The sequence below is a fragment of the Thunnus albacares genome, chromosome 16, assembly GCF_914725855.1.
Source record: "Thunnus albacares chromosome 16, fThuAlb1.1, whole genome shotgun sequence".
In the NCBI taxonomy this organism is placed as follows: Eukaryota; Metazoa; Chordata; class Actinopteri; order Scombriformes; family Scombridae; genus Thunnus; species Thunnus albacares.
The window spans coordinates 3228001-3338054 of record NC_058121.1 but is presented as its reverse complement, the minus strand read 5'-3'; the positions used below and the strand labels follow the sequence as shown (position 1 = coordinate 3338054).

Sequence of the window (110054 nt, the reverse complement as noted above, 5' to 3'; positions counted from 1 at the left end):
AAAACATAAGAGCACCTTATTCTACACAAAACACACTGAACAAGAACTTCCATACGATGGTGAAACTAAATAAATAAATACATCGAAGAAAATGAGGATGGAAAAGAAATAGACAGATATATGACAACAAAAAAAGAAAAAAAAACACACTGACAATTGAATGGGTACATGACCAGATATCCAGGCAGTGAAGTGTTACAATATACCGCTTAATTGAGACTCAAGTATGAGCCTCTCTAAAGATGTCTGTCCAAATAAGTCCATAGAGGCTTCTCTGCAAAGTCTGTGCACTCTCTGTTCCAAAAACAAGGGGTCCCAAATTTCATAGAACATTGAAAGTTTGTCCTTAAACCAGTAAGTCATGGCCTCCAGAGGGATGAGTTATATTATACCTTGTAACCACTTTGAGAGCTTGAGAGGTTTGTCAGAGATCCACTGAAGTAAGATGCATCTTCTGGCACCAAACAAAAGAACGTCAAGCAGTTTTAACATATGGGGTTTAAGATTCAATGCAGAATGTAATCCAAGAATACAGGACAGAGGTTTAAGATTTTTACCAAACATTTCAGAAATTTCTTTAACGTTAACGTTTCCCCAGAAAATTTTAATAAAGGAACAATCAATAATACAATGGAAGTATGATCCCTCAGTAACCTTGCATTTATTACAACATTTGAAAATTATATTTCATATTCATATATTCCATAGCACTGATGTAATCTGGAGGCTATGAATAATTTTGAATTGCAACACCTTGACTTAGTCTGCCTCCCAAACCGATTTAAGATGACTCATGCCCTCTGGTGGGGGAAACAGAGCATTTTCTGGCCTCAGGATCTTGCAGGACCTCTTCTACAGGGGAGCGAGAGAACCTAGTCAGGTGCAACCTTACCTCTGAGAAAACAAAGCTACGGTTCTGCAGGTACCTTAAAAAAGTGTCTTGTGGGAAGGTCATACTGCTCCTTGAGCTGGTTAAAAAATTTAACAGTACCATTAGCCACTAAGTCCTCTATAGTAGACCCAGTAGTAGTCCCAGACCACAAAAGAAACATGCGGTCCTCAAGGCCAGGGGGAAAATCCAGATTGAAATGAATGGGAGTGAGGAGAGAGAGAGAATCGTCCTGAGTCCATATCTTCCTAATAATTCTCTATACCTTTAACATGATCTGGAGGAGAAAATTGCCCTTTGCTTTGTCTGAAACCCACTTTTTAGATACATGTATAATATTGTGAAGCAGAATTGGATCCAAAAGAGCAGTCTCCAAGATAAGTCATGTGGATCGGGGTTCATTTCTAAACCATTCCAAAAGATACCAGCAGAGGCAAGCCACTTGGTAATATTTATTATTCAGCAAGGTCAACCCACCCTCTCCAAGACAGAGTTGCAGCTTTTGTAATTTCAATCTGGCCCGTTTGTTTTCTGTAAGAAGGAGGATAGTGAGCTGTAGAACGGAGAGTCAAAGAATTGGGACCATTTGGAAAACATAAAGCAGTCGAGGAAGTATGTTCATCTTAAAAAGATTTACCCTACTTAGAAGAGATAACAGGAGATTAGTCCAGCATGCCAGATCATCTTTAATTTTACAGATTAAAGCTATAAAATTGGCTTTATAAAGACCAGAAAGGGAGGGAGTGATATATACACCAAGGTAAATGAACCCAGAAGGTGACCATCAAAAAGGAGCCAAGGTCCAAGAGGTGTTAAGGGTTAGGGGCATAGCCTCTGACTTTCAGTAATCGATCTTGTAGCCCGAGAACTGGGCAAAGATTTTGATAATCTCAACAACTCTGGTTATAGAGACCTCCGGGTTGCTTAAAAAGAGCAGAATGTCATCATCATAAAGGGAAACTTTATGTTTTTGGGTATCCATGTCATCAGAGGCTCAGAAATCTCTTTTCTTTGCTAAACACAGAATGTGCGAGTTTGGGAATAAGCCTAGTAAATACTTGGCTAACCTATTTAGGAAAAAGGTGGATTCACAGGCTATTCCAATGAGAAAAGATGAGACAAGCAAAAGAGTACATCATATCAAAGATATCAGCAGATGCTTTAAGGCGCTTTATGAATCTTTATATCTCTGAAACTGAGTCTCAGTCTGAGGATCTGATGGAAATATTCTTGTCAGCCATTAATCTACCTCAAGCTTCTCAGATCCAGAAAGACCTGTTAAACAGACCTTTTTCATGGGAGGAAGTTTTAGTGGCTTGCAAAATAGCAAAGCCCCGGGGCCGATGGCCTGACCCCTGAGTTTTTTAAAATCTTTTCAGTCTACTAGTTGACCCCCTGCTTAAAATGGTGTCCCATTAGTTTGATTCTGGCTATCCCCCATGCACTATGATGGATACTAATATTTTAATTATTCTGAAGAAGGCAGACCACCAGAGGATTGCTTCTCATACAGACCAATCACTCTGCTTGATGTGGACAGAAAAATTATAGCTAAAATTCTGGCTAAAAGATTAGAATGTATCCTTCCAGACCTTATCTCAGTTGACCAGACTAGCTTTATTTTAGGATCTAATTCCTGTAACAATCTTAACAGAGACTGACTAATTCCAACATTAGATCGTGACCCTGTATGTGATTTATCGGGGATTGAGACAGCAATTAAAGTCGCCTGCAATCACTGATGATTCAACAATCCAGTCTGAAAACAGGGAGAATACTTTAGTGTGGAAATCAGGAGGATATATTGGTGGGGCATAGACATTTAAGTAAGAGACTTTGTCACCATACAGTGTCCCTGTGATCATAACATAACGTCCCAATTTATCACTCTTGACCTTCACTTCAGTAAGTGGCAAGGCTTGAATTAAAATCGCAACACCTCTACTCTATGTAAAGGGGGAGTAAAAGATCTGGCAGACCCAATCTCTTTAAAATTTTAGGTGCTCCTTATTATTATCATACTGAAGTTCAAACATCCATGACTTTAAGTGGTGGGCCTTCGAGTACTATTTGTGACATCACAACTAGTTTGGAAGCCAATCTTGGTCCAAATTTGAACTTATACAAGTGGGATGTGGAAACTTGAAGCCTCCAGTGCACATACATTAAAAATGGACTTTACAGTGAGGGAGGAGACATCTTGTGTCCAGCAGTTAAACTTCTAAAATGAAATATATTTGCATATTCATAGATTCTGAATTTTTTAATGAGGGAGAAGGAGTAGATGTTGCTTTAAGGATTTTAATGTGGTAATTGGAACTTTTTTGTGGAAAAACCATATCAGACACACATTAATGATCCAAGAGTATTTTTGTATGTCTGGAGGGGATCTTTTGTAAAATTTTGGCCAATTTGTTTCAGGGATAGTCAGGATATTAAATGTTCATCTGCAATTTTCTGTAGGGGTCTCAGTAATATTTGTTGTTAAAGTGTACTGAAGTAGCATCACATGACATGGTTAAGCTATGTTTGAGTCAAAAAGGGAAATAAACGTTGTTGCAAGAACAATACTACTACTCTTATATTGGGATTTTTGATTTGAAAGAGAACTTATTTTAATGATGATTATAACTATTCTAATTATCTGTTAATTCCTCCTGCTCTTTCATCTGTTTCACTCAGTGGATGTCTCTTGTTTTTCACTCTGTATTGAGTGTTTTGTCAGAGTGATGGTTATTTATGGTGCTTTAACTGTGCGCTCTCTCTCATGCCTCTATGTCGCCCATTTTCTGCCTCTTTCCTGCGGCTGCTGTGGAAACTGTAAATGAAAGGTTTGACGGCATTTTTGGTGCAAATGAGGCTTATCTCCACCCAGTTACTGCAGTTACAGTAAATTCAAGTGCACTAGATATAACAGCTACATGAGTCACATGTTTTACCCACAAGACTCATGTTTTAATGTTGTTGTTCATCCTTTGTGATGTGAAAATGTTACAGAAATAAAAAGCTTGTGTCTTGGTATTAGTTCTGTCATAAAAATCCAAAGCTGCCAGTTCTGCCAGCCATAGAGTCAATCACAGAAACAATGGCAGAGACACTGGTATGTGTCTGTTTAAACAGTTCAGCCAATTTCACTGCATTTAACACTGCAGCTGAGCGTGTCAGAGCTCGAAGCAGGAAACACAGTCATGCTGCTGTCCTCCGCTTCCATCATCTCACACTGATTTGAAAGAGCAGTAGCCAATGGGGAAACTCCAACACTCGGCCGGCAGACCAATGGTGTAACTTCATCACTCACTCAGGCACTGTTTTATGTAAAATCTTAATCTGAAAAGCTGCCAAATAAAATATAGTGGAGTAAAGTAGTAAAGAGTATAATATTTTCCTCTGAATTGTAGTGGAGTAGAAGTATGAGGTAATAGAAAATGGAAATACTGTAGAAGTACCTTAAAATTGTACTTAAATACAGTAAATGCAGTTAGGTACTGTGTAATACTAAATTTTGAGATAATGAGTCAGAAAATGTTATTTTAAAGTCGTGATTAGGAAAAAAAAAAACAACCACTATAAGAGTGTACTCAGTAGAGTGCAGATCTCTGCTAGGTGTGTACAGTCAAGATGGCAGTGAAAATAAAAAAAACAGGGATTTATTCATCTCGTATCATGCCTAACTTTAGTGGATCGTAAAATATTGGGTATGGAATTAATCTGCAGATGCTCCAGTTGAAGATGAGACCAAACTTTTCTATGAATGTCAGTTTTTGAGACATGACAAAGGCCAAAATGTGGCCTGCAACAGACTAGGTAAGCTTTGTTTTTAGCGTAGTCAATTGATGGAAATGCCTTTTGTTATGTTGTAACGCTTATTAAAAAATAGCAAGGACTGCCAAGCTTTACGATAGTATCATAAGGAATTTTATCAATATTTATTTGAATTCACAACTAGGGATATGCAGAGTATTTTTTATTTGTATCTGTATTTGTTGAAACAGCAAAATTATTTGTATTTGTATTCGAATAAAGTCAAAAGAGGCTTAAAAATCCTGTTTTGTTTTTATTACGCTTTCATTTTAGAAAAGTAAAGTGTTACAATAAGTGTTTATGAATAAACTACCTTACAAAGGAGGTCACCATACCGGGTCTCGAACTGGAGTCTCCCAGATCCTAGACAACTGCGCTGACTACTGAGCTAAAACTTTGCTTGTTGCCTCATTGCAGACAGATCTCTACTTATTTATACACCCATAACACAGAAACAGCACAGCATGTAACGTGTAGGGAAGAACTTCAAAGGCGATTCTTGCTTTGCACTTTTCATTTACTGCCTATTTTTTACAACTTAACTTTGTGGAAAGCAGAAGGGGAACAACAGGTCATGGAGAGTCACTTGGGAGCACTTCATGTATGTCAGTAGCTCAGCTTTATCTTTGGGGAACACCCCCAACTCTGGAAGTAATGTCTAAATTAGGAAATGTGCGTCATGTAGCAGGTGGATGTGACTCCCCTTGTTGAGACTTGCTGATAGACGTAACAGCGGAGCAGAGGAGAGAGACTGAGATAGCGATCTTTTTTTTTTCTTCCCGAAAACAAATAATTTTTAAAATATTTGTATGAAACAAATATTCATAAAAAACAACAACATCAACAAAAAACAACCCACTATTTGTGCTATTGATGTATTTGTATTCGGGCACACCCCTATTCACAACACAACTCACTCTCAAGGTACTACACTTAGCAGAGATAAACTTTTCATCAGTTTTTTTCTCTTGGCAGAACCTGGTACAGTTAAATACTACTGTTAGCACACTGATAATTATTAAAAACCAAAGTCATAATCTGATATTTGAAAGTATTTTTCTCTCAAGACAGCATAATGCCATGAATACAATACAGACAATATTCAGTTAGCAATATAACCATCACAAAAAACAAAGCTGCAACATTAATTTAATCAAGAAAATGTACCAACATAACAACATGTGGGTTGTCAGGGTTCTCCTGTGCTTTCTTAAAATTCAAATTAATAAATTAAACAGCTAACATCAATTGACAGTTATCAATACACACAGTGTAGTTGGGTGAGCATTACTATAAGCTCTGTACTAATGTTAAATAATATTTTGACCTTTCATTTGGCCCTGCAGGGTGGATATCAAGCTTTGCCATAATAAATCTACTGAGCCATCTGACAGGTGATACCATTCTCTAACCCTGACCTTATACGCTTTAACTGTCCTTGAATCCTACTCTCACCCAAGCAAAGAGCAGATACCCAGGAGCTTGACCCAGCCTTATACCTACAAATGCTGCCCCTCTGGCTTGACACACAGTTTCATCTGAATTAATGTTAAAACTTACGCTGTGAAAAAGTCCTTTAATGAAATAAACTGCTCTGGTTATAATTCTGACTCACTCTTTTAGTTAGTTATTAAATTGTTTATCTTTTCCATAGAGGTAAAAACATCCATTACAAAAGTATTACAGTAAAATGTGTATCTCTCATGTCAAGTTGATTAATGTGTAATGATGAACTTTATGGTATAAGTGCCAAATGGATGCAATATTCAGCATTACTAGTGAAATTACTCTGATTATCACAGAATATTGTTTTTTATTGTTTTTTGTCAAATTAAATTTATCAACAAAGTCAAAATGATTAGAGATATGTTTTTTAAGTACTTTAAGATTAAATCTAGGGTGGATTACCAACCAGGCAAAGTGGGCAATTGACCCCCAGGGGTCCCCAAAAGCCCCAAGATCACTGTGTGCCAATTTGTTTGTTGCAATATGAGTGTGGATACATTTAAGAAGCATAATATAACTGACATGAGAAAAGCCTTAAGGCGGGTCCTGCTTCATTAAAGGGGTGCCCCAGAGATTTAGTTTTGCACTATGTCCACCGTCTGCTGTTGATGCTGGGCAGCTAGCATACTGTAGGTTTTTAGTGTATTTTAGCTGAAAACAGTGGCCTACTGTGACTGGAAATGAGGTTGATGAGAGCAGCGAGACTTAACCAAAACAATAAAGGTGTGAGCTGTAAAACCAAAACTTTGAGCTGAAAGACACTCAAATGTTCTGCTGAGGGGAACTTCAAAATTGGGTCTTTGGGTTTGTTAAACACCTTTCATATAAATAGACTGACCAACTGTTCATAGAAAAATATTGATTGGTGCAGATATAAAGGCTTCAGCAGTCTGAGTTAGTCATGTCAAGTGGATATCTGCCACATTTACAATCTTTTTTGCATCAAATTCCCTCTTTGTCTTTCCTTGGACAGTGTTTCCCTGTTGAGCTGTTGTGGAAGTAAAATAACAAAAAGAGGGACTTTGGCACTAACAAGACTGTAATATTGAAAGACATCTACTTGATTTGACTCATTTGGATGCTGAAGCTTCATATTAGCTTCAGATAAACTTTTAAATACACTTTTGCACAGAAAGAGGGCTGTGGATTTTGTCCCCCATCACTTACGTTGTAAGTGCATTATGAAGGGATCTTCTATTAGTCAGTATGAGCAGGAGGAACGATTATGGCAAGAAAAAAACAGTTTCAGTGTTCATTTGGGCTCCTTGTTTTAAGACAGACTTGAAAATTTATGAACCCATATGGGAAACAGATTTTGGAATTACACTTACAGATAAAGAATGGGTCGGCATCCTATGCAATTCAAAGTACATGTCACGTGATATGCGCACTAGGTTAATTCAGTTTCCTTCAATATCCTTCTCTCTGTTGAGCAGGGTAGAATGTTACTATTCGAAATGGGAAAGATTTCTTCTCTACATTAACGGCCCATAAAGAGAAAAAGTTATGTCTTAGCTCCCTTTCATGTATGCCTCCTTCCATGCATGTACTCACCTGGTCTTAATTACGACACAGCCTCTTTTCTATTTGTATTTTATTGGTAATTCATTTTTTTTGTTTTCTAGTTAATATCTTAGTCCTCTGTTTTAAGTGTATATGTTATATTGTTATTTTCTCCTTGTTTGATACTTGTGTATATTCCTATGTCTGTTTAAAGTTCAATGAAATGTTAATTGTTTAAAAAAAAAAAAAAAAGGGTGAACCCATCCTTTGAGAGAGGGATGAAGAGGGGGGATGTTGGGGGCCCAGTGGCTCATTATTTATCACTAGGGCCTCATAGCAGTTCCATTCGGCCCTTCAAAATAGAATGCGCTTTCTAAATCCACTCTGCGCCTATACACTGTGCGTTATGGTTTCACACCCGGAAGCACTGCACGCTCCCGCGCTCGCCTCTCTGCCGCCTTCTTCTGGCGCAGGGGAGTTTAACTCCTACCTCCATATGAGTAACTTATTGACACGCTTACCGACCAGTGAAAATCGATTCGGGTTTAAGAAAAACAGGTTCGGAAAATTGTTTTGGCGGTGTCGTTAACCAAGGCAGAGCAGCGCGGCTACAGACTGCAGCGTCCCCGCCGCCAGCCAGTGACATTGACACATCAGTCAGTGAATGTGTGTACGGGACCGGTAGGCTCCGGAGCGCTTCCCCCCCGCAGGTCCCGCAGCTTCAGCTACAATGAGCGAATACTTCAGCCTGTCAGACTGCGATGTTATCGGCTTCGACTTGGACCATACGCTATGCCGGTACCATCTGAAGGAGACCTCCAGGGTGAGTGTGTGCAGCTAGCTCCAATACACAATCATATGGTGGCCGTGACGCTTCGATCCGCAGAACATCTGGATTAAAAATAGCACGGAGCCGTCAATAGGCTCAGCGGTCACTTGTCAATTCTCTGTCGCCTGTATGAGTGAATGCTGGAAACGCATATGAATGTGGTCAGTGGTTAAACGCAGAGATGCGATGCTCCTGATGCTGCAGTCACTCTGCGTGTTACTCATACATGTCTTTAAATCCTCTCTGAGGCCTATTGACAGCGAGCAGCTTATTATGTCACCATGCATTCGCTTTTATTAGGAGCTACATGCATCAGCAGACTCACCTGCCGTGGCTGCATTCTGTGACCCTGAGTGACAAAAGAAGAAGGCTGTTGAACCTCAGCTAATCACTATATCAGAACTAAGGCCTGTCTGATAAGGCCTGGAGTTCAGTGATGCTCTGTGCTGTCCCATGCACGACACATTTATGCCTGCTGTTCTTGTCCATGAATAGGGAACCTCACAGGGCTGCCTAATAATAAAAGTCTCAGTTGACTGATAGGAGCTCTTCGATTATTGAGTGGTCCCACTGAAAAATCTGTTTCTTATGCCAAACAATCTCTCCAAATCTAATGTTATCAAAGGTCAAAGCGTATTGCATAATGAATGTTAAAGTGGTTACTAGAGCTGCAATGATTAGTCAATCGACAGAAAAATAATCGCCGACTATTTTGATAATCCTTTAATTGTTTTGTGTCATTTTTAAGGAGAAAAAACTCATTCTTTTGTTCCAGCTTCTTAAATGTGAATATTTTCTGGTTTCTTTAGTCCTCTTTGACAGTAAACTGAATATCTTTGGGTTGTGGACTGTTAGTCGGAACAAAACAAGACATTTGATGCAGCATGTTTGGCTTTGGGAAACAGTGATTAACATTTTTCACAATTTTCTGACTTATTATAGACCAAACGACTTATTGATTAATCAACTAAATAATTGAGAGATTAATCGATAATGACACCTCTTTATAAGGTGATAATATGTTAATGTTGTGTTTACAGCTTGTTCTGTTAATGCAGCTTTAAAAGGTACTCACCATGTTGTATCGATGTCTTGAAATACAACTATGAACCGTGTTGAGTTGCAGTCTTGGCTTTCTGTCGCCTGCCATCGCTGTTTTCATTTGCATTCTGACTGCGCTGCTAATTCCAGAGTGACATGATTTCATTTTTGTTTTTGCAGCTGATCTATGAGAGCTTTGCCAGGTATCTGGTGGAGCATAAAGGCTATGACAAGGACCTCCTGAATTTAACCCCTGCTACCTGGGATTTCTGGTAAGTCATTACCAGGAGTTCTTCCACTTCAAAGGAGAACTATGACATAAACAGGTGTAATCTGTTTTTCCAGTTTTTTTTAAAGGATGTCATAGTGACTATATTCATCCATTACTCATGGCTAAAAAAAATTCAATCTTATAATCACAGTGTACCAACATCCACTCCATCGCTGTGAAACATGCCTCTCCCTTTGCTCTAATGTGTTACCTTACTCAGAATTTTGCAAAATCAATCAATAAATCACTCTAACAAGTCCCAAAAGTTTTGCATTTTTTCTCCTTCATTAGATAGTGACAGTATAGAGATGCCTGGAAATGATAGAAGAGAGGGATAGGGAATGACTTGCAGCAAATATTCTTGCCCAGATAAGAACCAGGACCATGGTTCTTATGTTCATGTTCGGCACCTTTACCCCTGGGCTACAAGGGCGCCCCATTGAAACCATTTCTGAAATCTGTCTTTTTTATTTAATATTCTGCTAATTTGCAAGCTTTGACATTTAATACTGAGCAAACTGCACGAAACAAACTATACATTTGTAAAACACACTCATAATGCTCCAAATCAAAACACAATACTCCAAATCACAAAAAAGAGCTAGAGGAAATCTTGTTTCAACATAACCAAATTTACAGTATGTATTTATGGGATAAAAACAAGCAAATGCATGCTGTACACTCACAGAGTAAGTGGCGCATTTCCTGAAAGTCTGCTCAAGGCCTGAGGGCCTTGGTGTGGCCTAAACAGGGTTAAATCCTCTGCTACTGTCCAGCTCCCTTCCTCTTCACCCTCTACACTGCAGACTTCATGCACAACTCAGCTAACTGCCACTTGCAAAAGTTCTCTGACAATTCCGCAATAGTCAGCCTCATCACAGACATTGACGACAGGGAACACAGACAACTGACTCCGGGCTTTATTGAGTGTTGCCGGCAGAACTGTCTCTAGATCAATGGAGGGAAAACCAAAGAGCTGGTGGTGGAATTCTGCAGGTGCAAGTGCTCTCCTGCTGTACCAGTGAACATCAAGGGAATGGAGGTGTTGAAATCTTACAAGTACCTGGGTGTTCACCTGAATAATAAACTGGACTGGACAGACAACTCAAATGCACTGTATGAGAAAGGACAGAGCTCCTCTGCTTTTCCAGTGCGAGGGGGGGGGACCCCTGAGGACCTTTTTTGATTCTATGGTGGCATCAGCCATCTTTATGGAGTGGTCTGCTGGAGCAGCAGCATCTCGACTGCTGACAGGACTTAACAGACTCCTTCAGTAACAAGCTGCTTCACCCGCGGTGTGTGAAGGAGAGATACCGCAGGTCCTTCCTCCTGCTCCTGTCAGACTTTACAATCGATACTGTTTCCAGTAGACCACACACCAAAACTGACAAATCACTTGTGCAGTATCAATGTATACTAAACTGTGCAATATCAATATTTCCTATGTGCAATAATGTGAATTCAGCCATTCAGTCTGTCTACTTATGTCTACTTATTATATCTTGCTTTTTTGATAATGCTTCTTGCTAGTGGACTATCCCCTTTGCTGCTGTAACACTGCAAATTACAATACCAATTTTGCTTGATTTATAAGAGATTCTCAGAAAACTAATTATAAGGAACCCTCTACCTGGTGCATTATTAAAATATTAATGTTTACATTAAGAATTGGCCTCAAAGCAGTTACGTTAAAGTGCTTTTTATTTAATATGAACACACTACAACAGTAAACACAATGTAGTGCAACTCAACTCAACTACAGGCTCTGCAGTCAGTGAGTAAAGAGTGATCAGTACTTACTTTAGTGCAGTGTATAAACAACAACTTTAGATTTTAAGTTGAATCAGCAGGCAGCCAGTGTAAATAAGGTGGCTACAAACATACCTGCTGTAATGTAAACATCACTAATACCTCAGGTAAACAAACACTGTCTCACAAAGCTTTTGTGCAACAGGCCCAGCGGTGCGTTCAGTGGAGCAGCTCCCGGCATGTTCAACAAGATCTGGCCACAAGATCTCACACAACGAGATCTTGTGGCCAGATCTCGTTGAACATGGCGGTAGCTGCTCCACTGAAGGCACCACCAAGCCTAAAGGCAGATGTCTGGATTCATTTCAGATTAAAAAGGCATGCATTAAAAGATCGATCTCAGATTTTATGAATCAGTTTCGATTCAGATCGATTCATTCATTCATTCGCCCTAGTCTGTACTGAACACTAGTGATGAAACTGATATTGATCTTGGAATATATTGGGATTGTTCCTTTATGCTACCACTCTACAGTACTGATCAAGTGTATAGTCTGCTAATTTTACATTTTATGACAAAAAAAATTGTTGCAGTGGCTCAGAAAGCAAATGTTGATGTCCAGTGCAATTGCTGATATTGAAGTGTCCATGCTTAAGACGGGGCAGCAGTCACAATATGTGTTCCATTGTTCATTTTGCATTAAAATAACATGCTGACTAAGTTTTGTGTCCAGTTTTAAAGGTCTAGTGGTGGATCTGGAGGAGGGAAACCTTGTGAAGCTGGCTGAAGATGGAACTGTCTTGCGGTAGGCTCTTCTTGCATGAAATTTGTTTAATCTTCTCCCTGAAATATCTCTTCACTTCACTTGTCATAGTTATTATTGTCCTTACAGATTTTAAAGTGGGGTAATAGTTTGTTTTGTTTTTTTTCCTTGCGTAGAGCGACACATGGAACCAATGATCTCAGCACAGAAGAGATCATCAAACATTATGGTCCTAAAAGAGAGTGGAAGCACTTCAACAGCCTCAATACCTCCTTCACTAGATCGGGTATCCTGTTCCTATCCATTTTTGTTATCTAATATCTGTATGTTGTTGACTCTTAAGTAGGCTAATGCAGTGTCCAACGTTTTCACCAGCCCGGGGCATCGGGCCATCAGTTATGTCAGACCCCGGGCTAATGTGCAGTATGTGGGATTTAACTGATTTCCTGCTCCCTTGTTTTGGTCTTTGTAGCAAAATACTATTTCTATGACAACTACTTTGATCTACCTGGGGCTTTTCTCTGTGGAAGAGTTGTGGACATGTTGCATAAGGTAATATTTGATAAGATATGATTTCATATTAGTAGTTGAGAATTCTTTGTGGAAAAACATTTTCAAATGTGTCTTTATTTTTTTTGGAAACAGCGAGGAAATGAGGTGAATTCTGACTTTTGGAAAGACATGGTTGCTGCCATCGACCACAATTATAACACATCTGCATTCAAAGGTATGGATTTTATCCCTCACCAACACACATGTCATTTTATTCCCCTGACTCATGACTTTTAGATAAGGACCCATACTGTCCGGTAGAATATCACACACAATACACAGGACATGTTTCTTTTTCAAACGAGAACTTTATTCTGTGCTTTGGTCAGTGGTACATAACTTAAAACATCCAATGGTACTTTTTTTTTTTTTTTGACAAAATGCAGTTTGAATTTGTCATTCTGTGTTGTTTACTAATCATAGTGCTTGTGAGAATGTGCTGATCTCTAATAATACATAGTACCACCGTTTTGTGTGTCTTTTGTATGTATATTACAGGAAAAATCTTAAACAACAGACATTAATAAAAACAAACACATATAAAAGACGTGCTGTAAATGTTACAGGCAGTTGTAGAGCACCATTTAAGATATCTTCCAATATTATTTCATGTTTCTTAGAATTGTAAAGGCACACACAAGGTGAACTGGGAAAAGGGATCAATAAGAACCATATAATTTAAAATTTTACTCACTATTAATGCCTCTGTCAGTCGAGTAATTTCTTAGCAAATTGAAGACTTTTCCATCATTGCAAAGATTTGAATGAGGCAGTTAAACTTGTAAAATTACAACCAAAATTACAATCTCAATGGAATTTTGTAAACTGACATATTTCTCTGAGTAGTTCAATGTTTTGTAATATTTTGAGGTGTAATTGGATTTGTGAAATCACGTGGAGGCAATCAAGAACCCAGAGAAAGAGCAATGAACGTTGTCTGCTGCAAATATACCATTACTCTCCTCATCAGGTACCTGGACATAGACTCTGTCACCGGCATACAGCATAAGAACAGCACTGCCTGACATCTGATCCAGGAAGCCCTTGTTATACTCATCATAGGTGAAAACAACTGGCTCCTCATTTTTGTAGAGGGCAACCAATGCATTGGCACCATTGACATGCACATGATAGCTGAAATAGTAGAGGCCTGGGACCTGGCAGGTAAACACACCACTATGGGAATCATAATGGTGCTCCCCATTGTACAGAACCTGATCAAACTGAATAGGGGCAGCAGCTGAAGGGTAGGCCCTGGTCAGCACAGCACTGAAGGCAGACATAGGGGCCTTCATCATTTCATGAGACATCACAACCTCGTGGGACTTGATTGGCATGCTCTTGGCATAGACCACCTCCCCTGGTGGGCCGGGAGGACCAGGAGGACCAGCAGGGCCTGGGATACCATCTTGACCTCTGGCTCCTGGGATTCCAGGTGCACCGTGAGGACCAGAAATTCCCTTAGCTGTTAGGCCAGCTGGGCCAGGTGGGCCTGGAAGACCTGGATGGCCCTTGGCTCCAGAGGGACCTGTTTGACCAGGGGGCCCAACTGGTCCCATGGGACCTGGCCTTCCGTTCTCACCACTTTTTCCTGGTGCTCCTGGGGAGCCTGTGTGTCCTTTATGTCCTGGAGCGCCATTTGAACCTGGAATTCCTGGGGCACCAACAGGGCCTTGTAAACCCTTTTGACCCTGGGGACCAGTATGACCTGGCATACCTGCAGGACCTACTGCCCCAGGGATACCGGGTTTCCCAGTGAAACCCTGAGCTCCCTGGTCACCTTTGGTTCCCCTAGGCCCCGGTGCACCAACCATACCAGTGTCGCCTTTGGGTCCATGTGGGCCTGCCTCACCCTGGAATCCTCTTGAACCTTGTGGACCAGCTGGGCCAATAGGACCAGTTGCACCTGGCTGACCGGTAAAACCAGTGGGGCCTGGCTCACCTTTCTGACCAGTGGTTCCAGGAGTACCGGGGGCTCCTCTGCCACCTGGTGATCCAGGTTCTCCTGGTTTACCAACACCTGGCATGCCAGGGGTACCTGGCTGACCAGCTGGACCCTGTGGACCTTTAAGTCCCATAGGTCCAGGCACACCTGGGCTACCATTTTGACCTGGTTTCCCAGTTGCTCCTATGCCTGGAGCTCCAGTGTGACCCTTTGGCCCTGTCATACCCATTGGCCCAGGAGCACCATCTCTTCCTGGCATTCCAGACTTGCCAGGCTCTCCAGGATAGCCAGTAGCACCAGTTTGACCAACTCCAGGTTTGCCAGGCATACCAGATGGGCCAGCTGGTCCAACTGCGCCTGGTGGTCCTTGAACACCAGGAACTCCAATGCCTCTCTCTCCCTTGGTGCCAGGAAGACCAGGAATACCAGGATGTCCCTTCAAACCAGGCTCTCCTCTTGGTCCCATTCCTCCAGGGAGGCCAGCTGGTCCGGGTTTACCAGCAGCAGAAAATCCAGCAGGTCCGGGAGTTCCAGGTGAACCAGGTGCACCTCTGGGACCCATTGCTCCAGTTGCACCAGGTGCGCCTCTGTCACCAGGCATGCCAGGGCCACCTGGTTTGCCAGGGCCACCTGGGATACCAGGTTTACCTGCTTGAGAGTAGCCAGGGGGTCCAGGAGGTCCGGCTGGGCCTTGTGGTCCAGTATGTCCCACACCACTCTTTCCAGGAGGTCCAACTTGGCCCATTGGTCCTGGCTCACCTGGAGGACCAGGAGGACCAGGAGGACCTGCAACAGCTGGGGAAAACATAAATACAGATTCATGTGATTCAGTTATTCAAGTAATATAATGCATATAACCACACATAAAAATGTTGTAATTATAGACCTACTTTCATGTTTATAATTGGATTTAGTGAACTGCCCGTCTGTTGTTCTAAAATGAGCTTAAATAGTAAAGCAGACAGTGTACAATTTTCCACATGATGCTGTAGATGGATGTTGAAAATTTGGTAGAAAATATGCGTGTGTACAACATTTACAAACATAGAAATAATCCTTAGTTCTGCCTAAGGACATGAAAAACAACAAAATCGTGTATGTATCTCTAACAAGAAACGGATGAAATTTGAATAATTTTTTATGTTCTTTTATTCATTTTGCCTTTTCACTGCATTATGTAAGACGCTTTCTTGGTCCTTGAAAAACCCAAGGGTTTGTATTTTACTCTGTAAGACCACAACCTGACTTAAAACACTACTGCATATGATTGTAGGGCCTGTTGTGGGGACAGCACTATTTTTTCCCAAGGATAATCTGCATAGCACTAGTGGTCTGAGGTGATGTTCTCACCAACCTTATGTCTGCTAGCGTGGGACCTAGCAACCCAGATCCTGTGCATTTCAGTTTAATTTACTTGCGCTATACTGCACCCTTTAATTTCCTGCACTGCCCAAGGCAGTAAATGTATAGTTAGTGGTCTGCAAGTTGTCAGCATCACCTTGATGCATTTCCTACCACATAGCCCAGCATAGAGTTTATGGGCAAGGTCAAATGAGTGCATGCACTGTCAAGAGAGTGTATGTGTACTAAACTGGCATATAACATCAGCTTGATATCTAGTATTCGTTACGTAAGGCAACATAATAATAATCCTACTGTATAAAATAAACACATGGGATTGGAGATCGTGTTTTTTCTCTTGAATTGATTGTCAGGAAATGTTTATATAAAATAAAATTATTAAATGTTTCTTTATTTTATTTAATTTCTGAAGGACTGTTTTCAATATTAAGTATACAGTTAATGTTGCTATCTGTTCTACCAGTTAGCTTAAAATTATTTTACATTGCTTAGCTGAAATATGACATAAAGTCACTATGGAAATGATAAAAAATGATATCCCAAGACATATTAAGAATCAAAGTACCATTTATATATTACAACAAAATTAAAGTTAAAGGTAAAAAAAAGTTACAAAATAATATAAATAAATCTACCTGGGTTTTAACATTGAAATTGTAACCATCCTCATAAAAAAAAAAACATACATAAAATAGGATCTTTTGATAAAGTTTCTATCATGCTGCATTGGTTTGTATACCATTATTCTGGAAACGTCATTTCCAAAAGAGAGCCATAACCTGTCAAAGACACAAATCCAATAGTGTTGGCTTTTCTTTTAAAATGGTGTTTTGAGAAGAAAATGCTTTGACAGGGCTGTCATTTTAAAGCCACATAAGGCCGTGTATGAAACCCCACACAGGATATTTGTGCCAGAATGGAACCTTTTGGCAGCCAGAAACACCACAAGCTTGAGGTGATGATGCTGGCTACGGTAGCTGACCCAGGAGCTGAACCATGAGTGACCTGCACTGTACTATTATCCCATCCCCTTAGTCTGAGTCTTTTTTTTTTGCAATTCTTTAGCGGCTTATAGTCTTCTATAGTGGAAAAACTCTCTATTACGTCAGCCTCAGAGAGAAGCTACAGTAAATACACTGTGGTTTGTTTGGTAGGTTTACTGCTTGAACTTGTGAGAGTTTTTTTTTTTTTCATTCTAATTATGTGGGGCAATTTTAACACCACAAAGCAGTTTGTTAGGGTGTGACTGAAACGTGGTAACATCTGTATAGGATATTTTTCAAATTTGAGCACTCATTGTCTTTGGAAAACAGTTCTATTTTTATCTTAAGACACACAGTCAAACTACATCAGACCCTCTTCAAAAACAAAACTAAAGATGAAAATTTGAATCATGAACGCTGCTTTAGTTTTTTTTTTTTTTATGAGATGCGCAAAGTGACAATTTCCTTCTTTAACCTTTATTTGTCCAGAGCATCTATAACCACCTCAGCTCTATAGAGATACACACTCACAGTAGTTCAACCAGTTCAACCACATCCTTCTGCTCTGAGCCAATGAGAGGTTGCACTGGACCTGCTGGGTGTGCAGCTTGATGGCAGTTAATGAAGGAGGGTTGTGCTCTGGCAGGCTCATTTACTCAATGTGTATGAACAGTCTGCCAGGTTGCACAAGAGTACGTCTTATTGGAAGCTCAGAAGAGTGGTGATGATGATGATGATTACAATAGTGAGTGGAATCTACAGTTAATTAAGAAATGTGCCATATTTATTGTGTTCTTTAAATGATAGAAAGGCTGCCATATTTCCAGGGTTCATACGGATGATTGTTTTTATATTTTTCAGATCAGTGGTTAAAGTTATGGCCTTAATTTGATTTGACAGTGAAACTGGCAGTGATGTAAGAGTCCAGCAGGTCACAGTGACTTGTAAAGTCATTTCAGGCAGACTGCATCTTATGACTTTTTTAGTGAAATTACAGGCAGTTGTAGGCTGAAACTTAATTGATAATTTGTGGATTTGTCTGAAACATCTTTGATAATGTTTGTTTGCCTTGCTTTTCAGCATTCCTGATTTCAATTAAAAGGATGTAAACATACATTATGTCCCAAAAATAGTGTCATCTGGTGCTATTTTGCAGTTTCATTTGTCTAAATTTGTTTTAATTATTGAACAAAAAGTGATGGATTGTGGAGCTGATACAATCTGAAAACAGTTTCGCAGTGCAGCCTGTAGTCATTTTAAATGAACAATGGGCTCGGTTGGAGTTTAATTATTGTACTAAAGATAAATAGATGCCGTTTTTGCACTGCGGCATTCTTTCTATTTCTGCTTATTCCTCCCAGTTCAATTTGAACCATCTGTATTTGTGTTAATTGCAGCGTAGCCCCTCAATACCAGACTAGTAAGATTATTATTATATTTGTAAAAATGCACGTTTTCATATGAACAACCCTCTTGAGAAAAGAAGTGTGACTCACCATGACTCTTGACAGGGTAGGCACTCTTGCTCACTTTTGGCACATGGTAGTATCTGTCAGGGGTTGCCTCAGCCAAAGCTAGGAGGACGAGGAGAACGCTTGTTACCCTCAGGTCCATCTTGTGAAGCTAAACCTGCAAAGACAGAATCCATTAGTGAGAAAACATCTGCATGTATAGCATCAACTATTTCTGTTTTCCTCTAATGACAGTCTACAGCCATGTCTGACAGTGGCAAGTGCCTCTCCTACATTAGTTATGTAGTGCAGTGTGGTGATGCATCAGCTAATCTAACAGTCTGAATGAGGAGATTCAGTAGCTGCAAAATAAATGTTAGTCTTTCCTCTCTAAACCAGATAGATCATGCTCATCAGTCATTTTTGCCCTCCTGAAGCGTGCAGCTACTGTGAAAAGTATCCAAAACCACCTCTGACAAAAGATTTTTCTTTTAATTCTCATGTAACTGAACATTTATGGTGTCCAAAGTTCTCACAAGATGAAAAAAGCTACCTGGCTCCCAGAAACTTCAAAATCTCTCTTTCAATCTAAATAAAAACAGTAGGCATGAATTCTGTCCCATTGTAAACCCAGCCACAGCATATGGCTCATTACACTCATAATGCCAGCCACCATCACCACCCTACCACCGACCCTCCCCCCCAGTGAGAGTCAGGCTGGAGACGGGAATCCCCCATGCAATAACCTGAAATCAGGGAAAAGCCACCTTACCGGTAAGGTTTACGCTCCGAAAGAACAGTGGGGGGTCGGGAAGCTGCTGTCCCGGCACGGCGCAGATATATCCTTAGTTGTGAAGTCTGGCTGTCTGAGTGGCAGCTGCTGCTTCCCAGGGCATTGGGCTCAAGGTATTTATACCAAACTGCTCTCCAGCATCGTGGAGGATCTACCTCGCGTGGACGGCCCTCCCTGCTCTGATGTCATCTTTAATGAGGGGTGCCATGTCCTCAGGAGGCCTGTCACTCCAAGATGACGGTCCTCCCTCTCCTCCCTGTGTCTCTCTTCATCTGGTTTTCTCTGTCTGTAAGGAGCAGCATTGAGGGGATTCCTCTGAAATTACCTTTGGGTGCCACTTTTCTTAAAAGTTAGTTTCTTGATTTATCTTGCTTGGTATGATCTGTGGTAGTGGCAGGCAGTCATACAGATCTTTCAAAGTTAACAACCTTTATTCAGTTACACATTTGACACATTAATCACTTTGTTTGCGCTTTTTGACAGATGACTCAGGAGTGTTAAATTGCTTGCTTTAGTGTCCATCTTTAGTCTTTTTAACTGCTCAAACACAGGTTTTTCTAAAAACATCAAGTTATTGACTAAGTGGCTTGTGACAGGGTGTTTTTCTGGAAAAGTAAAGACTGTGTGGGTGGGTTTGACAATATTTTCCTCCTGTCTGAAGACTTTGTACAGGTGAATCTGTGGTAGACAACATGTACCAGACTCCTATTTTTATGTCAGTTTTGGGTAAAAGTGAAATTTCACCCATCTGCTAATGGATGCTGGAAAGTTGTGGAATGTCTTTTTTTATCTATAATTTCTGGGTTTGAAAGACAGCAGTCGGTGTTTACTAGTCTAGACACATCTCTAAATACAGCAGATGAGTTTGATGTGTTCATATTTAAATTTCACATAGTTAAAGCCTATCATGATAATGGCAGGTTTATGTCTGTTTAATCTCTCTGGGATTTTTACAAGCTGGCATGTGGTGTGGTGCAGGGATCCACAGTACACTTTTAAGACACCAGGAGGCAGAAGTGAGGTTTTGTTCTACCTGCTTCATCCTCTGAAGAGCCTCTGGTTGGCTTACAGTTCAGATTCACTGAGCAGACCACAGTTCTGCACTAGTTTGGGTACTACTTTAGGAGAGTGGCTGTAGTTGTGCTGGAGTCGTCCCAGTTGTGAAAGTGTGTATGCATGTGATCTTCTTAACCGTGGTTTAAAAAGTTTACGGTAGGTTTAGGTTTTATTTTACACTGATATAGTAAATAGTGCTATAAGCTAATGTTAACCTACAGAGGACATAAACATTGCTCAGTGGCATTCAGGGATTTTTATGAGCTTTTGTCATTTCTCAAGGAAATAACAGTATTGGGTTACTGTGCTGCAAAATTATGTCTAAACTGATGCTGGATTTTTGAGGCAGATACTAATATTTGTATTTTTTTAAATTTTTTTGTTTATTTTAAAATATCTGGTAACAATACAACGATCAATTTTTTTCATAAACTTTTTTGATAAGGATCCTTTAATCCTTCTTCAATAAGGGATAAGGCTGAAGATATTCTGTTTTCCTTATTGTCAATAAATCCCATGAAAAGACAAGTCCATCTCTTAATACTTCCCTACCCTGTCTGTACACTACAGACAACTATTGAAGCCTGATATATCTTATTCCTCTGAGCTCTGTTGTTGTCCAAAAACTATTAAAAACATACCAATGAGCCACACTGTTCACTGGGTGACATGTTCCTTACCATGAGCACACAAATCAAATCAATCACACATACACCCTCCTGCTGCCAGAAACACTCACTAGAGCACCAAATGTGTATTAATCCACTGCTGAAAATGCACTATTTCCTCGTGTTTGAGAAACGTTTGTTAAAAACGACAGTGCCCAGCTGTTAGGAAATTATGGAACCTTTATAAAAAATGAAACTATATATTTGTGACCCACTCTTAGAGATTTATGCCTTCAGTAGGAACCAATAGGCTTGGTGCCAAGACAGGGTAAGTCAGAAAGTATTGAGAGAGATGGACTAACACATTGTTAATTTTGGTTCAATGGGATTTTTTGACTACAATAAACATAGTTTGTTTGTTGTTTGTTGTTGTGCTGTTGTATGTTTTGATTGTGATGGACTGCGGGTGCAAATTAGCTTTGAGCTAACTCCGGTGCAGTGCATCTTTAATGTTTAAAAACTATAAATACAATAAATCAAATCAAATAGAGAATATCTCCAGCTGTATTTTATCGGTTATTCAGATCAACTCATCTCTAAAGTAAGTCTTTAGGGCTGAGTCAGTGATTACTTGTTAGACAAGGTTTTTTTTTGCAGTGCATAGTAATTAACACTCCAGCCTTCATCAAGCTGTCATCTATAGTATGTAAAAGTTCCGGTTGGTCAAGCCACTGTGTAATATATGCATGGTTTTGGAAAAGCTTTCCTTCCCTTCCGAACGTCTCATCATCTCATTCATCTAAACTGCCAACGTCTCAGCAGCCGCAGATGAGCACTCGCTGAGCCTTGGGCATCTTTGGTAAACTCTTTGAATTAAATGACAGACTAGGGGGGGTGGAGTCGACATTTAACAACTTTCTAAGCTGCAGATATGCCATTGCATCTCACCATGAAAGTGGCTGTGACCGCAGTGAGACATGGCTGGCTTTTTATTTCATTTGGATTTTTTTTTTTTTTGCCTTTTGGTGTGTCAGAATTAATACCTCTATCTAAATCTGGCCACTGTGAGGTTTAATTTGAGTGGCTGCTTAGATTTACATGCTGTGAGTAAGCTTTTGCTGTATATGGCAAAAAAGAAGTCACAGTGCATAAACATGTAATTAGAAGTGGAGATGTGCTGTATGGAAGATAGTACAGACAGTACGATATGGAGTCGTCCTCAGTCTGTTGTCAGACACCTCCTGATGGCAGGGTGGGTGGTATTTCTGGGAAGGGTCTGGAGTAACCATTGTTTTGCCCCTCAAAACATCTTAACATACTGCCGCTTCACTCCAGACACGACTTAATGCTCCTTCAATGGCTTTCATTAACTCTGGTGATGACAGGGGTTGTCCCCCAATATGCAGAGCTTCTGCTTTCTACATTATTTTCAAACAATGTGTATGCAAAAGTCACATTTGTATATCTGAATAGTTATGCTAAAGTGTGTTTTACACCATGGTTGTCTTTGGAGAGAACAAAAATGTCTTTTATTGATCCTTTCTCTGCTCTACACAGTATTGGGTGTATTGTTAATCATAGTGTTTGTGTTGCATAGTCTGAACTGTACTGCATTTTATTTTTTTCAATTTACCATTCTGGTTATTTGTTTTTGTCTGAGAAGAACTGGTAGTTTGAAATTTGTAGGTACTTATGCTGATACAATATGTGAGTTTCTGTATTGTATCACAATGAAAACTTAATTTGAGGAATATTAACATTTTCCTATAAGAGCCTTTTTCAGTCATTTAAGTCTGCATTAATTAACAACAAAATGATTGTTGGCCACTTGTGAGTCGCAGAAAAAGCTGCAGACACATTTTAAGTTGATCTATGAAGACTGTTTTAGCAAACAGTTTCCTGTTTACACAGTAAATAGTTGTGTACAGTTTCCAGTACACACAGAGCAAAATTAACATTCATTTGAAGTTGTGTGTGCTTGTGTCCACCTGGTAAATGTCTGTCCAATATTCACTCTCCTTTTAGCTCTGTTTTGATCCCCACCAACTCCAAAGAAAAACATCTGCTGCTAAATGCTCCACTTTGTTCACCATTTAGTCGCTAACTTTGTTTTGTCAGCTGTTTGGTGTTGGGCAGGTAGTGTACGGTGATTTTATTAGCACTCTTTGGCTGAAAATAGCTGCCTGCTGCTGCTGGAAATTAGGTTGATAAGAGTTAAAAAATGTGTTTTCTGGTGGAAAAACTGCAATAGAGACACTGTTTCTAAATTACCTCCAGCATATCTTTGACACTTCTGTACTGTACACAGTATTGTATTTGTGTTATATATTCATATAGTTTTTTTCTGAACCTTACTGCATTTTCTATGTTTTCACTTTGTTGTGAACTAATAATTGTGGTTATTTTATTCTTATCTGACCAGTAGGCACTCACATTTTTACTTGTCATATAATCCTTAATTTGTCTCTGTGAAAATGTTCCAAGTAAACATTGACAGAATTCTAATTGTAAAACTAAAAGTAGGAATCCATAAATGAGTTGTTCTTATATGCAAACATATAAAAGGAAACCCCTGAAAGATTTATATCTTATGAGCCTTGTGGTCAAGGAACTATGTAATTACAACGTCATTGGTTTATTTCTGGCAGGGAACTTTGTTGCATAGAACCCCCTGTCTCCCCTCTTTTGTTTTCCTGCCTGTCCGTATTGTTCAGTATCAATAAAGACTAAAATTCCAAAGATATAAACTTAAAAAATATACTGTATTTCTATTATTTTGTAATATTCAAATTATAATAACAATTTAGACAAACAATTAACATTTTTTCTCATATCTGATTAAGTATTTTTCTTTTTTTTGGACTCTGCTGTCTCCATTTGGTCCCAGAGATTTGAGGATGCCATGGTGGCTGAGGGAAAGGAGAAAATAATTGCAGGTTGATGTGTCTGAAGCCAGCAAGGAAGAGTGGAAAGCAAGAGCTAAAGATAGAGCGTTTCAGCTGGGAAGTGACGGTGGCTCAGATTTAACGTTTTAATAAACCAAATATGCCACTAAGAGGCACTTAGAGCTTTATGAATGGAAGGTCTGAAGCTGGACCTCCTGGCTGAGTGTTGGTTACAATTAGAGGGACCCGAAGACAAAAATCATGGTTGGAAGCTTGACCGACCTGAGGCTAACTGTAATTCAGAATAGCAACAAAAGCCTTCACTGCATTTTTTTTTAACATCTTGACAAAATCTTGCACAAGTCATTATGAGTTTATGGAAAGGTTGGTCTCATGAGAAAAGAGGAATTAAAGCCAGAGACGCTGAATCTTTTGGTTACAAAAACAGATTTTGCTCTCATTGTAGGATTTATTTTAGGAGGAGGTAATGGGTTACTTGAAAGGTAATTATCTAAATCAAAGTTGAGTAAGTGCTATAATGACCAGCACTTTCATTTTTACCGTACCTTCCACACTAGCTCATAATCAGCAGTGTTTACAGGGGTGGTGTTGCAATCTGTGTATCTCTTGAGCTGGAGAAGATGCTTAATGCTCTTACACGTGCACACACCTTGTCTTTGATATGTCATGCTGTGCTGCACCTATGTTGTCATTATGTTGCCTGGGGTAGATACTGTGGAGCCCCAAAATTGAAATAAAAGGCAGTAAAAGATTATCAGACTAGCTAAAAAGATAAGTTATTCCATCAGTAAATAAGACTTAAAGTTATAATTAAAATGCAGTTTAATAACAAACATAAAACTTTATACTTGTAATAAGTTAATGAAATTAATCAAAAGTTAATTTATTTTCCCTGCTATCTATGTTTCACAAGCTCATTTTATTTAATGGGTAGGTGAAACTTACAACAGAAGTGTAAGCATTTTACCTTGCAAGCTAATGCTAACAAAGTTTTTAAGCTAATGCTACTTAGACATTTTTAGTTTAGTCTGTTTGACATTATGAGAAAAGAGACATTTAAGATGAAGATAATGTTATGAAAATAGAAGCACAGTGTCTGTGAACTTCCAACTATCATTATCATATTGCTAGCTAACTTAGTTAGTGTTTGCCTGATGGCTAAAACGCTTATCTACTGTTTCAAAAGGTTTAAACAATGATGCTACAGCAGTATTAAGTAAATTATATAGATTAACATTACCTACACTATTATAATGACCTCATTAAACATAGATCTAACCCCAGACTCCTCTTCAGCGTTGTGAGTCGCACCTCAAGTCCAACCCCTTCTGTTATTGAACCATCCATTCACAATGGTGAACAGTTCCCATCTTTTTTCTATGACAAAATCAAAAACATCAGGAACAGTATTTCATTTGTAGCCCAGACTGTCACTTAACTGTCTCCTCCTTGCACCAACTGTGCCTTAACTTCATGTAACATGCAACTGAGAACATTGCCAAAATGAAGAACTCCACCTGCTCTCTTGATATCATTCCTACCTACTTCCTTAAAGAAACCCTTGTCATGACCTGTCCATTTCTGGAGGATTTATTCGACTCCTCACTTTCATCTGGCCTTGTTCCTGATTGTTTTAAAATGGCGGTAGTACAACCTTCCCTTAAAAAAGGAGACTAGACAGACTAGACCCAATTACTCATTTCGGGTCTCAAAACTGCCACTTCTTGAAAAGGTCTTATAAAAACTCATAGCAGAGCAGATAATTTCCTTCATGCACATTAATGGTCTCTTTGAAAAATTTAAGTTGGGTTTTAGGGCAGACCATAGCACAGAAACTGCACTCCTTATGGTTTTAAATGATCTTCTCTTAGCAGCTGACTGTGGTCAACACACTGTACTACTCCTATTGGATCCGTCTGCGGATTTTAACACTGTTGATCATAGTATTTTAATTGAATGTCTTAAAAATTGGGCATTTCAGATTTGGTTTTAGATTGGTTCTGTTCTCATCTTTCAGGAAGATCATTCTATGTGGAAATTGAAAATTATAAATCAGCTGTGATACCGCTAAAATATGGAGTTCCACAGGGATCTGTTCTTTGGCTCTTACTATTTTCCATTTACATGCTATCACCTGGTCATATTATTGATGCTCATTGTGTTTAACTCCACATTAAATTGTTTTTTGTGCTTTACACATAATCACATATGTAGATTAGACGTTCATTTTGCAACAATATGTATTGTGTGTAAAAGTGCTCATACAGTCGATTGCCCACCCCTCTTGCATTTTTTTATAGGCACTGAGTTCTAGCAGAATTTAAGGATGTACTCACTCTTTAAACTACCTGGTCACACACTCCTCTGTTAATTGTTTCCCTGAACATGTGGACACGATCATCTCATTATTAAACAAGCCTGAGGAAAATTGGAAATGTGGTGATGAAAAGGAAATGTTGCATGGGGAAAATTGCAAATAATTAAATGATTAAGTGTGTGCCAAGAAAAAAAAGTGTAGGAAAACTAAGGAGTTGAAAAGTGTAAATAGCAGACGATATTTTGTCAGTTTAAGGCCTCCATACAATACTACAATTGCTTGTGTATTCCAAGATGATTGGCACATAGTTATGATATGATATTCTTGCCGTTTTACTATGGGAAATGACATGCCTACAAACTGAAGGGTTGCTGACCACTGTATCCTGTTGGCCTAGGATCAGAAAACAAGTATGTTACACTATATCCTTTATAGTTCCCATAAGGCCTTTACCATCTGTTTATATGGTTTCTACACTCCTAGGGACCTCCTCCAGTTTACAAGATTTCATAGTCTGTGAAAGCTCAATGGGAGAATTTGCTACAGGGTTTCAGCCATTGCTCTGAGTTTCATACTGACTTGTGTCCACTGCAACAGAAGTTCATGGTTTTCATAGTACATTCCTTCCCCTGGACCTCCAGTGTGTAGCGCAGAGGACTGTGGAGGTGGTGTTGGAGTTAGTGGTGAAAAAAGTGTTGGAAGCCAAACCCCACATCTTTAACAGGTCCAACTCTATTATGTTTATGTTTTTTTTCGAAGGAGTGCTGGTGTTTACCAAATTACGCAGAACTCAAAATAATTATGGTGCACAAAGACAAAAATAGAAAGATGGATGCTGGCAGCTCCTGCTTACACACCAAAGGCAAACATATAAGAGTTATCTGTACGTTTTGAGACAGTATAGAAGCATAACGTGAGACAGAGGTGAAGGGCGGGCCCACACTGATCCATCACTGTCATTTGACAGTATTTTTGTGTTGTTTTCGAATTCCTTTTACTTTGAAAACTCCTCCTTGATTTTGTTGACTGAGTCAAAGCTGGAAACTCCAAACATGCTTGTGAGCTCCAAAAAGTTTGTCTTCTCCAAACTCTTCTCGGAAGTGAAGTGAACACAAAATTGGTGAAGACAAATGGATTGTCAGCCCTGTACCACACATGTACACTATATACAAGCATACCATCCACATTGTACTGTATGTTTAAATGCCTCACAACCAAAAAGTCATCTCAGAGCTCAAAGTAAAGTTGTATTCAGGTCAGTTCAAAATTTAATTTAATTTAATTTTCACTCAAGAAACATCATTTATGTTCAATTCATGGGGGTATAATGAATGTAATTGCAGTCATTGCAATTGACAGTGAAGGTTAAACACATTTTTCAGCTATCCACCCTTCTTATTCAAGTCTATTTTTGTAGTTTTCTGTAAGCAAAATTGGCAACTACCCCCAAAATAATTCCCCGAAAATGTTTCAGAAAGATCATTTCAGAAAGAATGAGAATTGATTATTTCAAGGACAAACCTTTTTGATCAAAGCAGAATAAACAGTTATACCTTTTTCAGCAAATGATTTCTAACAAAATCATTTAAGATCTTAAAGATGTCATGAACTTCACAGTTGGTCAGAAATTGTGATTGCTGGCTTGACCATCCATGGACCAGCCCTACAGCCGCGGTTTTCCATGAGTGACTGAGTGAGTGTTGGAGTTTCCCTATTGGCCAGTGCTCTTTCAAAATGAATCAAGATGATGGAACCCTGACGCTCTCAGCTTCAGTGTTAAATGCAGTGAAGTCGGCTAAACTCCTGTTTAAACAGACACGTACCAGCATCTCTGGTTCCATCCAGTGTGATTGACTCTCCGGCAGGAGAGACACTCTGTGGTGTGTTTGGATTTTATAACTAAACTAATACCAGGACTCAAGCTTTTTATTTCTCTGACATCACCAATGATGAACAATAGTATTAAAACACTTGCAGGTAAAACATGGGACTCTTGTAGCTGTTATATCATTTTAGTGTGTGGCGACTGCTCTGCAGGTGCACTTGATTTGACTGTAACTGTGGTAACTGGGTGGAGATAAACCTCATGAATTTGCACTCAAAATGCCATCAAACCTTTCATTTACAATTTCCAAAACAGCGTCCATGATCATCAACCAGGAAGGAGGCAGAAAAAAGGTGCATAGAGGCATGAAGGAGAGTGCACAGTTAAAGCACCACAAATAACCATCACTCTGACAAAACACTCAATACAGAGTGAAACAGATGAAAGAGCAGGAGGAGTTAACAGATAATTTCAATAGTTATAATTAGAATTTAAATAAGTTCTCTGTCAAATCAAACATCCCAGGATATGAGTGGAAAGTATTGTTCTTGCAACTGCATTTATAAACTTTTTTGAACCAAGTATAGCCTAACCATGTCATGTGATGCTACTTCAGTACACTATCAGCATATATTACTGGAACCACTACAGAATGAACATTTAATATCAAGGAATTTTTCCAGACTATCCCTGTAACAAACTGGCCACAATTTCAAACGATGACCATACACGGTCCTGACATATACTAGGTTTTGACCTGGTCTTGTTTCTATTGCTCAGAGAATCTCTAAGTGGGTTTGTGTCAGGCAGACTGAAGACTGAAGATAATGCTGTATCTGCTTTAGACGGACGGGCATAGACAGTGCTGTGATTGACACAGTGTGGGAAACCAGTGAGAGCTAAGCATTGCTCCAAACATCTTAACAGACTGTAATGTTTCCATCCAAATGTAGCACACGTTTTAACTGAATTCCCTGAAAATCAGCAAGAGAAAGTGCACAAGAATGAACGTGCATTTCCATCCACTGCTGTTAGGTGAATATTAAGAGTCAGTTTATCAAGATAAACAGTCGGTGGTGCTAATTCTTGTGTTTGAAAATTAAACAATTGCAGAAGAGGAGGTTGCAAAGAGATGACATCATTAAAAGAGCTACAGTCAATGTGACATTTTTTCTTTAAGAGAACGTTACAGTCTCCTCATCGCTCCACACACATCTGATGTTTTTGTCTGTCAGCATTTTTCATCTCTTAATTGGAAGCTTCAGCGACATAAATGTCACATGCCTTATGATTGTCATGATTTATTCACCAAGTCTGCTTACAGTGTAAAAGTTTAAGTGTGAAAACCTTTTTTTTGAATTTCCAGTGTTTCCACTTTGTTTTGTTTCTTTTAGTGATAATTGAAAATGCATATAGGAACAAGGTTTTATTGACATCTTTTAATGAAAACCAAAGCATTTCTACTTACTGCCTGTCCTAGCTGGATGCATTTTTCAGACGTCTGTATCACACCCATCCAATGAAATGGATATGCTTCAGTTTTAGTCAGTACAGCTGTCTGCAGCAGCAGCCTAATGGACTAAATGATCTTTTTAGGCTTAGAACTGTATAGGCAACTGAAACCAGGAAACAAAATTAGCACCATCGACCAGCCACTTGCATATTCTGCAAAAAACAATATTTATCTATTGAGTTGCTGGTAAGATTTGAACATTTATTAGTCATTTGGCCGGTAGACAAAAAAGTTGATTTTGCACCCTGACAGAAACAGTTCAGTTTTAATCAACACAGCTTTCTCAACTGGCCTGGGAGCAGTTTAATGTGTGTAAATGCACCTTGAAGCACACTATTAGCTAAGTTTTTTTTTTGTTTTTTTTTAATTTAAGTGTATAACTAAATAATATATTAGGCTGTGAGCACTACACAACTGATAGATACAAGTAGAGAAGAGGTGTCAAGATGTCAGGACACAATACCATATAATTAGATATAAAAATAAAAAAATACCCTGTGTATAAAAACCCACAGGAATCTCTTGATGGTAGAGTGAATCTGGGCTTTTTTGGTGGAGAGTTTCCAAATTTAGGTAGAGGGTGTTACAGATTTTAAAACCCTCTAAACTTGTCATTTGGGCTTTGTAGATAAAACTGACTTCATTGTGGCAGGAAGTAATCCTTTAATACAACACTCATGAACAGTCTCTTCCTCATATGAACTCTTTACCTATTGGATGTTTATTTTTTATTAGTGCACTACCAATGAACTCAGGTCCTGGCATACGAATATGTTGCTTTATGGTATTCTGAACCCAGTGCTTATCAGCCCCGGTGGCCTATGTCCTAAATATACTGGAATCTATGTGAATTTTCCTCACTGGGCTGCTCTCCTAGCTCAGGTCTGTTGTTGTTTTTCTCGGTTTTGATTTTATTTTAGGTGTTGGGCTGGGAGGGATCCCTGAGAACCATTCTTAGCATGGTGGGAAGAATGCGTTAAGGAAGTTCAGAAGCCCTTGACTGTTTTTTTCCCCTCCAATCCAAGGAAACCCAGCATCCCTCAATGGGCATGAATAAGGAGCAGGTCACGAATAGCATTTATCTCATGAGCAGTATAAATATCTCTGGTTTGATTCTAACCACAGCTGCTGATGAATAGATAGTACAAATTGGGATGTAGGAAAAGCTATTATACTGATTAGAGTGGCTTAAATAAGACTTAATATATACCCCCAGAGTAAGTATGCATTGTGCAAAATGAGCTGACTGGTGTTTTTCTTTAGATTTAGGGTCCTGCGTCGCAGAATTGGCAACATCTGTATACAGTAGTTAAGAATTAGATTTATATCTATTGTAACAGCATTGTTGTGAAATATTTCAAATAGTTCTATACTTCCTCTGTAGACTTTGGCTGCAGTCAGTTAAACTGTTAAAATAAAAAAAAGAAAAAACATCAAAGTATGTGTTGTTTACATGGGTACTTGAGAAAGAACACAGTGAGGCTGTGGAGGAATGATTCACAGCTTGAGCACTGCAGCCTCTCATCTGAACTGAGACATGTAAACACAGTCTGAAAGCTCTCGCTTTTTTCCAAAATGGGAGCTTCATGCTCCCAAAAGTGACTGATGGACAGCTTTATGGCCTTGAGTCTTATGCTGTTGACACCAGCGCTGAGTGGTGTAATTCACAGGGTGTTGTATCTAAATCCACTTATCTTCTATGTGCTGCAGTGTTGTGGGTAGCAATTTAAATGGAGTAAAGTTCAAACAGACAAGAGTGGATGGATTCAAACAGAAAGTTAACTAAGAAAAGAGTTGGAAGACTAGGCGCAGTCACACAAACATTTACAACAGCAAAAATTCAGACCAAAATCATTTCACTTCAGTGGAATCGCCATGATTAGTATGTTTGTTCCAGAAAGTAAATGAAATCTGCAGCTGGAGTGCAATTTTGATGATTCAGACTTGTGAATTCGATGCCACCCCTGCCCTCCCACCCACAGAATTGTGACCAGACACCAAAATACAATCTATAAGTTTTGATTATTTGGATTATATTGGATTTGTCCTTTTATTTCCCAATATGAAGGTCTAAGTGGTGTTTTAAAGCCCTCTCCACACTGCTAGAAATGATTCTGTGGTCAAATATGTATCATTTATTTATCTGCCTGCTGGCTTGAAAGACACATTTTAAAATTAACATTTAAATATACTGAGTCTAACAATACTGCAGTCAGTATAAAAATACCCACCACTGTGTTATCTTTTCAAATAGTAGAATGTCCACTTAATGTCCACCGTCCAATTATATATCTTATATATGTTTTATATTAGGTCAATATATCAAATTAATTTGATTAGTTTGAATTTCTGTCTAAAATATCTGTACCTCCAAACCAAATTATTGCAAAATACACAAAATGGTTACTTTCAGTCAAAAAGGAACATATATGATAGCTAGCTACATTAGCTGTCTTTAGACAATGCAACAAACTGTGTCATGAACAGAGGTATTCTACTTTGTTCAATCTGTCCGTACCTGACGGGTTGCTACCGCCAGCTAACCAGCTATCGTTTTGGTACCGCCAGTCAGTAGCTGTATGAATAACCATACAGGCAGCCATTCTTGCTCTTCTGTCTTGTACTTTAAGACCTAAAACATAATTCAGACTCTTTCCTTAGTTGATGTGAAGGTCATTCTACCACCTTCCATTAAAAAGTTATTCCTACGTCAGTTGGCGAGTAGCTGGGCAATCCCATAATCAGTCCCATGTATCACAGAGGGGGCTGCTGCCGACAGAACTGTAATGACCACTGGTTAGTTGACCTCAGCAATCCCTCCCCCCTCACCATAATTACTGGGAGGACCTGAAAGCCACATTCTCTCAGGCTTTTGAGAAAGAAAATCAAAACAAAATTACTGGGCAACTGGCTTTGTGTATGTGGACAACACACGTTTGATGTGATGAACGTGTGAGGGGAAAAACTCTCAATAATGCTAAAATGAAACGTAACGAGAGTGATCTCAGTTTAACGAGATAAAAAGATAGAGAGTAGTAAAAGGAACTGAACTTTTATAAATAACATGTTTAAAACCACTGGAGCTGGTGTTGTTGCAATAAATGCTAAATATATAAAAGCATAAGAGCATTTAATTAGCAATATTCTCATCTGGAACTGTTAGTTTGTAGTCACCGAATATCTCCCAAGATAGGTGGAGCAACTGAAGAGAAGTAGTGCTTAATTTTCTCAGTAAAAAAAAAAAAAAAAGGGGCAGCTTTGGTGAAAGGACATGTGCACTGGTTTTTATGGTAATCCAGTGAATCCAAAATAAGATGACTTTAAAGTCAGCAGTTTCATTTCAAACATGGTATTAAGCTGCAAAAATACCAAAATGCTCTCATCAAATTCACCACGTCTCCGACCACTCATTCACCTCAGTGTCCATTTCTAAATTGACTGCTGAATTTGTTTAGCTCCACACAAAGTAATTGTTTTGAGCTTCCTATATTTGATAGCCTGGCTCCCTTCTGGATGTGGAGGCTCTTTTAACCATAAAGATGAGGTTTGTTGTCTGATTCCCTCCCTGCACAGTAAATAGTAAAAATCTGTTTGCAATCGTGCAATTTATTCCCTAGATTTCTGTCTTACAGGCCGCCTGCTTTTCTCCAGAATACTTATCCACCAGCGTATTACCCTTACATTCTGTTATTGGAGTCAATTATAGTATTTTCAATTGCTTGACTTTGAAACTCGCATCTCCATTATGATGCCAGTTTTGTCATGGTGTGTTTTCCGATACATTAAACACACCGTGGTCTTAAATGACCTTGTCAGAAAGTGAGCATGTACATGTGCCACTTGTATGTTGACACAGCAACTGTATCCATGTTTTTACAGCTTCATAAAGATTTAAGTTAGACTATGAAGTCATCCACGCCACAAGCCTTCAGCCTAAATTAGTCTGGAAAGTGGCAACTTGAGTTAATTTGACATCTTTATTTACAGTGTGCCTCCACCACTGGCTCTGAAATAAGATGAACCTCTGTACATATGTATAGAGAGATGCAGTAAGTTAGATTTAAACCTGTCACTGGGAGTTAATAGAATCCCACTCTAGGTACCAATGGACTAGGCTTTCCTTTATACCTAAGCATGTGATTTCAACCAACCATGGCACCACCGCAACAGTCCATTCATGTGTTGTAATTGAACAGGTGGTACATACTTTAAAGGGGAACACCACGGATTTTTACACGTTATACAGTATGTTTGCAGGTGTTGGGGAGTCCCACTATATATGTAAAAAAGTTGTATAAAGCCTTTTTTAAATCTGATAAATTACCTCAAATGATGTCACTTGAGGCATTGTCAGTTGGGGCTGAAGACTACAAGCTTAAAAAAATCTGGGGATGTGGAGTTAGAAAGAAGTGAGGTTAGCAGACCTCTGTAGCTGCTCCTCATCTCTGCTAGAGGCTAGCAGCTCCAAGCTACATTAGCTGCTACTAGTATAACACACCTGAGTCTGTACAGTTGAGTGAATTGAGTTGAGTTGCATTGTGGGTAATGTACATAGGTGCCAGGTTTCAACAAGGAAGAAGAATACATGGAATAAAAAACACAATATCTCTGGTTCTGCTGCATTAATTTTTATCCTTTTTCAAATATTTGAGGAGTGTTATGCTAATTTGGCGGATTATTCTATGTTTACATTCTTCTATTTACTTAGGGAAATAGAGCAACAAGAAGAAGGTTTGCCTTTTTTTCTCCAACTGACTGGTTCACAGTGGAAATGTCTTAGCTACTTGTATGTTACTGAGACACTCTTCAGTTTATGAAATGTTACCATTATCAGCAGTCTCCACCAATAGATAACTTGAAGAAAACATGATCCAAGCTGACCAATGTGTGGTCACATTTTTGAGAAGGTGCATGTCAGCTATGGAGGCTATGTGTGAAGGCTCTTTAGCTATACTGTAACCTCTTAATGCACAACTATAAACTCCTTTACACTGACAATCCACAGACCTCACTGTGAACTGTTTCCATAGGGACTGTTTCTTCGCCGCTCACAGTGTGTTCACTCGATTATCCAGAGAAACAGGCGCACTATTTCTGGAAAAGAAATGCCATTTTTCAGTGTTGTGGTCACCGCAAGTAAAATTGCTTCACTTCCACTGTAATGTACCTTGGCAGATTAAACTGCATGGATAGATACCAGTGCCAGATAAAAGTTTATTTTTATGATGTGTTTGAAACAAACCTTTAAGCCTTTAGACAAGTGAGACTTGTAAAACAAAAGTAGTGCAACTTGATATCAGGCTGCTTAGCACGCCAACCATCTATTTGACGAATGATGAGACAGATCATGTTTATCTGTTTACAAGTTGTTGTTCCGAATGTGCTCAATACTGCGTTCAGGAAAGGCAAAATTTACCTTCACCCCTCCTGTCTCTGCTCTCTGTCTCTTGAGGATATAAACACCACAAATCCACAGAGGAGATTTAAATGCCAGTTCTTCTCTTTCAGGATCACTGTCAGCCTACTTTCATATATGAAATGAGCTGTTTGGTATTGAGTCACTGTCATTCTCTCACTGCTTTGCGAGAAATGTATACATATGTTCCACGGTCAGACGTCACACATCAGGGTGGGGATATACACTGTTATGTCTGACTTGCTAAATGATGGCGTAGCAACGCCTGTGCTTTGATGTGGCTTGAGTTTGCTCTCAGATAAGCAAAATTTTTGTTTTGCATGCAACAATAACAATAACAGTGCAAGCATGTTCGGTAAAGTATCCAATAAACAAACACAGTCATAATGAACTGGTAGGTTGGGTTAGATCAGGTTTTTCCTTGGAGCATGGATGATACAGTTTTCAAAAAAACAAGGATAGATCATGTGTGGCGTGTTAACTCTGCAGATTTTAGTCTTTATTATCAAGATCATGCTAACTTCCCCATGAAGAAACGCAGAAGGCTGCGGAAAGAGATAGATCTGAACTGACCTAAACTTTTACTTGTGACATCATTTCCATCAGACAGCAACAGAAGGAATCTCCGGTCCCTGTTGGAGTCATAAAATGAACCATCATGATGTCGAAGACCGAACCGTGCAGTAATACATGGAGTCGGATGAAAGCTGGTAACACGAAAGATCTTATTTAATGTGTGTATGTTCTGAGAAGACGGTATTAGCCCCTTTTACACAGCCTGTTTAAGGCGGGAATGTTGCACCGTTATTCCGCCTCGCCGTTCTGTAGAAAAGGTACAAACACATAATGGAGGAGGCCATTGTGGTTCAACCGTTAAGCCGGCAGTGGAGGTTGTCACATTGCCAGATCGATGTCTGTGTAAAAGGGACAGCCGGCATGGCGGGACAACAAACGCAAGACACCGACGTTGTTGTGTTACACGTCACGTCTCTGATTCCGGAACGTCAGCATGCTATCTAAAGTCACAAACAGGGTGGCATTATGCTGACCTTGGTTGGTTCGGTGTAAAAACGCAAAGCCGGCATAATGATGGGTCTTCTTTACAGCAATGTTGCGGGATCTCTGTATAGAAGGGGCTATTGTGGTTGTGAACAACACAGTAGCCTCTTTTATACAGAGAACCCGCATTACAGCCGCAAAGAAGATCCGCCTTTGAGCCGCCTTCGCTTCTTTACACTGAACCACACAAAGCCGACATAAAGCCGCCTCCGTGTGGTTTTACATAGCATGCTGACATTCTGGATTCAGAGGCGTGACGGAGATCAGGCTGATCAGAGCTGTGAACTCTGCCATGAGTGAGTACAAAGACGTTACTAGGACGACGGCAGGACGTTTCTCTTCATTTTGAAAACGTTAAAAGTAAAATTAGACTTTTCCATCGGCTTCCCGACTCATTTTAAAAAAGACGAGAGAAAGAGAGCAGCTGTGGTCGAGTGAGCCAGAGAGTGAATGAAGAGTGATGGTAGTGAGGAAGCTGGTGAATCAGATCAATAAAACGTTCTTTTCTGATTGTTTCACAGTGGTTATGTTCTAGAGCACAAACACCCCCACACACCTCCACCAAACCCTGCGACTGAACGCTGCACCACCTGATTTGGTCTGAATACGGGCTAACACAACAGCGTGGTACTAGAAATATGTCTAAAAATGAATGAATTTGAATTTACTGAGCACAATCCTTCCCACCAGTCCGTTAGTTTTCCATTTAGGTTCTAACCAATTAATTAGCAGTAAAATTAGCCGCTCACATTTATGCTCATAAAGGGACAAACCACTTTGATTTTAATGGCAGCATGATGTTTTCTGTACTGCCACCTTTCCAGAATATTGTTGTGTGGAACATTGCAGCTTCTAAGCACCACAATTTAGATTTGAAGGTTTTATTTTTTTATGTTTTTTTATGTAAACCTTTGTCTGGCTTTGCCAAACCAGACTGCCCTCCAAATTTTAACGGTAGTACAAAAAGAAAAATGGGCTACCTGTTGAGACTTGTTACAAAAAAATTCAATATTTAAATAATGTTTTTGTTACTATCTGGTTGGTTTGCCCATGTGGAATATCACAAGCAGCTAAAATGTAGCAAAAGCCTTATTGTAGACAAGTAAGGTAACATGAGTGAGTCTTTATATAAACCTTTGTATAAGTGACTCCACGTGCAGCATGTGAGAGCTCTACCTCCTTTTCATCACACGTCCCGCAGTAACCTCGGTCTGCAGCACAGTGCTACGTCACACTGAGAGACGTGGTTACTGTGACCATGACATGGCATATGCATCTGGGCTGGATATGGATGTGCTTGTTGGAGGTATTGTGCAAAGAGAAAAACAAAAGGCCAGTGCTTAAGAATATTTTGAGTCAGGGAACTAAAAATAGATGGAAAAAGACAAAAGAAGGAAGAGTTTAAATAGAAACTTTAAATCACTGAACAAGAACACAATGTTATATTGACATTCATATTATTTGATGTATTTGGGTATTAAGGTGGAGAAAATGTTTCTACACATATGCATTAACTTCTATTGTATCCCATATAAAAAGGCCTGTTGTGAAATATAAATGAACACTAACTCTTGAATCTCACATGTACTGGCTTCTCCCAGCATGTGGCCTGATGATAAGCTGCTGTTTATGGAGATTGCAACTTGAGATGGGAGGATAATTCATCACTGCAAGTACCAGAAAACCCAAATGATTAAAACAAACCTGGCTGGACTTGCTCTGGGTTTTTACACCTTTTGCTTTCATGCTTTCTTTATTGTTCTACTGTGAGTCAGCAGAATTCAGCCAAAATAGGGCAATTTAACTTGTGTTTGAAATGTGCAGGGATCATCAGAATCAAGCAGTTCACGTCTGGAGCTACGAAGGTGCGGAATTATTTTATCCTGTCAGGAATTTAGTATATCGTCCTCTTGAGATCAGACCTTAAAAGTATGAATCCTCAGAGTTTTCTTAAGATAGCTCTGGCTAAATATAGCTATGGTTTGGTATAATGACAGATTGCAGTGTCTTCACATTTGCTCTAAGGGGAGTGTGACTGTGCAACTGGCGTCACTGTCCCCCACAGTGATCTGCTCTGGGTGTCCAAAAAACCACCATCCCTTTTTTCTCAGCTGCTATTGTTCTTTATGTCGCCTCTTCTCTCTGCACCAGTAGTACCTCTTCCGATTTAATTAAAGAGTCTCAGTCAGTAAGTAAGTTCTAAGTGTATTTATAGTAGCATCTTGATCACGATGAGACACCCGACAAAGTACACCTCTAAAGCCAGGCAGAAAATGAATGAACAGAATAAGCCTGATTTTAACCCAAAATTTGTCGCCCCTCCCCCAAAATTATTTTAGAATCAGGCTGAATTTCTGCCAGATCACTTGTTGTTTGACGTTCAGTTTTAGGTCGTGATGCCTGATTAGTCACCTGAACGATGCCTGAACAATCCGACAATGTGACGATCGGTTGGATTTCTGGCATGTCCAGAATTGATCGATTGAATTGGTTTCCCACATGGCTGCTGTCAAAAGATGCATTTTAAACTGTAGTCAGCTTGTCAGTAACAGTTTATAAGTAAGTATAGTATTTTACATGTTGTGGATAAAACTGTAGTTGTGAATGAAGAATTCCATAAACTAATGCTGCCTTTCTCTCCTTTTGTCAGTATTATTGAGGGAATTATATTGGACAAAATCAACAGGGGGTTCCATGCATACATTCAGTGTGAGCTCCCTAACCCTAACCCTAACCCCTAACCCTTAACCCTAATAGCCAGTCAACTGATTACAAAATGTCTGTGAGGATAAAGTTGTAGGTTCTGGCAGTGTGAGTTAAAACAACGTACAAGACTAATAAAAACATACAGCTCAGCTAAAGAGAGATCACAGAGGTCCATATCAAGGCTCTGGTGAACCTGCTTTCATATTTCTGAATCGCCACCCACGTCGTTTTTGATACATTCAAGTAGATCTGGTGTTTTGCTTATTGGCGTCTCTCCCTAGAGAAGGAAGTGAGCCATTCAGAGTTTGTAGATGGGATTTAGAATGGGGGGATGCCATCTTCCTGTTCCTGAGCCAGCAAAAGGGGGATATTAACATTGAGTCAAGCACAAAAGAGACTGATGTGGTTAATCAGGTTGTTGCCATGTATACTCGCGGACACAACAACTCTTAAATCATCAGACAACAATAAAAGTGATGGATGTTGACTTTGGACAGGAATTTATTGCATTTTTCTTACCACACAAGTCACAGTTAAAGATTCTCCCTGTTTGTCACAGACTGAAGACATAGAAAAAAAACATTGTGCACTATAAAGGACATGATGCAGCAATTTGCGGCCTGTCTGCTAAAAATGGAAAGTCCACAGACAAAACGGCCCGACTAGTGTTTTCCACATGGTTCCAACAGGTGCTGGGAAACACAGTTCATCTGGATGCCTTTTTTAGGAGAAAACACTGGCTGTTTGTTTATATATTATTGTTGTTTATTTATTTATTTATTTATTGATCATAGCTTCCCTCTAAACATCCTCTCCATGTGCTTTATATATACAGAGCATTTGGCGTTTTGACATGCTTTATCTTCCCCCGCTGATTAACTGCGCGATAAAGAAAACGAACATGCATCTAGATTCTGCCCCTCATCACTTTTGGTGTGGCTGTTTGTGAAACGCTCCTGTGCTCGGCCCTAACTTGCACCGTAACTGTTGATTTGTGTATCCTGTCAGGCTGCTTTGATGTACAAGATTGAGCTGCTGCCAGTCGTGGTTTTCTCTCTCTGAAGCCCGGCAGATCTCTAGTCATCCCGCCCCGGCGCCCTGCCTGCACAGCGTGGTGCCCAGCCACAGGCCTGCGGGCCCTCGGGGCACTCCAGTCCTACATTCACAGCCAGAGCATGCAAAGGCATATCTCCCTCCACCGCACACACACACACACACACACACACACGCTGTAGTAAGCAGGCACTGCTGACAGCCTAAGCAGTGTTTTGAATTCGCTCCTCTCTGTGGGACTTGTGGACTGATCACATGTTGCTCTGTCCGAAAATGTCACACAATATTAGCCTGGTCTTTCTACTGTCAGCATAAAGACTGAAGAGGTAACAGATGACAGGACAGAATTCATGCAAATAGGAAAGTTGTCTTCGGGGAGGTTATACTGGGGCTTTGTCACGACTTGTTTAGTCACGCAAGCTAAACAAACAGAGTTAAAGGACAGTTTCACCTGCAAATATTCACACAATCATAAGGAAAGGAATCCATCATAGAAGAGGCAGAGGTCCCAGCTTCTAGCATGAACCGGTCAACCAGTTAACTGCCACTGATTTCAGAAAATCAGAAGTCACCACCCATTAAGTGTCTTTGTGATAAAAGTGACACCTATTTCTGGGGTATTCTATCCATACTCTAAAATACATTTGTATCTACTACAAGCATTTTGCGTTTTAAGCTAAATTTAACACCAGCATTGCAAAGTCAATATTTACATATTATTCTACCAGCTTCTCTCTTAAGGGTCCAGTATGTTCAGAATAACTAAGTCATACGAGGTGGTGTCTGAACACCCTGTCATACCTGGTTTTGCCTCTGTAAGCACAAAACAGGCTTTGTCACAGTACATTTAACCCAGACTTGAAACAAAGTAGTTCATACAAAATGTCATTTCAACATGTCTGAACGCAGAACGTTTTTATAATTGTTTCTGAATGTTCTTAATTGAAGACAGGGCAAAAAGCCTGCAGCACTACTTACTCTTGTACCAATAGGTACAACAGCACACAGCGTCTCTCCTCTGAGGTATTCATGGTGCTGCACCCTGTTGTATGCACAAAAAGTGACATTCTGTGAAGACTGAAAAAAGACAGCTTGAGAGATAAGTTTCTCATCTCTGCTTACCCGGCTAATCACAGTGAAAAGTGGGTGTGATTAGTGTATTCAGTTTTGGAAGATTATAAAAGTTGTCAGAGGTAGCCTGCCCTATTCTGACATAAAGGTGTGGAGGCAGAGAGTTTTCCTTTAACAATATTCACCCATTTCTGAGTCCACTATAACTTTATTATATAGGCCAACAGGGTCTTCCACGCATATGGTCATGTCATCTTTCTCACCTCTTTCCATGCTTTTGGGGAACATCTTTTAAAACGGTATGACAATGTACGGCTGTGGTGACGTTTTAGCTACAGTAGTCCTGGGTTTGCGGGATATCGTGCTAGTTAAAAATCACTAAAAACAGAAACGTAAAAGAAACAACATTGAATTGTATTTTCTTACTCCTCAAACAGAACTAACCGAGAAGTTCAAGTTTCACCTCGTCTCACTTTGGGGTGTCTCATTAGTGGTGTAGAACGTCCAGTATACTGTGTAAGTGCAGCATCTCTTCCTCAAGCCGCCGAAGCTTTTGTTGCCTTTGTCTCCTCCTGTTCCTGCTCATTTTGTACTGTCAACTATCCAAAGCAAAAGCAAAATGCCCCCTCCAGTAAGTAAAAATATACTTTTGTTTAAAATAAAAAAAAAAAGAACTGAATTATTTTTAAAAATTAGCAAACAAGTACGAATTACAAGAAGAAATCTAGCATCTGTATTTAATACTAAGTGAAGGGCAAATGGATTCTTAGCCATGAAGATGTTTTTTTAGATAATTGCTTTTAAAGTATAATGTTTCTTCCTCTGTGGATGCGTTGGTTGGATATTTTGATGATCTTAAACCAAATCCACATCCTATTTTATTGCAGTACGCCACATTTAGTCTGTCCTATCCAACTGACTAAAACAGCTTCCGCGCCACATCTCCGCAGCACAATATTTGATCAAAGGTAACACAAAGGATGAGGGGGGGGGGGGTTCAGTTGTTGTTTATCCTCTCGCACACATTACTGCGACATGGGATTTTGCTGACAGAAGAGCTGCTTTCCCTCTTAACCTCCCTCAGCTGACCTCCCTGGCTGTGGTTAATGAGGCAGGACAGGCTTTCTACTGCAGAGTCCCAGAGGAGGAACAGTCCTACAAGTGGAGGGCTAAGCTTTGATCAGCGCAACCTCCTTTTATTTTTTTTTGTTTTAACTGAGAGTGAAATGGTCTGTGCACCAAGTTTAAACTTCTGAAGACATTTTTTGAAAACCAAGGCCAGATGTTTATAAAATCATCCATCTGCGACATTTTCAAAGGTGTGAATTTTGGGATTCTGATTGGGATCTTAGCCTTTGCTTGTTTGCATTTGTCGTCATCTTCTGGTGAGAATGCTCCACTGACTTCTTAGAACCTAACGGAACTTTTGCCCTCCTCAAGATGCTCCCGTGTTCCACCACAGGAGGGCAGCATGTCCAAACTTTTCACACTCACTGCAGGCTTGACCTGCTCCAAACCATCGTCCACTTTTTTTAGGCTCGTACACAAGAAGTGAGTATTTGTAACTAGATTTGCTCATATTGTGCTGTGTATCTTAATTGGCGGTTTCAAAATAGACCAGTTTGTGCCTGTAGTTTCAGATACTAGAGGATGTGAGAGCTCTGTGGTCAGCTCTTTACTGGAAGAAGAAGACACAATCAGCTCTGTTTGTCTCTGACTGTTTTAACCCTTCAAAGAAAGGTTAAAGCAGAGGTGTCATAAGACGCATTAACATTAGTTGATAGTCAGTACAGATTCCAACTTACAACTCTCCCCATAATTTCTCTCTACCCAAGTTTAACTTTCTCCACATGAAGATAGGATTTTCTAATGTGGGTAGCAACATGCTGTTCCATTGGGGGGATATCAGAGATTAAAGAGAAGTAGGTTTTGGGAGCGTGTTTGCTTCATTGACAAGTGTAAAAAGGTCATGATGTTGCCAAAAATCCACTTCCAATATGATAAATCATGTGGGAAAAAAGTAGCAAATCTTCCATTACATCTGTTAGTACCTACAGTACACTTCTACACCTATTTTGAACATGTTGTGGAGACTCTGACTTTACAATTGAGTTAGGAAAGACGGACTCACAAACCTCAGCAATCCACTCTCAGATGTCCTTTCCTTCACATTCTGACTGAATTGAAGTTTCTAACTAAATAGAAATCAAACCCTTCATTTCACCTCTGTGTCATCTCTGCCAAATTCAGATTTGAATGTTTTGTATTCATGACACATATAGTGGAAAAGTAACACACACGAAGGGTTGTAGTGAGGTGCAGATCACTGGAAGTAGACTTGAGAGTAGGAAGAAAGTGTTGCACAATCTGGCTCCATATGCATTTGTCTTTTATGATAGTAAAATACAATTATGATGTACTAAAAATATAATAAAAGATCAATAAAAGAGAAATGCATATGGGGCTAGAGTGTGTGACACATTTCCTACTCTCTTGCATTCATGACACGTCAACCTAATTGGAAGAACAAGACCTCCTAATCTAAGAGTGTTGGTCTGATAGGGACTGTGTTGGAAATTCCCTTATCTCCAACTCAAAATTAAAACTAACAGGCTGACGTGACGGTTTTTTTTCACACTGCTTCTACTGACGGCCTGTACTGTCTAATGATGGCAGCAATGTTAGCTGACAGCAAGATGTTTCCGCAACTACGTGGCAGGATTGCCATGAAATTAGATATTAATGTTCACATCCCAAGCGGATCATTTCAAAAGATTTTGGTGACCTCCTGATGTTTTGTCTAGTGTGACCATCCGCTCAAAAATATATATCAAAATTGAGTCAGATTGCTATGACTTTGACTGAGCACATTCATGCTCCCAAGGGGGGGAACGCCCAATGACCTCTTTCCTCTTGAGCCACCTTAAGGAATCTTAAAATCTAGAAGTCCACTATGGATAGCAACTCTGTCTGTGTGTTGTTCATTTGGTTTGACACTTTTGTAATATGGGGTAATTATTGCAGCTTCTATGAACTCTTTTGACGTCTAGCCTTGTTTCACCACATCTTCATGTAGTCTCGATTGGAATGTTAAAAATGCGACTCCATGGAGCTTTTTGCTGTTCACACTGATAAGAAAACATCAGATCTGTGTCATATGTCAGGCAAAATAACAGAATTAAGACTCTTTGGGCCACAGTGTAAACACACTCCAACTCTGTGTGTCGCTCTAAGGACCCAGTGATGCTCCTGAGAGGCTGGTGTTCTCTGCCAAGGTAAACATCTAAGCTCATGAATACCCGCCACTCATCCACACCCTGCCCTGTTTTCCTAAGCTCTCTCCTGCCTGTGAAAGAAGCAGCACCACTTCTCACATATTGGTTACCTTCTACAGCTCAAGACCAAATAGTATGTGCAGATTGCCTAATTTCTCTGTTTTGATAAGGTTGCACATAGATTTAACTCTATTTTTGCTGAATTCTTCACATCTTCACATCATCTGTTAAATGTAACTGCATAGCAGAGGAGGAGGTAGTGCTTTTCTATGCAACTCACCAGGAGTACAAAAATAGTCTTATTTCCTGTAACTGCAAACGCTCAAGATAACCATTTTATCACATTTCCCCTCATTACCAAGAAAGACTCTCGTAACCTAGTGTTAACACTTGGAAGTATCATTATATGTTGCCAATCAGCAAGTTCCTGTATTCCTTACATGTTATGTTTTATTCATGGGTTTTTATATTCATGAGGCTGTGCTGAGAACATTAGGTCAAGAGTTACATTCTGTGATGGACTTGGATTGTGTAAGAGAGATCAAAGCGCTGCCATATTTAGCTCTGTACAGTATACTGACAGGATGTACTGATGGGCGTCTGGGGGGCTTAAAAGTAAGGAAATCCCATTGACGGAGCCTCAGAAGTGGGCAACATGACCCTGAGGTCCGCTTTGACTCCTGTGGACAAAACAAACCCATGAACAAAACCGTAGCTCTGCACTGGTTCCTAGCTTCTGATTTGTTAGCATAATCCATCCACTCACCATATAAACCCAGTAGCTCATGGGAAGGCAATTGTTAAAGCCTTGGCTCAATCTGTAAATGCTTAGTTTGTACTAGAGAGAAATGAAAGCATTTGTCCTTTGATCTCTGTCTCCTAAAAATGTAGTTCATTATTCAGTAGAGAGAGCTAGGGAAGTTGATGGGGTTCTGTGAAGAAGCTAATCCAATGTTATTGGTTTATTTTTTGTTTTGGCGTGTCCTTGGATAACAGCAGGTCATCTTTCTCTCAAATTGATGTCCTGAGTTACTGACTGTCATTATATGACGGATAAATGTAACAAAATCAAAGCATATTTTTTCCCAGTGTTGAAGATTTTCTAAAATTATTCATCACATCTGTATGTGTCAAATGCCTTCAGAAGCTGTGTTAATTTACCAAACCTTATTGACTTACAGTCTAATGTAAAGGCCTGGTCATCCGTATGTCTTTGTGAAATAGGTGGTGCTCGCAGGACTAGTTGTTGAATTATTGTATCTGGCAAGCTAACCAATAACGCATTAGCCAGCCAGGAACATGCTAGCACCAGTCAGTCACAATAGCTCTTGGAGGTAGCTGTTAGCAAGGTTGATAACTGACAGGTAACTTATAAGTTGGGCAGGAAGTGCATTGATATAGTGACTTAGCAGGGTGAGCTACTGTCAAGCCGGAGGGTATTGTGTTATTGCTAGCCTGCCACAATACTCCACCAAGCTAGCTGGCAAGCTATCTAACTCACTAACTGGACTATATGCTAACAGAGTTTATTCAAGAGAGTAAAGCTATGCCTGAAATTATTCCATGGTTCACTCATTCACTACTAACTATTTAATAGTCATTCAGTAGTTTACTCAGTGAGCAGTCAGTTGAGATTTTAGACACTTACAGATCATCATTTTGCATCATCACTGACAGGTGAAGTGTCACAAACATGGATGTATTATAAGAGCAGACAGAACAGACAGTAGTGTATTTGCCATGGACACTACTCCTGTCTCATAGCTGTCTGCAAACCATTGCCTGTTTTGTGGAGCAGCTTGTATTCTAGCAGAGCAGATTCTATTAAGATGGATGGTGCAACACAGCTAATAGACTATAATAGCTTCCACTACTGTGGACTCTCTGACTCTCTGTTCCCTCAAAGGCCAGCACTGTCAAGACAGTTTGCTGTTGATGAACAAGGCAAACTTGTATGTCAAAGTAAACTTGAGTTCAGCTCAATGCTAAAGATTTGGATGTACTTTGCCCCTGCAAGCAGATGTGATTCTACTCAACTGAATTGATTGTGTTCTGAAATTCTGTGGTTATGAATGCTGGTGTGACCCAGCCATAACACTTTTTTCCTCTTTTCTTTCTTTTTTTTTAGATCTAGAAACTTGATTGTAAAGCAAATAGCCACATCTTTTTCTGTGTCTTATAAATATGATATTCAGAAGGATGACAGATTGATGTTAGGCCACCATGAGTATAGTAGAGTAGCTTCAGTGCTCCTTGGCATAAATCCTACAGGTCTGTGGAACTCTACCAGAGGAATGAATACCATCCTTTCAAAAGATATTTGGTGATTTGATGACGGTGGAGAGCGCTGTCAAACTGCTGCACTGTTCTAAAATCTTCAATACAGTAGTTGTTCAACAGGGAGCTGGTGACTGTGAAGGCCATAGCATATGATTCTTTTCTATACATCACAGAGCAGGATAGTTGCACATGTATTGTGTCTTTAAGATCAAAATCAACACAATGTACACTCCTCTAACTGTGTTTGTGTCTCTGTTCAGAGGATGCAGGGACCTACTTCCCCTGTGTGAAGAGGGACCCAGGCCGGTACCTGCAGCCCTGCTCCGAATCCGTCAAGACCTGGCTGCGCAGCATGAAGAATGCAGGGAAGGTGCTCCTCCTCATCACCAGCTCCCACAGCGACTACTGCAGGCTCATCTGTGAACACATCCTGGGGTAAGGCTGCCCACACAAGGACCACAGACTGACCCCCTTCCTTAACTAGAGCAGGACACGGTCTGCAGTGCTTACCATAACAGCCCCCACAGGATTTATAACTTGAAAGCTCCGCTCAGCCCAAACTGGCAGTTTTTGGTTTTCCCTCGGCTCACAACATTCCTCACAGCTCTGACATGCCATCAGTCATTCCTTTAGTCAGGTCTGCTTCCAGTTAACCATCATCGTCACACACATATGCTACACACACACATATATCCCAGCAGCCCTCAGTGGTCAACACTGAACATTTAACCAGACTTGCTGTTTAAATTAGATTATTAGATTAGACAGTTTTATTAATCCCCAATAGGGAAACAACAAATAAATAAACCCATAAAAAGCCATTTGAATTGAGAATTCAATTGAGATTTTATTTTCTTGAGAAAATGACTCCAAACAATTAACTGATTACTAAAATAGTTGGTGATTAGTTGAATAATTAGCAACTAATAGATCAATCAACTAATTGTTGCAGCTCTAAACACAACTCCAAATGAATGCTAATGTTTCTCTGTGTCTGCTGGATGTTTAAATAGGCAACTGTTTGCTAACATGTTCACCATAACTTTTATATAAGGTGATATTATATTAATATTGTGTTTTCAGCTTATTCATGTATGGCCAAATGCAAAGAGAACAACTAACAATCATCAGGTTTGCCTGTTAGTTTTACTGAGTCCAATCTTCTTATTTGGAAAGGTATATGATGACTGAAGTCCATCTGCTCAGAAGTAACAATTTCTTAGCAGCCTAGAATGAGCACTTCATTTTATGGTTGTAGATATAGGTTCTTGTGCAGTTTAGTGCTGTCTTTGTGCATTACCGGTCTGTTTGTAGTGCACACTGTGTGGTTTGGGGTTATTTTTGTAGCCTAAGCCTTGTTATACACTGGATCAAGCAGCAAGAGGGCCTTGCAAAAACACAGTGTCCCTGATACTGCTGTGCCTTTACAAAAAGAAGCCCTTGTTGTTCTTTTGTGGGGTGTTGTTATCTCACACTGCACTCGCCTGGCTTGGTGGTCTGCTTTTTCACTCCTCATGCTCAGAGCTGACTGTTCTCTGCAGTCAAGCACAGGCAGAAAGGAGGTCGAGGTAAAGCCGTTTTGCTCTGAATGCCAGTTTGTCTCACGGGGCCTCCGCTGCCCGGGCCTTCCCCCCTCTCACCATTTCCTATAAAGCAGCAAGCGGCCTGGTCACTCCAGTTGTTCCTCTCCCCTTTCCGCTGCTCCCCTGCTGTTTAACTGACCCCCCCCCCCACCCCCTCCGCCTCCCCTCCTGTCTCCGTGACCTCCAGCACCACAGCATGTGTCGCCTCCCAATGAGACCCCAGCTGCATATGGGTGTGTTCAAATCACTGCTTTACAAGGTCAGTGATGCAGATTTCTGTTGCGATAGCTACAAGAGGAAATTAGTCCACCTTCATCTCACCAGAGGTGCTTTGTGTGTTGTTTCTCAGATTGGGTTGGCCTGCTGTTAGATCTTTCCTGTTTTAACCACAGCCAACCTACCTCTTCATTAGGGAGGCGCTTGATATGTAATTCAGGCAGCACAGCACTAAAAGCACGTCTCTGTCGGTGTGTTATGTCAGCACTTCAGTGAGAAAACAATTTGTTGTGGAAGACTCCCTCTCCTGCGTCACCACACATTATGTCCTCTCCCAGAGAAAACCGTCACCAGCCTCCAGCTGTCTCAGTGTGGTGAGGTGGCTGGAGGCCAATGACAGTCAGCTGTCAGAAGTAGCACAACAAGGCTAGAGCTGTCTGACAGGAAGCTACTGGCCAACACCCAACAACCTGTCCATGGAGACTGCTGTTGTGTATGTAGATTGCTGACTGTTGTAATTTGGCACAAGCAGAAGTTGGTATTTACTACTCGAGCGCTGCTAAATGTGCTGATTTGTTTGTCCTCTGATGTTTTGGACTTCTTTGGTGACCAAAATGAAGTGATGCAGCCCAAAGGAGCTTCCTCAACAGCTTAATGAGTCAAGATGTCTGCAGTTACAATCTAAAAATATGACTGATAATTCAGAATCAGAATCTGCTATCTGAAATATTATACGGAATTTGACTCTGGTTTCTAGTGGCTCTCAATAAACTTACATACAGTTCCAATAATGATGTTCAGGAAGATATACAGTACCAGTCCAAAGTTTGGACACACTGTCTCATTCAAGGCAATGGGAAGGTGTGTTCAAACTTTTGACTGGTACTGTGCATAGTCATACAGCCAATAATATATATAAAATATATGATAATATGTATGTGTTATAACATAATCTGTATGTTGAACTGCAATGTAAATGATTTAAGGGTGGCAATCCCACAACTGGATTCTGATTCTTAGTGTCACAATTCAATTCAGAATCAGTTCTCCAAATAAAACAGGTTGTAGATTGAATAGAGAATCAGTTGTTATTAGTGTTCTGTCTCCTGCAGTGGAGATCAGCCTCTCTGCTTGTTATCCAACATGCTGTACAGATGCAGGACTTTTGAAATGAAACAGACTGTGGGCTGAGTTATTTTCTTCTCCCCACCAGAGTTGGTTGGAGTTTTGTAATGTGCTGCAGTGTGTGTTGGTTGGCTGATTTATTTACTGGTGCTGGAGTTAGTCTTGTTAGTCTCTGGGTTATTGCACAGGGATTGTTTTCTGACATCACATGGCTGTTTAATTGTTCATAAGTGTTATGGCGTGAGGAAAAAACAGTTCCTCTGTCTGCTTGTTTTGCTGTACAGCGCTCTGTACCAGAGGTTAAAAGTTGGAACAGATTATGCGCAGGGTGTGTGGGATCAACAGTGATTTTTCCCTGCGTGTTTCCTGACTCGAGAGGTGTACAAGTCCTGGAGGGTGAGCAGGTCAGCCAGTCCTGACTGTCCATTGCAGCCTGTTCCTGTCCTGTTTGGTGGCCAAGCCGAACTAGACAGTGATAAAGATAAAGAACAGACTCAATGATTGCACTGTTGAACTGGACCACCTGTGGCATATTGTTGAGTATGATGAGAGGTGTTGAGTATGAGGTATGTTGAGCTCCAGGTCCCACTGTCCAAGGTGAGGCCGATGTATCATCTGCAACTTTCAGATATTAATAACTTAAAAGGACTTTAGACTTGTAATAACTCAAATTCAGAATATATCTCCAGTTGTAACAACAGGCTACATGCTAGCTCTGGTTGAAAGTTTCAAGTCGGATGTTAGATGTGTCTGGGTTTGGCGCTCAGTTGCGCCTTTGGCCACACCCAACAGTGATGTCACTGTGTACTGACACACCCTGGAGTCCACCTGTACATCACTGCAGCAAGTTGGGAAGTTACTCTTTGATCATGACGAGGTAAAGAGCAGCTTTACACAGAAGCTCATCACCTCTGAGATAGCACGGTCATACTCCTGCCTTATTTGATTCATCAATTGGCACAAAAGTAACATTCTCATCAACAGGCACTTTATTTTCAGAGTTATCAAAATCCTACAAACTTAAAGATTCTTCTTCATCCTGTTAATCTGTCTTAATTCATGGTATCAGTGACACAAAATGAGGCTAAATAGGAAAACACATGAACTGATATTTCCTGCTGTGGTAACACTCTTACATATCTCAGGACTCTATAAACTAATTAGAGAAAAACATATTTTTAATCATTTTGACATTTTGACCCCATAAAATAGTTAAAAACAAACAGCTTGAGGAACAACAGGGTGTTGAGGACAGGATAAAATGAATGAATGAAGAGCAGGTGTGATGTAGTCTTGAGGATCTAAAGACATGAGCATTTAAGAGTTAAAGTAGCATTTTGACTAGTAATAAACCCACTGCCATATGTCTATTTAAAGGTAACTCAGTATATGATGAAATAACTTGCCATACTTGCACACATACATTTCCATTCATCAAACTGATTAATGTACATGTTTTTAAGTTCCCAGTAAGAGCTCCTTCCTGTTTCATAAGGCTGCAGTTCACTTCTCTGCTAATATGGAAGATTCTGTAGATTCTATACTGTACTGTGTAACATCCAGCTCTCATGATGCTTACTGCTACATACTGTCATGATGGTAGCCCTGTGGGAGAGTATAGTGCCCTCTCAAAGTGTTTACTTAGTCTAAGTGTTGGACACAGTGTTGTACGTGTTTTCCATCATCTGTACAGCGTGTTTAGCGTCACTGCTTGTGTAACTCAAGTGTTGTTTGGATGCTGTCCAGTCATTGTCACGCAGTGTCCAGGCACCTATCACAAAGGTTCATGTTGTTTCTCTGGTCGTTACAGGAAGGATTTTGAGGAGCTGTTTGATGTCATCATCACAAATGCCCTAAAGCCTGGTTTCTTCTCCTTGGTGCCCCAGCAGAGGCCCTTCAGGACCCTCGGTGAGTACTGGCCTGCCCCTCGAATGTCCCACTGCAAAGCATCAGCACTGCACCATGCTGCAACTGCAGTGAGGTCTGTCAGTTATATGTTAAATAACGAATTATATAAAATCTAAAAAAAAAAAAAAAAAAGGTGTAAAATACCATCTTAATTTCCTAGAACCATCTGTGATGTCTTACAGTCCAAAACCCAAATGATATTAAACAATGATATAAAATAGAGAAAAGCTCCAAATCTTCAAATTTGAGGAGCTGGTACCAGAGAATGTTTGGCACTTTTGCGCGATAAATGATTGAAACCATTAATCAGTTATTAAATTGTTGACTTTTCTGTCAACCAAAATAAATAAAAAATCTGACAGTGTCAGTACACATTAAGAAACAATATGAGGAGACTGAGAGTTGACCTCTCTTTTAAACAGTTACCATAAACAACACTTCAACACGTGGATCTGTCCCCATGCCAAAGTTGAGTATATGGACCACTAGTTAGAGCAATACTCCAAAGAGTCCTTTTATTGCCATAACCAAAAATACAAGAGCAAACGTGTAAGGGATGGATTTAACAGTGTGTTTGTCTGCTTTAACATAAGCTGCTAATGTTAGGATTCCTGTTAACTAACACAGTTATTATAGCATTAATCTGGTGTAATTTTCAATGCCAAGAGTTAGCATGTATTACCAGTGATCCACATTATTAGGCTATGTGAAGTTACAGGTGACATTAGAAAAAGCCCTGACACATCTGCAGTGAGGAAGCCACTGTAACACCATCCCTAGATGGAAACTGAGAGGTGTTAAACCCTAATTCATATAAATAGGACGGACAAATTAGAAACACTTCTCAGTAAAAGCCAGTATAAACCACACTTCACCTGCAACACAACCCACAGCCTCCAAAATGACCATAAAAATAAATCAACACATCTTTGAAACAGAGGAAATAAAAACTGAACATTATAAACCTTCATTAAGGTCAGATTTACTGCAGTAGTGTATTATCCTGCATATAGCTAGACATAATAAACTGCCAAGTGGGTATACTTACAATGAAGCTTAAATCTAACCTTTGTGTCAGTTAACTGAAGATGTACTGACCGGATCTGGCAGCCTGCACTATAGCCAGAGACACTTTACAGAAGTGCTGAGCAGATAGATAAACGGTTGTTTGTCAGGAAACAGTTGCAGCACTTAACCTCCCTTAAAACCACAAATCACCATTGTTACATTCCTGTTTGTGTACAGATTAAACAAACAAGATACAACATGTTCATTAGTGAATTTTATAGCTGTTTTATAGGTGTGTCTTCAAAGTTTGGACAGAGCCAGCCTAGCTGTTTCCCCTGCTTCAAGTCTTTATGCTAAGCTAGGCTAACAACTCCGATCTTCTCATCTAGGGCTGTGATAATAACCGAATTAGTGCAATACCCTGGTCATGTGATGCCTACCGCCAGTTGAGCTCATCACCGCATTGTTTAAAAAAAAATGTCAACCACAACTGCCATATACTGTAGTCTAATGTGCTTGTGCATATACTGTGTAATATATGGTAACACAGTGGAGATGTAGGAGGCTACGTGATACGTTGGAGGATCTGCGTTGCCTAGGCTTGCTCCAGGCACCAGGCTGCAAGACCTCATCATCGTCCCATGAGAACGATCGCTAAGGGCGACGCCAAAAGCGGTGCGTGAGAAAGCGAGGCAAGTGAGCCAGCCGCAAAACTACGCTAAAGGCTAACCCAAGTCGACCAGCTCTCCCGTCAATCTTCCTCGCCAACATTTGCTCCATCGACAATAAACTAGACTACCCAACACTGCTTCTGACCTCCCAGAGAGAAATGACAAACTAGCTAGCAAGCTAGCTGGGCTAACTGCTCTCCGGGTCAGACAGGATTGCAGGTGTGGTCGGTAAACCGCCAAACCGTGGGGATATGTTCATTTTTTCTTACCTGCCCCATGGTAAGAAAAAATCCATACTGTCACAGCCCTATTCTCATCTCACTCTCAGAAATACAACAAATAAGAGCATATCCCAAAATTTCTTTAAACCATAAAAAGTTCCATATTTTATACATTGCAGTCATTGCACTCATGTCCCTGGTGTTAAAACCTAGGCAAATAAAACCAAAACTGTCTGTACGACTACATACACAAGAGATAAGCGATAAAAATCTGTTTGTTTTTCTTGTAATTTGCATGAACATAGCAGTGCCTTTTAGACATCTTCACCTGGACCAATATTATACATCTCTCTTTGTATTATGTTAAGAGTAACTCTGAGCAATTCTCCTCAAGTTCTATATTTAATATGAAGATTTCCAGCAGCTGTTAGTTGTGTCAGTGAGATAAATATCTGCCAACATTTCATTGGCTCAGATCCTCATCATCAGCAGCCTGCATAACTCAAGTTACCTTCCTGGTAACTGGAGTAAGCTTCTGATCCTGGATGCCGGTGGTGAAGGTGTGCACTGGCAGGGGCGGCCTGCCGGAATGCTCCCCTCATCTGGATTGTCTCGGTGCCAGCAATAACACTGGGGATGCATTACAATATGTGTGAAGACAGGATGATCCACTCACTGAAGTATTCTCTTCTCCCTCTCTCCCTCGCTCTTCCGGAGTTTTGCCACGTTGGCAGAAAAAAAGCATCAGCATCTGCTCTTCCTCTGGCCTCCACACATACTGGCCACTCCTGTTTTTACTTGTCATTCTGCATTCTTCCATTTTTCTTTTTTTATTAGCTAACAAAATTTGACACCAATAGTTTATTACCTTAAGACTTATGATTAAACACTTCACCGGCACGCTCAGTTCAACGTCATGCTGTATTTGTTAAGATGACACAGTGTATAGTTATCAGCTCATAAATAATGCAGGCTTTTCTTTTTTTTTGGGATCATTTTTTATTGGTTTGTATTTTAAAACAGAATGGAACATGAGTCAATGGTATCTCCTGTCTTGCTCCATTACAGTACATAGTCACACCGATGATGCATTCTCCCAGGCACAATGCCCACTTGCAATGTTTGTTCACAGCTTGTGCAGAGGAGTAGCAAGAACACAAGTCAGTACATGCAAACACATAATATCATACAGTGCATGACAGTTGCAAGTGAAAGAAAATACAAAGCATGTAGGATACATTTTCATAATTGTCCGAAGACATGCAGTTTTGGTTAATAGGTGACTCTAAATTGCTAGTAGAGGTGAATGTGTTAGCTCTGTGGTATACCGGTGACCTAGTCAGGTGTACCCCACCTTTCGCCCAATGCATGCTGGGATAGACTCCAGTCCTTGTTCAATCCTGAGCAAAATAAGCATCTGTAACTGATGGGTGTGTGGATAGACGTCTTTGCCAAAGTCAAACAACTAGTCGAAAATGGCTTTTTAGCTCATTATAATGATGTCTAATACCATACAGATGTAGTAAATGTGCCTCTCCCTACCAGACTTGACTTTGGTTCTGGAAACACAGGAATGGAAAAAAAACTGGGGGCTTTCACAATACATGTAACCCAGGGATTACAGTGCTGTATGTACAGTAAGCCCTGAGTCATTTTACAACCACAGCTTCAAATGTGTGATATCCCATTCTAATCCTAGGTCTTATTAAACTCCAGTCTAGAGCACAGTTTCCCTTGTTGCCCTTATGGGAGGATATTAACTAAGGATTTGCAGCTGGTTTTAGGCGCTAAACAGTCAAATAACTTATTCGATCACTGATCTTTTTGTTGATATGACCACATTAAGCTAGTTCACTCATATTTCCTCACTTATACGTTCTTCTTGTGAGATGAATACACACAAAAGTATATTCTCATCAAGCAGTATTCCAGGTTCAGCAGCAGAAAACACTTTGTGCACTGTTGCTATTTAGACATGTACAACATGTCTTAAACAGCCTGGACCTGATTTAGCAGCACTTTCTGCAAATCAGATAAATTAGACTAATTTACTTCTGTAGTCTTTTTTTAAATACTACTAATATACTTTGAAAATAATAAATATCCTCCACAGAGTCCTGGACAGGCCAGTCAAAATAGTCAGAATACACATCTGGCAGCATCTTCTCAAGGCCTGCCGTGACATGTTCACCATCCCCTTGTTTCCCAGTGACATAACCAGGTCTGTAGTGAGTCATCTCCATGTCAAACATGCTTTATATTTGTGACGCATTGTAGATCTCGTCACTGTGAACTATGACATTTCAGCATTCAGCACTACATGACATCTGCTGTGAGGCCACTACAACAGAGAGGTTTTAATTTAATAACAAACTGCAGAGAAAATAATTAGATTATTAGATCATTTCATTATATTACAGATCACATCAGAAAACATGAAAGACATACTGTATTTCATTCACATACAGTTAAAATTAAATTTCAGTTTTGTTTTTATGCACAAAACACTCTCTCTTTCTACCTCATGCCTGAAACAAAAATATATGATTTGTGAGCGAATCTGTGAATCTGCAAACATCTTGTAACGGGAGATCCTGTGTGTGTGCTGATTGGTTTTCTTTGCTTTAACCATCTTACCCCTTAAAGGATTGGTTCACCTTTTTTTCAAGCCATTAAGAGAGTCCTTCCTAATGTGCTTCCAATGGAAGTCATGGAGGGCAAATCCACAGTCTTCATTCAGTGCAAAAATGTATTCCAACATGTATCTGCAGCTAATAACTTCACCAGCAGTTAGCAAAATCAAGTGGGTGCCTTCCAAATTTAGAATAATAAAAAAAAAAAGTAAGTCCTGGATTAATAAATACAGATGTGAAGCAAGGTTAAACTTTCCCCAGGCTTTCTGTAGCCAATGCTTTCCCTCAGGGTTAAGACATACAGTTGTAAAAAAAAAAAAACCTTGAAGAATGTCATTTAAAAAGTGCTGTAATAACCATGTCAGAGAAAAGTGTGACATAAATCACTACTTAACATCAGGCAGTACATCATCATCATCATCATCATCTTTTATTTAAGTGAAAATGTCTCAGGACGTCTTCAAAGCTGTCCACTCGTCTCAGCTGCGCAGTTTACACTTCTCTGAGCTCCACATACCTCTCATTCCTCTTTCTCGCAAAGTCCAGTGTCCTCACAGCTGTTCCCCTGTGTCTGTGTGTGCGTGTGTGTGTGTGTGTGTGTGTGTATATGCAGTCCCACTAGTGCAGGGGCTCATTCCTGTTCTTTCACTCTCTTCTGTCACAATATTTATAGCATATTTAACCTCAGTTTGAACCTGCAGTGGACTATACTCTGTAGAATGGTTTTGTCAGCAAGAGTGAGGATTTTCTTTTAACCAGCTGCTGCTCGTCTTAAATACAAGTCATTCAACTTAAAGACCGCTGTCTGTCCAGAGCAGCAATTACCTACTTCAAAGAAGGAAGTCTATTGATTCCTAGATAACAGCCAAGGAAAACATACTGCTTTTAAAAGGCCATTGATTAGTTTAGTTAGAGGTACTTCATGACAGCTGTCATATAAATCTTATACGATAGCATTGGGTAGTAATATTTGACTATGTTCATATTTCCATAATGTTTTTCCTGATTCATTAAAGCTTTTCTCACAGATCAGAATGTGTTTTCCTTATTTATGGGATAATACTTTTACCTGGACACCAGTCTCTTTTTGTGCTGGCTAAATTGGCAGCACAGTACCAACAGATAGATGTGAGACTGAGAAATAAAGACAAGGGGAAAAAAGCATAAAAGCAAGCATTAAAGTCACACTGAAATTTGAATTCTTTTCTGTCTTCACTCACCCCGAAGAACACTAATGATGATGTATCAAACACAATTTAATAGGGAGCCATATTTGGCCATGAAAAAGTGCTTATTTTTGCAAAGTCATGGTCCAAACTGTGCCACCAGTTTTCCATTGTCATTACAGTGTATAATTACATGTGTAATGGCACTGAAGCAACCTGGTTAGTGTAAATGCCCTTTGATAATAAGCTATAGTCAGTGCTGACAGCAGCACCGCAAACCAGACCAGATAATAAAGACCGTCTGCAGACATGTCTGTGCCAACCTCATTATACCTCCTTCACGTTCCTGGGTGTCATCACCTCCATGGACTTCAAGAAGGAAAACATCAAGTAAACAACCACAAAATCTAAGGACAAAATGTTCCAATGGCTTGTGAAATTACAGAAAACCTTAAGTGCAGCCACAAGTGACTCATGGTGACATCATAATTATCTGATTAGAGTTAATGCTTAGTCTGATGTTTAATGTTAGTCTGATGCTTGCAAAAGCATACAGACATACAGAATATTGGAAACTTATTGTGTACATTGACATAAACGCACCCAATAATACCAATATAGTAAATAAGCAACAATAATAAGTAAAGTACTTTTTCACTGTTTGTGCACCGCTCAGTTCTCTCTGTTTGGAAGACTGAGGATTTCAGCAAACTACATGGAGTCATGGTACTGCATGGCATGAGTGAGCACAACCACTGTGGAACTGTAGCTTACAGCTGCAGTAATTCACATCGAGTGCCCCGTCTGATCAGTGAAAAGGATCACTGACTCCATCCTGCTGAACATCTATGACATCTTTTATATCAAGTCAGCCTGCAGATAAGAGCAGCTTCTCTGTTTCTGTGTTCTTGATGAATGACAGAATCAACACACCACTGATAGATTTCCTTCATACTACAAACTCTACAGAAACTCACTAACCTGCTTTTCATGTGCAGCATCTTCAGAAGGTATTCATCACTCTTGACTTGTGCATGTTGTTGCTACTTGACTGGTACTGCTACTGGTATATAGTACCAGTGTGGACACACCTTCTCATTCACTTGAATGAGAAACTGTGTCCAAACTTTTGACTGATACTGTACATTACACAAAATGTCATGTAATGAGAGAAAATGATATACAGAAGAAAGGGTTTAGTTGAACTAATAAACATTTTTATGTTAACATGGGATCGAATAACTGTACGTAATGTGAAAGGTGTCGCTGATAGAGACAAACTAACAGAGAATTATCACTAACTTTGCAGTTCCTCTCTGCTCCACAGAGGTTTTCAGCCTGTTTCTCTCTGTTTGTCTCATCTATTTGGTTTTACAGCCTGTAACTTTACTGTTTTGATTCAGTTTCACAGCTTTCATCAACTTAGTTTCTGGCAGCAGCAGCTCATTTCATTAAGTCTGTTAAACCCACTATACACATCCTACTCAGCACCAACCAACAGACAGGCAAAGTTAGCAACCAGCCAGTGAACACAGAGGAGCATTTAGCAGCTAAAGAGCCATAGATTTTTCTCATAAGTTAGAGGAGACCAAAACAGGTAAAAGGAGAGTGAATTTCAGATCAGCAGACAGCAGGTAGATAACAACATGGTTCCAAATGAAAGCTGAAGTTGCTCTGTGTCTGCTGGATGTGTAAATAGGTAACTGTTCGCTAACAACTTATGGGGATAATATGTCAGTGTTATATTTGAAGCTTGTGCCTTTGCTTCCTAATGGTCAAAAATCTATTAAATGTCATGCTGATATTTGATTTTACTAGATTCGACCATTTTCAAGTGAAACATTTTTAGCCATGTGAGCAGCAGAGCTCTAGGGAAGGCATGGTCAGTCTGTCCGAATGTTAGCATGCATCATCACAGGCTGACATTAACATTAAAGATCCTCTCCAGACATGTCTTAAGACATACAAATACTCTGCTTGGAACAATAATCTGGGTTTGATCAAATTTTTCCACAGAAAAATATAATTACCACTTTAAAATCCTTAACATGTCATCTACTCCTTCTCTAAATTCCAGAATCCATGAGTATGTAAATATTTTTCATCTCAGAAGTTTGTGTCTCCCACTTCACTGTAAAGTCCATTCTCAGTGTTTGTTTACTGGAGGCTTCAACTTTCTGCTGGACCAAGACTGGCTTCTAAACTATTTGTAATCAAAATCATGCATGTAGGCCCACACTTTAAAATCTGATTTTTAATGAGTACAGAGAAACTCCTCCCCCCCTCAGCAGATGAATGTGAAAACACTCTGCACATACATCATTCTGCACGATGAAGCTCAAACATCCAACAGTAGAGACAAGAAGAAAAAGACATTTTTGAGTGGAGTGGGACTTTAAGCACAGCCTCTCAGAGAAGCCTGCATGGCTGTAGACTCTTAGTCATGTTTAAACATCTTTTTACTTTGTAATTTGGAGTTTTTGTGTAAATTGTCGACTAGAATAAATCCATATTGAATCAGGATGCAACATGACAAAACAATATACTGTACCACTGTTTTACTACTGTATATCATTTGCAGTTGTTTAGACTGATGATTGCTTGTCTCCTCTCATTGTATAAATATTGTCTTAAGACGAAACTGCTCTCATACTCAGTTGGACTTCTTTCACGGAATCACTTTTTCTCTTAAGCAAACACAAAACATGTAGCCAGCAAGTGGAAAATCCTCAGTCATTATTCACGAGCTCTGTGTGATCGGGTGATTTGCACGGCTGAACGCATGACTCCGCCATGTTCGGAGGGTAAATGTGAGGATTTTGGGAAGCGGTCCTGGTGGACACATGGCCTCTAGTGGGGTTGGATTGAGACAAGAGGGGCACGACTGGCCCGTCATCACTGCTCTGCTTTCACTCACAGCCTGGTTTTCCCCTCCACTGCTGAGCTGAGTTGAGGTAATGGCTGCTGGAACAACAGCAGCTCAGATATCTCTGTACTGAGAGTGAATGTCCAAAATCAAATAAACAAGTAGACCTTTTCTCTGATGCTTGAGATTTTTTTTCTCATATCTGAAGATGGTTTGTCATTAGTTATCAGAACTTTATTTAATCTTGAGATAGAAATATTTTTGGACAGAGTCCTGGCTAAAATGATGCATTGACAACATTTTATCCTTGAAGAAAATGTCAGTTTTCAAAAGTTACTTCTTGTGTAGTTTTGCTCTTGTCTGTTTCAACAAAAAATGTCATTGATCAGTATTTTTTTTGTCATATTTTTATTGAGATAGGAAAATAGACATGAGGAAAGAGAATCATGCCATTGAATGTAAAGTTTCAGACAATTTAGAGTGGCAAAAGTTTCAGCAGGGTTACCATCAAAAGTAACTCTAGTTGAGTGATTCCCAACCTTACCTTGTAGGTGTGTGTATGTATTGTACATGTGTATATGTTATAGCATTTATTTGGGGCAATTAGATTGGTTCTTCTGGTCATAGCATATCAATCCCATGGTGTGTCTAGACTGGAGGCCAGGGTGTGGTTTGGCCATATTACGTGACCCTCAGATACATGAGTGTGCATGTATGTATGTATGCATATATGTGTGTATGTGCCTTATATGTTATATGTTGTATTATTTGTCTCAATCAAAAAAAGGCCAATATGTGGCCCCTTGTTGCTGTAAATGTCTGAGTTTTGAGCAGTTAATCAAAGAGGAGTTTTTCCCTCTCAGATTGACTTATTTGAATGATTTTCACAGACCTAAATTGGTTAAAGATTCCCTCCAGACATGTTTTACGACACATAAAAATACTCTGCTTTGAAGAATAATTGTTGGCTTATATGGATTTTCTATAAGCATCACACTTCATATTGGACCACGATTAGCATAAGTACATGTGTTAAACTCAGATTTAAGGTGAGCACAGAGCAACTTTCCCCCTTCAGCAGATGAATGTGAAAACAAACAGAGACTGTCAAACAGCCAAGTGAAGGAACTAGAAGCCAGACACATTTTTGAACGGAGGGGGACTTTAAATTATCTTGTAATTCACAAGAAAAATCAAAGATCAGGGCAAAGTCACTCTGCCTCTGCCGTTCTGTTCTGTGACCTTGCTGATGCTGCCAGAGAGGTTTGGTGGTAGAGGACTGTCTGTTCCTGTAGCACCTGGCTGTTCGGTCTGATTCTCTTTTCTTTCACCCAGTGAACGACGTGGAGGAGAGTGAGGGCCTTCCGTCGCTGGAAAAACCCGGCTGGTACTCCCAGGGAAATTGGCCACACCTCCACGAGCTGCTCAAGACCATGACGGGAAAACCAGATCCCAAGGTATGCCAACCGCCTCGTATATTACAGGAGCAAGTCAGACATCTAGGTGCAGAACATCTTAGGCTCGCTTTGTGGTTGACTCCAACTTTGCTTGTTGGCAGAGGCTGAAAGAGATGAGGGTTTCACGATGAATCAGCTCAGGGAGATTCACACCGGTGTGATGGAGAGGAGGAACGTGGCTGTTGGCATGACTGTCAACAGGGCTGCTGTGTGCCAGCATGCTAGAGTTCACTGATAGCCTCCTATGTACAATGCAGCCCATTCTTAGTCATTTTCTACACAGATGAAAGACTTCTTTTTTTTTACCTCTTTGCTATGGTAGAATATTACTTTATAAATTACTTTTTTTCTTGAGCCCTGCAACAGACAGATGATCAGAGAAGGTTTTAGTTTACTTGCAAGTTGGTGCCTCTTCATACTAGGATTCTGACTGGCCAAGGGTGCTGTAAGATTTGTTAAACTCCAATTGTTCGATCTATGGAACAATGTTGCATTACATATTTTAAACATTTACATAGTTTTTATTTCACATATTTATATTTCACATTTTCGTGGCAAAATATAAAAAAGAAATAAGCATCAAAATCCTTCATATTAAAAACTTCGCTTTTAAAATCAGGTCAGACTTGTCAAATCACACATGACATTTCCTGGTTGGTTAGTAATGCAGCTGAGTTCATACATGTAAGTTTGAGTTTTGATCTCAAGATTCAATACTTTATCGTCACATCAGCGTTGACAGTTCTCAGGGATTTATGGTAGTATGCTCATAAAAATAAGAAATAAAATATCCAGTCAAAGAGTGAGTACAAATAGAAGGACAAAAAATGTCTCTTTAAATAGACCTAAAGGAACTGTTGATTCATCCCAGCCCCTCAACACAGTCTGAACCTGAGCCTGCCATGAAATCTCACATCAGACAGCACAGTGAAAGCTACTTGGCTTATGGAATTTTGCAGGGTGGGGAAATGAGCTGTCCCATACTGGAATGCCACATCTGAAGGAAATATCTATCAAATGGTGCTCTGGTCCCCAACTAAGCTCAAGAGGCATATGAGTGTTTTCGGAGAAGTCCTTGTGGTGCCTACTTTTGAAGTGAAAAAAATCTGTCGGATGATATAAATCGTAGAATTTCGGGTGACAGAGTGAATTTTGAAAGTGATTACTGCTCATTTAACAACAATAAAAGAACGTAGCATTTGTAACAGTGAAACTTTGGACTGAAATCAGTACACGTCAGTGGAATTTCCACCTTCAGTGGATTCACTTGTGGCTGTGAAATGACTTTGCACAATACATTTTCTCAGAGTTACATTTTTGTGAACCTTGACAGACAAAATTGCGTCATTGACCACCATGAAACCATCTTAATAGTGCTGACGCTGAGGGAACGGAGAGCTGAAGAGACCAAAATGGAGGAAGCTTCAATAACAGTTGTGTTGCACCATACAATTTTATATAATCCTCCTCCACCGTACACCGCTCCACAAAAGATGCATGGTTAGCAGTCAGTCGTGAGACAAGAGTCGATGGCGAGCTAGTTTACTACCAGACGGTACTACTACTACTACATCGAGAGTTGTCATCAAGCTTTCAGCCACACCTACTTCACAGGTACACAAATACATTTTGTTGTGCCACTTTTTGGCATGACTTAGACAAGAAGTTTCCAAAAAATGCCTTTTCTGTTTGATTTAGTTACCCACAATGCCCAGGTTTGGTACAGGTAAAGGTCTCAGTATGCTTAAGACACACCTGCTCCTCTCTGACTGGAATTGAAGGGGAGGCTATAATCTTTGACCGAGGATGTATTAAGGAGAACTGGATACCATGTTTTAAAGATGGCACCCATTCATTTCTATGAAAGTTGCTCAGTGGTGCTTGAAGCCAAAAACCTCTGCTGTGTTTCCACCATGTTTCCGCAGGCTTCCTCATGCTTCTGCATTTTTGAGCCCATAGAGCATGCTTACTGGAGTCCTGAGACTTCCGCTGGCCAAGCCGGCTGACTTAATGGGGATAAAATAGTTTGACCATGCGTCTCTTTTAGACTTTCCAAATGTTGTTGGAGTGGATCAAATTGCTATAATAAAAAGAGTCATTTTGTGGGCGTTGTATTTACACTATGTCAAATTGGCTTCACAGCCCAGCGCTATTTCTGGGGGCTTGTTTTTGATGGGCAATTTTTGCCTGACAGACAATCCAATAATCATGCCCACTTTACACAGTGATATCACCACTTGTGCGGAGGTGAGAAAGTAGGCAATATTTGAACTTTTCCCCCAAGCTCTCTTTTTCATTTTTCACACGACTGGAGAGACTGTCCAAAAATGTGCGCCCCTATCCTTACAATACAATTCATCGCGTCTTACCCCCTCTCTATGATGGAAGGTTTTTTGCTCTGTCTTTCAAGTGTGGCTCTTTGGAACCAATATAAACACTTTTACCTTTAGAAGAGAGAAATCGTATTAAACCAAGAAAGTTTTGTGTCTTGGGAGGCAATAAAAGCAAGCTTGAGCCTTGAAGTTAGATATATGAAAAGACATACAACCAAGTTTGCTGTAGGCATACTGAACCTTGATATTTCTGATAACAGCGACATCCATGAGAACTGTTAAACTTCTGGGAAGTGTAGTATTTCACAGGACTTATGAGTAAAAGATGTAAACAACTGTTAAAAATCCTGATGTTACACATAAAGCACAGATAGAGCTGCATCAGCCAACCCCAAGTCCACCCAGCAGCGCTCGTCATCATCCACATCCCCAGCTCCTCTCTCCCACCCCCCACCCCCCTCCCCTCGGCTCAATGCCCCCTCTGTTCCCCAGCCACGTGGAGAAAGCTCTTGTGGAATTCAGTGTCAACCTGCACTTATAGCTGCTTTAAGCATTCCTCCGGGGTGACCCGAGGCACTCTGTGTTTTCAGCTCTCTCCACTTTCACCTGACAGGATTCAGGGAAGATTACAGTTTGCTCTTAGTGCTCACAGTGCTGGAACAGCTGGGGGTCATGGCTGGGCTGACGTGTCGTTATCACACTGATTCAGAGGCTTAAATATGGCTAGTCTTGATCATTTTGAGTACAAGACGGAGGATTTGGAATGCGATGCTATCATAGTTGGTAATACTTTATTTAATAGGTCTATCATTTCCAACCTGATCTCACAGAAATACATAACCATGACCTCTTAACACCGCATTATGTAGTGGTGGCACATAATATGTTAAAATTACATGCTGGTACCACAGAAACGATGCAAATGGAAAGTCAGTTGGGATCCTTTGTCGTGCTAGACATATAACGCCGTGTTTAGAGGTCATTTCACGCATTTCTGTGAGATCAGGTTAATCATTTCCCAGTGAACATTTAAACTGGCTGACATTTTAGAAAGCAAGATAAATTAGTTGTTCAAATTTCAAGAGGCACTGGATCTTTCAGTCTAAGATAATGCTCTATCTCTTAGGGTTAGGGTTAGGGTTAATAAGTCGCCCTTTTATTTCTTAATATTAATCCCGTTTTGTAATCCAAGTCAAAATCTTTCAGTTTTGATATGATTTCACGTGTTTTAAATGCAAATCACTTACTTCACAAGAACTTTCTGCTTCTGGTTCATTTCTGTATATAGATGTACCTCACTCTGCCTGGTTTAAACTGAAACTGCATTGAAACCATGTGCAATGATCTCATTTTGTTGGCAGAATTTGTCACAACTTAAGAGGAATATAACATTTTAGGACTGAATATAAGACAAATGACTATTGTCTCGTTGGCCCCTTGCTCTCCCTGTGCTCCCGGCCCCACACAGTGTGCAGCACAATGGGCTCATTAAGGTCCCTCTTCATGCCTGCAGCTCTGTTTACCTGGGCCCGGCTTTAGCTTTAACTGCCCCTCTGAGTGACGAGCTGATAAGAGAAGGGGCCCACATCCCCACACTGCATGTCATCTAAGACCTGCGGTAAGCTACTTCTGATACTAAGAGCACAGGAAGCCTTGATGTGCTGTACGAGACGTTCAGCAGACACTGAGCCACATGGGTTTCCTATTGAAGTCCTCGGCTCTGACCTGTCGACTGTATAATAAACCAATAATAGCTTGTCTTGCAAGACTTTGAACTGTCTTCTACCATCCTCTTGTTTACATTGGCTCTCCATCATCTCACTGCGGAATCAGTGAGAGCCCACATGACTCAACCATTCCAACTAAGACCGTTAGACAAACATTAACACTAAAAATGTAGCACCCTCATTGATTGAGACCACTGCAGCACAGCAGTAGTGCCAACACAAAGGGCACCGGCAAAAAATGCATCATCTGGCAAAAACGTTGAAGCTGGCTCATCTTTTGCCTCAACACAACCCGGTAATGGTTATAATTGCACTGTTTAAGCCGTAAGTTATAGTTACATTAAAGAACAGTTAAATTCATCCATATAGTATTAGAACACTACTGTACAGTCCTTTAGACTCTGATAAATCCTAAAACTCATGCATCTATTACTCAAACTGGCCTTCCTGGGTTGTATTGCAAGTCCTAAATCAATCAAAAAATTACAATTCAGGCCACAAGTCTTGTAAAAGTAAGTCTCAATTCAAGTCTGGAGTCCTTAAGGGTAAGTCCAAGTCAAGTCAAGTTTTCCTCAGCAAATTGCAAGTCAGTTGCAAGTGTTTCAGGGCTTTAAAGGAGTACTTCACAGATGTAGCATTGCACCCCTGTGACATTGTCAGACTCACAATCGACAGTTTTTTAAAAAAAGGTCAAAATTGATGCAGCAGAACAGAGATATCTTGATTTTTATTCCACGTATTCCTCTTTCTTGTCAAAACCCGGTGCCTACATTACCCACAATACAACTCGCTTTGATTCCCTTGACTTCGGTGTGTTATGCTAGTAGCAGCTAATGTAACCTGCAGCTGCTAGCCTTCAGCAGAGATGAGGAGCAGCTACAGACGTCTGGTAACCTCACTTCTTTCTAACTCCACACCCCCATATTGTTTTCATTTTCTAACTTAGTAGTCTTCAGCCCCAACAGACGCTGACTCGAGTGACATCACTTGAGGCAATTTATCAGATTTCACACAGCTTCCTCTGGAGACACAAAAGGCTTTATATAATTTTTTTCACATTTGCAGTCGTACTCCCCAACACCTGGAAACACTGATGTGTAAAATCAGTGGAATTCCCCTTTAAAGAAATAGTTCAACATATTTGGAAATATTGTTATTCACTTTCTTGCTCAGAGTTACATGAGAACATCTATCTCATATCTGTACAGTAAATATGAAGCTACAGTCAGCAGCAAGTTAGCTTAGCTCATTGCAAAGACTGAAAACGGGGAAACAGCTATAGAAGCTCTGTCTAAAGTCAACAAAATCTGCTCACCAACACCTCTTAAGCTCATTAATGAACACGTTATATCATTTGTTTTATCCAGACACAAGTAGAAATGTAAAAACAACACTTTGTGGTTTTATTGGGGGTTGTGCTGGACTGTAAAATACTATTTTGCTGTAGCCTGCAGTCTTATTTACTCCACCAGTGTAGTTCAGGCGAATGTTACTGTATCCATCCACGTTGAATCTCCTCTGTAAGATGTTGCCTCCGTGCTGGAATCTTGGCCTCTGTCAATATTTAGCATACTGATCCCATGACTCTAGCAGCAGACTGCTGAGCAATGAGAGGTGCTGGGCTTTTGGGGTACGAAGAGCAGCTGCGGCCAGTTCTGGGAAAGTCTGGTGGAAATGTGATTCCTCCAGACCCCTCCTTGCAGGCCCAGCCTGCAGCAGCCCCGATTAGCCCATCTGTTTGTTTACATGTGGCCAGACTGGCCAGCAGACTTCTGTGAAGGGGAGGGACGACGGGCAGATCCTGGAATGCCTTACATCCTGCAAGCTTTTCATATCAACCAGCAATTAAACTGCAGTACTATGCATTGATAATGTAACATAAATTAGTGTAATGTGCATTGTGAAGTATATTCTGTAGGAATAAATAGAAACCAATGGCTGCCTGTGGAGTACTTCCAAAAAATCTGTAAACTGTATAGTATGCATATGAAAATACCAATATTTTAAAGTATATATGATTTGTAGTAAAGGAGCTACTGTAAACTTGCAAAAGCACTTTCTGTGGTCCTGTATTAGCGAGTAATAAAACAATATCGATTGCAGTAATAATACATTTCAAAGGGAAATGAATTTGCTGATCCCTTGCTCTTACATCTGGACACAAAATCATTTGAACTTTAGACTCATTATTTTTCAGTGTTCCTATAAACTGGCCACCGGTCCTTCCATTTTTAGCTTCTGCTGACTGTAAAGCCTTTATCTTGTGTTCAGGAAGTCAGCAGACTGCTGTGTCTTGTCATATTAATCCCCAGCACCCCTCACTCCCTTTCCTTTCCCACTTGAGAGAAATAGAAACAAATGGTTGCTGAAACGGGTTTTAAAGCTTTGAGCGCTTCAGTTTTGGAATGCGACTCAGTAAAGCCTGTCTCGGCTTGCTTTTCTTTTCCAGACGTCGAGGACAAAAGAGACGTGATGGTCAAAGAGGTCGTGATGAGTTTTGCAGACTCATCGTGTCTGGTCTAGTTCACCCTGGGGGGCCATAAGACATATGCCAGCTTTAGTGACTTTGACTGCTGCTGAGAGAAGAATTTATGTTTTACCACAGCTATGTAAAAATAAACAAGCTGTCCTCTCTGTCACTTTCTTTTCCTAAACCTGCAGGTGGTGTATTTCGGAGATAGCATGAGGTCGGACATGTTCCCTGCCAGCAGCTTTGGGAAGTGGGAGACAGTGATGATTGTGGAGGAAATGGAGGGGGAGGGTGTCCCTAAGAGCGATGCGGCAAAGTCCAATGAGGCCCAAGTGGAGCCGCTGGAGAAAAGGGGAAAGTTTGAGGTAAGTTCACTGCAGCAGCTGTTTCCTCTTAGCAGCCATTCACCTCCACCCTCCAACCCCCAACTCTGTGAGCCTCTCTCCTCTGGCCTTCTGCCACCATATACCCCCCTGTGTGTGTTAGTCCATGCAGGTCTATAAGCTTCTTCTGCATCTCTGATTCTGTGTCTGTATTAGTTCCTGGAAGACATTCTGGGAAAGTTTCTACACTGTCATATATGATGATGAAACGTGCAATCAAGCATGTTGAGACACTAAATCAGCAATGAAGGATATGCTGTCAGTGCTGCCCTTTCTGTCACTGGGCAGATCAGGATATTAATCAGCAGGATGTTGAGATCCTGACAGTCATAAAGTGAGGTGTCAGCACATCTTTTGACGAAAGAAGGCCAGAACCAGCAACAGACCTCCTTTTTTCCCAAAATACAAAGGGCTTTCTAAGAATGTTGTATCTTAAAAGGAAGAACAAAGTAATTACCCTAAACTCTGTCATCCAACTAACTGGATTACCAGTACCAATGCAATATTCTTATGTTCCTACATACAGTTATAGCCTACAGTTGTACAATGAACACTCTAAGACACAGTACCACTTTACATTAAAGGATAATTACAACTTGGGTTTCATTTTCACAGTTTTGGCTATCATTCCTATCAGTTATAACAACATTGTACTCACCAAAGTTACTGCTGAGATCTGGAAAAAACAAGTCAGTCGATCAGGCAGGTTGTAAATAAACAAGCAGTTTGTTCAGATCATCTAACTGGTTTATTTGGAGGTGCAACTGAAATTGAGCGCTCTCAAAATGTTGGTAACAATCCCTAATTGCGCAGGAAGACTGTGTATACACAACTTGAGTAAGCGCTGTACAGACCTGCTGACTCTTCGACGGCAGGCAGGAACCGGTGGCTCGTGCAAAACAAATTTGGTGGATGCCTGTGCTGGATTTACGAGGAATTTGAGAACAACTCAGCAACAACAAAGAATCATGGATCAAGAGGAGATGTCAGAAACGGAGGCCACACAGACCTTCACTGGCGGAAATGACTTTTTCTAATGTGCGCTCTCTGAATAATAAAAGAGATGACAGCAAAGGTTAAATATGATGGCACCTTCAGACAAAGCAGTTTATTATGTTTTACAGAGAACTTGCTTAAGGAGGAAACAAGTGCATGTGTTGGAGAGGGATAAACTCACATCATATTAGTGTGTGGGTGGTGGACTGTGTAATTTTGTAGATGATAAATGGGCAAAGCTGTTCCAGATTCTTGAAGTTTGCACCCTGTGTTTTTTAGACCTTTTTATTCAGACAGCTGTCATCCTTATCTATGTTCCTGGACCAGACGATGTTATAGCAACAAACAAAATCTCAGACAGTTACAATAATACACTTGTTCACCCCTCTGATCAGCCAGCACTCATTCTTTCTGGACTCTTTCTGGAAGTTATAAATAGGGCTTTTTTAAACTAACCTGTAACTCCACAAACTGAGGCAGTTAATGATGTGCTCCTTGGCCTTCAAAGTAAAGCTCCTGCATCAGATGCATCCAGTAAGGCTGCATTACATGTTGATATATTTCAGTACAAAAACTCCTTATGTACATGAACAGCATTTCTGTATTGATGAGAGATGTGACACCTTTTGTTGTTTAATTAAGTCCTTAAATCCTCATCCCTCAAATGCATGTTTTTCACTGTCAACTTTTCTTCTTTTGTATTGGCTAAGTTTGAACGAACCAATTCACTTTTTCAGCCGGAGCTCTTACATTCCACAACGACCTTAATAACTGTGGAGTCTTGCGGGCGGCTGAACGATGACAGCTGAGGTGACGTGATAGAAATGTCTGGGTCAGCTTGTGGTTAAATTTTGTTTGAGTCTGCCTATTGCGTATGTATGATATAGAGTATCTGTCTTAGTATAGTCCCATTTACACTGCACCACATCCTTCAAGGAAAACATAGCCTAGCTTCATTATTGTAAACAGGGACAGTTCTGTACACATCCAGTATGACAGAGATGTTACAGCTTATCAACTGCATTGATGTCCAGGGGTTTTCACTTCTCTTCACAAAATTAAAACATCCAAACAGTGTCAGTGTGACCCTGCAATGATGGGAAAGTTTAGTTAAGATGGTGTTGAAACAGGTAAAGGACAGATTTTCTATTAAGCTAAAGCACCTGTGCTTGTTTTGCAGGTTGTGGCACGATGTCAGTGAGGATTTCAGTCTGTCACGATGCTGTATGTCAAGAATAGTTTCCACCTTTGCAACAAAGCACAATGGAACATTTGTAGCCCCGATATGACAGTTGGAATAGCCTGAGTGCAGTGGGTTAAAAATAATTCTGTAAAAGAAATAAAAAAATAAATTTAAAACATGCTTATATCAGCTCTGATACTGATCAGCTGGAGGGGAAATGATAATCAGCCGGATGAGAACAACATTACTGACACAGATGACATCTTGATAGTGATGCGAAAGTTCAAAGTTTTTTCAGTCTGCCTCTTCCTGTGGCTTACACTCTCTTTTTTTTATCAGCATTATCTCATATACACAATCTGATATTGCATGAAAGTAACACCACATTGGTATAATTAATATGCATGCATTGAATACTGCAGAGAACATAGTGTAGGTAGGAGAAAGCAGGATTATTTGCTTTAAGGGGTGTTCAGTATGTTTTGAAATGAGAAGTTTGATCTCTGTCATCTGTGGTGAATTAGGTCGGACGTATCTCCCTGTTTTTTTCTTCATTCTGTTTTTTCGTTCCCTTTCAAATATTAGATGCAGAAATACTTGATACAAATCTCCATAACAACATGAAATTGAAACCTCTCAGTGTCTAAATTGTGTTAAAGTTCCTGACATTTAGCTGATATTGCGCAAAGCGCTCATTTATAATATCACATCCTTCTTATTGAAGACCACATCCTGTTTTCATGTCGGTGGCTGCTCCTTAGCTCTGTCTGTCTATAAAACGTATTGATATTTAATGAGTGATTATTAGTAGGAAATCTCTTGGAAATAATGATTCATTCCAGCTCTGAAAATATTCCTTAAAGCTGCTTGGATTAAAGCCAGTTTAAAGTCTTCCTTATGTTGCTCAGGGTGAAATTCCCACCTCCTTTTATCAGGCCTGCACACGTCTGAAAACCAATCTAAACACACATTTACATGGTTTGGTGTGCGTGTGTGTGTTTGACTGTCTCAACAGGAGCAGGGCATGAAGTCACCCTCCGCCGTGTCCGAGCAGTGGGGCTCCTACTTTGTGGACGTGCACAAAAGTGGAGGAGGGGACGAGGAGAGCCAGAAACTGACCTGGTGCAGCCACTGCATTCACAAATACAGCGCCATGGCCATCCCCAGTGTTGAGCACATAGCAGGTATGTGGAAGGGGGCAAAATCCTGGACAGTGTCACAGATCTGCAGTGGTTGGACGGAGATTTGAAAGCAGTTGAGTCTACAAAAACATGGTCCAAACTATGTGTAAAAAGGCTTAAACAATGATGTCAGGAATGACTAAAGTAGGTAGACTGGATAAAATAGGAGAGACAAAGATGAATGTAAATCAGGGTAAGCTACTCAATAAAAGAATAATTTAGGATGTCATTTAAAAAAAGGACACTGACAGCTAAACTAATCTGCTCAGGCAGATCATCCCAGAGTCCAGACTCCTACACACATTTACTCAGCTGTGAGGGAACTTCAGTTACAATACTGATGTCACTGCATGTTGAAAATATGAAACCAAATCATGTTAAACTCTTAATACTTTATGTATTAATGTAGCCTAGATGACCTATTCAGAAATATGCTGACAGTCAATAGTAAGAATGTCTCTGTTGTGAGAGTGATATTGAAGAAAAGGATTTGTTATCCAATGTTTGACATCAGTGAGAAGATCCTGTAGGGAACGCAGCATTTCAAGCTCAAAGGGCTTTTTTTTAGGAAGATATAGCTGCGTTGTCAGCATGAAGATGAAATGAGATGCCACCCATGGCCACAAATAATAATACCCAGAAGAAGCACTGAAAGGGAAACTAATATCGGACTGAAATTTGACCCCAAAGACACTCCATGACTGACTATGAAAATACAAAAATGTCTGTTTTCCAGGTAGGAGAGCACCAATTAAGAGCAATGCCAAATATTTTGCCCCTGTTTTTCACCAAGTCAATAAGAATTTTCCTGTCAAATGCTGCACTTTGGTGGTTTTCCAGTGTAATCATTTTGATATTTACAATGGGTGAACTGTGTTTCTTGAGAAAATACGAAATACTGTCTGTTCTCAAATAAAGCTGCAACTCAAATCATAACAGAGCGTGACTGGAATGAACAAATAAAAGCACAACGGGATCATGTCATACTCACCATGCTGCTGCTCTGAGTTTCTCTTTTGAAAACAAGTCCTTTTTTAATTCACTAATTCATTCCAGTTGCTTCAACCAAACCTGCAGTTTGGGTAAATAAAAGAGAATTTTTGATACACTGAGTGCCTTTAGCTTATTAGCATAGCGGCACGAAACAAAAGTCGCATTCAACCAGGCGTAGATGAAATGTTTATTTATGTGTATTTCTGTAAATATACTGATATGGAACACAGAACATGACTGAGACACATCAAACCCGTGATGTAAAAAACTGAAAAAACATTCCCATGATAAGCAGAATCAGAATCTGTATTCCTACATCAAATGTTTTCTCCATTATACTATTTCAACACAGAAACATTCACACGAATCAAAACAGCGGCTGAAGCTCCACAGTCTAAAGTTGGGTGCAGTTGACCCAGTTCACTCTGTTCCTGTTGGTCTACTTTCACCTTTGCATACTGTTGTTGTGTACTGTTGTTGTGTACTGTTGTTGTGTACTGTCCGTTTGCCTCCTCATCAAAGTGTGGTAGTTTAAAACGGTTTTCAGGAAACATCTGTTTTAATATCTTGGACTTCTTGCTAACTGACAAAAATGCCACTAATGATATTATCATGACGGCTTCCTGCGGGGTGACAGATTGCATTCTGACTGCACACAAACCTCACCACAGTTTCACTGGAACTCATCTCAGGCAATTTAAAGGGTTCAATATTTGTGTAAAGAAAGAGAAAAGACAGCTTGATTGATATGTTTGGCTTGTCTGTTTTGGAAAATTACAAAAATTAGACAAAAATTATTTGGTTTCAGATGCTGTTAGACAGTCTGGCAAGCACTTTGTTTAAAGCATACTAAATCAAGTCAAATCAATTTTGTTTGTATTGCTCAATATCACAAATCACAAATTTGCCTGAGGGAGGTTTACAGTCTATAATACAACACCTTCAGTCCTTAGACCCTCAATTCCAATCAGGAAAAACTCCCTATAAACCTCTTTAATTACTGAGGCATGAGAGACAGTTTCTTTGTCCTCACCTGAGCTCATACCAAAGGTTTTTTTTGGACTAGTATACTAGTAGCTATTATGAAAGCACCTGAAGTGTTAAGATACTCCTGTTTCATCTGCCTGAAGGTCTGGTTTTTGGCAGAACTTTTGTAACTTTAGATGAAGAGTGAAGTTCCTGTAAATGTTGTGCAATAGTAGAGATGGCTGCCTGAAAGATAGGGAATAAATATAAAAAAAGATGATAGTACTTGGAAAATGGTCAGCAGGAATGCAGTTGGGCTACAACTTGCCAGACCACTGGGTATGGTCCTGGAAACATTGGCAGTTCCAGCAAAAGGTTGCTATTTGAAAAATGAAAGTACATCAATATCAAGGAATCGTGTTGTGCAACTTCAGTAGCTCCACCTAGTTTGAGACCTGCAAACTTGAACAAACTTTAGCTGTGTTTGGCCAACAACAGCAGAGTTTACTCAAGATGAAGACCCACTGACTGCAGTGCAACACAGAGCGAAATACACCCCTGTTTATTTCTTGTGGGACATGAGAGATTAGCTCCTTGGGGCATTATAGCTGGCTGCATTCAATGTGCATCAAAACGCCCATGTCTTTTGTTCTGTATATAACATCCCATACTAGCTGAATGATGTCACCACTGGACCCTTACATCCAAACACACATTTTCACATGAAAAGTGCCATTAATTATTTGTGACTGAAAAAGGAAAGCTAGGGAGAGAAGTTCAGAACCTGGCTCCTTTCTCACCTCCGCACAGCTGACCAATCACTGCATGAAATGGGTGTGAATGTTGGCTTGTCTGTTTCGGAAAGTTACAGAAATGGCCGTGCACAACCGCCCCATATCCGCTATCCGAAAGGTGCGGGGGGGGGGAGGGGATTTATGGGCATTTCCACCATCCGACAAGCATGTCTGAAGGAGTAGACAGCCACCATAAAGGTTAGAGAAGCAAGCTTGTAACTGGAAGGTGGCTGGTTCAGTCCAGCAGCAGAATAAGTCTGGATGAGGAAAGTGCCCCTTTCTCATTACCACCACTGAGGTGCCCTTGAGCAAGGCCTTTAACTCCATCTGTTCCAGTGGAGCTGTTCAGTGGCCAGCAGATCAGACTGTGGTTGTACTCAGCAGCTTCCAGCTGTAAATGTGTGTAACCATGTGAATGTGGTCAGGGCGTTCCTGTGAAAGAGAAGCTGCCTACCAGTGAAACTTTCCCACATAAATAAAGAGATTAAGGTAGATGCAACCTTTTTCCTCGCATTGTTCGTAGTGTTCACAAATTGCCAATGGGGGCCCAGTCGTGTGTGACTGAACCCCTCCCTCCCCACACCTTTCCACTATAAGATTTGAGGGGACTAAGTCTTTTGCCTTCAGACATGGTCAAACAAATCATCCTGTGAACTAGTTCAGTTCAAGTATATCTTGACCTAATGTTTGGATGGGAAGGGATCCAAAGTCATATTCTGTTGACCTTTTGCAAGCTATCCACTGTAAGAATAGATTTTAAAAACTAAAAAAAAACTGAACCACATAATGCAGATCCAAAAAGATCCTTCCCCTCTATGATCATCCCCGAGTGCACCAGAATGCTTCATTTACAAATTATAAACACTTGACAGGGAACGCCCCCTGCCCCCCTGTAGGAGCTCTGTTTGGGAACTTTTTGATCCCTCTGGAGTTTGCAGGCCTGTAATTTATGATTGTTTTATGCCAGAGTTGTCTCTTTGGAGGCAGAAGATCAAACGTGTGAATCCAACATTCTCTGAACTCAGTGATTACTACCTGCTGTTGAGAGCAAAATGTGCTTTTCCACCAAATAATGAATCATTACTCTTGAACATTCGCTGTTGCAACAGCAACAGTACAGCCTGCACATGTTCTGGATAACTCGCAGTTGACTTTTCCTGTTTCACTCTCATTTTTTTTCCAGATCTCCCTCTGGATTACAAGTTCCCCAGGTTTTCTCCCGACAAGCCCTGCACCACCGGCTACTACCCCAGGCCTCCAGATTCTTTGCTGAAGAGGTGCGAGAGTCTGCCATAAAAAAAAAAAAGAAAGAAGGAAAAAAGAAAAGAAAAAAAAAAACAAGTCCTCCCTTACCCCTCTGCCTCAGGAGAGGAATGTGCCTCCATTTTTGCCTGTAGTTTCCCACCTGACCCCACCGCCATCTGTGGAGCACAGGAAGCATACACTCCTCACCCATTCAGAGAAACCATGTGAATGTAAGCCACAGTATCTCTCTGTAATAACACCTACATTTGAACGTTGTTTTGTGGTTTAGTGTACCGTACACATGGAAATACGACAAGATAAGTGTGCGTGTGTGTGTCTGCATACAGTAATAATAGGAAATGTAGTGTTCTTATTGTTTCATGTGTGAGGCCCCCCCTTAATTATTTTTCATGGTAGATCGTTTAAAAATCTTCTAACTTTTCAGAAATAAAGTGAACATTTTACTGTCTCTTTCTCCCTGAAGTGATTACCTCAAGGATGTGTTTAACTGTAGGCTGAACCCAGGTTGTCACAGGTGTGCTTGTCCCTAAATATCCTTTGGAATCATTGTGTCAGTATTTCCCTATAATACTGTTATTGTGAAGTCCTCTTTTTTTTTTTTAAATATAGTTTTACTGTATGCATTTGAGTAACCTTAACATGAGGTTTAAGGTATAAAGTTTCCCCTGTGTCAGTTTTGTGGAAGATGTTAATCTTCAGGTTGTTGTCGCCAAAGATTTGGCACAATGCTGTCCTTTGTGTTGGCTGTTTCAAAAAACACAATTTGGGAAACACTTAATAATAATAATGGATGATGAAGACTATGCTAGATGTTCTCTGTATTATTTTGGTGCAACAAGTGACATGTGCTCTTTGAGTGATTGTGTAAAATGTGGACTACTTGTGCTTCATTCATATGCAGTACCAGATTGAGATATGCTTTAACCGACTTCTGAATGGTTATTTTGTCGGTGTGCATAGACAAGTCGTGCCATGATATTTAAGGAACACTCGGTTTGGTGAAAATTTGCTCTTCTTGCTTTCACCGAAGATTGATATCGGATTTATCTTTGTGGCTACAGGAAGTGATGTAGTTTCAATATGAAGTGGAAAAACAGAACTTACAACAACTCCAAATCCTCTGTATAGCGATAACAAGCTTGTCACTAAGACAAGAGTCACTTGGTTTATGTGACAACAGAGTTCTCTCTATCAGATGTCATTGGGTAAGTTGACCACATTTTGGTTTGGATCTAGTTGATTCTATGTCGGACTGGTTCTGACTGTCCTCGGGTCCTTTTCCGGTTGGTTCTCTTTGTTTGAAAACTGATTTGTGTATGCCAGGTTCACGTACATTTTTCAAAGGTCTTTTTCGGTTGAGGTCAAAAGTTTTGGGCTGTCACTTTTCAAAAAGTTCAAAAAGTTTTCAAGTTTGAGTAATGAGATTTTAACAAGTAATTAATTCTTATTAATTTGAACACAACCCATGTAGCATAATCTTAAACTACCTTGAAGAATTTACATTGTTCCATTCACATGAGGTGTCTCCACTACCACTACTCAAGTCACAAGCTAAAAGTTAGCATTAGAGTAGTTGTTGCTATGTTACTGTAAGGCAGGTGTATTTAACAAAGCTTCACCTTTGTCCATGATTTTGCCATTTTTGACGCTTCCAAACGTTACTACTCAGATGGGTTGGTGTTAAGTAACTGTTCTGCATGGCTCGCTAGTTTTCTCCATTTTGCGTTCACAAAGAGAACAACAGTACCCACATTTGCTGAGAGCAACAGGCCATGCAATAGATAGACAGTGAATGTTATTTTAATGTCTTTTTTTCTCCTGGTTTGAATAGTAGTTTGAATTTCGAATAAAAAGTGACAGCCCTTCTGCGTACAGTTACTGCTCCCAGCTGTTGCTGGTCATGGAATAGCTCATTCACTTCAACATGTTTTACATACTCTACATACGACGCAGCGTGTAAATAAAGCTGGTTTGGAGTTGTTGTAAAGTGCTGAACTGTGATAAACACACAGAGATGAAACTGATATCAACTTCTCATTTGACTCTTAAGCACACGAGGGGATTTCTCAAATGTCAGTGTTCCTTTAAAATGACCACATCTCACAAATGAAGAGGGAATATTTTGACAGCATGTACATGAGATTGGTCATTTTAAGTGAGTTATTACTTGTGCTGTGTGTGCAAGTGTTTTATGCATACACCTGTTGTGATTGTACTCTTCCTTTCTCATCTGACCTGGAAAATTTGACATGCACATTTGCCTTATGTTGGATTCATTTGTGGTCTTAAGTTCTTGAAAACACAGGGAAAGTTCAATTCTGTGTTGAAGTGTTGAAGTACTGTCAATGAAATAAAATGTTCTACAATTTTCTTACACATGGTTTTCTTTTTTTTGAATTTTCTTTGCAAACATTGGCAAACAAAGACCTTGTACTGTACACTGGGTATACAGATGAGTTCAGCAGGTTTAAAGGCGAACACTTGAAGCCATGACTGAGACATAAGCTAGTTTACTCCCATTCATGGCAATGACCAATTCATCTAAATGGGAAGAAAAGCAACAATGTAATTTACATTTTGTGACCATATTGGTCACAAAAACAACAACCCTGATCCTCCACGATTTTGACACATGGCCTGATGTTAAAAGACGCTGGCATACCCATTGCAGGTGGTTTGTTGACCCTCCTAACTGTTTGAAGATGTTTCCGGAACTCAATGGCTCCTCTACCACGTTAGCATAAACAATATTCTGTTTGGTCTACAGTAAAGTAGCACTGGCAGCTTGAACAGGGTGTTACGCTTTATTAATGTTATAAAACACACCCGTGTTCGGTTGAAACACTGTTACCTGTATAAATATGCTGATTCCTTCTTATTTTAATGTTTTATGAATGTGGTTCCAGTTATTAAATTGACTCAGTGGTCATTGTGACCACATATGTGTTGAATGCTGAATCACTCTAACAGTAGCACAGGTGGAGAGGGGTCATTAAGTCCATGAACTGGTAGCAGCAACACTTGTACTGAGCTGAGGAAGTGTGCCTTTATTACTCATAATTTCAAGAGAGAAAGAAATGTTTTATTTCTTCTTTCACACGCTACTTAGTCTCACTTTAAATTTTAGAAATATATATGAAACAAAAGTAGTCTTCATCGCTAACACAAGTGCTCGACTTTTCAAAATTTCCTCTATTAATTTTTGAGGAATTTCTGTATCTATCAATACAATCATCACGGCAAAAATGCTGAAATGAAAGTGATGCTCACATGAGAGATACACTGAAGTTCACGAGCAGCCATTACTGCTCAGCTATGAACTAGTGCTGGGGGGGGTGGGGGTGGGGGGCAATCTGAAAACCAGACCAGTACAAGTCAGGAGACATGAAGTCATGTAAAAAGAGCCTTGAGTACCATACTGTATGAGCTCCCTGTATTGTGTAGCACTTTTTTTTTTTTATATTGAGTACCTGTTAAGCTGCTGAGTGGGAGGAGGGGGCTCCTTTAAGCCTCTCTTGCCTGCTGCCCCTCCTCATTCGCCAGCATGACGCTCCCTCCGCACTCACACATTCCTTCTCTCTGCTCTCTAACTTTGCTTCGTTCCTAAAAAGCAAAAAGGACTTTTCAGCCATATTGATAACCTTGCTAAAAATCACCACTGTGACCGGGGAAGAAATGAGCATTGTGACGACAGGAACACGGCTGAGTGAGCGCCGCTTCTGACAGGTAATAGAAACGGATTTTTCCTTCACTGCTGCCGCTCTTCGTGGTCGGCAGGAACAAGGCGACTTTTGTGCGCAGATTTGGATCATTGATACCATCGATAAGTGATAGATTTGTTTAAATTCATTTCCACTTTTGGCAGAGAAGGCTGTCTGAAACTTAGAAGAGCCGAAGTTAAACGATATGAGACTTTTTAATCGACTTGGAAGACTTATTTAAGTTTGACTAAAGTTTGAAAAGGAGCTTATTGCCATGAAGTGAGACATCAGTGTCTGCAGAGGGAGGGGTAGCTTTATGGATATCTAACCATAACAATTTCTGGTGGTTGACAATGAAACCTCTGCTGTTTTACCTTCTTACAACTGTGGAACAATGCTGAGTGACAGATATATAAATCACTCATAGCTATGTATTTAAATAGCACTTCACTTTATTAGTAAATTACATGGAAACAGCTGGTAAGGCCAAGGGTAAGTACAGATGTTGATGTAAATGCTTCTATTATTATTTTACTTTGACAACACAGTTGCATTAAATTGTCTTTTTTTTTCTTTTGCTAGGTTAAGAATTCTCTGATCTGTAAAAGAAGAATAGATTTTGCAAACATTACAATAAAGTTAGAAGTCCCTACAGTAATATTATAATGCTGCCATACAAACAACACTTAAAAGTACCATAAGTTGAGTAATGTCTTTAACTGACGAGTGTGGGCACATTAACAGTAGGACCATAATGTGGCTAAGCTTGTGCATCGTGAGGTCATGTCCTGTATTAACACTGGAGGAATCTTGAACATTGTGGTTATTTTAGTCTGACTGTAGTATGTTTATATACCTCATATGCTTAAATTTAACTATTTATTGTTTGGTCAATGCAAAATAGATCAATGATGAGTAAACGTTGGCTATTGATATCAGTGTGTATGCATGATACTTTACTTTGGATAATATTTAATATTTTATTTAACATATTTTTGGCCATTGAGTTTGACCTAAGGCTGCAACTAACAATTATTTTTATTATCGATTAATCTGTCGATTAATTTCTAGAAAAAAGCTTCCAGCAGCCCAAGGTGACGTTCTCAAATGTCTTGTTTTGTCCCGACCAACAGTCCACAACCCAAAGATATTCAGTTTACTGTCATGGAGGACTGTAGAGAACAACAAATATTCACATTTAAGAAGCTGGAGTCAAAGAATTTGGAAATTTTCCTCTTAAAATTACTCAATTGGTGATTAATAGTTGGCAACTAATCAATTAATCGACAAAAGCTCTTTTCTTTCAACAAAATTATATTAAATTGCTCAGTGCTTCTAATAAATGGCTTCGCCTAAACCAATTATAGTGTTTCCTGATTTAAATCACTAAATATTTGACCAAAGATTAAAACTGAGAATCTGATGCTTGGCACTTTCTGATCTCAGTACCAACACATTTCAGTCCCAATGTATTAAGACTTGATACTGAGCCTTATAAAGTGTTTTTCCACCAAAACTTTATTCCTGGCAATGTGGAGACCAGCTTTGAAACAGCATCTTGAACACAACTTTCAATTATTTCCATTATGTATGAATCAATCGATTGTTTTAATGAATAGTTTTTAGTTGATGGCTCAGTCCATCAAACGTGAGGAAAATACTCGTAAGAATTTCCCAGCGCCTGTGGTGACGTCTTCAACCGACGGTTGTCCAACCAGCAGTCTGAAACCCAAACATGTTCCATTTATAATGATAGAAAAGCAAGAACAGCAGAGAGGCTTCACATGTGAAAAGCTAAAACCAGCAAAATATGTTTATGCAAAAAGGATTCATCAATTAGTCTTGTGTTTCAGCACTATTATTAATTCATAAAATACGACATGTTCAATAAAGCAGGGAATTTGGTGGTGGAATTTGGACTCATGACCTCAGGATTTCTAAACTCTGGCTATGGCCTGAATGTGACAGGATGGTAGATAAAAATGTGTCATGTCAAGTGAGTAGCACAGACCCACTACTAGTCCCCACCAAATAGTCTCCAGTGAATTTAGTCAAATAGTCTTAAGAATGTAAGTTTTAGATCAGACTCATTTGACCTCTATAAAAAAAGGTCCAAGACTACTGACACAGTTACAACTTCTCAGTGATGAATTACTCAAGGGACCTCGTCTTGGCTATGAGTCGACCTAATGTTCACCATAAAGGAATGTGACACTTCGTAGAGTCAAATATCAAAATGAACTGGAACAGAATAACTTATTTTTAGATTCCCTTCTTTATCAACCACAACACAACACAACATGTATGTACAACCCTGCACAGCCGAGAACGGACCCCAGTCTAGACGTCGTTTAAATCACTACCAAATGGTTTTCCAGCAGGCCATTGCCAAGAGCTCCACTAAGGTCATGGAATTTACTCTCATGTTCAGAGCAGAGTCTTTCTGTAGAGCACAGCAGTTTGGTTTAGAGGTTGATTCGGTTGACCAGAGTAATGTTGCTTCAGTAATGGGCCATTTATGACCTCCAGGCCTGCTTGTCTGGCCATCTGGGTGTGCATGGCTAGACTTGTCTCACAATACCAACTCTGAAATAAATCTTGTGGACTGAATATTAGTAACACAGTGTGCAGAGGTGGAACACAGACTCCAGATTTGGCAGTTAAAGCGGAGATAGGAAGTGAAGATTTAATGTCGGCCATCATTCTTGGTAACTGAAAAGAATTTAGAAGAAGTTTTACCCTTAAAAAACACTGGCTTATACTTAATCGGACAGTTTTGTGATTAGTTCTTTACTGTGCGGCTCAATAATGGCCTACCTCAGTATGGAAAGGCCGAGTCATCAGGACTACAGCTGTATCTAATTATTCAAGGAATGCAGGGCTTTTGTAAGAAAAGGCTGTGCAGAATATGGGCTGGCTTTCTCAAATCCTTTTCTCCCCCTTCCTCTCAGCTGAGCTCCTTCGGCAATGCCACAGTCCCCTCTCTGATGAGACGATGAGAACCCACACCCGCGGGGCCCCCACAGTCTTCTTCATAAGTCTGCTGTGGCCCCTGCTCGCCCCGGCCGCAGCGGAAGTGGACCCTGGCGGAGGAATTCCCTTCATGGGAGGCAACTACAATGGTCATCCCATGCTGTACTTCAGTCAGGGGGATGTGGAGGAGCTCCAGTTCGCCGCTGCAGGGAGTCATCGGGAGATGGCGAGGCGAATCCGCCTGGCCGGGGAGACCATGCTGGAGCACCCGGAGGAGTACCTGCCCCCCTGGAGCCCCGCAGAGTTCAGCGCCCGCTGGAACGAGGTGTACGGAAACAACCTGGGTGTGCTGTCCATGTTCTGCCTGCTGTACCCACACAGAGCCGGGGCGCTGGACCTGGCCAAGGACTACATGGAGAGGATGGCGGCTCAGCCTAGTTGGTACATTTTCTGTCTTTTATTATTTCATCCTTTTGAATTGCGACAGTGAGATTTGAGACGACAGCAAAAGAAATTCAAACCACTAAGATCTCCTGCTCCTTTTTGTCTGCTTTTCTTTTCAAAGAGAAAAATAGAGAGCTGTTGAGACTTAACAGATGCTACCTGATCTCTGTTTCCACCCCCATGTGTGCATCAACTGGGTTTTAATGTTAAATCCTCCCCCTCAGAGGCCCTCTAGACAATCTCATCTCTCATTTTTCTCTGTGGACGTGAGCTTCAGCAAAGATACATTGTGGTCTGATAGCTCTGTGGTCCAGGAAATATGTTTAGCAGCTGTTTTCTCAACATGCCCCCCAACCCCTGAAAGGAAATGAAAAGTTCAGATGTGAGCTGAATGGCCCACTGCAATGTGATGGAGTGGTTTGAACTGAGGCTGAAGCTCAAGGTCCAGGTGACCAGACAGGGACTCCACACTGCTCTGATTGTTTAAATCAGATCTCTTAATACTCTTGATATTTTTTTGATCAATTGTCTAAAATTGTCTTAAAAAGTCTGGAGTTTTAGCAAGGGTAGTCTTCAGTTTCAGTTCAGTGTTCAGGAAGAACAAATGTGTAGGGCTGCAAAACACAACTATTTTTAGTATTGAATAAAAAATAATTTAGTCTGAAATGTAAGAAAGTATTTTAAAAAATACAGATCATAATTTTCCAGGTGACGTCTTCAGAAGGCTTATTCTGTCCAACCAACCCAAACATATTCAGTCATAGGAAACCAACTAAACCTCACATTTTAGAGGCTGGAAACTTCTTCATTTGCATCAAAAATCATTTCAATGATTAATCAGATATTAATTATTAATCTGCAGCTCTCTGTCCAGTATCATGTTGTTTTGCAGCTGACCGTGTAACTATAGTTGGGAACCACTGGTGTACAGTATTGCTATGCTGTAATAACAAATGGCCCCAGCTTTGCTTTGTCAAAGCTGGATTAAACTATAGTTAGGAATATGTATAATGTAAGTACTAGGTGTGTGCCCCAATACAAATACATTATTCAGCAAAGCACAAATAGTGGGTTTTATACGAATATTTGTTTCATACAAATATTTTAAAAATTATTTGTTTTTGGGAAGAAAAAAATCAAACATGTCAGATACCAGTTTGCAGGTCGGTTACATTGTTATCTCAGTCTCTCTCCTCTGCTCCACTATTACATCTATCAGGGGTAAGTCCCAAGGGACTCTCCATAACCTGTTCCCCTTCTCCTTTCCACAAAGTTAGGTTGTAAAAACTAGGCAATAAATGAAAAGTGCAAAGCAAGAATCACCTTTGAAGTTCTACTACATGTTACATGGTGCGCTGTCCCTGTGGTATTGGTGTATACATAGGTAGAGGTTTGTCTGCAATGAGTCGATGAGTAAAGTTTCAGCTCAGTAGTCAGTGCAGTCGTCTATGATCTGGGAGACTCCAGTTCAAGACCTGGTGTGGGGACCTCCTTCGTAAGGTAGTTTATTCATGAACACTTATTCTAACACTTTAATTTTCTAAAATTAAAAGCGCAACACAAAAACTGGATTTTTAAGCCTCTTTCCACTTTTATTCAAATACAAATACAAATAATTTTGCTGCCTCAACAAATACAGATACAAATACAAATACTGGGTAAAAACTAGGTACACACATAGAGTATTTTGGGGCCCCTGTGGGTCTAAGGGCCTGAGGTAATTTCCCGCTTTGCTCAATTGGTATTCATGCTTTGGTAATATGTCTTTAAAAGAATGTGTTTTCATTGTATACTAACTTCAATTAACACAAAGCTGACTCTCATTCAGTGATTCTAACTAAATGTGATGCCTTCATGTGGAACTTGTGAGTTAGTTGTGGACATAGTGAAGCACATGTCAGGCTTGGTGCTCAAAGGGTTGAACACAGCTGCACAACAACTGACAATAAAATTGATCCCATGAGTCTGACAGTCCTGTTGTGAACATGGCATGCTGCATGTCAGCAACAGTGCGGAACAAGACAGATCATGAAGATGACTGTGTGTGTGTGTGTGTGTGTGTGCACTGATGTGTACATCAAGCGTAATGGTTATGATGAATTACTCCCTTTAGTTTCTGATGCAAATCAACAGGTGTGTTGATACTGACAGATTGAAAACAGTTTGCGCAGTCACATGAAAAATAGATCAATTCAAGCGTCTCTCTCTCTGCTAACAACCCCTTCAGGACCATCCGTCCAAACCAATACTCTCCCGCCGTATCTGTCCAAAACAGCAGGTAACCAGGGGCAACAACTGCACGCGACATCGTTTAAGTATCTGTCAAAAGTGTCAACAATAAAGGTTGACGTGTGGCTGTAATGAGCACGTAATAGAGATTGTTCAGATTAAATTCACAGCCTCTTAACACAGTCATCTATAATGTATGATGATGTATCCTCTCTGATCCCAACCTGTATCCAAGTGCAACACAGGTGTGCCTGGTGAGCTTAGCCATTGCTCTCTTTTTAAAAAAGTGAACGTATCTATTTTTTCTGCTTCTCGACATCATAAAGAGAAACAAAAAGTATGCACTGAATATAACTAACTTCCATCTGCTTCACTGTGAGGAGAACAGCGTATGTCACAACTCTTGAACTCTTGAGCTAAATGTCAGATGTGGAAAGTTTCCACAACTGAAATATGTGAGCACCACAGTGGTGAGTTGTTCATATGGAATCGTTCATGAACATGTTAAACATCAGCCTATCTGAAGACAGCAGTTTTTACAGTTCATGAAGCTCTTTAGGCTGTAGGCTTTGCAGTTCCACTGTGTTTTTCTACTATTAAAAAAGCTCCTTAAAGTCTAAATTCAATATTCATACCAGCCACCCTGACTTCATGTGCTTGACTCTCAGGTTTCTTTTCTCAGTATAGCTCAGAGTCAAAGATCACTTTTCTCATTTTTTTCTTTCACAGCAACAAATAATTCAACTCTACCAAAGGTGCTGTTTGAATCGGATAGAATATTCTTTGTCTAAATTCTTCGTATTCTCTGAAACACCTTGAATGCTCAACAGCAGTAAACGCTACACTCCCAAAGATTTGAATCACTTATACAAATATATGCAAAAACCACAATTCAACAGGAACCAGTCACAAAATATACTATACTTCATATTGTGAGTGGCACAATCAACCATTCAGTTCATGTCTGAACAATCAACTGGCTTGTCAGAGTCGGCCATGGCTGAACTGTATGCAGGCATCAGCCATCAACAGAGCTTCCTTATTTCCCTAACAATTGGATTAAGTTCAGTGAACATTAGTTCTGTCTGGCAAGTGCAAAATGGGTGAAAAGTGGATTACAGCCATTCAGTGCGTCCCAGTTCTCCACAGCTTTTATATCGGTAGACTAAAGGAATGGAAGTCAGAAATGATGCTTGGGGAATGGTTGCATCCGGTGTTGGCGTCCATGGTAACCTGCTGTTGTTCATTCACATACATTCACATAGTCGGTGCTTAGCAGCTTGCTATGGTGTCTTAGTGAAATTACCCAAAGTTATACTTTTCAAAATATGTACAAACTATTTTTACCCAATCACAACAAATCTTAAATGTACAAGACAACAACATTATTAAACATGAAGAAGTGAATCACATACTTGTCCAGCCTGTTCAGATATTAACAGTTATGCAATTTAACATACAAACCATCCAACGAGTTCAAACATCTTCTCTACCCAATGATTTAAAAGAACTCTGTGGAGTTTTTATTTGTTGATGCTACATGTGAGCAAGTCCTTGTTTTGTGGGTGAGATGAATCAGCTTCCTGTTGACAGTTAAACTTTATTTGCACTGAACAGCTTGGGGTGGTGGTAGTCACCAAGAAATGAAGCAAGACACCAACCAAGGCAGGGATTAAAAGGACTACTAGCAAACAAATAAAGATGGAAACAAGGCAGATTTCAAAACATTTGAAATCTGCTTTGCAAATGTTTTATGAGAAAAGAAAAGCATTCAACGTGTTTGTTAGGTCTTGGGAAACACTGAGTGTAAACATAATAGCTGTCATTTGTTTACACGGAAACTGCACAAGTCATATCTTTAACATGTGGTCTGTTCAAACTCATTAGATCTATTATGATTTCCAGCATTGTTCCAGTAAAACGTGTTAATATGTTCACTTTAGAAACTGCCGTATGCTCACCATGTGTATGACTTCCAGATGGGTTATTGTGTTCTCTTCTTCAGCTATCATCTTATCCTTATTTGAATAATAATACATTTTAAATGTATTATGAGAGGATTCATGGCTGTCCAACTTTGTATAGTTAAAGTGTACTGTAGCTGTTTTGAATGCAATTAATGAATATCAACATGACTGACATTTAATATCTCAGATATCTCCATTTGATATTAGCAGTGCTCTTAGTCATATTTGTCATAAACTTTGTGGTCATGTATTATTGTAGCTGTACTTTTAAATTTAAGTCAGTTCATTGACGTCCTACTATGAAGATACCACTAAAGGAGGGATGACAAGAGGAATATATAACTGCAACACTGTGATTTAAATTGAAATATATTTAATAGAAAAGCATCATGAACCTGTATTGGGGCCAATTTAGCCTAGAAGCCAATAAATGATCAAAATACAAAATATTATTCACATTTATTAATAACAACTAATATTTTCCAGTTATGATATTGATAATTAACTCCTGTTAAGTCATGTCTAACAGTCTAGCAATATCTGATCTGACTGATACTATTGACTTCATGCATCAGCTTCACAGACTGTCAGGACATGTCACCAGCACGTAGGAAGGATATTACTCAGAAGAACACAACAAGCTACAACTGATGGTCACTGAATCATTATTTCACCTCTTTTAGCATGAGACATCAAGTTTAAAGCATCATAGAACTTGCACAAGACTCTGTCAGCTCTGACTATCAATTCGTTTAAGAATCACATGACATGCACAGCTTTCTGCCATCAGAGAGGAAGTATTATAGAAAGCAGAAGTAACATTTCCCTGCTGAGAAGTGTGAGTAGCAGCTGACCAACCACACAAACACACCTGGAGCATCTCACAGAGCTCCAGACGGCCGTGTTGATCCTGAGCTGAACGCCCAGGTACCGAGTGAACTCTGAGCTGCGGGACAATCCCCTCTCTCTCTCTCTCTCTCTCTCTCCCTCTCTCACACAGGTACATCCCCCTCCTCCGTCATGTGGAGAGGGGGAGGAGAAGTCTAGCAGCTTAATCCTTTTTCATTTAGCAGCGTGGCTCCTGGGTTCCCTTCAGCCACTGAACAGGAGGAAGGGGATTTTCCAGCTGCTGTTTCTGGGAGTTTTAGATGGTGCGGTATTAGTTCGATTCACGGGACATTTTTCACAATATCAAGAGTGTGTGTGCCACAGCGCAGAAAGGAAAAGCCACCGAGCATGTGTTCTCACATCTGAAGAACACAATGTGAGTTTTCTTCTTGGCCACACTTGTATTATGGTCACCGAAGCTTGTGCAGAGTGGCTCCAGAAATCAGTCAGCTGTGGTATTCATGACCTTCAATTATGTCTCCGACAACTCGAACAACCATGTTCGGATGGAGAGCTTCTACTTTGTGGCATACTGGTGCCTGCTGCTTTCTGCACAGCCTAAGCAAACACACACACACAAGTGAGATTACGTGATCTTTGGCATAATTAAGTACACAGTCCAGCAGTCACTTGGCAGTCATTTTGTTGCAGTTTTCCTTTTTGCCATATGGTCAAACTGCTACATAAAGGAGCTTTTTAAGACCTTTGGTGTTTGTTCACATGACCAGACAGGAAGTGATTTTCAAATAAACTTCAGCTGACACTTAAACATGTGGAAATTCAACATCAAAAGGATGTTGAATCTTTGATAGACTCTTCTATCTTCTATAGAGAGCTTTTTTTTCTCTCTTTTGCACAGTTTTAATCAGAATTTCAACAGAGATAAGTGGATGTACTCCGGATTGTCGTAGAGAGGAAACAGGAAACAAGGGGAGAGAGAGCATTTAAGAGCACTATTTATATGTTTATGCTCACAAATTATTTACTTCTTTTTTTTCCCATGACATCTTCTGGGAGCTGGACTTTCAGCAAGGATAGTCACATCTTATAAATGAAAATATTTCTGTTTCAAGCAGCCACTGATAAACTGCATTTTCCACCAGCTCAAGATTGTGGGAATGTCAGCAGCTAACCCACATGGTGAGCTCTGACAGTGGACATTGCTGAGAGACTACAGGTAAAGAGTCAGAAGATGACATTAGAAGAAGATACTGGTGGATATCATGGATAAGGGGGAAACAGTATTGTTTCTGCAGTGGTAAAACTGTAGTTTTTTGTATGCTTCCAAGTGAGTTTTTGTGCAACTCTTAAAATAACAAAAAGGCTTCAAAGTCTAACAGTGAGCGCTGCAGTAGACGCTCTCATTAGAACATGGATGGCAAACGTCAGGTGGTAGGTGACGTCAAGCCACTGAAGAATAGAATCTTTGTGTATATCAGCATGGTCCGTTGAGTCATTTCATGGCGCGGTTTGGTTTCATCACCACATCTGAGGCTGATTTCTCTTTCATTAGTGTGAGCAGAATGATTACAGAGCACCTTTCACTGTTTTACAGCAACACTTTGCACTCCTAATGTGCACAAACTTCAGTGTTGGTAGATGGTAGCAGCTCTTTTAACAGGAGAGAATTTGCACACACCACACTTTAAAGTCTCGTTATATGTGTCTTTATTGGGGTGCAGTGGTGCAGCTGTATTTGTGGCTACTTAGCATCTTTATTTTTGCCTTTCAAATTGAATCCATGCTTCACAGCTGTGCTGGTTAAAAGCCTCCTTGATCGAGACAAACCGTTTGCCAGGATTTCATTTAAAAAGTAAAAACTTCCCACCTGCTTACGTTTGCATGTTTTTCCACGTGTCAGCCTTTGTGTTATTGTGTGTGTTGCAGGTTGGTGAAAGACGCCCCCTGGGATGAAGTTCCTTTGGCGCACTCTTTGGTTGGGTTTGCCACCGCTTACGACTTCCTGTACGAGTACTTGAACAAGGGCCAACAGGAGCGTTTCCTCCAGGTGATCGGCAACGCCTCGCGCCTCATGTACGAGAAGTCCTACGTCCGAGGCTGGGGGTTTCAGTACCTACACAACCACCAGCCCACCAACTGTGTGGCTCTGCTCACAGGAAGCCTGGTTTACATGACCCAAGGTGAGTGATGAGTGATTGATGTGTTTATAACGTGTATCTGTAGATCTGCCAACCTTGTCCGTCTCCGATATGACCGTTTTTTTTTTTTGATGGAGCTCTTCCACTCAGGCACAGAACTCCTTCCAGCTTTGTGTGGAAGTATTTTTCCAGTTTAAGGGTTAGAGTTAAAACCTGGCCTTCCCAGCATTAAGAAGCTTCAACTCCACTGAAGGAATTTCATTATTCGAGATTTTCCTGGAGAGGTTTAGTCTCACATGATCTGAAGGTTTCAGAGGATTTCCACACTGCTAAGGGTACAGTAGTGGGGCTGTAATACTGTTATTTTTGTGAGATATTTAAGATTTCTAAATAGTACAGTAAATACTGGCACACAACATTTATACCTGCTCCCAGGCAGGGCTGCAGACCTTTTTTTGGTCTTGGTGTCATTGGTGTTTTGGCCCCTCGAGTCTCACCTAGTGCAGTCTTTGGTCTTGTCCAGTGGGCTTTTATTTATTCATTTATTGGCTTTCCTTTGTCGCTGTCTTCCCTGCTAGCAGTCAAACTGTCATTTTTCTGTCATGTGTAAACGCAGGTAATTCTTATTTTCCACACCTCGTCTTTGTAACACCTCCTCAGTTTAGACTTTTTTATGGACAAATATGTGGAAAAATATCAGAATTTCACAGTTAGCTTGAAACATTGTGCCAGAATATTTTGTTTCTAATATCATACAACATATTTCCTCTCAGAGTTGTAATCATGATTTAAGAAAATGATGCATAGTGATGAACATTTGGGCAAATTTATGTTGTTTCCTTTTATAAGACAACAATAGGAAGAATATTGATACCTGGTCTTGACTCTCAAAGCTTTGAAACTGCTGCAGAAACCTACTCTGTTTACATCTATGTTTGCTTGCTAGCAGTCGCTAGCAGCAATGCTACATTTCTTGGCACGTTACCGTAACCAGCTGTTGCTTAGTGGAGTTGCATAAAACTAATAATAAATAATCAAAACTTGGACCCGCTTTTAAAAACATTGCTTCATAGCACTACTAGTGTTCAGAAATTCCACGGGGTGCCTGTAAGTGGTCTTCACTGCAACATATCTGATTTCTAGGTTAGCTAGGGTTGTCACACAATTTCCTTTGTCTTCTGTCCAATGGTTTAAGAGGATTTTCTCTGTGATGATGAAAATCTGAAAATTCTTCTTCTCATTCAGTAACATTTTGTTACTGATTAAGATGGAAAATGCTATTTACTCCACATAATTAGCTGTTGGACGTCAGTCATCCCTTTAAGAATAATGTGTCTGACATTTCTCTTTCTTATCCAACTCGATATTTGTTCGGTATTGTTATTATGTTAAGTTACAGTTCACATCATTTGAATGACGTTTTGTCTCCTAATGACCGACTGTCATTAATTATTGGCATGGTGAGACTTGGAGGCCTCAATTTGCTTATGAGAGAAGCTTTGATTGGAATTTCAGTGCAGTCAGCCTGAAGTTATCTGCTGTAGCTGCACTTAATCCTTTTCTAATTGTTCTCCAGATGATGTTCTCCACATAACTCTGTCACATTCTCCTTTAAGCTTTTCCTCTGTGAGACCTGACATGATTATTCTCTGCTTATTCTTTCTTTTTCGCCTCCATATTCTTGGCTAAATAGTTTGTGTAGCAGCAGAGAAAGGCCATCGGAAGGTGAACGCCTGCAGTACAGCTTGCTTTGCTTACAGGGATTTGATTTCTGGTACAAAAGATCCAGTCCTGATGGGAACGAAATGACAGCTGGCTTACAGAGAACCGCAGTGGTCACAGTGGTTTTATTTGAGGCTTTTTTGTAGAGGGCAACAACAGACGCAAAGCTCTGTGAACACTCAGGAGAGTTATAGCACAACCTCTTTTTTTTTTTGCTTCGTTTCATCTTGCGTTGAGCTCAGGGAAAAGAAAGAGTCAGTTTGCTCGGGTTTGGCTTCTCTGTGTTACCTGAGGAAAGGATTTCTACTCGGGGAGCTTTGTTTATTGCAAGTTTTCTTTTTTAGAAGCGAGCTTTACAGCAGACCTCGTGCAGAGAGCTTCATACTGAGCAAGGGTGAGAAAATAGCTTCTTAAAAGATTGCAAACACATGACGTATTAGCAGTGATAAAAGAAATAACATTTAGCAGACTCACTAGATCTTCGTGTCTGATACTGAGCAGAGATTCCATTATTGTATATGTATCATTCATTTCCTCTGCAGAGGGATGACATTACGTCTAAATATTATTCTGTCAAGATGGCGATGAATAAATGGAAATTTTCCAATAAGCGCTGCCAGAGAAGAAGGACAAACTCTGCTTTCTTCTTCTTCTTCTTTGGTTATCTGACACAAGTTTTAATCCCATTGCTGACATTCAGGACTAAACTATTAGTTTTTCATTGTTGCGTCCTAAAATAACACCTTATAAGGCACAGTTTATGTACCACTCACTGAAATGAAAAATGTTCCTGCCGTCATGTGAGTTTGGTTCTTAGAAAGTGTTTCTATCAAAACACTTGTATAAGAATGTGGCAGCAGCTTAGAGCACACATACATTCCAGATTCAGGTGTTTACTTGCTGGTGCCTGGAAGCAGAATGTGTAATTGGACGTAAGTGTGCACTGTTTACCCACAGTTCATCTGTAGTGAACCTAAACTCCCCCTGTCTGTCACACCCTTCCCCCCCCCTAGCCACCCACACCGTAATGTAACACATGAGAATGCTGTTGGAAGATTGAAAAAGTCCAGTGAAGATACTGTTATGCTAAGCTCCCTGACAGTATTTCATATTTCTAACTAAATAGAAGAATATAATTGACAACAGTTAGTGAGGTCAACAACCTTTTAACAGCTTAAGAAAACATGTTAATAATGTTGTTGCGTAGTGTTTATCTTGTGCTTCCACTTTTGTTTGTTAGGATGTTCTTTAGTTTACATTTGGATAACAGATTGAGCCTTTAAACATATTAACCAGAACAGTTATTCATCTAGATGCAGCTGTAAGTTCCAATTCAAATGATTCAAATGATCAAATTCAAATGTCAATTTGAAAAATTTAAGCTCCGCTGAAGATTTTTTGCTAGTTACTTATTTTATTGTCTTTTGTGGAAGAGATTATTATTTGATGTCAGTTAATGTGATTTATGATCCTCTGAAGTCTGATTCATCCGTCCGTCTCATGAAAGCGGCTCCAGTCCGCCTGCTGGCTTCAGCACGGAGGGTTGGTTTGTTTTAAAAGCAGCGCAGCAGGAGTGTTTGTTGGTCGCTCCTTGTTAACATTAACTGCTGTCTCCATGTCATACAAGTATACAAATCAAAACAAGCGTTCCTAGAATCTACTATAAGGACTGTGGTGACTGAGCTAACAGCTGTGGAGTGATGGAAAGTCTGCGTAAACGCTCAGGTTGAACTATGTAAACAGTATTTCAGAATTTGAGAGGTGAGTAAAAGGCATTTATGTACGTTTAGCCTCCACTACAGCACAGTGATGACAAACCTCCAGGAATTCAGTGCGACTGGCCAAGAAATAGTCCAGCACATAACCTCCCATAAAACCACCATGTGTCATTTTTGCCATTCTGTTTTTGTACAGATTAAACAAAGGTGTTATCTTGTAATTTGATTGTGGTGTTGAGTTTCTTATCTAACTCTCAACAAAAAAAATGAATAAATAAATAAAATAAATTGTAAGAGAACGGCTGAGCACCCCAGCAGCTCATTTGAAATGTGCTGCTCACTATGAAGTCAACCGGCATACAGCTTGAACGACACAACACCGCTTTTATCTCATCAAGAAGACGTGTGGAACTAAGTACCCAGGTCCAGAACATGAGGAGAGACCTCAGAAAGCCTTGAATGAAAAGTTTGGTTTTTTTCTGCAATTTTAAAATGCTACACACAAGTAAACTATTACTCCCAGCTGAATAAACAGACAGACTATTTCTAAAACATTAGAGCCACTCCTCATAATTATCTCATAATAGTTATTGAACATTACTCCCTGTAATGTTCAATAACAATAATAATGTAATTGTTCCGAAACCTCATTGTAAAAACCTCACCCAGTAATTACAGTATGATGAGAGAAAAGGTTTCATATTGTGCAGACTTTCTTTAATGTGTTACAAACACTTATAAAACAGGTAGTGAAAATCTTGCAGTCTGATTGGTTGATTGATGATCCTTTTACAATCATATTTTTAATTATCACTCTGTGATAACCATTAAAATGTCGCCCGCAATCTGTAAGCAAGCGGGGACGACGCAGAGCTCCACCAACCACTGTCTCTGCAGCACCATGGTGCAAAAGCTTTCAGATGCGAGAGAGATAATGTGAGAGTTCTCTCCAGAACTATTGGCGACCGGAGCTCGTTGTCTGGAGAAGGTGGAGCAGCATCCTCACCACACCGAGCAGTGTATCTCCTAACAAAATTAGTAGGCCTAATGTTATTGCTTAATTAATTACTGATAAATCTAATAACTACTACAGATGCATGTGTTTACAGTACTTGTTGATGCCTTTATTTTTACTGGTGTGACAATGAATGTATTAATAGGGGAGGGGGCCCACTGTGGCTGCATATGTACAGGGTGCAGACACTGCTGTCACCTATAAAGATGTCCGTCACTAAAGACTGATGCTACTCCTGTAATGAAGTTGTCCCCAAGTATTGTCCTCATGTCTGTAAAGAATGGAGCTATCATAATGTAGAAACTGAGACATTGTAGCTTTATTTATTCGTATTTCCTCTGTAATTATTCAGTAGTTTTATTTCTTAATAGTTCTCATCACTGCTCAGAAGTGTTAAAACTTTTTCTACAGTATAAACTGTACTATGTACATATATTGTATAATATTGTTTATTAGGTAGACCTAGATAAAACCAATGCAATACAACAGCCCTGCCATAAATCCTAAATACATAAAGGTTATAATCTTTTTTAGTGAGGTGTTGATTGATTTGATGGTCATTTTGGAGGTTGTTGAACTGTATTGGGTTATACTGAGAGGTGTTTCTAATATTTAGTTTACCCTAATTGATATAAATGGGATGGACAAAATATTAGAAACACCTCTGAGTGTACAATGGAAACTGTATTATGATTGTCTGTAGGGGGCAGAGCTTAGAAAAAGGATTCAAATAAAATCTTTACATACCTAGATGTCCACAAACAGCCTTTTCCTTATTTCTTAAGGAAACTTAAGAAGACAAAATTCCCATCCCAAATTCTTGTTAACTTTTACAAAGAAGCAATAGAAAGCATCCTGACTGGAAACATCACAAATTGGCATGAGATATGTGCATGGCCCAAGACAGGAAGGCTCTGCTGCAGCAACATCATCGGTACCCATCTACCGAGCATCAGTGATATGGGTGAGGTGAGGAGCCCATAGGACACTAAAAGACAACACCCACCCCAACCACAGCCTGTTCACCCTGCTGCCATCTGGCAAGAGATACAGAAGTATCCGCTGTCGTACCACCAGACTACAGAGCAGCTTCTTTCCTCAGGCTGTGACTCTCCTCAACTCATCCTCTGCACTCCAATGATATAAAAAATACTTTTATTTATATGACTTATTATTTACTAATCCATTTATATCATTTCTGTTTTTGTGAGTAGAATAAAGGGACTACAGACTACATTTCCTTACACAACCTTGTGTTGTAAAATGATAATAATAAATGAATCTTGAGCTTCATTTAGGCTGTCTGAAAGCCTTCTTACATTGATTCAGTTCCTGCAGCCATCTGAGGTCATTATAATTAAAGAGTAAACAAGGTTAAAGTTCTGACTTTCAGCTGTAAACTGGTTGGACAGAGAGGGGTAGTTGCCCTTTTTATACATTCATTTTAGTCACACTAGCAGCTTTAGGCTTGGCAACGGCGGTTGTTGGTTCACCACTGAAATACCTCAACAAATATTTGAAAGATTTCCATGAAATTTTGTGCAGACATTCATGGTCTGCTGAGGATGAATCTCATAGAATAGATTTTTCACAAGCACCACAATGAGGCTGGCATTCGTGGTGCTGAGTGAAATGTCATGACAACTAGCGGATGGATTTGGATGAAATTTAGAACAGATGTTCATGCTCCCCACAGGATGCATTGGAATGACTTTGGTGATCCCCTGAATTTTTCTCTGGTGCCATCAACATAAACATCTTCATTACTTTTATAACATAAAGGCTGTAGTGGGAAAGGTATTAGTTTTCACTTTCTGACATTTTATGGACCAAACAACTAATTGATTAATCAAGAAGAGATTATTCAATAATGAAAATAGCCCTAATCTCTTCTCTTGATGCTTCTAATTTGAAGTGAGCAGTAATACATTCTTCCTCTTAGAAATAAAGTTGAATTCAATATATAAGCAATAAAGCTCACCCTTGCTCAGCTTAATACACTTTTTGCTATAACAGTCATAGTTGGTCTGGTATGACCAGTAGCTTATGTTGGCTAATGTTAGCAAACTTTAGATACATGTTGCTTTAAAAGTGACATTCCTAAGTCATACTCTCTACTTTTTTAGCATTTACCATTATCACAAAGTAATGTGGCTACAGTGACTGGGAGGTCAAACAGTAATAAAACACTGACATTGTGGAAAGATTCATGTTAATGTATTCTTGCGTTGAAGAGGATAATTTCAAACATCTGAGCGGGACAGTACAAAGCACATGAATGCGCTGCTCCCACAATTGAGCTGTCAGCCTGTGGGAAACATTCCGTCAGTATTCCAATACTGACTCGGCACACGCCTAATATAAAATTCATTAAAAAATAATTACTAGCTTCACGGTCAATTATACACAAGATCCTTGCTATCGCCCCTCAGCCAAAAGTGTATGACACTCTTGACGTGAAGACAGACTAAATGAGCAGAGGGCGAGGCGAAGAGCGTTGCTGGAAATCCCCTGACCTTTCACATTCCTGTGGACTGCTGAGTGACGGGGCTCGAAGAGTTAACTGGCAGGGTCGATTCCCAGCACTTTAAGTGTGGAGGCATAATGTGTGCTGATGGGGGCATCTGGGTGTCCAGACCCGGCACCCTGGATAACAGCATGGGAGACAGTCAGGCTTAAGCCCTCAGCTTGACAGCAGCATTATCCCCTCTATAGTCATTAGGTAAACTAGCCACATTATTAGACTCTGGAAAAACAGAAGAAATTAGAGCTGAAACCAGTGTTACTGTACTCTATGTGTCTGTGTGTGTGTGTGTGTGTGTTAGTCTGGTATGTGTTTTCCTTTTAGTGTGAGGTAACGTGATGATTCCTCCTTTTTTTGTTGACATCTTTGGTGTGTAATTCACTGCTGTGGTGTACGTCTCGACTTTTTCCTTCGTCTTTTTTCTCACATTTCCTGCTTATGACGTGTCAGGACATGTTACCTCTTTTTCTCTGTACAGAGTAACTATGATTCATTATTCATCATGCAACTACTCAGTTTCACTTCTACTAGTTTGGAAATATAAATGATTTTCTGTGTACTAGAGGATTTTTTTTTTCGGAAAGACATGACACAGAGGGCCAGAATTACTAAGACAACGGTGTTGCGCAAATGTGCGCCGTGGTTGTCTGTGAGTTTGCAGCTCCAATCTCAGTGTATACAGTGTGTCTCAGTTCCCGGACTGATCCAGAGACAGCCCTCCAGACATGTTCAGCAGCTGGATTTCTATGAGGTCACTGTCATGTTGAGTACAAAATATATACTTTGGCCGCGGTTCAACTCTGCGGGAGATAAACTCATAAAAATATTATATTACATTAGCATATACAGTATATTAATACATTGGGGGGCAATAAACATTGGAAATGAAAAGGAGATGATGTGACATAATAAGACAAATAAAAGACGCACAGATCCAGCAATTCAGAGTGGAGAAAGTGGAGATGGTGTTGATATAGATGTTAATATTGAGGTAAATGCAGCCAAACAAACACTTCAATGTCTTGAAGTGTTTGTTCTCTGTCTTCTACATGAGTAAATGTTTGGTAGTGTTGGGGAGTGGCATTGCTTTAGCTACACTGTTGCTACGCTGCAGTCTTTGACAATTACATTAATGTGATTTGTAGTGTAATCAATGACACCACAAACCTTGATGTGAAATTTTCTCAATATATCATGGACACCACTTATAGTGATCACCTCCATCCAGGTCAAACTGATCACTATAAGCAGATGATTATTATAACCGAGTCATCCATCACTAGCAGCCATGACTGTTTCTCATTATTTGAGTAGACTACACAAGTTCTCCTGAGGAACACCAAGTTTTGCTGCTGCATCTTGTTGTCCTGTTTTTGACAGTTTGTCATAAGTTTCAAGGAGACTACCTTTTTCACTGAGAGAAAATGACTTTCTTTTTCCTGTCATGATTTCAGTGTGCATGCAGCACCAGCAACCTGCCCGGAAGCAGACGGGTTACTATGAAGCAATAATGGTGCTCCAGCTGCTAAGTGCATATCATATGTGAATTATGGGAATAAAGTAAAAGAAATAGAATCACTGCAGTTTTAAAAGAAAATTCTGTATGTTGTCATGTATGAAGAGACCCAAAATGAACACGGACTACTAAGTGGACCACTTGATTACTATAAGTGATTTATATAAACAGCATTTGTATAGGAATGATTCTGTCCCAAGCTTTTTGATCCATATAAGCAGTTGATCACCATAACTGTGATCACTATAAGCGGTTCCCACTGTATTAAGCTACTTTTTCTATGTAGTTTATAGTGTATCTTGCTACTGAAGTGTTGCTATAGTAGTTTCATAGTAACTTTGTTAACATTAGCCAAAATGCTCAGGATTCAAAGCTGCTCTGAAGTGTTTCTCTGGACTGTGTCAGCGCTGGTGAAGAGCTGTTTGTGTAAATGTGGTCTTTGTGTGGGCCCTAAGTTCCTGTTTGATGGTAAATACCTGCTCTGTGTAGGCCACTGGTCCCCAAACCAAACACTGAGGACGGCTCCAGTGGGCAGACCCGGCCGGCTGGGCGGATGCTGGCTAGTTACAGCCGACGGCCCCGGGATTCCTCAATGAACTGTGGCTGGAGTGTTTATGTGGTCGCTTGTTCTCATAGTAAACTCTATGTGTGTGATCCAGTGTGTGACAGAGACACAGTATACATGTTTTAGTGCCATAGTGCTGTCATATTTTCCAGACCCACGGCTAGATGATGTGTGTGGAAGAAGGAGTTTGGAAGGTTTCTTTAGGTAACGGACTGTTATAACGCTGTTTTGTATTAATTCCTTTGATAATAAATTGAAGTGACATAACACACACACCCAGTTTAAAACATGAAGCCTTGGTTGTTTTGTAATGCACCGTCTCTCACTTCAAATCCTGGTGAGAACATGTTCTCAATAATCTAAACACTGTCAAGGCTCCTGCTCTTTCTGATTGTGCAAAGCCGCGGTGGTATTATTGCACCTTTTCTTATTGTCATGATGCTGCGTTCTTCATCAGGTAAAAGTAAATTACTCAGATTGAAATGAGGTAGATTTGCCAAAAATGTAATTCTCATGCTTAGAACTGACACTTTTTTGGCCTGCTAAACCTTTTGGCTCATCTTGAACCGTCAGTCATAGAAACAAATTCTTTTTGGCCAGGATTCCTTCACTAACAGTTAGTTAATGGGCTTGTAAATACTGATCACTTCATACTTTGTCAATACATGTCTTGCGGTCAACATCCGTGCTTTGAGCAGAAAATCGTCTCTTTGTATCTGTGATTTGATTAAGCCTTCCTTAACGGTTTGAGAATATTTATCTACTTCTCAAGGTGAATAAACTATTTAAAAGCCTGTTGGGTTAGCTAAAAAATGCATCGTCACAAAGCTGAAAACCATCTGTTCTTCTTGACAGTTGGACAGCATTTGCTTCAGGAAATGTTACTCTTGTTTCTTTCTCACTTTCCAGGTGCCTGTTGTTTTTTTCCGTTAATTTTAATATCATATGTATATCAACTTGCAAAAACACAGAAACTAGAATCAGTAACTTAACTCAAAAGAGATAAAAAGTAAAAGTAAACCTGTTGTTTACTGGGATGGATTAGGCCTTCATGTCACAAGCAAGTTTAGCTCTCTGCAAGCTGGTTTTCATATCTGACTGAATTTAACAATTACTGCCTGGGTCAGAAATCTGAAACACTGGTATGTTTTGAACAGTAATGCAAGATATAAATTATTTGTAATGTATAAATACAAATGCTCCTTTAAGTGAAATTCCTGAACTTGAACTTCCTGTGTTCCAGGTTACCTTCAAGAGGCCTACCTGTGGACCAAGCAGGTGCTGTCCATCATGGAGAAGTCCATGATCCTTCTTCAGGACGTGACGGATGGCTCCTTGTATGAAGGAGTGGCCTACGGGACTTACACCACCCGTTCTCTGTTCCAGTACATGTTCCTGGTGCAGCGCCACTTTTCCATCAGCCACTTCGACCACCCCTGGCTCCTGAAACACTTTGCCTTCCTGTACAGGACTATCCTTCCTGGTAACTCTCACAACTTCAAGCACACTTGTTTACTTTTTAAAATGCTGTAAAATTTAGGTGATACACTTTTCACTGAAATGGATATATTTAGGCAGCCAAATACAGAGCAAGTCAACAATCCATGAGTAAGTGTTTACTTAGCTATGAATAGCTGACACATCCAGCTAGTTCCTACTAACATGCTCTATGCCAAAGGTTGGTCATATTAGATTAGCCATGAAAATACCCTCAGGCTGCCACATTGGAGAGTCTCCTCTGAGCTGATATGGGGTATGCATGCGTGTAGTTATTACCTTCCTGGATGCCTTTCAAAGCTGAGCCGAGACCTGCAGGAATCTGTGGTGCCCTGGAAGTTTCGTCTGAAGGTCAGGGGGAGGGCAGCGGCGGAGGAGGGGCCCCTAGGTCAGGCTCGGACATTTCACAACCCCTTGCTAACAGTTTCTGTATTGTGGCCGCGCCGGCACTGCTGCACTCAGAAAGCACCTCTAATTACATCAGCCAGGAGAGCCTCGGATCCGGAGAAACAATAGCAGCTTTCTCCCCCCACCAGACAGGAAGACAAGGCCAGATTATCCTAAACTGTCCCGTTAGCAGCCTGGATGACTGCTGTCCCCTCACTGCCTGTGTGTGTTCTTGGTTGTGTGTTTACATACACTAGACAGAAAGCAAATGGTAGTAAGAGTGTAACTAACACTAGAAAATTGTTTTCTCAAGAAAAGTAATGTGTGCTATTTTTTGTAAAGAAAATGCAGTTAAAACAATTGAAACATTTAAATGTCTTGAAATGTATTGTGTAATTACTGTATATTGAAGTAATAATACTTGTGAAGCAATACTTTAAGTTGTAGCTAAAGTTGAAGCACTGAAAGAAGTGAAAGTGAAAATTGAAATGAAACTACCGAAAGAGGCTGAAGAGTCAAGTGTAAGCATGATATGTAAGCGCTGAAAGGGGAAACAATATCAGTCAAACTGAACAACATTACTGTCTGTTCAGGTATCAGTTGAAGTGTAATCCCTGAATGGAAATGAAGTGTCAGTTGTATAATATAATAGTTTAACTAACATATTTCAAGTCAGTTGAAGTGTATCGGGTCCTGAATGAAGTTGAAGAGTCAGTCAGATGGACAATCTGTAGTGAAACTAACATAGATGAATAGTCAGTTTCAAAGTGGGGTCCAGGGACCCCCAGGGGTTCTTGAGGGGGTTTCAGGGGGTCCCCAGCAAAAAGGGGAATAATTTATTTTCACTATACTTCCATCCATAAGTAACACAATGAAAGGATGTATGACTATTTTGGTCATGGCTTTTGTACACTTTCTGTACTTCAAAAAGTTTGAGTAAAAGTGTGAGCAGAAGTGTAAGCATGGGAAAGAGCCAAAATGTTAGTTGTAAGTGGAAGTGATCAAAGGAGTAATAAGTGGAAGTGTCAGTTTAAATGTCAAGTGTAAGCAGTGTTTCTTTAATTGTAAGTGCTAAAAGGAGCTTGAAACGTCAGTGGAAGTGTAAATGGAGTTGAAATGTCAGTCAGATGGATGATATACAGTATGTTGTCACCAACTTGGTTGAATAGAATAGTCAGTTGAAATGTAAGCAACGAAGTTGAGATGTCAGTTGTAAGTGTGATAGTTACAGAAGTTATTGTAAGCACTGATGGGATTTGAAGTGTTAGTTGGAAGTAAGCTAATGGTAATACTCTATGTGTGCAGTTAACATTGTTGCTCAAAGCCCACATTGAATATCAGCAACAGTGTCCATTTCGACTTGATTTTCGACGTGATGTGAAAAAACCCATTCATTGTTCATGCATGCTCACTGGAATAGTGCTAAGAGACATAAGTAGAGTGTTTCTCTTTAAATTTATATTTACGAGTGTTTTTTGTACACAAATGATTGAGTGTGATTGCATACTGTCGTTACTATAGCTGGTTTCCAAGAACCCTCTCACCACCAGAGTGCAAGCTTTCCTTACATAATTACAGACAACAAGCACAGTGTGACCAATATGCACTTGGTTTGAAACTGAGCGGGGTCACATGGTTCATGGTAGGAGGGCAATTTTGTTACATATTCATGACCACAGGCAAATTTTTTTGTCTTAAGCTCTGTATGGTAGTGTGTAGGAATTTAAAAATAATTCATATAACATTTAAAATCCTGTTTTGATGGACATACGACTCTCCAAACTTCAACATAAGTCAGTACATTAGCATTCTATTTGTCAAGTCACAGTTGCTCATTATTTATGATATCAAGTATGTCTGCATGACACCTCTGTGGACGCCCACCACTGAGGTTGTGCTCTCTGTGTGTTTTAACTGTCTCACCAGGATTCCAGCGGACTGTAGCCATTGCAGATTCCAACTACAACTGGTTTTACGGGCCGGAGAGCCAGCTGGTCTTCTTGGACCGCTACGTGTTGCGTAATGGCAGTGGAAACTGGCTGGCAGATCTGATTCATCAGAACAGGGTGACAGACGGTCCAGGACAGGCTGGCAAAGGGCAGCGATGGTGTACTCTCCACACAGAGTTCATCTGGTGAGCTTCAGGCTTTGATTTCATAATAGGAAATATCTGACTGCAGTTTTTCTATTTAGAGTTATTATTAAAGGCGAAATCTACCTGAAAACTACTCTTATCTATTGGTGATGTAACTAAAACCCTTTTCACACATGCACTGCAATCCTGAAGTTATCTGGACATTACCAGGAGGAGCTGTATGTGTGAACGCAAATGTCCAAATCAGTCGGACCAGACATTAAATGGACTTGATTCTGCCAGCTCCCTAGTACAAAGTCCGTGTAATGTCCGCTTGAGGCCATGTGTGAATACAGCAGTGAATTCTCCAGAGAATTCACAGCGAGCAAGTGGGCTACAACTGCTCGCAGCTGTAAGTGCAACAAGGGCATTAAGGGAGGCAGTATGAGCAATTTATCAAACAACTGAACAAGCAGAACATAAACTTAAATACGACTTCTTTGACTTCCAGCAGTCAACTCCTGTCTCATCCACAGCCACTATTTTACACATGTGGCTCTGGATAAATGCAGCAGGCCACGTTCAGTTTACCTCATAAACTGGAAAAGTACCAGAAGTCCTCTGATTAACTGACTCAAAATTGTTGTCGATAAACTCTGTCAATCAGCAAATCGATTATTTGACAATTTTTTTCAGCAGAATGCTTATTTGCGTTCTTGCCAAGAGTTGATAACACTCTCTTATCTGTAACTACTGTATTAAGCTACAGCCATCAGGTGAGCTTAGCTAGCTTAGTTTAGCTTAGCTTATAAAGACAGGAGGAAAGCAGGGGAAACAGCTAGCATGACCCTGTTTTTTAAAACTTTTAAAAAATCAGCCAACCAACAATTTTTAAGTTCACTCATTATATTGTTTGTATATTGTTTGTTTAATCTGTACAAAAACCAAAATGTGAAAACAACAAGTTGTGTTTTTACGGAGAGTTGCATAGCGAGGTGTTTTCTTGGGCAGGCCAATGACTTCTTGGAGTCTTCACTGGTTGCTTGGCCTCATGGTGACCAAGAAATAGTTCCAGCACATAACTCCCTGTAGAATGACAACTTGTCATTTTTACATGTTGGTCTGTATTATGAACAAAGCTAGATTAGCTGTTTCCTCCTGTCTTTAAGCTAAGCTATGTTAATCACCTGCTGGCTCTAGCTTCATTTTTTTAGCAAACTGACATGACAGTGGTTTTGACATGACAGTGGGTCTAATTGCTGGCAAGAAAGTGAAAATGTGTATTTCCCAAATTGTTGAACTATTCCTTGAAAGCAGTAAGGTCACAACTTTTCTCTTAGTGTTGTCAAAAGGCGTTCTGTTGGGGAATCCCATACAGTAAGTTGGTGCATGTAAATGAGGCGGGTTGACAATAAGTGGGTACATGAAAAATGTAACTTGCAATATGTCATCACAAAATAACCTCTGGAATACCTTTTAGCTGCAGAGAATTTACATCAGTGTTTGCCTTTGAATTTAATGTTCATATTGGTATATTAGCCATTTAATATCCTCTCATGGTATTCTGCAGGTATGACCCGGGCCTGAACCCCAAGCCTCCATCAGATTTTGGAACATCCCAGCTGCACCACTTTGAGGACTGGGGTGTAGTGACCTATGGCAGCGCTTTACCTGCAGACACCAACCGCTCCTTTCTCTCCTTCAAGTCGGGGAAGCTGGGGGGACGCGCCATTTTTGACATAGTTCACAAGAATAAGTACAAAGAGTGGATCAAGGGGTGGAGGAACTTCAATGCTGGCCATGAGCACCCTGACCAGAACACTTTCACCTTTGCGCCCAATGGTGTCCCATTCATCACAGAGGCACTATATGGACCCAAGTACACTTTGCTGAACAATGCGGTGTTGTTCAGCTCGGTCCTCTCAGGGAGTTGCTTTAAGCCGTGGGCTGGCCAGGTGACGGAGGCCTGTGACTCCAAGTGGTTGAAGTACAAGGTGGGGCTGGCGGCTGATGCCCAGGGCAGAGTAGAAGCTGCCATGGAGAGACAGGGAATGGTCTTCATCCGTGGGGAGGGACGTTCCGCTTATAATCCAGAGCTAAAGATCCGAAACTTTCAGAGGAACCTGCTGCTCCTTCACCCACAGCTCCTGCTTCTGGTGGACCACATCCACCTGGATCCAGACAGCCCAACCAGGGCCATGAGTGCCTTCTTTCACAACACAGAGCTGCCATTCCAGGACACAAAAGTAGATGGTGTTCATGGAGCGTTTGTATCACACGGTGAGGACAAGTATAAGATGTTCTGGATGGATGACACAGGCTACAGCAGCAGAGGGATGTTAGGTTACTGGAATTACCCTCGAGGGTACCCGTATAATGGCTCCAATTATGTAAACGTCACAATGCCACTAAGGTACCCTCACACCCGGGTGGCCTACATTTTCTTTGGACCAGGTGTGGATGTGCAGAGCTTCAGCCTGCGTGGCGATGACCAGCGGGTGGATATTTACCTAGCCACCAAGGACCACACCTACACTATCTACCTACTCACCGGAGAGGTCACCAGCAAGCCTCTGTTTGCCATGGTGCTGCTGGATCACAAGAAGATCGTATTCGAGAAGGCGGCAGCTGTGATGGAGAGCTCGCTGGAGGAAGTAGAGGAATACGTCAACGTGATGGAGGACAACCTCCAGCATGTCAAGCCTGTCTTCCAGCAGATGGAGAGACACATCCTGGGACGGGTTCTCAACACCGCCAGCTTCCGTAAGACTGCAGAGCGCCTCCTCCAATTCTCTGACAAAAAGAATACAGAGGAGGTCATCGAGAAGATGTTCGCCATGTCCAAGAAACAGGGCAAGGGTAAGGCGGGGAAGAAAGTGAACCTCGGGGAGAAGCTTTCTGAGAGTCTACCTGACATTTTTGCACAGATTGAGGTGAGTGAAAAGAAGGAGAGACAGAGGACTTCAAAGCGTGTATATGAGGACAGTCCAGAGGAGGGAGATGCAGACTCGCGGGCCTTTATGGATTATGCAGACGGCCGCAAAAACAGAAAGGGGGGCTTTGTGAAGGGCCGCAAATTCAAGGAGGTTCACATGGTGGCCACGGCAGGGAGCGAGGGTCTGTCCAGCACAGCCTCTTACATAAGGCTGTTCCTTCTCCTCAACACTGCCACCTTCTTTTTGCTACTGGCTGTGTTACTGACTCGCTTCCAGAGGGGTCGAAGCTTACACACCCAGAGATGTTTCTACACCATCCTCCTGATTGACTGCTTCATCTTACTGTACCTCTACTCTTCCTGCTCTCACACACAGTGTTAACATCATGGATGTGTGAGGGGTCGTCCAACTACAGATCGACTGACCTGTTGTTCATGGTGAACAAAATGCACCCCACACCTCAGTCTGAGCCAGATCTTCCTCTGACAGAGTAATTAGGGCCACTGTTGAGGAACAAAAATAGATGTTTTGGGGAATAAAGTTGTAATATTTTGAGAATAATGTCATAATTGTACAAGAAAAAGTTGTAATAATCTGAGTTTTTCAATAGTCATATGTAGTCTGTCAGATTTTTACTGTAACAGTTACAAAAATCCTGTAACATGATGTTGCTAGAGCTAGCAGGTGATAAGCTTAAGGACTTTTTCTTGTAATATTTCAACAGTTTTTCTTGAAACTTCAACTTTATTTGCATAACATTGTTACTTTTTCTGCCAAATAATGTGACTTTATTCTCAAAATCTTAGATTTCAGTAGATCTCAATCCAACAGTGGCCCTAATACTTCTAAGATCTACCTTATGGGTGTTCACAAAAAAAAACTGATTCCAAATAGGAATTGCTGAGATGAAACCAGACCACCTCTGATCTAATAAGCTTCTGTGGAGCTTTAGAACTGAGTCTGTGTGAAGTTTGTCCTTTGTAGCATTCAGAGGTCCTGCCTTGTATCAAAGATCTCAAGGTTAGCCACTATAATTCAGTCACCACATCTGTACTTGAGATTTGTCTTGTCTACATAGTTCATAGAAATACATTTAAATGTATATATGTGAAAGCAAGATATATTTTTATGGTCTCTTTTTTTTACCATTTGTAAATAAAATTACTACATGCATAGGTGTGCAGTCGTGTGTTGTCTCTAGTGATTGTGTGAACTAAAAAAATGTTGGTAAAATATATGTATTATGCAGTGGCCAAGAGAGCGCCACACACCCCTACAACACAAGCAAAACCCAAGCAATTGAAGAAGAGATCTTCATCACTTTGATAACACATACATCACATTCAGAGAAAAAACTCTAAAACTAGCAAATTATGCACATTTATAAAACACACGATAATTTTTCATGTTTCCCAATTTAACAGCAAATATTTAGCTTTAAGAAATACACAGGAAATACACACAGACACACAGCAAGTCATACAGAACAGTACAAAACTGTGGTGAGTTCTTTATTTGCTTGTGTTGTCTGTATTTGCAGTGTGTAGTCATATTGTGTTCCTCAAAATTCACTTGTGTTTTACATAAATGCAGCATTTTTTTCTACTCGCCACTTATGTGTTGTCAAAGTAGTGCAGAGATGTTTTCTTTATTTGCAAGTTTTTTTTTCCTGAGAGATAAGGCTGATATTTTCTATTTTTTTATTTTCTTATTGTCAAAAGATCCCATGAAAACAGTCTTAATACTTCCTGACTGCCCTGGATGTGGCTCTCAGCCCAAAGCCCAATTATTTGTACTGAACATATATATAAATGTTTTACAACAGCTCACAAATATGTAGTTTCACTTTTTAAAGGCTCAGTAATTTCCTAGAACAGCTGGGTACTATAGTTTTGAACAAATGTTACTCTAACAAGAAATAGTGCATTTGATAGGGACTATTTTCAGGGGCGGATGAATCCACATTTTGTGCTCTAGTGAATATTTCTGGCAGCAGGACGGTGTGTGTGGGATTGAGTCTAAATAAGGAAGGAACAGGTCACCCAGTGCAACAGCGTGGCTCACTGATGTGTTTCTAATAGTTTTTGAACAACAATGGAGCTCAATAGCAAAGAGGGATACAACATATCATCATGTACATCAATTAATTGTTGGTTTTGGTCTGCATATGGGATTTGTTGGCAATGTGAGAAACATGGAATATTACCAGACTTTTCCTTCAGGTTGTAGTGTGTTGCATTATCTTAGCCACTGAGGTATAGTAAATAAATGTATACTACAATAAGATAACATGGTTATCAAGCACAACTCAGCCATCAGTCAGTACTCATACTGGCATAACTGTATTGCTTTATTACATATAAACATTAACCTTGTTCTGATGAGCACCTGATAGTAAAAAAAATCCTTTGCATTAAATCTACATTAGACAATATGTTGTCCAAATGTACAAGAAGATAGTAGCAGTGCAGCTTTTGTTGTTTAAGCAGAGATTGATTGCTAAGCAGTTTTCATTTTTCTCACTGACAAACACACATCTTGTTGCAGCTCTGCTAGTCAACATGTCTCCTCTTCACCCTCTAAGCTTCACATGCATCAACGTGCCTCGGAGCCATTTATAAATGAGAGCTGCTAAATCCACAGCCTCCAGTCCACACAGTAAATAACACTGGATAGAAACGATAAACAGTCATCAAAAAATACTCCCATGCAAAGAAGCAGTCAGAGATCAGTACTGTATCATATCATCCACTGAATAAAATCATTTTCACAGCACTTTGTTGTTTATTTTTCATATTTTGATTTGAAAGAAAAAGAAAATCTCCTCTCTGTACACTCTTCTGAGTTGTCTTTTGAGGGAAGCCTGCTCTGTGCAGAGTTGATGTAACTGAGAAGCATCATTGGCTGGCCTTTTGTTGACTTTGCAACTTTCATCAGCTCCTAACTCAGGAGTCGTACACTAGTAAGTGGGTGAAATGAAACGAATATCCTTCCATTCCTCTCCTCACAAAAATGCTGTGGGTTGTTTTGTTATGATTGAGCAGATGATCACTTCCAGATGTGCTCCATATGGCTTCCCTTATATAAAACATGACCTTTGTTGCCTGGCCTGCACTAAACGCTTGATAACTGATTTATTTACTTTGTCTTTGTATGCAAATTAAACCTCAATGTGACAAAAAGGCTTTGTTTTTCATATTTGAAACCAGCACTGATAAAAACTGAACCTCAGAAAGAGACCAAACACTTTTTTACGTCGAGGCCTCTTCGAAGGTTTAAGGATAAGAAATGCTGCCATCTGCTGGCAGTAAACTTCTCATCTTGTTTTGAACTTTTCTAGATACTGTGCATGCTCCACTTGGAGAAATATCTTTTATTATGAAGTCACTGTCCAAATATATTTTTTCAATTATCACCTCTGAAGCAAATAAATAAGATTTCAAGATTCAGATTAAATGGTATCCCTGTATCAATATTTATTAACACTGTTTAACACAGTGAAGCTAATTAAAAGATATTTTGTGACCTTGTTAAGTTTAATTTAAACAACTTGTTACATTTAATTTTAAAGTTGAATTTAAATAAAGTAGGTTATATAGTAGTCTAAAGTAGGTTATAACTGGAAGACAGAACTCTTGATTTTTGATCGCTGGCAAAGTCTTTCATTTCTATTCACAAACATTGTGTCATATCTCTTAATTCAATTCCAAGTCTACTTCAACATGTCTGCATCTTGATTTTATTTATATGTTTTCTTTCCTTTTCATTCTAAAAACTAAAATTTTCCTTGATAAGTTAATATCATTTGTTTTGTTTTTTTAAGATATGTGCATGGTGATTTTAATATGAAATGAAAATAATTTAATAAATAAAAAGATAACATTTTAGAAATCACTATTATTAATTAATGAGGAAGAGGGAATAGTACTTTTAAGCTTTTTAACAAGATAATCAAATGTTTTTTGGGGGAAGGGGGGGGGGGGGGGGGGGGGGGGGGGGGGTCATATCAGATGCAAATTATTTTTTCAAAATATTTTATACATGTCTGGAAGGGGATCTTTAATTATATAATCATGTTTACTGCTCTCTATCATTTTGCTCTCACCAATAATTCTATATTTTGTATATT

The 110054-nt window shown here is 40.0% G+C and overlaps 3 protein-coding genes across 3 annotated transcripts; 2 read left to right on the top strand and 1 right to left on the bottom strand.

The window, feature by feature from the left end:
• Window positions 1-8110: 8110 nt before the first annotated feature.
• Window positions 8111-78046, top strand: nt5dc1 (5'-nucleotidase domain containing 1). The gene is made up of 12 exons (XM_044377250.1): window positions 8111-8522; window positions 9750-9841; window positions 12324-12395; window positions 12530-12639; window positions 12826-12905; window positions 12999-13080; window positions 46785-46959; window positions 51259-51356; window positions 61257-61378; window positions 68100-68273; window positions 71486-71654; window positions 75588-78046. The coding sequence occupies exons 1-12, from the start codon at window positions 8430-8432 to the stop codon at window positions 75698-75700; spliced, it is 1380 nt and encodes a 459-aa protein (XP_044233185.1). The 5' UTR covers window positions 8111-8429; the 3' UTR covers window positions 75701-78046.
• Window positions 13702-19914, bottom strand: col10a1b (collagen, type X, alpha 1b). The gene is made up of 3 exons (XM_044377237.1): window positions 19419-19914; window positions 18692-18824; window positions 13702-15645 (listed from the first exon to the last, which is right to left on the bottom strand). The coding sequence occupies exons 2-3, from the start codon at window positions 18807-18809 to the stop codon at window positions 13796-13798; spliced, it is 1968 nt and encodes a 655-aa protein (XP_044233172.1). The 5' UTR covers window positions 18810-18824; window positions 19419-19914; the 3' UTR covers window positions 13702-13795.
• A 1092-nt stretch (window positions 78047-79138) lies between the features above and the next one.
• On the top strand, window positions 79139-106428 carry dse (dermatan sulfate epimerase). Its single transcript, XM_044377228.1, has 6 exons — window positions 79139-79396; window positions 82323-82785; window positions 89760-90013; window positions 100275-100514; window positions 102842-103049; window positions 104560-106428. Exons 2-6 carry the CDS (start codon window positions 82367-82369, stop codon window positions 106304-106306), a joined length of 2868 nt encoding a protein of 955 aa, XP_044233163.1. The 5' UTR covers window positions 79139-79396; window positions 82323-82366; the 3' UTR covers window positions 106307-106428.
• Window positions 106429-110054: the final 3626 nt, after the last annotated feature.

Excerpts from the sequence above, each read along its gene's own strand:
- dse (XM_044377228.1), top strand. The coding sequence starts at position 82,367 with ATGAGAACCCACACCCGCGGGGCCCCCACAGTCTTCTTCATAAGTCTG. Across the intron at positions 82,786-89,759 it reads ATGGCGGCTCAGCCTAGTTG|GTTGGTGAAAGACGCCCCCT; the intron begins GTACATTTTCTG and ends TGTGTGTTGCAG. Across the intron at positions 100,515-102,841 it reads GTACAGGACTATCCTTCCTG|GATTCCAGCGGACTGTAGCC; the intron begins GTAACTCTCACA and ends CTGTCTCACCAG.
- col10a1b (XM_044377237.1), bottom strand. The coding sequence starts at position 18,809 with ATGGACCTGAGGGTAACAAGCGTTCTCCTCGTCCTCCTAGCTTTGGCT. Across the intron at positions 15,646-18,691 it reads CTACCCTGTCAAGAGTCATG|CTGTTGCAGGTCCTCCTGGT; the intron begins GTGAGTCACACT and ends TGTTTTCCCCAG.
- nt5dc1 (XM_044377250.1), top strand. The coding sequence starts at position 8,430 with ATGAGCGAATACTTCAGCCTGTCAGACTGCGATGTTATCGGCTTCGAC. Across the intron at positions 13,081-46,784 it reads TAACACATCTGCATTCAAAG|AGGATGCAGGGACCTACTTC; the intron begins GTATGGATTTTA and ends GTCTCTGTTCAG. Across the intron at positions 61,379-68,099 it reads CGGGAAAACCAGATCCCAAG|GTGGTGTATTTCGGAGATAG; the intron begins GTATGCCAACCG and ends CTAAACCTGCAG.